Source organism: Ictidomys tridecemlineatus, chromosome 13 (assembly GCF_052094955.1).
Source record: "Ictidomys tridecemlineatus isolate mIctTri1 chromosome 13, mIctTri1.hap1, whole genome shotgun sequence".
NCBI lineage: Eukaryota > Metazoa > Chordata > Mammalia > Rodentia > Sciuridae > Ictidomys > Ictidomys tridecemlineatus.
Window position 1 is genome coordinate 87,170,421 of NC_135489.1, and position 144,179 is coordinate 87,314,599.

The following is a 144,179-nucleotide window of genomic DNA, read 5'->3' on the forward strand; positions in this document are numbered from 1 at the left end:
TGTTGGCATGGACAAGGACTTTTCCCAACTCACCTCCTGTCTTGAAAACCCCACATTTTTTTTTGCTTGCTGCCCATCACAAACATGATGCCTATTTAAAAGTTTCTTTTCTCCACAGCTATCTCATCACTGATACTCCTAGACCACATATATGCTGCAGCATACACGGTTGAACCCACCTGCATGAGTAAGAGCCAAAAATCAATAAACATGTGGATGATTTGCCCCTGAAGAATGAACTATCCCTGTTAGGAGCAATGCTGTGGATCAGAATGATCAGGATCAACACTTTCCCAAAAGGGTCCCTGATGCCCCATTCACAATACATGGACAATCTCCAAGATATGAACACATTGTTGTCTGAATACGTTTACTTCACATGAATGCCTAGTATTAATAACTGTGAGTACACATGCACAACAAATACGCATGCACACACACACAAGAGGTTTGTTAGTAAACACTTAATAAGATAAAATATATAGGGGGTAAGTAAAGAAGCCTTGACTTTTAGTTTATGAGGTATATCTATCTCAAGACTAATTTCAACCTAAGACCTGATGCCACTGAACATCAAACTGAAAGGACAGACAGTGTCAGCTACCATAGCTGGTTCCTGGCAGCTCAAGCACAGAAAGAATATGTGTACAAAATTCACCTGTCCACAGGGTACTAAGTTGAATTTCAACCTTAATGCACAAACAAAACCATATTAACATCTCCACACAAAAATGCACTACATGGCTTCTGAACAGGTGAACATCTGATATCTCCACCTTAAACATACAGAGAAACCACCTGTTACTGCATGAATGTTTGGAGAAAAATACCCTATTTATCCTAAATATTCATGTGTATTCCCACAATTGAGATTGCACATACAACATGGGCCAGGCAAATACTTGTACAAAAAACACACTGTTCATATATACCCAATGAATACCCTACAGGCACAGACTCTGGCAAATCAAAAAGTATACAACCAGTCAGCTTTGTCCTACACAAAACAGACCCACCTAAAATCATGTTCCCAATGAAGTGCACCAATGGCCAGGTACAGTATATGGGGAGGGCGCACTACCCACCTTCCCAGCTGTGGTGCTCACAGATGACTCCAGCAGACCTCACAGCATCTATGAAAACTTCTAGCGCTGAAGCGCTTCAAGACCCTGGTCCGCAGGTTCCTTCCTCAGATTCCCAATGTGGAAGCACTTTCCTGCTTCCTTGAGTGAGTGTTCTCTTCAGGCTCCCCCTTGAGCTCTGTCAGGAGGAAAAGCACGGGTTGGAAAGAGGAGGCTGGGGTGTAGGGGAACTGGAAGAAAGGTCCTGAGGGTGAGGGGACAAGCTGAGACACTTACATTCCCAGATGTATTCCCCTCACACCAGGGAATGAAACATGCCTTATGTCAGGTGCCCATCACAGGCCTGTGAGTGCAGGCAATCTTTGTTTCCAATAATCATCAGCATCACATGGAGGACTCAAGGTCAGAGGAAGTTCCTGGGGGTACCTGCCTCTTCCAATCATTTCACCTTCCACCATGGACCTGATTGTTCCCAGCACAGGGGACATCACAACCACAAATGGAGTTAGGGGTGTTGGCAACAACACAGAACTCTGGAGATACCCATACACACTGTCATGAATTCCTGATCGGGACCCTCTGGTGATGTGGCACTCATGGGGAAGCTGTCTTTGGATACTGGATGGGGATGTTCATCTTTGCTCCAGTTTATAACTGTGCTCCCAGGACAGTCTATGCACTGTCTTAGTCATCCTGGGCCACCATACAATTCTATGGAACATGTGGACACAAACACAGACATTCCTTTCTCACAGTTCTGGAGTCAGGATTCCAAGGTAAAGGGTACTTAACCTAACGTCCCATGAATGCTCTCTCTTCTCCTTGCTTGAGAAGACAGCTGGCTTACCTGTGCCCTAACATGACTTACATCTCTGCAGTGTATCCTTCTCCAGGAAGAACACTAATGTCCTCATGAAGCCTCACTCTCAGGATCTCATCTAACCCTCTAAGCATTAAAGCCAATCACCAGATACCATCCCTGTGGGGATAAAGGCTTCAACAGGTAAATGTTGGAGGATAAAACTTTCAGCACATAGTTCACCATATCATTGAGGAATCCAAGCACAATCATGCTGGTCAATGCAGCTCTCGGGGTTCATGTTTGGTATAAGTGTCCTGGAGTCCCAATGTCAATACTTGGAGTTGAACATGATGGGGCAAATGTAACAAAGGTAGGAAATTATGTTGTTGGTCTGCTGATAAAGAAGGGTAACCTCGTGGACACTGATCCTGGTGAATTCCAGCCCAGTGCTTCGGGCTCTGTCCTGACAGGAGCCCACCATGACCATGGAGAGGGCCTGCAGAAGGATTTGCAGGAATGGCAGCACCCCAGCCTACTGGTGGGCGACCATGGTTTGCACAGCAAGGTCTGGTACAGCCTGTCACCTACCTACCTATGTTTGGCTCCGAGGCATCTAGCTCTCCAAATAGCAGCTCCCTTTAGCTGGAGGCCTGGGCATTCTCTCTGCAACAATCCCAGAAACTCCAGGCTCCATACTCCTGATTCCAACTCTGCCTTGTGGTTCAGGATCAGGATTGGAGGAGTAACTAGCCCAGCCAGAGGGTCTGATTGTGCTTTGCTGGCTCTGCAGAAGGGAAAAGTTGCTCTGGATTCACTCAGACAACCTGCCTGGGAACTGGTACCTCTTTATGGAGTGGGGTCAATTATAACTCATGAAAGTGGCCATTACTTCAGCCTGATGTTCCAGAAGAGAGTGATGGGGGGCAGTGCATGGACAGGGCCAGCCAGCACCTCAGGTGCCCAGAGGATATGTGTCTGGTCTTTATTCCCTTTGCTCTATGCAATCCCTGTCATTCTAACAAGGGAAAGGAAGAACCTGCCCTCATTGGAAGCAACCCAATGATCTCAGCTTAACTTCCACTTCCACATGACCCTGCCTGTAACTTGGTCTCCCAGGCGATCCTTTCAAGGTCCATGGTCCCAGCCTCAATACCCCTGATTTGTCTCAGGACCCCTGGTGTTCCCTGAAATAAATCACATCCCTGACCAGTTTCTAGAAGTAATATGATTGTGTGGTTCCTGGAAGAAACAGGAGAGAGCTGGAACTAGGGACAGCTAGGAGCCCTCTCTGGGTCCCTCATATCTGATTCCTTTCAGGTAATAGTTGATGCAGTGTTTCCCAAGAATGGCTGTTATTTCTGTATAGCAGCTCCCTCCTGGGACTGGCCTGACTCACCCCAGGACACAGCTCCATATCCCTGCCACCAGATCCTGACTGGTAGCTTAGAATACTCCATAGCCTAGAATCACACATCAGCACCTGCCCTGTATGGCTAACCTAATTCTCAGCTCAGCCTGTGCCTGCCTTACCTCAATCCCACCAAGGTTCATGGAGTTTGAGGCTGCAGAGGAGATGGAGAATCCAAGGATGCAGTTGCCAGGGGTCTTCCAGTGCCAACATCCTCCTGCAAATCCAAGGATGGAAATTCCAAGGCCCCTAGTCTCTAAGGCTGTCCAACAGCCAGGTAGGGTTCCCACATTCACACAGTAGCACATGATAGTGTCCAAATGGTGACAAGGGCCAGGGCAAGCTGTTGTCCCAAATAAGAAATTTTCCTTCAGTATTGAGTATTCAGTCTCACAAGCAAAACAGCCCCTAGCACCTGAGGTCCTGTCCACCCAGCTTTGAACTGCACATTGACTGGGCCAAGTACAGATCTCATTTCTCTCCTTGTCTGTCCAAAGAAATAACACATGATCTGCCTGGGACTTGGGTCCTGGTAGGATAGAGTGCGTGCAATACAAGTCAATCCAAATGTCCTCCCACTTGACTCTCCTAGATGTTGCATCTGGTGCACTGTTACATCCCTTGGGTCCTGGGTCAGATTTTCCTCATGCATGGCATACCAGGTTAGGTCCCCTTAACCCTGTCTACTACCAAGTGTTTGAAATGACTATGGATCCCTCATACATGCGCCATTCTGGTCCTCCTTGTCATGGTGTGCACCTCCAGAAACACCAACCTTTAGGCATGTCCTGCCTGCTCATTAGCAGTCAAACCCAAGGCACCATAGACCATGGTGCCTGAGAAAAAGGCATGCAAGACCAAGGTGGCCAAGATCAAAGGGCCTGAGACCAAGGCACCCAAGGAGATCCCACCTGAAACCATCCAAGAGTACATGGAGCTATTCGGGCCTACCAACTTGGTCATGTGGGAGCCCTCCCACTTGTCCACAGAAGAGCTTGCTGCAAACTTGGGAGAGGAAGGACTGGAGCAACAGCCAATACAAGATGATTTATACCCAGATCCAAGTCTCCTGAGCTATGTCGATGAGGACTTTGTCAACAAGGTGAGCTGGGCCTACAATCTTGGTGTATACAAGGTCTCAGGATCCATGGAATTAAGCTACATAGCTTAGAATATCAGCATTGTGAGTGTATGTGTGTTTATCTGTGTGTGAGAGGGAGTGTTTACATGCAGTTGTACACTTGTAAACGGGTGTAGCCTGTAGTTGTGATATAACAACTCCTTGGTACAGATGAGCATGGGATCCTTATTGCTTCCTCTTTCTCCTAGAAATCCTTCTGACTTGGGGCCATTTCCTCCCAACGTCACTCACACTCTCTTCCTTCTCATACCAGGCAGAGATTATGATTCATCCCCACTTCCTGGAAGAAGTAGTTTCCTCCAAACCATATATAAATATCTTGGCCCTAACAAAAGAGCTGGAGCAGCAGGAAAGACTCACCACTGACCAGGTAGAAAGCAGAAGGAAGGTCTGCCAGTAGACCAGGGGTAGGAGGTACAGAAGAGAGGCAGGGACACTTGATAAAGAAGTGCAGGGACACCAGGAAAAACAGAGGTTGGGGAGAAACAAAAGTTTAGACAAGGAGAAAGGGTCACCAGGTAGAACAAAGGAGGTAGGGACACAAGGTTTACCAGGGTTTCAGAACAGACACCAAGGCACAGAGCAATACCTGGCAGACTAGGAGAAAAAAAGACACAAGTATACAGGAAAGGGAGTGACCACAGGTATAGAGGGGAGCAAGGGATAGCAGGTAGATGAGGAAGGCACAGAACTTTACTCATGTGGCCCACTGGATGTTATCATTATCCTGTCTGTGATGGCTCCCTGAGTGAGTCTGTTCCAGGATACAGGATGTAGGATGGAAAAAAAAGGAAGGAGACATGAGAGCCATGGAAGGGTTCAGGATATCAAGCAGAAAGGAAGCCCAGGAGGGTGGCCAGCAGACACTTAGCATGTCTCTCTGAGAATAAGAAGAGTGACAGCTCCACTTCCCACTGAAATATGATTGTCCCAGTCCCTATGGCCCATTTCATGCATGAAGAAGAGTTGGCCAGTGCCCATATCTTCCTTTATCTTGTGAAGAAGCACCTTTGCAGGTGCCTCAAGTTCATGGTATGTTTCAACTGGACAAAAAATCTTCTTCGGCAGCTGCCAAGCAAGGTGCAGAGAAGCAGAAACATCACACTGATCAAGGGGCCAGCACAGAGGACTGGTCCACAGAGGTGGCTTTCCAGGTTGTGAAGAGGAGCAGGGCCACTGGGTTCGAAGGACACTGCTATCCTCAAAGGCCATCACTGGTCTTCCTCATTGGGGGACATCCATTCCAACCATCCTCCCCAGAACCACAGATCCTCCTCTATAAACCTGGGAAACAAAGGTATAGTGGGTCTCAGAAAAGCCACTTCTTCTGCGTGGCCACATAAGACAGCCAATGGCTGCAGTGTTGACCTCCAAAGCCTGGATTTCCTCCTTAGCTCCAAGCACCGCCTGCTGCCCTGGGGACTGTCAGAGAGCCAGGCCCTTTCAATAGAAACCCTGTGCTCAGAAGATCAAGCCCTCCAGGCCCCACCTCCCCAGAGAAGACGCCTCAGCTGCCACCCTCCTTCAGGTGCCATGTCCATGAAGAGTGCTCTCACTGGATGCTCATGCATATGGAAAAGATGCCCTGCTCTGGGTCTCCCCTCCAGGCCACCAGAGGGCAAGATGTGGATCTGGAGCTGGTTTGAACCTCAGAGCCTCAAAAGAGGAAATGCATGTCATTGAGCAACCAAAAGAAGAAGAGGCCTTGAGGACAGTCATGGTGGCTGGTGACCTCTGGGGTGGCTTCCCCTCAGGCAATATCTCACCTTTGCTTCATTCTGTGCTGGAAGGTCCAAACGTTCTTCCTCACATAGGACAGTTCCTGTGGGTTGTCAGAAAAAAAGGGGCTGCAGGAGGTACTGAGAGGGGGGTGGTCTCAATGTTCAATCCTGGGTGGGAAGCTGTACCTTGTTTGACTGTCACTGGGAATAAAGGAAGTTTGGTAGGGAAAAAATCTTCTCCAGTTGCTGCCTTCTGCCATGTTGTCTGTGCACCTCCATGCAGTGAGAACCAAGATGGGAGAACTGGGGTTGCCAGGACCGAGGGCTCACAAGCGTCCATCTATTGGGTCTTGTTTCCAGATTTAGACTGCTCCTCCCCCTAATCCTGGGAGAAAACAGACAATATCCCAAAACCCAACTCATCAGTCCATGGAAAAGGCCTCTCTTGGTTTAGGAGATCTTCTCTGTACACCTCTCCATGATTTGTGCTCCTTAAACATCTCCCTTACCAATCATCTGAGGGCCTGCTTTGAAGAGAAGTCACAAAGAGGCAAAGCACTTCTTCCATCTCTGAGGTCTGAGGACTAACTGATGGATCTCAGATCTTAGTGTTAATAGCCCTGAGATTGAATGTTAAGAACCCTCAGGTACTAGTGGTAGCAACTCTCATGTTGCCTTCCTGGGATCAGTAGCCAGCTGCTTCCAACAGTTCCCTGGAGATCATCTGACAGCTGCACCTAGCAGTTCCTGCAGTTCTCCACTGCTGATCTGCCTGGTTTGCCAGTTTTCAGTGCAACCAACTTGACCTAAATGTATCATCATGTCAAATAGTATGCCAATCACTTTGCATTTGTGATCACATTTAATTTTCACACAAAAGAACTAAGTTTACCCTTCTTCTTAAGGAGAATGAGACTTAAAAGATACCACAAATTTTATACTACTATTTACTCAGTAGATGGACGCAAGATTGAACTCAGGCTGTCCTAACACAAAATACATGTGTTTAGCACCTTGAAAAGAAAGAGGAAGGGAAAGAAAGAAGAGGCTACAATGAAATCCTGATTGACACAAACAAATATTTTAAAGTATTGCACCATGTGGTACAATCTTTGAGAAGCCAATGTTTGTGCAAACATGCTCATCACTGCACCCTAGAAATTTCCTTGAGTAGCCAGTGGGAAGCATGAATCTGCCATGATGATTGGCAATAGAGACCCAGGGAGCATGTGCATATGCCAATAAAGGTTGATTACAAACCAAAAGCTACCTTCCCCAGGGATGGACGGCCAGCTGGGTTGTAATAGAAAATAAGAGGGTAAGGTCATATTTGCCTTTGTAATGGTTAGCAGTTTTAATTTCTGCCATCCTAACACCTTCAATTTCCTTTTGCAAAACATGTAAATAAGGAAAACTGCTATACAAAAATGCATATATTTAGTATATACTTTTTTTATTTGTTCTAATTGTTTATACATGACAGTAGAATGCACTTTGACACATCATACATAAATGGTATATAACTTCTCATTCTTGTTGTACATGATGTAGAATCACACCAGTCATATATGTCATATATGCACATAGGGTAATAATGTCCAATTCATTCTATCTTACTACCCCTGTTCTCCTCCCCTCCCTTCACTTGTCTCTGCCTAATACAAAGTGACTCTATTCTATAAAATGTGATATATGCCTGCAATGGGGCATTATTCATCCTTAATAAAGCAGGAAAGTGTGCAGTAGGTGACAGTGTGGATGAACTTGGAAAATATTGCTCTAAATGAACTAAGCGGGTAAAGTAGGATTACTCATTTTCTTGAACATCTCAAAAAAGTGTAAACATGGGGAGAATACAACTGAACCTCATATAGACCAAAATAACTCTTGAGAATTCAGTTATCTTTTTTAAAGCTCTATTTAGTTTTTTACAATATCTTTATTTTTATGTGGTGATGAGGATTGAACCCAGTGCCTCCCACATTCGAGGCAAGGACTCTACCACTGAGCTACAGCCCCAGTCCGAATTCAGTTATCTTTTCTGGTCAAAAAATAGCTAGGTAAAGTAGGCCTGAGGTTGCTAGAATGCAATTTTGATGCGAAAGGAGAATTTCTTAGTTCTTTTCTCAATTTTATTTATAATATGAAATTGAGGCCCATATGTAAAGTGTATGTATATATATATAAATTTGGAATAAAATATAAAATACTCCAGGACAGAGTAAGAAAAAATAGACCAACAAATGCTTATTATTCTGTATCTAGCATTAATTCTAATATTACTTACAAAGAGGAGGTTTTCTTGGGTCTAGACAGTGTGATCCCAGGTAAGGGAAATCCAGCTCAGTGAGTCAGAAGAGAGTACTCCAGGTTTGGCTTTTCCTCCTTAGCTGAGCGACTGATCTTTCTTGGCCTCAGTTCATTCTTTGGGGACAGATGTTTGCTTCATTGAGTCCAAAACCTATATACAAGTAGTCAAATTGCAGCTGCTTACCATAATTTAGTAGAGCCAAAATATGCACTAGTTAATTTAAAAATCTGCTGAGTACCTATCCTCTTTGTTTTGTGCCTGGCCCTGCCTGGACCTTAGTCATTGTGATTTACTAGTTCTACTCTTCTCCTACCCCAATCCCACTATAACTGTTTTCATACCATGTCTTTTGATTCTGGGGAGACAAGGCTGGGGGCTGCACCTTAAAATTATACCTCTATATTCTACATATAATATATCTTTTTCCTTTTCAATCTTTCAGTATCTTCAAGGATCAAATCCCCCCTTTTCTTTCCCTCTTATTTATCTATTTCTTCTCATTTATCTAGTCTCATTCTGACTACCATAATAGCATATTGCCACACCATATCTTTTTTTCTGAAATTATCTCTTGCTAATTACACTCCTACCACATACTTATACCCTACATTTTCTTTTGCAAGTATCTGTATTTGAACTGAGATTACATAAGATAGATTTTGTTTGACAATCAAAACCTCAGAGGCATATTTATTTATCTAGTGATTTTATTACTAATTAATTGTATTATTACACTCAATGGCAGTACCATTGTTCTCCGTATTATTGACTCGAGGTTTAAACATTTTTCTCTTCTACTATATCCTCTTTTTTGCCCTACAAACTATTAATAGTACACAGTTTTTAATTGATGCCCAAGTGCAGCCAGACTAAGATGCAAGAACAAGAGACATTGCAGTTCCCCCTAAAGAAGCAAATACTATTAAAAATAATATGGATTATTGAAAGTAAAAGACATTGAGAATTTTTTTAAAATGGATATTCCAAAAGGCATTTAAATAAAAGTCTATGAAGTCTTTGATATATCATGTTCTCCTTTTACCTGTAGAAATAGTGATACAATTGCATAAGAAAGTGTGTCTATATGCAAGGAAATTAAACAAATACCCATATTTTGAAAAATAACTAGAATTTATCTAAAGAGCGGACATTGAATAGTATGAAATAAATCTCCATGTATGATAATAAAGAAAGGCTATGAGACAATGTAGAGTTTTTTAAAAGTAAATTACAAACATTAAGTGAAGACATAATCCCACTTTTTATATAATGCATCCTTCATATCCAGGAAAGTGGCTATGATTTTAAATTATTCAAAAAGAATGAAGATATTTTATGAATTTAAGGGATTTTTAAAATGCACTGTAGACTTAATGGTTTGAGCATTTATTCAACTGTCAAGGTACATGCACAGACTGTGAAAAGATAATGGTAGTTATTCCAGGGAAGCAGGATATTGGGGAAGATAGATAAAAATATGTAGTTTTTACTTGATATCTAGAGTTTTTAAAGTGAAAAACCACATTTTATTTATAACAGAATACAATATGTCTCAAAATTAGAAGGGAGGAAAGGGGGGGAAGGATAAGAATTAGGGAGTAAATTATATGCCTGCATTAAATTATGTGCCTGTATGCCACAAGTCATCCCATGCAGTCCTCTTGTGTATGAAAACATGATGTATGTATTAAAAATAAGTAAATAAATAGAAGGAAGAACAAAAGAGTAGAGGGGGAGGATCAAGGGTAGGAGGAAGGTATGGATGAAAAGTACTGGAGATTGAAATGGAGCAAACTATGTTATATATATTTATGAATATATCAAAATGAACTGCAATACTATGCATAACTATAATACATTAATACATATTTAAAACATAACAATGTTGAACAGAGTTATATTATCCCCTCAATTGATAACCCAGGTAATATATTCTACTTTATCCATTCCTACATCACAGACTCTTCCTTGACCTATGTAAACTTTTCTTATATAATAAATGCATAAAATATTGAATGGGTGTTATTAGACTTCAATTTGAATTATAATTGGACTAATGCATATGACAAATTATAGGAGGAGTAATGTATTTGAGTTCTTTGTAGTTGACTTCCATTTGGTAAATGGAAATGTGTAGGACATGTGATGTTATCAGATCAGATTTAAAGCAACAATGACTTAGACCCAAGCTTTGTTTGGCCTCAGAAAAGGTGATGTTATCCATATCAGTTGAGTTTACGAACATGATTTAACAGCCCTATGTTAAACCATCTCCATAAAAAGCAGCTGTTTCTTCCAATCTGTCTCTTCTGTGTTGTCCCTAAGTATATGTTCATCTACACATTAGTCTTTGTGCTTTGATATTGTTTAAAATGGGCAAAGGTGTTTCACTACTGTAAAAAAAAAACCCAAAGTTATTTTAAGGCTTGTTATCTTGAACATGATTTAAACTGTAGATGCTTAATGTTTTCAATGGTTTAATGCAATAAAAACCTACCTGTTATTTTTGGCTGCTTTATTTAGATCATCTGCTCCACAAAGAATAAAAATCTCAACAGTGGATGGAGAATTGTCTATTCCTCATGTGTCAATAATTTATTTATTCTCTTTATCCAAGACTTCAGGTCATTGCAATACTCTTTATCTATTAATTTTCCAATACAAGAGAAAGCCAATATTTGTTGTTTGGCTTTATGAAAAATCATCACAAGGAACTGTGTTTTTTTTGGGGGGGGGTGTTTGTGATTCCAAAGTTTATTCTCTTTATAACTGCACTGCATTTCCTATTTTTGAAAAAAATGTTAAATTTCATATATTTCTTTTAATTTGAGAGATTTAATTTTTAGAATCAAATTGATATAAAATCAAGTGAAGCACTGTGATTTATGAAGTCTGTCGTTCTTTGCCATTATTCTAGGAATGGTTGCTGTTGGGTCAGAAGCAGAAGACAAAGGGAACATGTTTAATAATCTTGTAAGCTTGCCTTTTCTTTCCATTTCTATCACCTCATAACGTTGGAGCTTTAGTGTTCCTTGAATAATCGATTCATTCTCTAAAGCTGTTGATTTTCTTGAATTAATTCTCAGCACCTCTAATGAGAGTATCATTATCAAGTTATTAAAAAAAATCAAATCAAAAAAGAATCTATGTTGTAGTGGGAAGTGATGCATAGGTGTAGTGTTCTGTAAAAGCTATAATAAATGTGGTTTGAAGTCAAAGTGCAAGAGAAAACAATCATTGATGTGTGCATGTATGCGTGTGTTGTATGTATGTGTGTTAACTTTGTGAGTCCCTTAAACCATTGTTTTAAACAAGAGATTATTTAAATTTCCAAATATGGGTTAGATAATTCTTTATATTCACAAGTATCTTTCTCATATCAAAGATATAAAAGATGCACTGAGGAAAATGCATAAGTCTTTACTGTTTCATACTTAATGTACCTCATATGTTCCTTAATATATAATATCCAGATTTGCATTTCTATCCCGTTTTTTTTTATTTTAAATTTATGTATTTATTTTAATTTATTATACATGATAGTAGAATGCATTTCAATTCATGGTATACACAGAACACAATTTTTTATGACTCTGGTTGTTCACAATGCAGAGTCAAACCATTCATGCCTTCACACATTACTTAGGGTAATGATGTCCATCTCATTCCACCATCTTTCTGACCCCCATGCCCACTCTCTTCCTTTCCCTCCCCTTTACCCTGGCTAAAGTTTCTCCATTCTTCCCATGCTCCCCACTCCCAAACCCATATGGATCAGCATCTACTTATCCGAGAGAACATTCTAGTTTCCTATTTTCACCTATGTTAAAATAGATTGCTAGTTACATTTATTTTAAGGACCTTGGTTTTCTGTTCCTTCCACGGAAGGATTAGTATCCCATAAGGAGTATTTTTGGTGACACTGGACAAGTCATACATTTTTAACAGTTCAAGTGGTTAAATGAGCATTACCTAGCATTACTTACCTACTCCTTCCTAAATTAAGAGTAAGTCCTGACCAGAAATGAGAATTTAAAAAGCCAATCACTTTGGTTACTGACTACATCTATTTTTTGGAATTTTGCATTTCTTATCTTAATTTATTGCAACATAATACACCAGGGATAACCTTGTACTTTAACTTAAATTTTTATGTTCTCCCAAAAGTTAAAGTACGTGAACACATAAAATATTAGATCTATAAGCAAAATACTTAAACTCAATGACAAAGATGAAGTTTTCAAATGCACTCGTTCAACAATTAATAGAAAAGCTACACAGAAATTCAACAATTCATAGATGATAATCTTTACGAAATCATCAGAGAACATGAACTAATTAACATTTACAGAACAAAATCCCATCACCAAAAAAAGAGCACTTCTCAAATGCACTCAGAATATTCAACAATTTAGACCACAGGTAAAACAAACATCAAAATGTATCATTGTTGATATCGTGCAAAGCATATGTTCAATATATATGGGGCTGGGGTAAATAGCTCAGTGGTACAGCACTCAGTCGAATACTTAAAGCACTGGGTCCATTCCTTGGCAACACCCATACACCTCGACACACACACACACACACACACACACACACACACACACACACCAGAAAGAGACAGATAATGTATAACATCCCTAATATTTCACAATCAAATAGCATAACTCTAAATAATCCATGAGTCAAAGACACAAATAGAATTTGTAAAAACTTATACTAGATAGATGATATAAGTAAAATCATATAGTGTTGAGAAGAACATGTGTAGCATTGAATGTTTCTATTAGAAACAAGAATTTTAAAATAATTAACCTGAGCATTGACATTGAAAAAAAGAAAAAAATTCAATCTTTGTCAAAATATAACAAATATTAAACTCGGAATCAGTAAAATGAGATAAAAGAAAATGGATTGAAAAAATTCAATATGAACCTGGATATTAAAAAAAACACATAATTGTTAAATTCCTAACCATACTGATTGAAGAGGGGGGCAAAAATTGTTAGTATCAGGAATAAAAGTAGAGGCACCTTCAATGCCCCCATACATATTAATAGGGAAATGATATAATACTACATTACTCTTGATCCTCAAATTTGATAATTTATGTTAAACAGATAAATTCCCGGAAATAGATTTTCTATTAGTCATTTGAAATGAAATGGAAACTTGAACTGGCAAATCTCCTTCCTAGGCCTAATAATTGTGATTATAGTTATGTGATCACAAATCATGTGCCACCATGTATTGCCTGTGTCTAATTTTTAAATTAATTTCTTATTTTGAGTAAACAATGTGTGAAGTTATACACACACACACACACACACACACACACACATATGTAAAGAAAATGTAATCTATTTATTTTAATATGTATGAATAAGTACACATGCCTTGCTAAAAGGTCCCCGTAGTGAAAGTAGAGTTTCATACTTGTACTGGCGGGTGGGTTCCTCAGAAGCAGCAAGCCTCTGGAGCCAAGCAGCTCTGGGTAGCAGGCTCTGCCCACCCATGTTCCAGCATACTGCAGCAGCTCACCACCAATCTTCTCCAGGTTACCGGTGTTCTGAATCCAGGAGAGGAAGTCCAGCCTCTAAGACACTATGGCAAATAGCTGCAGGACTTTCCGCAGGTAGAGGTATATATATATATATATATATACCTCTTGGGTCAATGCTATTGGTTCAAGTTTATGCTAATAAGGGTTTGGAAAAAGTTGCAACACTATTGGTCCAAATTTATGTCATCACGCCCCCTGAGGGGAAAACGGAAGTGAGAGCTCCTGAGCTAACCAATAGAGAGTGTCTATTGCCAAAGGACCATTAGCTCAGAGGCCATCACTTCCTTGCAGCATCCAGAGTGCAGGAGCCACCACAGGAGCAGGGACCAGAGCCAGCTTCATCCGTGGGAGCCGCTGGAGCTGCAGGACCAGAGCTGCTGTTGCAGAAGCCCCCAAGGCCTCCGCCAACGCTGCTTCAGGAGCCAAAGCCGCCGCCAGAGCCAATGCAGAAACCAACGCCACCGCCGCCCTAAGCCAATGTTGTTGGCCTTGAGACCACAGCAACCTTAAACGCCGCGTCTAAAACATAGGAGCCACTGCCACCATCCTTGCCGCCCGCCGCAGCTGTTGCCAATGCAGCCGCAAGACCTTGGAGCTTCCGCCGCCGCTGCTGGAGCACAAGACCCGTGGTAGACAATGCCAGCTGGGGAGTAGGAGCCACTGCCGCCCTCAGGTCCAACAACTGCTGGAGTCAACGCTGACTCACGGGAGTCACCGCTTCCAGAGCACAGGAACCATTGGAGCCTTCAGCGTGTCCAGATCATGGGAACCGCTTCCCTCGCTCCGCTGTCACTGCAGTCGCCCACCAGCTGGAGACAATGTCACTGCCGACCCCACTGCAGACAGGACACGGAGCTGCTACCGGAGCCAACCCCCTGCCCAGAGCCAATGTTGACGTCTCCACCAGAGCACAGGAAGGGCCTGAGCGCGGGAGGAAACGCTGCTACTGTCTCCCTCTTCTGGACACCAAAGCCACCTGCCGCCGCCACCACGTGCAGAGCACAAGAGCCAAAGCCGCCATCGCCCTTCTCAGCAATTAAGGAGCCGCCGCCGGCATCACCTAATCCCTGGAGCCAGGACACCACCATCTCGGACTCCAGGAACAGGAGCCGCTGCCAGAGCACAGGAGCCACTGAACAATGGAGCCACGGCCGGCCTCGGTGAGTTCAGAGCTGCCCAGGACAGGACCCAAGCCAAAAGGACGCTGCGCACGGCTTGGCCATGGCTCCCGCAGGTTAGGCGGCGGGAAGGACAGCCTCCATCACTCCCACCGCGAGTTCACCCGCGCATTCCTGGCTGCTCCCCCAGGGGCAGAAACCCAGCAGAAGATGTGGAGCACCTTGAAGAAGGAGGTACTGGGACCCACTCGGGGAGGGTGCAGGCTCTTTGGGTGAGGTGCAGCGGCTTTTCTGAGGTGCTCCTTGGCAGCAGGAGCCGCCACTTTAGAGGGCAGCTCATCTATTGGAGGCTTCTACCTCTACAGGGCTGGAGGGGTGGCCTGCGAGTTTGGGGGTTGTGGGGTAGAGGCAAAGGGATACCGCTGGTGTCGGTAAGCTGTGTTAAGGGGCAGGTGCACTGTGAGGATCATTTAGGTGGAGGGCATACCTTAAAGTGTCTGAGTGGAGGAACAGGTGTGTGGGTCTCAGTGAGGGTATCTTAAAAGAGAGACAAGCTCCTGAGGACAGGCAGGCCTGTTGGGGGGGGGAGGGTGATGTTGAAAGGGGTTTCCAAAAGGGTCCTACCCTGTGGCAATGGAAGAGGTTCAGTTTGGGGACATAAAGACTCTCTCAGGCACCTCCACATACTCTTGGAGCAATCTCCAGGAGCCAGGAGGCCCCCGCCCTGAGAGTTCCAGGTCAGACTCTGTGGACTGCTCCCTTGGCAGGCAAGGTCTTCTCACCCCTATCTAACCACACAGGAGGATGACAGACAGGCTTCTGCTGCTCCTCTGCCTTTTCACTCTCCTTAGGCCCACCTGGAGCTTATTCGTGTTCAAAAAAGCGATTTGAAAAATGACTTGAAAGAATATCTATTTTTTTCTTAGAACTATAAATGTCTAGTATGTATTAAACATTAGCTTTTGTGCTAGAAAATCAGTTGTTTAATTGTGAAAACAGTATACCACAAGTGTGTATATTTGATTTAGCAAGTAAAAGTTAAATTGATAATCATGCAGTGAAAATAAAAACAATGATAATATCAAAATCATCCAATTTCATTGGTAATAATAATGAAAATAAAGATAACATCAAAATAATCTAATAGGAATTATGCAAAGTGTTTTAATGTTGTAACTTCATATTATTGAATTTCATTTTCATTTTAGAAAGTGATGTCTGAAGACCCCAAGATACTTGCCTAAGTCCTAGACCTGGAATATGGAAAGTTTCTCTCACTCCGGGGATCACAGTGTACAAAAGAAATTTGTATACCTTGTGAAGTTTTTCTTGTTGTTGGAAATAGGTATGTAAAGTTTTCCTAGCATTAAATTATGACAGGAATATAAAAGGGTAGTGGGATGGGGCACATGTTTATGGGTAGATGGGCTTTTCTGATCTTGACAGCTCAGCCCAGGGAAGGGTGCCCTAGCAAACCTCTGAGTAACCACAGAGACCTGCACCTGTTTGGAAAATGCAGCAATACACGTAGGCCCTGGAAATAATTATAGCAATTTATTGTGTTACAAGAATGGTTATGAAAGTGACTGACCTTAGAGAACACAGGGGGAAGCTATTGGGACTGTCTGGAGCTGGATGTGTCACACTGTTAAGGTAGTGAGAAGGACAGAAAGTGCACCTGTATCTGGAAAGCTTGGAGGAATTTCTTCCTGTGGGAGTTCTTTAGAAGTGAAAGTGCTTGAAATTGTCAACAGCATTATAGTCTATGAATGGGAAGGAATTGTTCTTAGAGACAACTGCAATTCTGGTTTTGCTTATTTGCAAAAGACCTTTTTTCCTTGGTGTATGTAGAAGGCATCACATATTTCACTACTCTACATTGTATTCTGGAGTGCCTGATTTGTGGAAGTCAATGTGAACCCTTTGTTTAAGAAAAGTTTATTTCAAAACCGAATTTGCAGTAAATTCTAAATGTCATTTAAAGTCTTTCATCTGTAGATTTCAAGTCACTTCAAGCTAGGCATGTTGGTACACCCCTGTAATCCTAGCTACTCAAGAGTCTCAGGAAAGATGATTGCAAGTCCAAAGCCAGCCTCCTCAAAATGAAATAAAAAGGGGATTTGGGGTGTAGCTCAGCAGTAGAGCATGTGTTTGTGCTAGGCCCCAGATTCAATCTCTATACTGTGTAGCAAAACAAAACAAATTACTTTTATTTGCAGCAAAATGTTTTGATGTGAAAAATTTTCAAGACAAAGATGATATAATTTTCTTATTTTCTCCAATATCTTACTGTTTTGGTTATCTATTTCTTTGTATGTATAAAAATGCTGAAATATTAATAAGATGTATAGTGAGTAAATCTTAAAATACCAGTGGCTATAAAGTCTGTAATGTAAATATCTTTGTGACAGATTGAAGCACCTGGGTTATTAGAGGTATCTGGATAATAGATTGAAGGCCCTGGATAAACTTCTGATTTCTGTCATGAAAATTGGACACAGAAATCATTGAGGTGATATGTGACAGATGCATGTGCAGTGACTGATGGGAATGTTGCTTTAATGCAAATTGTTTATTGCTGTTTTGCATAGCTTAATGAACTACAAATTGCTACTGATGGACAATATATTCAGCATGTCAGTGATTATTTTTTATGAATGTTTGTGTATTTTCAGACTTTACAGCCACCTCTAAAGATCCAGAAGTAATCACTTAATTTAACCATGTTAAAAATCAAATTGAGCTGGGCATGGTGGTACATACCTATAATCCTAGCACCTGAGGAGAATGAGGCAGGAGGATCAAGAGTTTAAAGCCAGCCTCAGCCAAAGCAAAGTGCTAAGCACCTCAGTGAGACCATGTCTCTAAATAAAATACAAAATAGGGCTGGGGATGGGGCTTAGTGGATGAATGCCCCTGAGTTCAATCCTAGATTACCCTCCCCTCAAAAAAATCAATTTTAAAAGGATACACTATTCTTTATAAAATATTTTCTGTATAGATTTTTTCCTAATTTGTTTCCTGTAACTTACCTTGTATAAGTTCCACTATCAAAAAACAAATAGTCCAATTATATAAGAGGACATCCATGATCACATTGCTTCTTTTTATGATTTGATAGCTTTATAAGGTAATATAGTAGGAAAATTAATAAGTATAAGTTTGTAATTATGGAGAAGGGGACATCTTGAAACAAATAGACTTAAAGAGCTCTTATGTCAGCTCCACTACTTTTAATGAAAAGACTGAGAAGAAAAGATTGTGATGCTGTTATCATGATGGATAATCTGAGAGACACAACCAGTGACACATTCTTGACAGAAGTCTTTAAAATAAATAAGATAGAACCAATGGGTTGCTTATGAGTGATAAGTAATTTGTAGTCTTACCAATTGCATCCTTTGGAAAATGCTGAGGTATGATAAATGAGACTTTTCACTATGGACTATTCTAATATAAATATGACTAAATGTACAATTTTCTCAATTCCAGTGTTTAAATATTCCTTAGTAGTTTCATTAGGCTCTATGTGTATCTCAAACATGGATTGATATATTTTGAAGGATTTTAAACTGTTTGAAGCTAGTCCTTTTTTTGCTCTATACTGAACATAAAACAACTTGACTGCCTGAGTCTTAAAAAAATGTGCATTTGTTGGAATTCTTTTCAAAATGAAAATGAAATCTTATATTTAGTCCATCAGTTTAAGCTATGTTAACTGAACAGTAACACTTTTATATTTTGGAAATGTGTAATATTATTTGAGGGATTTATCATATTTTAAGGAACAAAACATTATAAGATTAAATATAATCTTCCTAGATGATAAAATAAGAGTATTTCCAGAAATCTCATTGCAAAAATTCTTTACTTGATTTTTATCTTGTTTCATTTGAAAATAAAGCAGATTCTGCAAACTTGTTACTACCTGCTGTGTGCAGAATAATATGCTGGTTGGACAGCCCCCCTGGGAGGTAGAGTGAGTCCAGATGCTTCTTTGCTTGTTTATTTCATTTCTAGAGTCCATTTGTTACAGGTCTTTATTGTGTTTCCAAAGTGGTCAACCATCTTGAATTCAGTTCTTATCTTCAGTGAAGTAAAATGAGATATTAATGCATTTGACTTGTGAATAAGTAAAGCTAAAGAAATGAATTCTCTCACTGAAGGTTGGCCACATTTTATTCATGATTAATATTTGTGATTCTCTAAACTGTGGGTTAGAGCTAAGGAAGTGGAAACTTGGAGAAGAAGGAATTTTGCAGACCTGTATTTGGAATCTGCATTTCTTTTGTTCAGAGGCAGTGGCATTACAAAGGAATAGAAATTCCCAAGGATTTTTCCAAGCAAAGAACACCATTTGGGAGACCATATTGACAGTGTCTCAGTGTCTCTGGGTCCTGAGGGCAGAACCAGGCTGGTGGTATCCTTCAGTTAGCTAAGTGGTTTCAGGTCCACTTGGAAGGAAGAATGGATTTGGTATCTCTGTGGTAAGTCTCTGTGAAAGGTCTCATATGTCAGGTTTTTGGGAAATCTATGAAGTACTTGAGTGGGATCTCTTGAAAACTGTGTGAGGTCTCTGTGTTGCTAGAGAAACTCTAGATAGAGCACAGGGGTGGGAGGGGAAGAGAGAGGCAGGGGGTTAACAAGGATGGTGGAATGTGATGGGCATCATTATCCAAAGTACATGTATGGAGATACAAATTGGTGTGAACATACTTTATATACAAACAGAGATATGAAAACTTGTTCTGTATATGTGTAATAAGAATTGTGATGCATTCTGCTGTCATTTGTTTTTTAAAACTCAGTTAAGAAATTTTTTAAAAGAGAGAAAAAATTACACTGAATAGTGGGTTTTATGGTGGTATATTTGTATATGTACCTTGTAAATTTTTTTTAGTTGTAGATGAACACAACACCTTTATTTTATTTATTTGTATGTGCTGCTGAGGATCAAACCCAGTGCCTCATATATGCAAGGCAAGAACTCCACCCCTGAGCTACAACCCAAGCCCATGTACCTTGCAAAATTTGATAGACTTAAATACTTAGTACCCCCTTGCCCTCCCTTCCTCCATTTCCTTATTCCCTTTTTCTACCTTACTGCTCTTCCTTCTATTTTCAGGAGATCCCGTTTTTCTTGCTAAATTCCACATTTGAGAAAAAACATGTTTCTTGATTTTCTGAGTCTACCTTGTTTTGTCTAACACAGTGTTCTCCAGTTCCATCCATTTCCCTGCAAATGACATAATTTTGTGATTCTTTATGCCTGAATTAAATTCCATTGTGTCTGTATATCACATTTCCTTTATCCATTCATTTATAGACTGATACCTAGACTGGTTGCATAAATTGGTGATTCATACAATAATTCACAATAGTGAATAGTGCTGCTATAAACATGGAGAGGCATGTGTCACAGTTGTATGCTGACTTTAATTCTTTGGATAGATACTGAGGAGTAAATGGTTATACTCGATGATGGTGGTTCCTGTAGGTATTTCTGACAGTGGAAATACGGAAGTGTTCTCTGAGTGAGCAAATTCCCAGGAGGTAACTGATTCCCATGATTGGAATGCCCAGCTATTCCCTGCTGAGGTTATTAAGATAACTATGTGGATGCACTACCTGGTTTACATAGTGATATCCTTTGAAGGAGAGAGGCTATGTGTTTGGATTAACCTGGACCTTATCTTAGTTAGCTAGCACTCAGGGTTAAAGGAATACTAGTCAAAGTGTAATCACTGGTAGTGGGTAATAAGTAACTTTTTGGTTATTAAAGATGATGACAGAGAGGGGTAGGCATTCCTTTGTTGCCATCCTTCTGTCTGTTTGTACCCTTCCCTGTGTGTCTGTGTCTGTCGTTTGTGCGCCTCTTCCACAATTCTCCCCACATAGGTGTTCCTTTACAGGATCCAATCCTAGTCTTGGGGGGAATCTCCATAATGATTTCCGTATTAGCTGTACTAATATAGATACCTACAAATGATTTGGATGGTTCTCTCCCCTACCCAATTCTGCCAGCATTTATTGTTATTTGTATTTTTAATGGCTGTCAGTTTAAGTGGAGTGAAATGAAATCTCAGTGTAGTTTTGATTTCCATTATCCTGATGACTCTAGTTGTCAAACATTTTTAAAATAATTTTTGGCTGTTTGTACTTCTTCTTTTAAGAAATGTCTGTTTAACTTCTTTCCCCATTTATGGAATGCATTTTTTGGAGAAGTCCCTAATATTTACTGAGTTGGAGAAGTACAATATATTAAGTAAGTCATTATCTGTACCTATATGTTGAAGCTATTCCTTTTTTCTCTTCTATCAGTTGCAAAGTTTAAGGTCTTTTCCTAGGTCTTTGGTCCAATTGAGTTGACTTTTGTTACAGAGTGATAGATAGGTATCTATTTTTAATCTTATGGTATCCTGTTTTACCAGCATCACTTGTTAAGGAGGCTGTATTGTTTCCAGTGTAATTTTATAGAACCTTTGTGGGTTTGTTTCTGTGTCTTCATTCTGTTCCACTGATCTAAATATCTATATGTATGCTAGTACCAAGCTGATTTCATTACTGTGACTCTATAGTATAATTTAAAGTCAGGCATTGTGATACCTCCAGCTTTAGTCTTTTTACTCAGATTTGTTTTGACAATCCAGGGTCTTTTGTTCTTCTGTATAAATCTTTGGATTTGTTTTTCTGGTTTTCAAAAGAATATCTTTGGTATTTTCATGGAAATTACATTGTATCTGCAGATTGATTTTGGTTATATGGTCATTTTAACAATATTAAATCTCCCTACCATGAACATTTGTGGTCTTTCCATCTTTTGGTGTCTTCCTCAATTTATTTTTTCCATATTTTGTAAATATTTCTTGTAGAAATCTTTCACCTTTTTGGTTAACTTTGTTACTGTTTTATGTTCTTGGAAGCTATTGTTAATGATTTTCCCCTAATTTCTTTCTCAACAGATATATCAGTAGTGTATAGGAAAGTGGTTGATTTCTATATTTTGATTTTGTATCCTGCTACATTGCTTACTTTGTTTATCATCATTAGAAGTGTACTGGTGGAGCTTCTTGGATCATCTAAGTTCAGGATAATATCATCTGCAAACAGAGACAATTTGACTTTTCTATTTGAATCCCCTTTATTTCCTTTTCTTACCTAATTTCTGTGGCTAGAGTTTCAAAAACTATATTGAACAGGAGTGGTGAGAGTGGACATCCTTGACTTGATCTTGATTTTAGAGGAAATGCTTTCAGGCTTTCCCTATTCTGTACAATGTTGGCACAGGGTTTGTTGCTTATGGCCTTAAGGCTAGTTCTGCACATCAGCAGCAGCAGGACGATCAGCAGCATGGCCAGGAACACCAGCAGTGTCATATTGAGTTGAGGGTGGTTGCCTCAGGATGGCAGGTGGCAGCTGAAGGCACCCTGCACAGCTGTAGTGCAAAGGTTTGGGTAGCAGGCACCTCTAGGCAGTGACCCTGGGGTGGGAGGCTGTGAAGCATAGAGGCAGGCACACTGCAAGGCCTTCCTCTGACCCTCCTTTGTGCCTAGGCAGACAGGGGGCAGGAAGGAGCTCAGCAGCAGGGCACTGCTATCCCTTCATTGCTACCTGGAACCCAGGACCTCCGCATCTGGAAACCACAGTATCAGCTAAATGCACTCCCAAGGTGGATGCTGTGCATCTGAAGAGAGGGATTGAGCACTGGGATATGCTGAGGCCACAAGGCTTTCTCTTGTTTCCATCCTCCAGCAGATCCCTCAGCTCCCAGAGACACCAGATTTTAAACAGTGGCTGCTGCAGCAGCTTCTTGGCCCTGGTATTTTGAACTTCTAATCTTGTTGAGTCTTAGAATTTTTTAGTTTCTTGTCAGATTTCTTTGATGATCCACTCATCATTACAATGTGTATTGTTTAATCTCTATGTCTTTGAATATGTGGTTTTCTTCTTGATTTTTAATTTTATTCCATTTTCATTGAAACAGGATATGTGGAATTATTTTAACTTTTTCATATTTGCTAATGATTACTTTGTTCACTAAAATATTATCTATTTTGGAGAAAACTGAAAAAAGGGGATTCAGCTGTATTGGATGAAATACTCTGTAATACCTGTTAAATCCATTTGATTTACAGTTTGATTTAACCCTGTAGTATCTTGGTTGATTTTGTGTGTGGATGATCTCTCAGAGGTATATTGCAGTCACTTGCTATTATTATATTGGTCCCTATATGAACCTTTATGTTGCATTGTGTTTTATGTAATCAGGTGCACCAATGTTTGGGGCATAAATGTTTACTATCTTTATATTTTCTTTTTGGATTATTCCCCTTACCAAGATATGGTGATCTGTACTTCTCCTCTAATTTTGCTTGAATCTGCGTTGTTGGTTATTAATAGGTATCCCTGCATGCTTTCAAGTTTCATTTACATGAAATGTCATTTTTTAATTCTTTTAGCCTGTGAATATCTTTGGCCATAGATATATTTCTTTGAGGCAACAATAATTGGGTCTTATTTTTTGTCCAGTGTTATGATCTATGTTTATTATTTGGAAAAATGAGACCATTTATATTCAGTGTCATTAGAGAGGAATGTGTTACTTCTCATCTATTTTTATTTTTTTACATTTAATGTTTGCTTCTATCCTGATTGGCATATGTTCACCCCCAGTTGCAATCTAATTCATTTTTTTAAGATCTCTTGGTGGTTTATAATCTTCTTCTATGTGTAGAATTCTTCTGAGTGTTTGCTGCAATGCTGGAATAGTAATAATGAATTTCTTTCCTTTATGCTCATCTCGATAGGTTTTTATTTTTTCTTTGATTCTGATAGTACAATTCTGATGGTTTATTCGATAGAATGATCTTGGTTGGCTGTTATTTTTTTTCAGGATTTGAAATACATTGTTCCAAGCCCTCTTGGACATTAGGGTTTCTGTCAAGAAATTGGATGTTAATCTGATTGATTTTTCTTTAAATGTGACCTGGCTTTTAAAATTTTAGTAGCTTTTAAAATTATTTCTTTGAACTGAAATTTTGGCTTTGTAATTATGATAGGATGTGAAGAAGTTTTTTTTTTTTCCTGGTCTGGGCTATTTGAGGTTCTAAATGCTTCCAGTGTCAGGATGTTCATCTTATTCCTAAGTCTGCAGGAATTTTTCTGCCATTATGTCACTGCCATGATCCTGTATCCCTGATCCTTCTTTAATGTCTGTGAACATTAAGTTTGGTCTCTTAATGTTTCCTCAGTTCTTATTAGATTTGTAGTTTCTTACTTTTTTCTTTAATACTGTCAAGGGTGTCTTTAATAATGTTCAAGGATGTCCACCTTATCTTCAATCTCTAAAATTCTGTCCTCTACTCAATCTAATGTATTGGAAACATATACAATTTGATTTTTGATTTGATGATCATTTCCAAGAGTTCTGTGTAGTTATTTTTCAATATCTCTATCTCTTCATTGAATTTAGCATTTATATCATGTACTGACTTTCTTAATTTATTTATTTTTTTATCATCTGAGAATCCTATAATTTTTAAATGATCATTTAAAAAAATTTTGTATCCAGTATTTGGATATTTTTGAAGTCTGTTGTTGATGAATTACACACCTTAAGAGGTGTCTTACTACATTAGTTTTTTGTATCACTTATATTCTTATGTTGAGATTTGCATATCTATTGAGATGGGTTTCTTCTCTAATTTAAATTTTTTTTTTAGCTGTAGATGTACCTTCACTTTATATTGGTGCTGAGAATCAAACCCAGGACCTCACACATGCTAGGCAAGTCCTCTAATACTGAGCCACAACTCCAGCCACCTCTTTTTCACTTTTATGTGAGGTTATTCTTAGGGAACAGCCTTCTCTTGGCAAAGTGTTCTGGTATATCACGTTGTTGTGAATTGTTGAATATATTTCCCAGTGTTTTTTGTAGTATATTTAATATCCTAATGTTTTTGGTTGTGATTAGTGATCAAAGTGATCATTCCAAGTTTTGTAGTATATTAGAGCTTGAGGATTCCACTTTCTCTGTAGATTTCACAGGATCTTTCTAGAAGATCGACAGTTGTGTTGCCTATATCACTGTATATACATACCACCCATGATTGATCTTCTAGATATGACAATTCTGTATATTCTAAGAGTGTATAAGAGTAACCTATGTTGAGGTTATTTTGTTATTTCTCTCTGCTGTTGCTGTAGGAGCATATGTCCATGGGTAAGTTGAGCATTCTCTCCAACTTCTACTTAGGCCATGGTTGCCAGTTTGAGGTCCCCAATATTCTTTAAATTATTGCTGAAGGTTAAGAATAGTTGTTATGTGTGGAATTAGGTACACAATCTCTTACCTGGATTGGGGGTGTAACTCAGGGGCAGAGCACATTCCCCAACAATTTATAGTGTCACATTTGGTGCCCAGCCACTATGGAAAAGGGTAAATGAAGAACAGCAACAATAACAGGGAAGAATCTACAATATTCAAGTAAATACCAGGTGTTAATTATGATATCTACAATACTAATAATCAGAAATTAAAACAGCATCTACAATACTAATAATCAGAAATTAAAACAGCAACATAAGAAGCAGTGAACTAGATTTAGAATTAAAGTAAACACTGAATATCAGCTACAACATCCACAGTACTAATAACTTCAAAAACATGAATCGTGGGAGCAAGAATTATATAAACTAGTTTTAAAAGATGGCAAAAATACAGTTCATTAACAAGGAAGAAAATGAGAAAGGAAGTCAAAAGAATGGTTAAAATATTCCAAAGGTGAAAAAGATAAAGTAGAAGAGAGGTAGAAGAAAGTGAAGGCCATAAAGAAGGGAGAAAATAACAAAATTTAAAAATACAACAAAGCAGATTGACAGGTTGATAGAGAACAAGAGAATTTAACTATTAGAGGGAGAAGCTAAGAAAATTAATCAAAAACAAAAAAATAAAAAACACTCATAAAACAAAACAAAATAGTAAAAGGTAATAAAAAGAGAAAAATGATAACAAAATATCTCTATATATGTGTAACATGAATGAATCAACATATACAACAAAAACCAAAAAAAAAATTATTATTTTTTATTTGAAGATGGACACAATACCTTCATTATTTTTAAGGTGGTGCTGAGGATTGAACCCAGTGCCTCACACATGATAGGCAAGAGCTATACCACTAAAGTATAACCCCAACCCCAAAACAAAAAGTTCTTAATGAAAAATAAAAGAATTGTCTCTTCTGAGGTGGTCCAAACTGTGAACAAGGACAGATATTTACTACCTATGCCACACAATCCTTCTTTCCATTATTTTCTTCCTTTTCTTCCTTACCTTCAGAAAGCTTATTTTGGGCAGAGTTTCCACATAGAATTCACAAGTTGATGAATCTGCATGGTGCTATCTTCTACCTCACCTATCTTTTCCGGGTGGATCAGCTGAGCTCCCACTATAAGTGGCAGTGCCTTGGATGGCCGAGTTCACCTTGAGACATATCAGTCGCCAGTTAAAATGATTTCTAGGCCCCAGTATAGATTACACTCTGAAGCCTCTGCTGTTAAACAAAAGGATTTTCCCTAAAGTTTTCAGTGTGGTGAGGAGTCAACCAAGGGAGAATTTACATGCAGTGGGGCACTACAGCCCGCCAGTCCTCTCTGGCTGTGCAGGAGAGAATTCTGTCTTTCAGTGACTGTCCTAGGCCACAGAAGAGCGTCAACTCAGATCCAGCGCTCTCACTTCACCACTCCTGCCTCCATCTCATTACACACACTCAGACTGGAGATGCTGTCTTTTGACAGCCTACTGAAGCATTGCTCTGATTGAAACCACATGGCCTAAGGTGTGGGGGATACAAGTTCTAGGTGAGGCACAGGGGAAAGTGCAAGGCCACCATAGCAGCAACAGCAGAGAAGCCAACAGCAGACAGCGCGCCCATGGAAAGCCCAGGACGCGAACAAGAGTAGCCAAGACAAAGTGGCCAGGCAGCAAGCAACAGCGCTATAGGGCCACAGTGGTGGACATGCTACAGCTGGGAGAGAGCCAGGAGAAGAGCACAGGGGCGCTCTGGGCAGCGAAAGCAGACCAGGAGGGTTGGAGCACTGACAGCCCAGGGCTTGCTCTGAGCAGGGACTCACCTCCACCCACTCACAAAAGGAGCTCCCCTCATTCCATTTTTATTGAAGAATTTTTATTGTAATATGTTCTCTCATTCATGAATGTGCTGAGAAAATCAAAGCCTATGTGGGGCATGGTGGCTACAACTACATATTTGTAGTCAGTAAGATGGGGAGAAACTTAGAAAAGCTTGGGAAAACTTTATCTATAAAAAAATGTGAACTCAGAAGCTTATGAAGTTTTATATGGAATAAGTTTGAAAAACATCAAATAAAAGTAAATGAAAATGAAAAGAAAATTTAGATGATTGGATTAATTTTAAGATTTATGAACATTTTAGAGAAGAGTAATTTATAATGTTGGAGACAAGAGCCTTTTTTAAAGAGTTTTTTTTTCTCAGCTAAAATTTTTTATTTCAGAAAAAGAGAACTAATATTTTGTGTCTTTGTTAGAGCTCTCTTTCTGTTCTCTTAGCAAATTGTGCTAATGGCAAATATTATGTATTTGAAGACTCCCCTTGGGCCTTGGCATTGGGAAAATCCTTTCAAAGCATCTTCAAGGTGGTGAGCTGGGCATGTAGCCTGGATCCTGCCAGACATTCCTCTGCTGTGCCCTGCCAAGGTCTTGGTACAGCATAGCGTCAAGCTCCTCTTTTTCTCCTTTTTCAGCCTTTTCTCTTTAGCACTGTTTACATAAAGTGGAACCATTTCCCACACCTGCCAAATTAAGAAATAAACTCATCTATGAAGGGTGGAGAAGCTTGTCTGTTCAGACATATTTGTCTGTTCTCAGAAGTTACATTTTCATGTATTAAATCGGACAAATAAAAAGTTTGGTGAAAAACAAGAAATGTTTGGAAGTATTTTAATTTTCTAAAATTTTATACTGTGAAGACTGAGCAATGGAAAATTTAAGATTTTCTCCCCACTTCTCAGAGGTTTAGAAACTATGACTCTAACTGCAATAGAATGCTGTTATATTCTTTCTGTGCTGGTTTCCTCTTAAATATCTATACATTTATATATCTGCATCTATATCTGCATCTGTACTTCATATGTACAAATCAATAAATCGAGAAGATTAGCTTCATTTTTTGGTATAAATTGAACAGCCTTTTCTTGTCTTTCTTCCTTCTTATTGAGTATAAGTACTTTAAAAAATCAGATAGAATATTTTGCTAATCTAGCAAACTTTTATGCACAATTCAAAACAACTTATTTAATTACCTGAATGACCCCTACTATAAGAATAAAAAAACCTTTGTACTAGCTATGTTACTGATAGCTCAGGAACTTCTTTGGCTTATTTCCTGCCTTGTAGATATTTGTAATATAATGTTCAGGTTAAGGAAGTTTACATCTGCTCTACTTGAAAGAGTAACCAAGACCAGTGAAAACTGGAGGTAATTACGGCACTTCTTCTATATGAAGACTCAATTTTGCAGCAATTTATGTTAACTTAGGAAGAAAATTGCTATTAAATGTACCATCGCTTCACTTAAATGATGGCCACATATCTAGAAAATTAACTCAGAGAAAAATAAAGAGAAATTCCCTTGTTTTCAGGTAGGGCTAATTTATTGTTGATCTATTTTTCTTTTAAAAGATAGTTTAACAAAGTCAATATTCTGTTTTTGTAGTACATAAGTAAAAAGAACAACTTAAAAACAGAGAGCTACATGATGTAATGCCCAGATAATCTTGTCCCTCAATCTGAGTAAATTTAAATTCAAAATGACACTAGAATGCAGAGGAGGGGCCATCTCTCAAGGGAGCTGGAAGCCCAGCTTCCAGATGAAGGTATGCTCAAGGTTTCTAATAAGCATTTTCCTTCCCACCCAGTCTCATGGCAACAACGATAAAGTGAAGGGACATCTTCTGGTCAATGCCTCCAAGTCTTAAGTAATGGCAGAATTTGGGAACCCATATCACCATTTCTGCATTACTTAAGACTTGGAGGATTGACCAGAGATGTCCTTCCTTATCGTTGTTGCCTGAGACCTGGGGTGGGAAGGGAAAATGCTTATTAGAAACCTTGAGCATCCTTCATCTGGAAGCTGGGCTTCCAGCTCCCTTGAGAGATGGCCCCTCCTCTTGCATTCTGTTAGTGTCCAGTGGAAAGGTTCATTCTACTCAGTTGAGGGACTATTTTGTTCCAGCATGGATAAGTTCTGGTATTCAGACCATATTTAGTGTAGGACCAGAAAAAATGGACAGTCCTGGCAATTGTTCTGCCTAAGAACTAGGGTTAGTCAGTAAAGCTCTATCCCAAGGTTTTCTCTAGCTCATTCTCTCTCTCTCTCTCTCTCTCTCTCTCTCTCTCTCTCTCTCTCTCTCTCTCTCTCTCTCATTTCATATTCTGTATTTACCCCCTTAGGCTACTTGTCTCTACATATGAGCAGCAGGGAGTTATATTATTAATAACATGTAGGATTTTATTCTGTCAACATTATTTTTAACCCAATGCTGTTTTTCTTTTCTGTTTGGTGGGGCAGGATCAGGAAAAGTTGCTGCACAGACAGTGACTGAATCTTGTTTCTTTCCTTAGCTGTATCTTAATGTTTACAGCATCCAATTGCACCCACTTTCTTGTTTACTTGGTGAATATTTTTTTGTGTCCCTGCTCCTCTTTTAATTTTTTGTTTATTAGGAATTAGAAGAGGGAATATCTTAGTCCATATTTACTTGGCCATTTTTATCAGAATTCTTCCAAATTTACATTTCTAAAATGAAATATGATTAGGTTTCTCCTTTGATTAAAACCTTCCATGTCCTCCAGTTGCTATCAGGATAAACTTAGAATTGCCTCGCATGGCTTCTATTGCCATAGTCTCCTCCTTAATCTGTCCTCTGCTTGCTTTTCTGTATTATCTATAGCAGATTTCCCTTTCCATGCCTACCTTCAGTCATATTGGGCTGTTATTTTATTGAATTAACATGACTCTTGGTTAAAGCTCACATGCTCATCTTCTGCTTTGAATTTTCTCTTCCCTTCTTTCTTGCTATTTTCCCTAAGACTTTTTGATCCAACAAACATTTTCACATATGTGTGCACATCACAATGCCTAGCATATAGTTTGGGAACACAGAACAGATATTTAACATGTGCTTATAGAATAATAAATACCTGTTGATTTGCTAACGTGAGCTCTTCAGTTGATTTGCAGGTTTATGTATGGAGAGCTGACTCATAAAGACACAATTGAAAAGGTGTGGCAAACCTTTGAGAAATATGAGATGAATTCCTATGAAATTCTGACGTACAAGAAAAACAGTGAGTAGTCAAACCATTCTCAATCATACCTTTATGTGCTTGTAATAGCAAAATCTCTCCTGCTACTCTATTATTGTCTTGTGTTTTCTTTCTCATCAAGTGAAAGCAATTACTTAAAGCCATTGTATATATTTGGATAAATATATGATTGATCAGTTACACTTCTCCTCACAGGAACATTTGATGAACTTCTTGTCATTAACCTGTTAAGACTTCTTCATTTATTTTGCTGACAAGTGTTTGTGTTCTTCCTATGGATTTCCTTATGGTAAGATGCTGGCTTAAGGTTCTTGTAGACTTTAAGCTTCTTAAAGGGGGAGGGTTGAAGTAGGATAGAAACTGTTCAATTTACCTTTGTTTCTATCTTCCACAGTGCCTGTAGAGCAGCAATAACTTCACTAGGTGCCCAATTAAGTTTTTGAATAAAGTTTGTTCTTCTCATGACCTTAAGAGAGAGTATTAACAATAATGCATTGTTTATTTGTATTTGTTTGGGTTACTCTTATTTCCATAAAATGTGTTAATGAGATTTTTAGGTCATCCCCCACTTATAAGAATGAAACTTGCTTTTCTCTTAAGAAATTTCCTGACAATAGAGATTAGCTATATTAATTTTTATGGAATGTGAATACATGGTCTTAGCAGGCATTCAGAGATGTTAAATAGTGCTTTGTTTCTGTTTTTAAAACACTATTTTGTTTGTAAAGAGTCCTGTTTTTATATGTAGGGTTGACTGGTAGATTTTTGATTCAGTAGAACATTCCAGAATGATCCAGATGGGCACAAAGATAAGTGTTTATTTGGTGGTGTATTTAGGTATGAGTGATTCTTCACTCTGGAAAGCAAAGGGAACTTGTTCCTTTATCTGGAAGGAGCTTGGACTCTTGTTCTGTCTGAACTGTTCGAGCAACTGAGAGGACTGTTTGCTTGGTGGCCTGTGCAGATACTGATCTGAGAAATGAGCCATGACCTTCAATAAGTTAAAGGGGGCTGTTCCCATAGCTTACATTCTGCTCTAGCTTCCTCGCTCAGCCAGTAGGTCTTGTTTCTGTCCCACTTTTAGCTATAAAAGGAAAGAGGGAAAAAGATGGTGAGAGGCTACATACAAGTGCTTCCCATGGGAGAGCACAGCTCAAGCAACAGCTCTCACCAGGAGCACCTTGCAGCAGCCTTCTCATGGGCAGAAGTGGTCTATATGTGTGTCCTGAGCTAAGTAAGCTAGTTTTTTTTTACACTGCAGCTCCATGTACTGGAGAGTGTCACTTTCCCCATGACAGAGAACACTGAATGGTAGGTGTATCACATAAAGAATATCTTGCATGCACATTTCCTTTGAGAGTTTTGAGCTTTATTAGACTATGCATTCTAACTATAACTTGTCTAAATTCTCTATATATGTATTTGGCACAAAAAGAGAGGTAAACATAGTTGAAATTGCATTAATGATTTCACTTGCCATTCCTTTAGGTGAGTATGAGTAGGAGATGAGAAAAGGGAATCCTTCATTCCCTGGGTGTCCCTATAAGTAAAGGCCCTATAAGATGAGTGTCTTACTGTACTGAAAATGAGTGTGATATTGAAATTTCAGTATTTCAGATAGACATGAACTATCCATGTAAGCCAGGTAGTTCATGAAGTATCCAGAGACCCCCCTTGCCCACAATAGTAACCTGCTCATTAATTGTATCATATATTGACTTCTCCACTGGTGCACCTGGGATTGATCTCCAAATAAGACACTAGCACATCTAGTACTACTTGGGTCTCGAGTTTCTAGGGAACCCAACTTCAGCCAACATGTAATTAATAAATATTGAGTTACAAATCTAGCCTAGACTCTTAAATGTTTGCCTTTTCCCAATAGCTCAGTTTGTTTTAAATCATTGTCATTATTAATGCCTGGACTTGTATAACTCTGCAGAAACGCAGTTTGCTCCTATATTATTGATCAATCCATAACATACAAGGGCTACTCTATCTTTCTTGGGAAAAAAATTATCTTTATCTCAAATGAGTTAAAATGATAACTATGGTTTCTTTACATATAGAGCTTACTGCTTGTGGCATGAAGGGAGGAAAGCCAAATGAAAGAATCCCCAACAGCTTGCAGATTGAACTATGCAAAGCTCCATTCCTTTTTGCCCTTTGCCTTAACTTAGATCAAGTTAACCATATTTTTTTCAGATTATAGTGCTGTTTCAATAGAATATAATTTTCATGGTAGATTAAATTGCATTTTTGTGAATCCAGGTGAAGGTAAATAAGTAACTACAGTATGGGATAACTCAGGCACCCACCTTGGATGACCACAGCTCTGTTTACTCATAAGAAGACTGCATTTGTACTTTCTAAAAAACTAACTCTAAAATTTTAATTTCTATGACTGTCAAAAATTGTGCAGAGTGATTTTGTTAAATTTATATAAATTATTACTAATAAAACCACAGAGAGATTTGTGTCTCAATCCTAGAAGCTAAAATACACAAGGTTATTTGTATATCTTTGCATTTGGAAATTAAACATGTGCTAATTTTAGGCTAATGATGTTTTGAAAATAACCAAATTTAGGTCAGGATGTATCTTCAGAAAGAGTGTATTTCTATTTTATTTTTTGCTTTAAGCTTAAACATCTGAATTGTGAATTTTATTGCAATGATTCCTAATATTGACATGAGAGAACATAGTAAAGTTTCATTCTAATTTAAAGAATTGCTAATTTTGTTGAATCACTATTTTTTCTTGGAAAGTAAACTTTAACAAGTGCTGTCTGCCATTGTCCAAGAGAGACTGTGAGAATCTTCCCTCAGAAAATGAATGATCAACTTTGAAATAGATGTTTCCCCCATAAGATGGGTAAGTAAAGGATGGACTCAAGGTACACATTCAATGACCTGAGAAAAAACTCTTGCAATTAAATTCTAAATGAAGCTCACCCTTGGGCCAGTCTGACACCTGACGGAATGTCCAGGGGCCTTGCTGTGCACTGCTTTCAGTGTTGCTGCAGTCCAGGAAGGCTTTCTGAATACTATTATGTCATGTTTACCCTACTTCTTTCAGCAAGTACCAGTTCATCCTATTTTGTTTTCTCAAATATTCAAAGATTTTATCTTTATTTCACTATCTCTCATTAACATTACCTTTGTTCTTCTTTGGAACACCTGCCTGTGTTCCAAGTCCTTTTGGTATATAAAATGCCATTGATAAAGCTATTTTACTGTATAGATCTGGACACAGAAAATAGAGGATTCTGAAAACATACTCAATAATGAAAAGCAATTCTAACAGATTTTCTTAATTTTGCTTCAGATAAACATGAGAGTACCATGGCCTATTTCCCTCACTGTTTTGTATGTTATAGAAACATTTCAAAGAAGGACTGAAGGAACAAATTCATATGCTTGGCATTCCTAAATCTCAGATTAAATAGCAGATCATTTTATACAGAATAATTATTATATGTTTATTCTTTTTCAAACTATTTCCTGGAAGTTATTCACAATTATCCTGCTAAATTAAGCTTCTCAGTATGTGTCATATCTTGAATTTTGACACCAGGTGATCTTCAGAGATGTGTCTTTCTTTGATTGGATTTTACATTTGCTTTACCATTTTATGGTTTAAATGCCTGGATATAGCAAAAATTAGGAAAAGATAGACCGCCTTTCAAGAGTTACAGCAAGTGACTTAAAAGCCAAAGACCCTGAGGTAGGCAGTTATGCTTCCTTCACCACCCCACCAGGACAGGCCTGAGGGTGCGCCCATGCAGCTTGTACCCCACCTTGCTAACCAGCACCATCGTGCTGCCTCCTCGCCATCTACTGGTGTGTGGAACAGTGCCTCATGTTCATAAGAGTCGAACTTGGCTCCAAAGGGGTTCAGCTTGAGCAAGCCGTGCTTTGTGAACACCTTTTGGATCTGCACCTCGGTCAGTACCAGCCCCTTATATAAGGCTTTTCAGGTGAGGGTTTTCATCTGTAATCTCTTTGGAACACTCTGCGTTTCTTTCTCCAGAATGTCCACAACCTCCAGCAAGTCTTTGCAGAAGAACTGGATGCCATATAATTTTGCCTCTTCCACCAGTTTTTGGCTCCTCTGTCTAAAGTTCTCAGTATCTGCCAAAGCTCTTTTGTATTTTTCCATAGTGTCAGCTGCTATTCCAACTTGACCTTCTCTTCCAAGGATGCTCTGTCTTCTGCTCATTGTGACCCACATTCTCTTCCAGGCTGTGGGCATTGTTCTTTTGTTTTGTAGTTGTGCACAACAACCAAGGAGAGGTCCTCAGAGACAATGCCAAAGCTGGGATATTGTGCTGCACCAGCCTCACACACCGAGCCACCATGACTGCCGCTGTGGCCTCCATCTTGCACATACCGGCCAGATTTATTCTTAAAAATACAGAAAAGATAAACAATCAAAAGAAGGAAACAAAAATACAATCACAAATCTTAAAATATTAGTATATTTTTTCAAAACACCACTTATGCTAAATTCTTTTCCATAATATAGATTTCTGTTTATTCTTGCCTCAGCACTTTTGCTATTGCACGTTTATAATGTGTCAATAACTAAAATTCAGATATCCATGCTACTCTACCTACTTCCCCTCCCCACTGCCCTTTGCTTTAAATTGCATTATATCTCTATAAGACTCTTGGAAAGAACTTTGTATCTATCACACCAACACAGGAAAAATTTCTGCCTGTGAGTTTTCTGTTGCTTCAACTTCCCTTTAAAAAAAAAAAACAGATTATACAAACCTTCTTCTGGGAGAAGCACCCACCATGTTTTTTTTATCTGTTTGCTCACTTGTTTATTGTGATCTGTGCATCTTGTTAAGTGACACTCCCCTATCCCATCTATCTAGGAGCTATTAGTGTCTCCTCACCTTCTAGTGCAGGCACTGGGAGCCTGCACAGAAAGGAGAAATAAGCTTCCTTAACCTAGAAATAAAGAACAAAGAAAGGGAAGGAATTGATAAAGGCAGGAAGGGAGGAAAAAAATAGGGTGGGAAGGAGGGAGGCAGGAAGAAAGAGGGATTTCTTCTAATATAGTCCCCTTTCCAGTTTTAGATTTTCACCACACCCCACCTCACCACCAGCCCATATAACTTAACCAAAGAATCTTTGTAGCCTAAAAAGAGCCTTAGTCTGACAGATGGCAGCAGAATGGTCTCTGAAATGGTAGCTGTACTAATAAGAGAAAACAAGAAGGCTTTCATTCTGCATTGCCTGCATGCTGACTCCACTCTAGTTTGATCAAAAATTACAATGATACTTAAAGTCTTTGTCACCACATTAAAATGCACAAAATTCTGTTTTCTAAGGTTATCAGTGTTGGTAAGATGTGATGCATAAATTGCAAAATTAAATTATTTATCTCTCAAGAGCTTATGAAGAAATTATATAGATTTTTTTTTGTTTAGAGTTTTGGATTGGAAAAAAAGAAGTATTATCCTGATGAAAAAATTCTAAGATCTAATACTTCCTTTCTGTTAAGAAATTATCAAAAGCCTGAAAATAAGATAAAGGCCATATGTCTATTGTTATTGTATTTTTTCCTCGTTTTTTAATTGGTGCATTATAGTTGTACATATGTACATGGACATACAACTTTAAATGTCTTACTGAGCATTGTTTGACAGACACATTCAAAAATTCAGTTCTGTTAGGGATGTATTTCTGTCACACTTAGTATTTACTGTTTGATTAGGACCTAATTCTGGGAACATATTAAGTTATATTTTTTTTTCACTAAAGGTGCATATTTTTCTCTCTGAAAAAAGATTGTTTTATTGCTCTATATTATATTAATCAAATTTGTCTCTAACTTACAACTTAATTCAGCATCTTTTTGAGATGGATGATAAAACTACTGTTTATAAAGTTCTCACACCATTGTATCATTTTGCCAGTGTTCATTTTTAATGACTAAAAGTCTTTGACATATTTTCAATTTTTTTAATATTTATTTTTTAGTTGTATTTGGACAAAATACCTTTATTTTATTTATTTATTTTTATGTGATGTTGAGGATTGAGCCCAGGGCCTTGCATGTGCTAGGCAAGCATTCTACCACTAAGCCACAACCTCAGCACATATTTTCATTTTTTATGTGTGTGAGATTCACATTTTAAATTTTTGAAATCATATTTTATTTTTAAATATATTTTATCTTTCATATATGTCTACATGCACAAAATGACTAAATGAGGTTATTCAAGCAGTATTAATAAAATAATTCTATGTTGGTTTTAATTCTAAAAGTGTATACATGTATGCATATATGTACATGTATATTTATATGTTAAGAACATTAATACCTTTTAGAAAAAACCTACACAACAATTAATGTCTGAAATAAATTTGCTGAAAAAATATTAAAGAAAATAAAATATATAGTTATATATTGTATCTTATTCTGGAATAAAGAATGTATAGAAACATTTTTCTGAAAAACTAAAACTTGGAATCTAGCTTTTGAGTTTAAGGCCTGGAAAATTATTTTAAAATTTCGTTCCCTCAGAGTATATGCAACAATTCTTTATCAATTTTTAATTCATAATTTCAATACTTAGAAATAAAGTAGTTAACAAAATATTTTATAATAGTAGTCATTCACCATGTAAAAATGTGGTTTCTGATTATTTCTGGCTTTTAAAATGTTACTGTGACATCATTGGATAATCTTAAGGGGTAGTTTAATTCTCTTTGAATGTATGGACCTCAGTAACAGATCTAATATTTTATATCTAATATTTCAAATATAAATTTATTTTTATGGCCCTCTTAGTTCCATATCAGAGTCTTAGAAAAATTTTTATTTAAAGAAAGTTATTAACAAGTAATCTTAGTTTGAGATTTTTTAACATTAATAGAGAATAAAAAGGGTCTTAGGATGTGTATTTCATATTTATTCCATTGTGTCAGTTATCATCAAATATCCCAATAATCAAAGTTCTGTTGGCATGGAAACTGGTAGAAATGCACTGGTCAATTGTATTGGCCTTTATCAGTTTTCCCTACACACAATAAAATTTTTCAGCATTTGCTTTGTTCAGAATTTTTCTAGTTTATGGCAGTATGTTATTTAAAATGTAACTTGATCCACATGTGAAATATTAGCCAAATAGATTTTAATAAGAGGTATGAACTTCAAATTTGGTATGCATATTTTATAAAAACAAGAGTTATGTTGATGTTGTAGTAGTGGATTATGGCTATGATGACAAGGTTGGAGAACCTGATTCTAGACCAGCATTGTCTAATATGGTAGACACTGGCCACGTGTGAATATATGTATGCAAGACAAAATTAATTAAAATTAAATAAAATTCAAAATATAGTTCTCTATGGTACTAGCTACATTTCTAATGCTCAATATCCTTATATTGTTGCTGGGTATGATATTAGACAATGCAGTTATAGAAGATTTTATTCACTATGGAAATTTCCATTGCACAGTTCAGGTCTAGACTTCTGACATGTAATATGCTTCTTTCTCTTTTCAAATGTTAAAGATAAATTTGTTCTGATCTATCTTAAACAGTATGAGATTGGACAAATATAAGAATGCAAACTACAGATTCTTACTTTATTGAGCATGGAATTACTGTCTGAATTACACATTTATCTCTATATTAAGTACAAAAAATTATCTACTTATTCCTAGATTAAAATGTATAGAATAAAATTCATTCATTCATAAAACTTCTTAAAATTGTTTCAATTTTGAATAACATTTTAATATTAATTAAAATTAATAAATATTCAATAAAAGAGATACTCACAGAAAATACATTTTAGATTAATTCAGAATTCACTTATTACCAACCCCCCAAAATTAGAATATGGATAATTTATCCCATGATATCTTATTTTTTGCAGACTGCACACATTTTTTTCTAATTTCCTTTAATATATGAATAATTTCCATTTCTGGACAAAATGTGGTTGTCCTTACTTAACTAATGACTAAACATACCCATCCCCAGGAATCTAACTGCAAGAATGAAAGTTAAAATCAGCTGTTGCTCCAGGCATCTTTTTACCTATCCATTCTAATCATAGTCAGGTGAATTAAACTGATAATAATTGCCATAAAGTAACTTAATTTAAAACATTTCTGATATTTAGACAAAGAAAAAATAAATTATCTATTATTTCCCATCTAGGCATTTCACATGACATCACTCCTGAAACTTAATCATGTTTTAATCCTTTTGTAAATCGAGTTATGTTTCATTCATTTTAATGGAAAGAAAGTAGAAACCCTATAGAATGTGTGAAGAAAGCATCTTTTGTATAAATTTATGGACTTAATGTTTGACATTTAATAACAGGGATTTGCATTAAAAGTAATACAACTTTCTGAAAAATTGTTTTTAAGCAGTCAACACAAAGTTCTGTGCCACTTGACTGAAAAACCATGGGAAGACAGAGAAGTTACTGATATGCTTTCATAAAAGAGGTAAGCCTACATTATATGTGCAGGCAAAGTTAACTTGGGTACTGAGCTTGAGACTCTGATTATATAAATGCTGTTTTAGGAAATAAGATACATGATGAAATGAAAACAAATCATCTAAATCCCATAGGTATCTCATATACACATGATCTCTCATATTAAGAGAGCTTAATCAAATAATATTAAAGCCAAGTATTTTAAAAAATGAAAAATAGAAACCAAAATTATAATATATATTTTTCATTAAATTATACCAACTTAAAAAACTGCTTCACATTTCAAGTGACAGATGAAATAGTGTAAGTTCATAATAATGTCTAATTACAGTAATCAAAAAATTAAGTTCTAAGTCTGAGAAAATGATTTTATTTCTTTAAAACGCATCAACTCCCATCATCTTGTGTTAAATGCACTGTGATTTTTAACCATCTGTTTGAAACAAAACAAAAATATATGACCTGGAAAGATTTAGTGCTGGTATAAAAGACTGGTTAACTATCAGAAGTTAATTATCAATATAATTAACTACATTACACGACTGAAGGAGAAAATAGAAATGTGTTATCATTTCAGAAGATATTTGGAAAAAGCATATGATATAATAGACACTAAATTTAATTTAAAAAATAAAATCTTGGTAAACAAGAAATAGAAGGATATCATTCTAACCTTATGAAATATATTTAGAAAAAATCATATGGAAAATATCACATGAATAGTGACATTTTGGTTATAGTACTATCAAAGCAAGAGTAAGATAATTGTGACTGTTAGGTCAAACATTGTACTGGAGATCCTTGCAATAAGACAAGATAAGGAATAAGGGCACAAGAATAAGAACAAAAAAGACAAAATCAAAAAGGTTTTCTTTAGTAGCAAGAAAGGAGAGCAAATTTCTAGGACAAAAGACCAAAAATTAATAGCTTCCCAGTACACAGTGGAAACTAGTTAGAAAATACTATTGTAACAGCAGGAAGTAAAAAACAACAACAACAAACATCAAGCAGGACTTTTATTGTTGTGAAGGTTACAAACATTGTTGAAGGACATATAAGAAAACCTGATTAAATGTTAACATGCCCTAAGTTCACCAATGGGGAGACTCAATATTATAATTAATTATCCATTAACTGTTGTGGAAATTAAGGCAATTCAAATTAAAATCCCACAGGATTTTATATGCAACCAGATAGCACTTGACCAAATTAATAACTGTCACATGGAAGAAAAGAAAATGTAAGCACCTACCTCATAACAAAATTAAATTTCCAGTGCTTCAAGAATCTAAAATGTGAAAATTCTTAGAAGATCTCTAAGATCTCTTGTGTTCTGGGGGTGTTTACATTGTTTTGAAAATAGTAAGTGTCCAATGGATACCTACCTCATAACAAAATTAAATTTCCAGTGCTTCAAGAATCTAAAATGTGAAAATTCTTAGAAGATCTCATGAAAAGGATAAAATTTTAAACTTTAGATATCATAATCATAACAGAAATATTAATACATATCTTCACGTATACTTCTCAATAACTTTTGTAGCCAGGCATTTAAAATTACAGAATCAGTTGGAAAAGTAAAAAAAAAAATACATTGATGGTGAGTAGTATCTCTAATCAGAAGATTTCTATTCATTGAGAATTAGTTTAATAGGATATTCAAGCACCTAGTATCTTTATTAGTATCTATATTTTCTACACAGAGCCTGGCATGAAAAGCATAATATATGTCCTCTAAAAATTAAATATCTCTTTCTTCACATGATATTAAATCTGCATATGTCTGTCAAGGCACTCCTATCCATTGGACACTTACTATTTTCAAAACAATGTAAACACCCCCAGAACACAAAAGTAATCTTTCACAAAAATGGGCATGAATCAGTCAACTGTGCTTGCTCACAGAAAACAATTACTTTTTTGAAGAGCATTAGGTTACAGATGAAGCATCCCTGTATCATTTTGCGGAAAGAATTATAAACATGGTGAAACTGAACATCCACAGAATATGACATTTCTTTGCATTGTTGTTTTAAGACAAACAAGGAAAACATTTTAAGTATGTTGTATGTTCACAAAATGATGCTAACATTGTAATCCTGCCTCAGAATTTCCATAGTTTAACAATCACCCTAAGAGAAATATATTTAAATCACATGAGCACACAATTCACAAACATGAAATACTAATGGTTAACAAAAATGGTAGGTTAAACTTCATCAGTATTCCAGAATATGCAAATTAAAACAAAGACTCTAAACCTATAAAATGATCAGAGCAGAGCAGAGCAGAAGACATTCTTTGAAGTTCCTAGTGCAGACATATATTAAGTCCCTACTGTCTACATGGAATGTTCATCAAAATGGATATTTGAAAAGAAAATTTAAAATCATCTAATGGACAAATCTTTTATTTTTATTTTTTATGGCAAATGTCATGATTTTATACTACATCCATGTCCTGGTAGATGGGCTACAGCGAGAGTGCTCTGTTAATACAGTTCAAATATATTTTCTAAAAACATAGTTATGTAGAAGTTTAATTTGTTAGAGATTCTATAAATAATGGTACGTTCTTAAAATTTGCTATAGCAAATTAACTTGTCACATAGGAAATGGAAGATCACCTCTTAAATTGTATTTGAGTTCAAAGCCCAAATAATCTCCCAATGCCCAGAACTAAATCTTCACAAATCCACTGTATCCAGTACTTTGGTACTTAAAAAATGAGGAGTTGTCCCGGTAAAATATAAAATGTACATTTCATTTTCTTTGGTTCAATCATTGCAAACCCCAATTCATGTTATATAGAAAGGCAGATCAGGTCAAATTTTACTGGGAAGGAATGGGAAACTAAATTTTGGTGCTTTTTGAAATTATTAGTTTCAAAAATACAGAGAAACATAACTTTTCTTAGTAGAGGCTGTGTATGCCAACTAATGCATTGGCACTTTAGCTTCTAGCTCACACCAAATAAATGAATCAAAGAAAAGTAAAAATGCAAAAGTATATGAACAATATCTTTACCTTTTTTTGTATTTAGTTGCCAATTGGTTTCTCAGTGCAACATTTTGCTTGCCACCATTTCCTTACAGAGGTTAAGTCTAACAATATATTCTAATAACATAATTTTACTAAGAATATGGTCTCTTGAGCTAGTGTTTAAAGTATTATACAAATGTTTTAAGATCCCATGTTAATATAATTATCACATCTGAAAGTTACTACCAGTGCTTTGGTATACAAAAAGAGAAACAAAACAAAACAAAAAAGCCAGTAATGGTTTAACAATACTACAAAACAGGTGGGTTAATCAGTGTACTCACTCATTCATGCTTTCCACCACCCATCCCCCAAGAAAATAAAATACATATTTTTCATACTTACAATTTTTTTAAATTTTTGCTACCTAGATCCAATTTATTCTGCACTGGATTTGCAAAACAGTTTTTTTTTTAATTATCTCATTGCTTCTTCATTTATTTATTTATGTTTTTATTGGTTGTTCAAAACATTACAAAGCTCATGACATATCATCTTTCATACCTTTGATTCAAGTGGGTTATGAACTCCCATTTTTACCCCAAATACAAGTTGCAGAATACTCACAATTTTTTAAAAAATCAAGAAAAATGTTTTCTTCAAAGAATTTTTCCCCCTCCATTTTTTTTTTTGCTCTGAAAAAAGAGAATTATTTGTTAGCAGCAGCATTTGCTGAATGAAACATTTCTTGAGATAAAGTTGCATGGCAGGTGGAGAAGAAATTTTGCCACCTGTTTGCATAGTCATTTGAATTTGACTGCTAAATCTTTCAAAGTATTTCCTTCCACCCTTAAGAAATTAATTAAAAACTGGAGATGGTAGAAATAATTTTCATTGTTTTCCAGATATATTCAAATTATGCATACAACATTGAATTCTAAAGATATTAATAACTTTTCTACTGTCCTTTATCACCCCTCCCAAACAAAACTTGAATGTTAGACCACAAGAATTATTGCAAAAACACACACAGGCTCATCTTCTGTTATGAAGAATTAGGAGAATATTTTAAATAAAAATCAGACTTAGAATTTCCAACTCCTGAAATGAATTAACATCTATAAAATAAACTTGTCTTGTTTATTGAAAAAAATGGGGAAAAAACCTTTAAATCTTTGAGCATTGAAAGATCTGTCCTCCAACTAAAGTGTAAAATGTTATCAGGTATCTTTATATGAAGAAATTACAAATATCATACGAACCTCTTTTTTTGGAGATAAAATAATTTTATTGTCCATCATTATGTTATACAAAAATCTAGAAATAATAGGTTTGTACAGGAAAACTATCAAATGAATAGTAAATGAGAGCATGATAGCAATAATTTAAATGTGCTTATTCTGCCCCACCCCCATGATGTTAGGATGACATCCAATTCAAAGCACACCATCTGGTGTAAGGGTAGTTTTTGTTCACTGGTCAAAGCTCACCATACTATTAAGGCCTTCAAGTGTCTCTGATTGCTCTAGTGGCTCTTGACAAAACTTTTGAGGTCTTCAAGAAAATTAATGTACTCCTGGTGCCAGGGCTGTGCTGAGTTCCACCACCTCATCTGCAAAAGTGTTGTCCACCCCTCGGTCTGCAAGGAAATCCATTAGGTGGTCATACAAGGCTCAGTCTAAGGAATCTGTGTTCAGAGTGTAAATAGTCTTTTCATTCAGACTCGCCAGTGGTTTGAAAGTTAACTTCCTTAATAGAGAAGATGTCATTCTAGGCTTCCTCTTCTTGTCCAATCTCATCCTCTGGATACTGACAGTCTAGTACAAGAGCTTTCTAGCTATCGCTCTCCGTAATTTCAACCACACAACTGGGAGTGGATCAGTTTAGGTTCCTGTTCTTCAACCTTCTGCCCTTCTGAGGCCTCTTCCTCACCATCAAATGTTGTTGGGATTCTATTGTTAATGTTCAAAGTAATCTTTTCCCCAGCAACTTTCTGCACTGATTTAGTTTCTGTCACGTTCACTCCAGATATCTTGGGAATGGATTTATGCTTCTGGATTTTCTTTTCTTCCTTAATTTCATTTGTCAGGAATTCGACAAAAGCTTTATCTCCTTCCATGCGCAGCGTGCGGTAGCCAGAGCCAAGGGCCCAGAAGGCTGCAAGAGGCCTGGCTGCTGCTCCGACCTGGCTCACACAAAGAGCAGTCTTTAGGGCCCAATGCTGGGCCCCAGGTGCCCACTGCAGCAGTTGCCAGAGGCAAGAGCCGGGCGTGACAGCACAGAGGCAGGCTATGGTGGCACCGGGGGCTCTGGGAAGGCAGCACAGCAGAGGAAGCATCCCAAAATTGGTGGCACAAGTGTGGGAGCTGCAAAGGACAACCCCAGACAAGGCCTGAACCTCTTTCAAGAAGGCATAAATTACTTGTTGCTTAAGATGCTATAAAAAAACGTATCTCCTTAATGTGGTGTTTGCCTATAAGGATTCCAGAGAGACAAAGTTTTAGATGGTTATTTGTATTTTTAATGACATAAGTATAATTAGATATCTATCTGTGTGAAATGATTTCATTAATGGAAACCTGTACCATAGATGATATTTTATAAAATACCTGCTATCTTCCCAAAACTTTCTTTTCTGATGTAGCTATACCAGAGTCCACCAAAGATCAAGATGGTAGGATTATACTAGAAGATGATTTTCCAGAGTAGCTATTGCACATACTTCTTATATGTCTGTCAAATTTAAAATTGAATCACACTAATTAATAGCTCATGTTTATTTTAATATAAGAATAAGATCATTTACCCAGCACCTGCTATGTACCAGGCATTGTGCCAGGCACGTTGTAGTATGCTACTTAATCCTCATGACATCCCCATTCTAAAGACAGGGAACTGAAGCTTAGAGAGTTTAAGGCCTCACTATGAGTCTGATTTTGAACCCACTTCTGAACCCAGAACCCACATTGTTCCCAATGCACAAAACATAAAAATTAAAAATAGCAGATAGTAGAAACTATAAAAAGCAATTCCTGTTTCAACACTTAATTTATAAATACAACAAGGATACCTGAGAGATTCTGTTAGAGGCAAGTGATTTTTTTAGTTTAATTAATTCAGTATAAACACACCTGCTTTGTGTGTCAGGGAGGGGGATAGAGGAGAGGATTGCTAATAGTTATTCAGTACAATTAAATAGGGTAACTGTGGTTGACAAAATAAACTGAGTGTTTTGATGTAGCTAATAGAGGATTTTGAATGTTCCTAACACAAAGAAATGATAAGTGTCTGAGGCGGTAGACATGTCAATTACCCAAATATAAACATTACACACACACACACACACACACACACACACACACACTGTATCACATATATGTGTACAATTACTATATCTTATTTAAAAATGAACATATATTTTTAGGCTGCGCACAGAACATGCCCATAATACCAGCTACTTGGGAGGCTGAGGCAGGATTGCTTGAGTCCAGGAATTCAAGATCAGCTAAACAACACAGCAAGACCCTGCCTCAAACAATAAAAATTAAAAATATAGTTTAAAAATAAAAAAATCATTGAAGTTATGCACTTTTACCACTCCATTTCCATAAAAACAATGCCAATGCTAAAAATTTCTATTGCATATTGAGTGAGGAGATTGAATGTCCTAAAATGTAACTCAGATTAAATATAGGGAGAATTTTACATTATTGGTATCAGCATTTGAAAGAACAGATTCCACATTCCAATGCCAACCATCACAATCACATAAATAGCACTATGATACAGATGAGAGAATTGGGCTAGATCAATGGAATGATAAATGACATTCCTTAGATAATTAGAATAGGATGAAAGTTAATTATCCAAACTGAAAAGCATATGCACTGAATATCTCAATCCTGCCCTTGAAAAACTTTAAAATTAATGTTTGAACCCTCTACTTACCATATTTCAAGAGTTTAGTTTTCCTTCATCTTATAAAATCCAGATTCTACTAAAACTATATAGAGTCTCACAATGTTGACCAATTAATTCTTTTTTTAAAAGTAGTTGGACACAATACCTTTATTTTTTTTTTAATTTTGATGTGATGCTGAGGATTGAACCCAGAGCCTCACACATGCTAGATGAGCGCTCTACTGCTAAGCCACAGTCCCAGCCCCCAAATAATTCTGTTTAGGAAGACTGATTTATCTATTATTTTTCACTATTAATATTTCTTGGACTATTCTGGTGGAAACAAGATATGTAGACAAGCAGATGGACAGATTGGTAAGTGGATGGATGAATAAGTGGAGAAATGGATGGTAGGTAGGGAAATAGAAATAAAAAATTAAAAAAATTTTAAAAAGATATGTAAGAATTCACTCTATTTCCTTAAGAAGGAATAAGCAAATAAGAAAAAATGAATTGATGAATATTGATTCTATATTGACTATGCAATCAAAAAAACAAACAAAAATCCAAATCTCAAAGCTCTTCTTGTCCTTAAGAAGCCACATAAAATAAGGAAGTGTACAAGCGACAGTGTTTTGTTTTTAAAATATTGGGTGTTGTATCTGTTGTATTAAAAACATATGGCTGATTTGATACTGAAGTTTTTCGATATTCATTGACATTAGAGATGCCTCTATGTGGGAAGATGGTGATATGATGTAGGTTGAGAGAAAGCATGTGCTTCCATTGCTGTCAACAGTCCCTCTCACAATGCACAGAGGAAATGGTTACAATCCTCTGGCTGCACATAAACCCTCTACCACAATCCTCCACCCTACTGCTAACAGCATGCCTGCCCATTGAGAAGTGTGATTATACCTACAGCAACAGCTTGCCTTCTTCAATCCCAGAATGAAGAAACTGGAACAGGCATTTAAATCCCTCCAACACCCAGGCCAACTTTTTCTAAAGGAGTTCTGCTTCCAGATGATATGGTAATCAATGTGTCATTTTACTCCCATTATCTGTAGCTTACCAATTCTGAAATGTCACAATTGTGCCATGGTGTGTTTAAATTGAAAGTCATGTTATAAACAAATTGGGTTTCACCTGCATAAAATTTCAGTTTTTTAAATATTCAAACATCCAAGTTATCCAATTTTAGTGTTTATTATAAAGACAGATTTCATACACCCAAAAACCAATTAGAAATCACTGGGACAAATCCATTTGGGAGAAGGAAAACCATTAATAAAGTACTTTTAAAAAGATAAAGAAAATCCTTTCCTTTTCTGAATTTCCCAGTTATATTCAACTTCACATAATTCATGACCAGGTCTTAAGGGAATGTTTATTTCTCTCTTAAAGTAAACATACATCCAACAATAAATATCAGAAATCACAACCTTCAAACTTACCAGCATCTCTAATTATATCAATGAATATAAAAATTTCAGTATCAAATCAATCATATGCTTTTAATACAATTGCCAGTATTGTTTAAAACAAGAATGAATAATATAAAAAATGGAAGACAGGCTCTCAACCTCATAAGTTTGGGAATTCCACTTAGTATTGTTCTCTCAAGTTCATCTCACATATGGGGCTTATGGAAGCAAAGATTCTAAGTTGTCATTTTTCTCCTTTTTTATATCTGTCTTACAATTAAAGGTACATTACATTACATTAAAGGGTATTTTTTCTTAAAAACTTTGTTATAAATGTGAAATTATCCTTCTGTACTATTTTCCCCAGAAAGAAACATATATATATTGCTGGCCTTAAGCTATTTGTTAGGAAAAGCAAAAATCCATACTATCACTTATAGTCCACTCATCTATTCAAAAACAATGATCATACTTCAATTTTATAAATGCAGTTTTTAATCCTAGAAATGGTATTGGATTTTTCTCCTAAAATGCCTTCCAGACCATTTTACTACACTCCTAGGAAACTATTTTAATGAAGATTACTACAGTGCTAACTTCTAGATCACAAGTAATTTCATATTCTAGCCACAGTAAATTGTGTTAAGTGAATAATGAAAACTGTTCTTTAAAAACTCTTTTATAAGTCTTTGTCCATAGTGCATTAATTCTAAGGAAGGAGTCAGTTGGGCAAAGTATTTTTGTGCCATGCAGTAAAACAATTAAAATTTCTTAATAAAATTTTTAATGTTTCCCTGGAAGCCAGACTGGTGTATGGGGTGGAAGAGAGATGAAAATTATAAATCACTGGGGAGTTTATTTCTTTGAGAGTAAGATTTTTTAAGAAATACCATGGGCTCTGGTTTATTAGGTAGAAATGACATCATTTATACAGACCATATCATTTGATGACATATTGCCATATGTATCAAACATTCAAATTCTTGATTTAAGTGGAAATTTTAAATAAAAGATAATTGGAGCATTTTGGGTTGTATGAGTATGTGTTTTGAAAAAGCATCCTATTAATTGTGAAATAATTAAGTATAACCTTAATTTGTCTGAGATAGAAGCATTTATTTCTTCCTTCAATATAGACATTTAAACAATTGTTTCACACCTAAATTATAATTTCTGACTCTCAGATTGGAGATAAGAAGCAGACAAAGGAAGTCAAGAGTCAACCAGAAAGTGAGAATAGCAGGGAGTTGAGGTGTTAAGAGTCTGCCCAGCTAGTTGGAAGATGTTATTCCAAAGTTTACTGCACTCATCTCCATGAGCTATTTCTTGAAGTTATAAACACTTTTAAATCTTCAAAATCCAGTCTTTTCATAGACTCAAGATACTCTACAGGGGAATGCATTTCACTACATATTTCTTAATGGCCATTCTGGAAGCTTGGTTAGTCAAAAGAAATTTTAGGAATCTCAAATTTATCTGATGTCATACATTCAAGAGAGACATACAAAGAATATTTTGGATTTTTTAAAAATAATTTTAGTTGTAAATGGACATAATGCTTTTTTATTTATTTATTTTTATGTGTTGCTGAGCATCAAACCCAGTCTCTCATGCTGTGAAGCAAGCATTTCACCACTGAGCTGCAACTACAGACCAAATATTTTAGATTCTAAAAGAAAATTGTTATCATCAAAATACTTGTCATCTTTGACCACTGACTCTTCCCCATCTCTCATGTCTAATCAACTTTTTTTTTTAATTTCAGATTGAACTCGGGGGCACTTAACCACTGAGCCACATCCCCAGGCCATTGTTTTTTGTATTTTGTTTAGAGACAGAGTCTCACTGAGGTGCTTAGGGCCTCAATAAGTTGGTGAGGCTGGCTTTGAACCTGCAACCCTCCAACCTCAGCCTCCAAAGCCACTGGAATTACAGGAGTAAACCACTACAGACGGCTTCAACTTTTAAGTACTACATCTCTCTAGAATGTTTTTACCCTTCACCTCCTCTTCACTGCCTCTACCATACTTCTAGTCTCTACTAAAAGTTACTTGGATTTGGTTATGATTACAAATTTCATAAACATTGTGGCATAGCTTTACATATTATGATTATATTTATAGCTTTGACTATAAAATGATTGATTGTAAATCATTCCCTTGCTCAAAACTATGCAATGACTCACTACTCTCTAAAAAACAATCAAATCCTACACTCTTATATTTAAAGTTTCTTCACCAAGCTCTCTTTGACTGATTCCACATTCCAACAAATGATTCAAAAGAAATTATATATATATATATATATATATATATATATATATATATATATATATATAATTAGAGAATAAACAAAAATATAAATTAATATTTCAACATAATAATTTTTCCTTTAAAGTACATTGCTTATACATATTCACAGCTATGACTTTTTGTCTATTGCTAACCAAGTAATGTGGAAAAACCATTTTATTTAAACATTTTTAGTAGAAAATTCATTTCATGTAAATCTAATATCTGCTAATCTTATAATTTAACTGCATTGAAGTACTTTAAGTATAAAAACTTCAAACATAAGTAAATGTGGATGATTTTTTGAGTACTAATTTTAAATATATTTCTTCTAAACCCTAGTCAGGTTTCTTTTTCTCCTAGTCAGCCATTCTTTTTATCAAATTCCTCACATCAAACACACTATCCTTTAAGTGCAAGCATACTAGCTTCAAGATATAAATTTGTCTCAAATAGTTTTCTCTGTTTTGATAAAAGATGTGAAAATAACTCAAATAACTCCTAATTTTAAGAGGAATTGCAACCTTCCAGCAGATTATAACATTATTTTCTTTATCAAATTACAATTTGGTGCACCATAACTAAGTATTTTTGTGACTGCCAAACTATTTCTAATGGAACTACTTCCAGTTTGTGCTTGCATCTGAATATTTATCATCAACAATGAATAGAATCGAAATTTTGTATCCATTCTTTAATAGGAGAGATTCCCTAAATTATTACTCTTCAGTAAGATTGTGATATATATATAAACACTGCTACAGACTTAAAAACTAGCCTCTCTAAATTCACTCATACATTCAACATTCATTCAGTAGCTGCTACATGCCAGGAATTGTATTAGGAAACAAGAAAAAAAAAACAGCAGTCAGGATACTTGCTAAGAGATCAGCATCAAATAAATAATTACTTTCCAAAAGATTAACTGATATAATAAGATAACATTATCTACCAACAAATATCATGTTGTATAATTCATATAAACAATAATAACAATTAATTGCAAATTTTGTTCCCAGTCCATTAGGGTATCAGTTCATATTTGAATCTTACAGTAAACTGATCTTTAACATTAACTTGTAATACAGGTGATGAAATGGTATTTTTTTAAAAACGAAATATAAACTAAGATTGGGTTGAATCATCAAATAAAAATGTACCTAGGTGGAGGAAAAGTGATTAGGCATTTCAAAGTACAACCAAAAGAGTGATTTATAAGGTGCCTTTGAGCTCTTGGATTCAAAGAGCTCTTAACAATATAATTATGCTCTTTTTAAGATTTCAAGGTCTCATCTCATTGATTGGTGAAACACTCTATATTTTTGAAACCAGAAAAATGAAAAATTAAAATAGAAGATGATACAAGGAACCTTGAAAATCATGAATAAGAATCATTTAAAATTTTTGAAACACCTGCAGTGAGAGATTTAAATGTGAGAAGGAAGGAGTCAGAGGGATAGTATAAGCATAAGTTTAGAACAACTATCCACATACCCTAGACTCAGCTTGCCACTTCATCCATTATTCTCCTCACTTATGGTTCTTAAACTTTTGGTACTCAAAAATACAGTATTTGAACTTTTTGCAATCGTAATCAAGCCCTTGCAATTCCCATGATAAGAAACAGTGTCTAGAGAGGTAGGCAAATCGATTTGAGTTAAGAACTTCCCTACATTCAACTCCAAGTTGAGAAATGCCACTTTTCAGGCTAGAGTCACTTCCTGGTGAATCAGGTTTAAAAGCTCAGAAACAGTAGCATACTTGCTCATCACTTGTTATTTTACAGCTCCTATTTCATTCAACATTAACTGAGTAACAACCCAAATTTTAATATTGTCCCCACTCATCTGCCAAAGACCAAATATTGAAGGGCCAACAACCATATAATTGTTTGCCACTGTTATAGAATTAGGTAAATATTTTTAAGATTATTGAATTTCTTTCCTTTTCAAATTAAAATAAATCTATTTTTAAACTGACATATATGAAGATTTTTAAAGTGTTTGCAACAATCTGTGCCATTTCCAGAGATGTGAGGGAACACTCAGGTTGCCAACTATTATTTTATAGTGGCCTTTGTTTCTTTTAAATTATTTATTGGTGCATTATACTTACGCATAATAGTGGGATTCATTATGGCACATTCATACTTTCATAATTTGATCAATCTCATTCCAAAGTACCCCTGATTTGCTTGCTTTCCCCTATTGATGTCCCTTCTATAATTATTATTTAAATGCAATATATATGTATATATATATATGTACATATATATATATACACACATGTATATATATATATAGTATATATAATGCACATGTAATGTATTAACTTTATATATACATGCAGGATTCTCTGTGGTACATTTACATAAATCAAGCATAATTTGGTAGATTTTGTTTACTAGTATGCCCTCATACATTCTCCTTCTCCCTCCCTCTCAAGCAACTTCATCTATTGGTTTCCATTCTATTTTTCTTTTTGAATTTTTTTCCCTATCTCTAGCTTTTTCATAAAAGAAAATATTCAACACTTGACTTTCTGAGTCTGGCTTATTTTGCTTAGCATGATGTTCTCCAGTTCCATTAATTTGCCAACAAATGCCATAATTTCATTATTCTTTATGGCTGATTAGAATTCTACTGTTCATATATATATACCACATATTTTTATCCATTCTTAGGTTGATGGGCACCTGTGCTGGTTCCATAACTTGGCTATTGTAATGTACATAGCAGCCTAAATATTTTTTCTGATTTTGAACCTTTTTAAACAAACTGAAAATGTTTTAAGATAGAAACATAGATTCCTTCAATTTTTCCTTTTTTCAGTAATGGAGAGTGAACTGAGGGGCATTCTGTCATTGAGCTACATTCCTATCACCACCATCCATTTTTATTTTGACACAGGGACTCACTAAGTTGCTGAGGTAGGCCTTAAACTTGTGATCCTCATGTTACAGCCTCCTGAGTAACTAGGATAACATATGTGCCACAACACTCAGCTGAGTCCTTCAGTTGTTCAATACAATTAACACTGACCAACATATTTTGCACTCACTTTTGTACTTTTGAAAGTTCTGATGTCAATGGAGTAATTTTGAATACTTCTATTTTTTACATCAAATTTTATTAAGAATTTTATGATTTTATTAAAAATGTGGCACTACTACTTATTAACTTAAAAAAAGATTTGGATCATACAAATTATCACAAAGCAACCTACATCTGAAGAAAGCAAAGAAATACCAAAGTTTTAATGCCTAGCATCTTACTTTTTACTCATTTCTGCATTGATGTGATTATGCAAAAATAAATGTAATTCCTGGAAAGAGTTGTGCATGCCTTTATTCCCAGCAGCTCAAGAGCTGAGGCAAGATTATCATAAGTTCAAAGCCAGCCTCAGCCACTTAGGGAGTCCCTAAGCAACTCAGCAAGACACTGTCTCAAAGTAAAAAATAGAAAGGTCTGAGGATGTGGCTCAAGGTTTAAGTGCCTCTGGCTTCAATCCCTGATACTCCCCCCCCCCCAAAAAAATAAAAGTGTTGGGGAAGTACCATTCAAATAGAAGAGACATCCTTAGAGTAAAGGGATTTTACTTATATGTAAACAGGGAGAAGACTTACTTTAAAAAGTTTTGGGATAACATCATGCAAGTTGCTTAGCACTTTTACAGTTGCACTCAATAAAGAGTATTATGTTTAACTAAGCTAAACCAGCACATTTTTACATTGGGAATAAATATGTCTCATATGAAATTGAGAATATCTGTTATACAAGATAAATTAATGTTTTAAACTGGTTTTGTTTATATTTCCCTTATTGAAGGATTTTTTTTAACTTCTCAATCAATAGTTTAAGAAGCACTCTCAAAACAAATTGGGTATTTTCTTGTCTTACCATATGATAAATGTGAAAAAAATGGATAAAAATAATAGGAAACTTCATCATAGCAAGTTACTCCAGTAAAAAAATTTCAGTGTAAGTGGAAACAAAATCATTTTATTTTAAACTAAGATTTCATGCTGTATTCTGGGACCAAATTATTGCTTTTTGGAAAGCAATATGTGTACCCTTATATGATATAAAAACATCTAAAGAATAAATTTTTCCCTGCCCAACATGAAGGATGGCATTCTATTCTTCTTGTTCAAAAGAATACCATTGAGGTGGGGGAGGGGAAGGGGCCTCGGTCGGGGCTCGGAGGGAGTAATTTCCCCAAGGCCCTCGGGCCCCTTTCCCTCCCCTCCCCCCCGCATTCCTCCTCCCGCCCCCCCCCGCGGTGTGCCTGCAGCTCCCGAAAAGCCCGTGAAACAAGAGGAAATAGCTGCCTTGGACGTGGACAGCCAGCGGCGGCAGCGGCGGTGGCAGCCACGGCAAGTATATGCAGCAGCAGCAGCACGGAAAGGGCGCGGTGGCGGCGGCTGCGGTGGCGGCCCAGGACCCTCAGCCGTCACCGCTTGCTCTGTTGGCCGCTACCTGCAGGAAAATAAGGCCGCCATCGCCGGGCGACGACGAGGAGGAGGCAGCCGCAGCAGCCGGGGCCCCAGACGCCGCCGCCGGAGCGACAGGTGATTTGGCTTCTGCCCAGTTAGGAGGAGCACCAAACCGATGGGAGGTTTTGCCAGCCACACCTACAATTATAAAAGATGAAGCTGGTAATCTAGTACAGATTCCAAGTGCTGTTACTTCGAGTAGGCAGTATGTCCTTCCCCTTCAAAATTTGCAGAATCAACAAATATTTTCAGTTGCACCAGGATCAGATTCATCAAATGGTACAGTGCCCAATGTTCAATATCAAGTAATACCACAGATTCAGTCAACAGATGGTCAGCAGGTTCAGATTGGTTTCACAGGCTCTTCAGATAATGGGGGTATAAATCAAGAAAGTAGTCAAATTCAGATCATTCCTGGCTCTAATCAAACCTTACTTGCCTCTGGAACACCTCCTGCTAATATCCAGAGTCTCATACCACAGACTGGTCAAGTCCACGTTCAGGGAGTTGCAATTGGTGGTTCATCTTTTCCTGGCCAAACCCAAGTAGTTGCTAATGTGCCTCTTGGTCTGCCAGGAAATATTACCTTTGTACCAATCAATAGTGTCGATCTAGATTCTTTGGGACTATCTGGCAGTTCTGAGACAATGACTGCAGGCATTAATGCCGATGGACATTTGATAAACACAGGACAAGCTATGGATAGTTCAGACAATTCAGAAAGGACTGGTGAGCGGGTTTCTCCTGATATTAATGAAACTAATACTGATACAGATTTATTTGTGCCAACATCCTCTTCATCACAGTTGCCTGTTACGATAGATAGTACAGGTATATTACAACAAAATACAAATAGCTTGACTAATTCTAGTGGGCAAGTTCATTCTTCAGATCTTCAGGGAAATTATATCCAGTCGCCTGTTTCCGAGGAGACACAGGCTCAGAATATTCAGGTTTCTACAGCACAGCCTGTTGTACAACATCTACAGCTTCAAGATTCTCAGCAGCCAACCAGTCAAGCCCAAATTGTGCAAGGTATTACACCACAGACAATCCATGGTGTGCAAGCCAGTGGTCAAAATATATCACAACAGGCTTTGCCAAATCTTTAGTTGCAGCTGAATCCTGGAACCTTTTTAATTCAGGCACAGACAGTGACCCCTTCTGGACAGATAACTTGGCAAACATTTCAAGTACAAGGAGTCCAGAACTTGCAGAATTTGCAAATACAGAATACTGCTGCCCAACAAATAACTTTGACACCTGTCCAGACACTCACGTTTGGTCAAGTTGCAGCAGGTGGAGCCTTGACTTCAACTCCAGTTAGTCTAAGCACTGGTCAGTTGCCAAATCTACAGACAGTTACAGTAAACTCTATAGATTCTACTGGTATACAGCTGCATCCAGGAGAGAATGCTGACAGTCCTGCAGATATTAGGATCAAGGAAGAAGAACCTGATCCTGAAGAGTGGCAGCTCAGTGTTGATTCTACATTGAATACCAATGATCTATCACACTTAAGAGTACAGGTGGTAGATGAAGAAGGGGACCAACAACATCAAGAAGGAAAAAGACTTTGGAGGGTAGCTTGCACCTGTCCCAACTGTAAAGAAGGCGGTGGGAGAGGTACCAATCTTGGGAAAAAGAAGCAACACATTTGTCATATACCAGGATGTGGTAAATTCTATGGGAAGACCTCACATCTGAGAGCGCATCTGCGTTGGCATTCTGGAGAGCGCCCTTTTATTTGTAACTGGATTTTCTGTGGCAAAAGATTTACTCGAAGTGATGAATTACAGAGGCACAGAAGGACACATACAGGTGAGAAGAAATTTGTTTGTCCAGAATGTTCAAAACGTTTTATGAGAAGTGACCACCTTGCCAAACATATTAAAACACATCAAAACAAAAAAGTTATCCACTCTAGCAGTACAGTGATAGCCTCTGTGGAAGCTGGGCAAGATGATACTCTGATAACTGCAGGAGGAACAACACTTATCCTTGCAAATATTCAACAAGGTTCTGTTTCAGGGATAGGAACTGTTAATACTTCTGCCACCAGCAATCAGAATATTCTTACCAACACTGAAATACCTTTACAGCTTGTGACAGTTTCTGAAAATAAGACAATGGAGTAAATATTACACAAATACTTATTCATTGTGGTTATTTTTATACAGTAGTGAGAAGAATATTGTTCCTAAGTTCTTAGATATCTTTTTATTGATGTGCAAACATTTTTGGATTGACAGTAACTTGGTTATACATGACACTGAAATGCCTTACTTTGTATGATATTCCATAGTATATTAAAATGCTAAAATTGCATGGGTTTTGTAGGTACTTATGGAATCTAGAAAAAATGAAATTTTACCAAGTTATATAAAGAGAAAATTGAAGTTAACAATGCGAATAGTAGTCTAACCAAATGCATCAATCCTGTGTGGTTTAGTGTAAAAATGAGAACATGTTGGTATTTATCTATTGTAAGATTAAAAAAAAAAAGTTGGTGGGTGAAAGAAATCATGTTATGATAAAAATTTTTGTAATTTTCTTGATGACTGGAATTTTTATTATGCATAACTGACAAATCAAGTTTCCAAGCAAATGCTACATAGTGTAGGCTTTACTTAGCTTATCAATTTGTCATTTTGAAGCTAATTATTTTAATTAGGTTAACTATGTACAATATTTTAAGCATTACTCTTGTAAGATTTTAAAAACTACATTTTAACATGAAACTCTAGGGATAGTCACCTTTTAAATCCTGTTGAAAAGCCATGTTTAAGATTTAATTTGCCAAAATAATGTCTTGTTAATATTCTTTCAATAACGAAGTTGGGCAATATAACCAATGTTTAAAAAAAGTTTAAAATGTATAGGTTGAGGCATTTGTGTGCTAAGAAAATGTTATAGTGAATTAGCCCTTTTCTTGAATATTGGAGGACCAAAAAAAGAAAGAAAGAAAAATAAATAAGGTGTATTGCGTCTTAGCGGTGATTTTTATCCAATCTTGTTTCCAAAAACCATGTCTGCCAGGGCCTTAAAAGCCATCATGTAAATTACCAATAAAGTATAACATATGCAAACATAACAAAATCACTTCCATAGTGACAATACTCCAACCATATGGATATTAGTCATAGAAAACTAGACGTTTTATGATATTTTTTAAGTTTTTTTGTTTGTTTTTTTGTGTAGGTAGTCAGTCTGCACTTAAATATCAACCATTTTTCTTTTTTTGCTTCTTCCCTTAAAATTTATATGTATCCAATACATTTAATTGAGAAACGTATGTTTTTTATTATGCTGTATTTTCTTTTTATTTTTTAATTATTGTTTATATTTTCAATTAAAAATGTACAAAATAAAGTTACATTGATGGTCTTGTAAGAGCTATACAATTTTCCTAAATGTATACCTATAACTGCAGCAGTTCACCTACTTCAGAAATTTGGAATTCTGTTCATTTATTATCTTTAAGACCACCTCAGATTTAAAGGCTACCTTATTGTATGTTTCAAGTGTATTATAACAGTGTGGTAGTTAATAAAACACTATTTTTAAAAAAACAAAACAAAACAAAACAAAAGAATACCATTAAGTTTAGGCATAAACTTCATTTTCTATGCTGTACGATAGGCACTTTGAAATTCGGTACCTATCTCCTACTTATTTCTCCTCATTTATTCCAGACATGATTTGCTTCTATAATGTTTTCATTGCCCTTGCATCCATCATCAATACTAAAATTACAGTAAACAAAATTTTATTTAAACGATTTGTCTTGGTTCTGAATTTTAACAACAGTAAAATAAATAATTTAATTCTTTATAAATAAAGGTAGTACAGGAGATGAAGAAGTGTCTTTCTGAATGGATGCAAATCTATATTCCTAATACTCACAAGAGTTATGCCTGACATATAATAGTGAGTAACTGCTAAACATTTTGAACTTAATATAAGCTGAGTGCAGTGGCACGCACTTCTAATTCCTGTGGTTCCAGAGGCTGAGGCAGAAAGATCTTGAGTTCAAACCAGCCTCTGCAATAGTAAAATGCTAAGCAATTCTGTCTCTAAATAAAATAAAAGATAGGACTGGGGATGTGGGTCAGTGGTCAAGTGCCCCTGATTTCATTCCCTGGTGCTCAAAAAAAAAATCATGTCTCTCTCTCTCTCTCTCTCTCTCTCTCTCTATAGAGAGAGAGAGAGAGAGAGAGAGAGAGAGAGACGGAGGGAGATGGGCACGGACATAATGATAGTTTGACTTGTTTTTAAATTTTACATTAGTGTAAAAGTGATATACATTGAGTATAACACTTCTGATTCTGAATTTTTCCTTTTCTATAATTAATCATATGTGGTATGATAATCTTTTAGGATGCCGGGCAGCTACAGCAAAGATGCAGATCCCAGTCAACCACACCATCTTAAGGATAAATAACCAAATTCTGCATTGTACTGTATTGGTAGGCTGGACTGTTGAGTAGATTAGGTGTACTAAATGCATTTTGACTTATGATATTTTCAACTTTCAGGGTAATTGAAAATGAACTGAGTACTAGTGAAATTGGATTATCCATGAACCTCTTTATGTATGGATTCCCCAAGAGTATCAGGTTTATATCACCTATTTCTCACAGTCTTTCTTATTCATCCCTCTCCCCCAAATTTGGCTCCACAGAGGTCTCACCTATATATGCTAAATGTCAAGTTGAATGTTTGGAATTCTCAGTAACTCTGGATTTCCCATGATGGTGTGAAAATTTACAATTATGCCTTTATTCGCTCTGGGAGAATGATGTGGTGTTTGGGAAAGTGGAAGCTTATGTAAAAGCAAGACACATATAACCACAAAAATAATGAATCTACATAAATTATTGCCAAATAAAATTATTTGAAATATCTAAAAGCAACAAGAACACTAGCTATCCTTAAGATTTAATAGTGTTTTGTTGTTGTTGTTTGATAGTGTTTTTCAGTTACATTAAATGGTGTCAGGAGGTCTTTAAGATATATGCAGGCTGAGGTTGTTGTTCAGTGGTAGATAACTTCCCTCTCATGTATGTGGCACTGGGTTTGATCCTCAGTACCACATATAAATAAATAAATAAGTAAATAAGTAAATAAATAAATAAAATGAAGGTTTAAAAAATATATATGCAATAGGGCTGAAGACAAAATTTTAACTTGTACTTGCACATGCCTAAGCAGCTGAAAGAATAAACACTGACAACAAGGAGCAAGCAATCCAATCATAAACCTCCAAAACAGAAGTGTGCAAACTCTAAATTCATGAGGGACAAGTATAAATTCCATAGTTAAAAACTAGCATAATCTCAGGATATTTTAGACAAGCAGAAATCTGTTTTAAAGAGAGAGATGCCTTTTCCTAGTGGGACCATGCAGTGGATCCCATTTAAATGCATATTACACATAAAGATTAATAGGTGAGGATAACTGGGAGAATATAGGATCTGGAAATCATGGCACATGAGATTTTCAAGCTCAAATGTAATAGAGAAAAAAATTCTATATAGCTATGTTGGGATCAGGAGATTTAAAGATAGGAGGAACTGATTTTGCTCAACAAAATAAGAGCTGTCCTTGAATGAAAATTGCTTCCTTAGTGAGGCAGTGAGCACTTTGTCACTGACCATATTCAAGCAGGACATGTATTACCATCTTTGAGAGGTATCACAAAGTAACTCCTGCATTAATTAAAGGGAGTGTAAATTCTCCAAATGATCTAAAAGATCACTTGTATCTCAATGATTTTTTTCCATTAATAAATGACAAGTTAGCACTTCTGCAAGTACACACAAGGCATATTCCCAAAGAACATGCTAAAAATGTTACAGACTGACCAAAAATAGTTCATAGGTGTTAGCTATGTTTTTTCTTGACACAATTTTATGAGAGTGTGCATATATAGTACAAACAGATTAAGCAGACTCACAAGTAAAAGTTTGTGGTGACTCTGAGAGGAACTAAATATTCTTTCTAATTTGAGATTATCAATTTAAAAAGTTTATTCTACTAGATAAGATTTCTTAAATCTTGATATATTCAATGAATTAGAAAAAAGACAGTCTTATTGGAATAAAATGTCAAAATTAGAAAGCACATTTTTATGATATCTATCTTTTGAATCACCTACAAACAAGAAAAATTTATAAAGTTTGCATAATTTTTAACAGGAAATCTAGGGACTTCGCTTTATTGATGAAATAATTGAAAGCAATTGCTATAAAATATTGTTCTATTGGCATTTATTATAAAATATAGGTTAGCTTATTAAACAAAATAATTGAATACAGGAAGCTCACTGAGTACAAGTGCAGAGACTAAAGGAGTCCAAAGCTAGTTCACTAACACTGATTGTCTTTTAGCTTAAGAAACAAAATTCTAACAAAAACATCTCACATCATCTTTCTTGCTAAAATTCACTGTGATACTGCACTGGCTAATTCTTACCTAACAGATAGTCATACTATTATTGTTAAAATTTGGTGCTTGTGAAGAAAAGATAAAAAGATTGCTAGTGCTAATCTTGTTTATTTCAGTGAGTCTTTAGAATCTAACAATGCATTAACCCCATAAAATTGGCCTAAAGGAATCATTTGCTGTTTAAAACAGTGAATATCGAAACACCAGAAAACAGCTTAGATATGATTGGCCTTTAAGCTTTATTAATTTAGGCAAAATGACAAGGTAGTTTGTATGGTTTGCAGCTGTCAAGAACAAAGTCTTTACTAATGCAGTTTACAATGATAAGGAGATTCTTCCTCAGGCTACCCACTGTTGAAAAGACTGTAACATAAACACATGTCACCAAGGACTTGATTTCTAGTTAGACAATCCCTTAAGAAATTTATGATATACCATCCTGCAAGTGTTCAAATCTGAAGTTGAAAGATTATATCTACATAATTAATTATCCCAGGTCTTTTGTCTTAATATACTCTATTTCTTCTGTATCACAAATTGTACTAGAGACACAATTTTAAAAGAATTTTATGCTAGAGAATCTATTTTCCTTAAAATTGTTGAAACATTTCAAGTATCACTCGTGTTTTTAAAAAGAGAAAACAAACTGGTCTTTAAATGCACAAAGAAAAAAATAGCCTTTCTCTTCATGGTGTGCAGTAAGTGAAATGTTTTGTATTTTAACTTGCACTAGCATAGCAGAACCACCCTATCTATAGCATCAATAAAGAGCTACAGCTAAGCATAACCTGCACTAGGTTTAGAAAAAGACCATAAAGAGTCTTTATATTTTTCTTCATTTGCTCAATTAATGCAACACATTTTTGCAACTTCCAAGCACACCTCATATTTGTATTTCAGTCTTGGAGAAAGTACCCAATACTTCAATGAAAATCTCATAATGTGTTTTAGACAAGTTACAGAAGATAATGATAAACATTAAAAATCAACACTGATGCCATACAATGTACATACAAAATTATTTATATCAACTGTGATGAATCCTATATTCAAAATATTTAATGTTTAAAAATGATTTTACAGGTACATTTCTAGTAGACCACAATTTTTCAAGCAGTCAGAATTTATTCCATTACAATGCAAAGAGTTTAGGCAAAGAAATTGATTTAACCTATATTTGGCAGCCAATCAGTTGTGAGAGCAAATACACTACTTGAGTAAGTAATCTAACTTAGTTTTCATAATTTTAAATTTTATGTTAATCTTAATATCAATTTTGCATGTAGGAGGTTTATGTAATATAAAGAAATACTGATGAGAACATGTTAAATAAGATGTTTTTATTTCATGCTAAGTGAGGCAATGAACTATGATCTAAAATAGTCAAAAACTACACAATTTTTTTAAAAAAGACCTGCTTTAAACTCCCTAAGCAAGTGTTCCCTATATGTAATATTTTCTCTTGGTGTATATGTACTTAACAATAAATATTAATTCTTTTGTAAAGAAAACTAAGTTAGGCAAACTTAAATATATATATAGATTGATTTGAGTCAAAATAGTTTAGCCTCCCATCAGGTCTTCTAACATATTTTTCCATTCTACCTATGTGTACCACCAATGATCAATATTTTGCATTCTAAAACCTGTGGTATTTTCTGGATTCTATCTTCTAAATCAGTTCACTCATATCATTAGGTCAAAGAGGTAAATACTTAAAAGGAAGAAAGTGATTCACTGAAAATATTTTATTAAGTTGTATATGGACTTGTGGCTTGTATGAATTAATAAAATATGGGCATATATTCGACCATCCCTAAAAACTGACAAATCAGCTGCAATTGGAGCTGTGATTGGAATCTTTTGAACAGTATGAATACTAGAAACATTTATAACCTTTATGAATTGGAATCTGCTGATTTTAATGAAGTTTGTTTATGATAAAGTTGCTTCTGGTAAATCTTGGTGATTTCTCACCAGCATGATTCATAAAGTCCTCCAGCATATGCTATTTTCTCACATAATGACAGCTCAACTAACTTGTCCACCTTCGTTAACTTGTCACCACTTTTAATTTATGCTTTTGATAAAACAGCTTTTAAAAATCAGATATAGCTGGGTATTTTTTTCCAAATATAGTCTAAATTTTTTACTTCATAAAAAGTGCTTAACACCTATAACAGATAAAATAACTTATACCATCAAAAAGGAATATGAAAAATAATCTGAAAATGATTCTGAAATATCCTCATTTTTTTCAGTGCTTTCCAGGGAATCATTTCTTTTGGACTGAAAGCATAAACACACTTCCTCAGCAGCTAAAATCCTTTCAAAGAACCTGACAGATGTCACTGTGTTTCTGAATCTAATATAAAAGAAAAACTAAGTTAATAATGGCAACTCACGAGACTTTTACAACACAGTTAACCTAAAGCAGGAAAAAAATCCTGCATCTTTCTTACTGGAAAATATTTTAAAGTGAACACTCACAGTTAATATATATATATATATACATATATATATATATATATATATATTCATTTTTTTACTCAAAAGATTTTCTTGCACTAATTTTGTTTTTTAAAAATGTCCAGCTTTCCTTGACTCCTTCCTCCACCAAAAGAAAAGGTTTGTGAATACTACTTTAAAAGAATGTTTTGTTTTATCTCCTAAAATTTGTTTTTAAAACTACATTTTATGAAATTAACAAGATATTGGAAAATTCTAAAAAATCTTGGATAGACTTCTCAATGCAGTTCAGTATTTTTTACTTAATATACATTTCTAAAATAATAACAAATAGAATATTTTTCCATCCTCTCAGATAAATAACTGCTCAAAGTATAATCTGCAAGAATTTGAACTTAGGCGCTGTTCGACAACCAGGCGGGTCCGCTCTGCAGCACGAACCCATCTCCAGCCGCAGCTGCCGCCACCAGTGGCCGAGGGAGCGGAGCCGAGGTTGAACCAGCACCTGTCGGTGAATCGGGGCCCTCACCATGAGTTCCTCGCCTGTTAATGTTAAAAAGCTGAAGGTGTCGGAGCTGAAAGAGGAGCTCAAGAAGCGGCGCCTTTCCGACAAGGGCCTCAAGGCCGAGCTCATGGATCGACTCCAGGCCGCGCTGGACGACGAGGAGGCCGGCGGCCGCCCCGCCATGGAGCCCGGGATCGGCAGCCTAGACCTGGGCGGGGATTCCGCCGGGCGCTCGGGAGCAGGCCTCGAGCAGGAGGCCGCGGCCGGCGGCGACGAGGAGGAGGAAGAGGAGGAAGAAGGGATTGCCGCGCTGGACGGCGACCAGATGGAGCTAGGGGAGGAGAACCGGGCCGCGGGGGCGGCCGACTCAGGCCCGATGGAGGAGGAGGAGGCGGCCTCGGAAGAGGAGAACGGCGACGATCAAGGTTTCCAGGAAGGGGAGGACGAGCTCGGAGACGAGGAGGAGGGCGCGGGCGACGAGAAGGGGCACGGGGAGCAGCAGCCTCAACCGCCGGCGACGCCGCAGCAACAGCCCCCACAGCAGCGCGGGGCCGCCAAGGAGGCCACGGGGAAGACCTGCGGCCCCACCTCGCTGTTCGCGGTGACGGTGGCGCCACCCGGGGCGAGGCAGGGCCAGCAGCAGGCGGGAGGAGATGGCAAAACAGAACAGAAAGGCGGAGATAAAAAGAGGTGTTAAAAGACCTTGAGAAGATCATGGCCGAGGATAGTTTGAGTACATCGAAGAAAACCAGTACAGCAGAGCCAAGTCTCCTCAGCCACCTGTTGAAGAAGAAGATGAGCACTTCGATGACACAGTGGTTTGTCTTGATACTTATAATTGTGATCTACATTTTAAAATATCAAGAGATCGCCACAGTGCTTCTTCTCTTACTATGGAGAGTTTTGCTTTTCTTTGGGCTGGAGGAAGGGCAGCTTATGGTGTGTCAAAAGGCAAAGTCTGCTTTGAGATGAAGGTTACAGAGAAGATTCCTGTAAGGCATTTATATACAAAAGATATTGACATTCATGAAGTTCGAATTGGCTGGTCACTGACTACAAGTGGAATGTTGCTTGGTGAAGAAGAATTTTCGTATGGGTATTCTCTGAAAGGAATTAAAACATGCAACTGTGAGACAGAAGATTATGGAGAGAAGTTTGATGAAAATGATGTTATTACATGTTTTGCTAACTTTGAAAACGATGAAGTAGAGCTCTCCTATGCCAAGACTGGACAAGATCTTGGCGTTGCCTTCAAAATTAGTAAGGAAGTTCTTGCTGGACGACCACTCTTTCCGCATGTTCTCTGCCATAACTGTGCAGTTGAATTTAATTTTGGTCAGAAGGAAAAGCCATATTTTCCAATACCTGAAGACTATACTTTTATCCAGAATGTCCCCCTAGAGGATGGAATTAGAGGACCAAAGGAGCCTGAAGAGAAGAAAGATTGTGAAGTTGTTATGATGATTGGCTTGCCAGGAGCTGGAAAAACTACCTGGGTTACTAAACATGCAGCTGAAAATCCTGGTAAATACAACATTCTTGGAACAAATACCATTATGGATAAAATGATGGTGGCAGGTTTTAAAAAACAAATGGCAGATACTGGAAAACTGAACACACTGTTGCAGAGAGCCCCACAGTGTCTTGGAAAGCTTATCGAGATTACTGCCCGCAAGAAACGAAATTTCATTCTGGATCAGACAAATGTATCTGCTGCTGCCCAGAGGAGAAAAATGTGCCTGTTTGCAGGTTTCCAACGAAAAGCTGTTGTAGTTTGTCCAAAAGATGAAGACTACAAGCAGAGAACACAGAAGAAAGCAGAAGTAGAGGGAAAAGATCTACCAGAACATGCAGTCCTTAAAATGAAAGGTAACTTTACTCTACCAGAGGTGGCCGAGTGCTTTGATGAAATAACCTATGTTGAACTTCAGAAAGAAGCTCTAAAACTTCTGGAATAGTATAAGGAAGAAAGCAAAAAGGCACTTCCACCAGAAAAGAAACAAAACACTGGCTCAAAGAAGAGCAATAAAAACAAGAGTGGCAAGAACCAGTTTAACAGAGGTGGTGGCCATAGAGGACATGGAGGATTCAATATGCGTGGTGGAAACTTCAGAGGGGGAGCTCCTGGGAATCGTGGTGGATATAATAGGCGGGGCAATATGCCACAGAGAGGTGGTGGTGGCGGTGGAAGTGGTGGAATCCATACCCTCATGGCCCTGTTTTTCCTGGCTGAGGTGGCTACTCAAACAGAGGGAACTACAACAGAGGTAGAATGCCCAACAGAGGGAACTATAACCAGAACTTCAGAGCATGAGGAAACAATCCTGGCTATAAAAACCAATCTCAGGGCTACAACCAGTGGCAGCAGGGTCAATTCTGGGGTCAGAAGCCATGGAGTCAGCATTATCACCAAGGATATTATTGAGTACCCAAATAAAACGAACTGATACATATTTCTCCAAAACCTTCACAAGAAGTCGACCTTTTTCTTTAGTAGGCTAACTTTTTAAACATTCCACAAGAGGAAGCGCCTGCAGGTTCCTTTTTTAGAAGCTTTGTGGGTTGATTTCTTTTTCTTTTCTTTTTTGTACATTTTTAATTGCAGTTTTAAAGTGAATCGTGAGAGAACCTCAGCATTGTGCACAATAAGAGAATGTGTCAGTATTTCAGGGTTCTACATTTTATCTGTAAAATGTGACTTTTTTATCACAACAAAAGTAAAATGTTGCTTTGTACCTGGTGTCTTTTATTAAGAATTTACTCCCCTATTTCTCACAGAGAATAACAGTCGGGAGTCATTGTCACAATATAATAGAAATGTTAGCAACCAGATTCATGTAAGGACTAAGTGGTCCTCATGAATTGCATTAAGACTCTGTACTGCTCAATATTACACTCCATCCTCTCTCTAGTTTGCTGGGTAGTAGTGGAGGGGATAAGCTAAATAGTAATTTCCAACAAAGACTGGGAAGACTTTTTCAGTTTAAATGACAATGGAATTGGCATAATTGGGAATGAAGCTAAAACTTGGAACCAACATGGAGAAGATGGAGTGTATGTAGAAGGGCTGTTAAAAATGTAAAACTTGGTTGCATTATTTGTGGAGGCTCAAACTTGTGAAGGTTAAATACCATAATTTTTCCATTTGTTCTGCATTTTGATTCTGAAAAGAAAGCTGGCTTTGCCCATTTCTTATTAAAAAACTTGTTGTAAATCCAGTTGTCTAATGGGATCTATATGAAGTTAGCTATGTCTGTATGCCCTTCTCCCACAAAATACTGTATAAGTAGTGTGCTTGTAGTAGTTAACTCCACCATCTTTGTAAGCTAATAAAATTGTGAGTCACCCATTTATATCTTAATTTTTAATCATGTCAGTTCTTGAATGGGTATCTCCTTAGCCTGCTGATTTCTTTTTCTTTCTAAAGAAAGTGGGTGGAGAAATTAATTTAGACGTTTGTTTGCAATAAAAAGAATTCATTTTACTCTTGTTTTGGGATTCTTGCCATCAAGGTTCAAAATCCCTTTGTACAACTCCCAAGAGGAAAAATTTTAAGTGTGTGCTTTCTGGACAGCTTTATTCTTTACTCTGTACTTGGAACATTTAGGTTTTAAAAACTTAAATGTGTACTGATTGATAATATGAAGTAAAGTTTGATTTCTTCCCTTCCCCTCCCCCCTCAGACTGCTTTTAACATTTAATGAGGGGAAAAGGTACTGGCTGGGAGAAGTTAACGCTCACTGTATCATCTTTATGAAATGCTAACGGCTGTCCTCAACTGATAATTTTATATACATATTTATGATACATGAAACTCCAGGAACAGATGCTTTTAGAAGCCATCATGTAAGCCAGTTGTTGATTTCACTACTACACAACACTGCTAACTTAACTGTAGCTATGTGATAACATTAGATCCCCTAATTGTAATTTTATTGGGTTTGCACAGAACATTTAATCTTCTAAAGGACCCTCACTGTGAACTGAGGAAGCAGGAGTCAAACTGTAGAACTAAAATTTGACTTCAGTGTAGTTTTATTTTTGTGTTTTAGGCTGTTTCTGGTAAGTTCAGGTTTGCTATATTTGAGTGTTTAGGATTTTGTTTTAGCTACTGTAAAATCAGATTTTTAAACTTCATTTCATACTCCTAGGAATTTTTTTGATACAAGTTAGTTTTTAGATGGTGATGTAGGTTCACTTGAAATTTTGGGGATGAAGATTTGATCACAATAGAGATATTTTAACAATATGAAGTAGGTTTTTGTATGTTTAGCAATTACTGCTAGCAATCACTGGCACGAGTTAACTTTTCAATATACATTGTGAAGGAAGATTGCATATACTTAATCAATGAGGAAGGTTCCAACTTTAATGCTCATCAGTTTAGGTGTCCTACAGTTTATTTGTGCCTTTCAAAAAGTCTTGAGTATACCTTGTAGTTAAATTGCATAAATTAATAACCGCAGCAGGAAAAAATGGTCAGATAATACTAGGCAGGCCACCATAGCTCCCAGATTAGCAAGGAGTGGGAACAGATGGGAGAAAAAAATGCTGTCTGGATATGTGTTAAACTTCTAAGAAGCAGTTTCATGATTAGGGTTGTTTATACTTGTATGAAAAATAATCTTAGTAGTTAAATTTAGAAAAGGGGATGTACCAACTAGGCAAGCAAAGGGGAGGAAAATAGGTAAGTTAATTTCAAGAAATGTCAAGTTTTTGCAGATATAAGACTTTGTCCTTCACCCCTCCTAGTTCCTGCCCTCAATCCATGGCAATACAAAAAATAAAAAACCTCAAACAACACTTAGTTCTGAACAAATCCTGACTTGGGGGAAAGCTTGACCTTGCTTTTGGTTCAAGGAGTGCTTTTATGTAGCAAGTTTTGCAGCTCTTAGAATGTAATGTGTTGAGCCAAAAATGCGGGGGGTGGGGAAACAGCTCAGTGGAATAGAGCACTTGTCTTACATGTGCAGGGTCCTAGGTTCCATCCCAGAACCCTTAAAAAAATGTTGATATAAATATAGACATTTATAGGGAAAAAGAAAAACCAATAATGCAAGATAGAAAATAACTGTCAGCATAGATTTCCTTGGTAGGTTATATAATTGTGTCTAGCCTTTGAAGGGCTCTGGCTCTGACCTTTACAAGGGCAGTGACCAACTTACACCCTTAGTGGCCTTGTGTCCAGACAGCAAAATAAAATCCTATAATGGAAGATTTCAACGGCAAATGACAAGGGAGCAGTCTTAAAAAATTTGAAAGCATTTTTTTTTAAAGAAACGTAGCTAGTAGTATTTTGAGAATTTTTTTCATCTGGGTATTTTATATTCATGGATACACTTTAAAAATTTGTTCAGTTAGGTGAAATGGATAACATTGTCTGTAAATTGTAGAACTGAGAAATTTTTTTGGTCAAAACTAAAATGAGCTTTAAACAACTTTTCCATAATTTCCTTCCCATATATAACTAAAATCTTGTTTTCTAAAAAGAGAGAATGAAACTTATACCCAAGAATAATTCAATTAGTCACTCCCTAGTCTCCTATCAGATGTTTCCTCTTGGAAGATAATGCAATATTGTTTCTGGAGTTTTTTTTTCCTCTAAAGTTTTTGAGATGGTTTGAGTCTAAAAAGTCCATAATTCTGCAACTGAGATTGATTGAGGTAGATCTTGAAAAACTTTTTTAATGTTTTTAGTAATAAAAGCAAGGATATATATATATATATATATATATATATATATATATATATATTAAGGGTTAGCAATACATTATAATACCTATGCACTGGAACTCACCTAAGCATAAATTATAAAGGAACCATTAGTAATTTCTATTGGCAATAAAAACTAATTAAATTATGAATTGCCTGTTTACCTAAAATGTTCAGTAGAACTACAGTACTCTTCATATGAGGATGACTTTTAGCTTGGATTGGGGAGAGGCATAGTTGTCATTCCTCCCAAGTTTTTATATTTAAAAAAATAGATTTAGCCAGGCTACTGCTTTTTTTAACTTTTTAATACTCAGGTTTTCTTGCTTAATACTAACACTATTAACAGGTACCTTTGTAAGAGAAGCATAAAACACTATGCATCAAACTAGTGCTGGAGTCACCTTTGTTTTAACCTTGGTATTAAAAGTAAGCCCTTTGAGAAATTAGAAGTGAACTGTAGTACTTTCTGAAGTAATATTCATCCCTTAATATTGGGTAGACAAACATTAAACTAGAGGTCACCAGCTATCCTTTTGCTAAGTATATACTAGTTTATTTGGTGTTAACACATCAGTCTGAGATTGTGCAAAACAGGACCATGGGAAATAAGAACTTAGGTGGGAAATAACAGAAAGTTTGGCACTTAACATTAAGAACATTTTCACATCTTTGCTCTTTGGCTAAAAATATAAGGTGATTTAAGTTTGACTCATTTCTCTAGGAACTTATTTATTTAGGTCTATATAGGTTGGAGATTGAAAGGATTATATTAATAAAGCTAACCTTGAATTAATCATAAAACCCCTTTGTATCTTATGGGGTTCCCATTGTTGATAAAATAGCACTGAAGATAAGTGATAGGTTAGGGCATCAGTAATCCTTGCTTGGTTAGGTGAGCTTTTAGCATAACTTAGTTGTTAGAGCAAGGAACTTAAGGCATTACTTTATAATAGCCTAATTTCCTTTAGAATATAAACCTAAGGTTTCTTTTTCATGCCAGGATTCAGCATACATTTGAGGTATGGGGTTTTGGCTTTTTAACATCTTAATCTGTGGGTACAAGAAAATATACTGTAGTTGAAAGAGATGAGGTAATGACAGATGAGTCTAGCCTCTGGAAAAATGTTTTATAAAGGCTTAGTTCCTGTGTTGCACTGTTAAAATCACCATGCTTGGTGATGGCATAATCACGAGCATGTTCTGCTCGATAATATGCAGTACTGAAAGTTACTCAGGGATTGCAGGCTAAAAAGCTAAAAGTATCTGATATGCACTGAGTTACTTTTTTTTTTCTTGACAGTCCTATTTCATTGTACTATGGGAAATAGAATCAGTTTTTTGCCTAATAAAATGTATGTGGCAAGCACTTGAAGCATTGCTACAAATGGATATTAGCCAAAAAATTTAAATGAAACGACCACTAACAAAGATGGCTAGAATATACAAAACTGTGATGTAAATAGTGTTAAAGCCTACAGAGAAGACGAAATGAATACTTAATGATCAGAAGTTATTTGGCAGTTTCTAAAGGTACCTAGTTAAGAGACAGTCATGGACAAGTACAATAATAAAAGGTTCCAACGTACTTTATTTTTTATTTTGGAAAAGTATAATAAAGAAAAAAATGCTGATTTAAATTTCATCTCCTTTTCCTTAGTCTGTCCATGTGAATGTGCTGTGTGGAAGAATAAAAGGGCCCAACTAAATGTGTTCACAGAAGTGAAAAGATGCAACATCAAACTTATTAATATTGACATACAATTACAGTATAAAAGTCTTGATTAAAAGATTCATTTTCTGACCAATATGTTAATTCCAAATGTTTCAAATTCATCAAAAATACTGTAGAAGACAATTCCATATACAACCCATCACCACCATCAATCATCAGATTTTAAGCTATTACACAAAAGAAATCAGGTTTTAGATAAGTAGAATTTTTTAAAAAATCTCATGTTAAACATTAAAGTTTTCTGATGCAATGTCTTAGCTATACCTTTATGCTTTCACATCAGTAATTACTTAAGCTTTAATCACTTTAAAGCTTTAAGAGAACATAAAATAAACTAACAAAAAACAAAACAAAGGTAAAATGTGGGCATGCCAATTTCTTTAATGTCAGAAGCATGAGGAATTTCTAATCTTATAGGTTTGGGGACATTGCTATTTAGGGGTTTCCCCATTTTGTCACAAGATAGGTTCATGAATTAAATCCCACATTGATATGATACCTAACTCAGTGCCTATCACATAATAACCCAATAGGAGGCAATTTTGGTGAAATCAAGGCAGCAGAGAGAGGTTCTTTCTTCCTCCATGCCTATGCTTACTTTTCTAATGAAAGTTTTATAAAGTAAAGATATGAAAAATAAAAAATAAATAAAATATTAAAATTGCAAACAATATTCTTAAATAGTTCCACTTGCTGTTTGCATGATAGAGCCTGTGTGTGCCTGGCAGGGTGCCCAACATAACAGATATACAACAACTTTATGATCAATGGATGTAGGGTGTGTGTGGCTTGTTCAATAAGTGACTGCTGAACTGAACTGAGCAAGGGAAACACTTAGCTCAGACAAGAAAAGGAAATGTCAGTAATTAGTTTTCTATGTCGAAATAGTATTGTTAATGCTAGAAAGTAAAAAATGCATTTCATTGGTTTTTCAGCAGCTAGACCAGTGAATAATACACAATAAAATATTATCCCCTAAAACTAGTCATTTATACAGACTGGAAATTGAAAAAGATGAAAGTGTACTGCTTGGATTATTAGGTCTCATTGAATTATGGCTGCAACCTGTGGTGATTAAAGACTAAACCACAAAATCTAATTTTGTCAATAACTGCTCCATTAGATGTGAACAAGAAAATAAAATAGCAAATTCCACCAAGAAACTCACTGCCCATCACTAATACCCAGTATCACAAATGGTATGGCAACCTGTCAAGAGTAAAGTATGCAAATGAGATGCCCCAGCGTCTAATATTAATGACTTTTTAACTTTCAATATGTAGGAAAATATATACATTTGATTAAAGCCTATGAATCCTGTTCCAATTACAGCATTATAATTTAGGCTTAAGAAAGTGTCTGATATGTCTATCTCCCCCACTACCTTGCCTCTTCCTTTCTGCAGACTGGGAGGGTAGAAACATCAAAGGTATTAACATAATGAACATTATAAAGAAGAAAACAACAGGGAAAAAGTCTATTTGCAATATGGTTTACCATGCATAGCTTGGGGAGGAGGGCAGAATCTCCTGCAGCCATGTGGGTTAACAGACGCAGATAATTAACTTCTATCTCTGTTGTGTTCTGGGGGACAGTTGAAAGGGCTGGAGACTTTTACTAAAAAGAAAAATGTTGTTTTATAAAGTAGTCTTGGTGTTTTGCTAACATTGGATTTGAATTTTGAAATACAGAAACAATGTATAAGATCTTTGGGCTACTTGGGAATACAAGAACACAAAAGCCTCAAAGAGCTTTAATCTTAAAGGAAGTCTGTTCAGGAGCCACAGAGAAAAGTCAGATGACTAGGGAACTGGACATTAACAGTTTTAATAAAAAGTAAAATAAAAAACATCAGGTACAAATAAGATTTTGTATTAATCATTACAAGTCAAGATTAAAGTAGACACCCCATCATTTATAATCCAAAATTTAGAATTAATTGTGCTTTATTGCTTTAATCATCTCAATATTCTACTCAAAAACCTTCTCTACTTATTTGTGTAGATGTATTTTGTAGGCTCCACTTTCAAGGACCCCTTAACTGTAGCTCCTGCCTTTGTAATCAATCCTATTTTCCATTACAGGCTGTCCCAGATTTGTGCACAAATGAATAACAATACTTACCAAGAACTTCTGTAAACCTATGAAAAAAACTACACAACTTGCAACTCTGTGGAGAAAAATACACAAGAACAACTTGGGGGAGAGAGGTGAAGAAGAAAGGGAACTATGAAAATCTTTTAGCCAAGGTTTCCCTTATGAAAATATCTTACGCAGTGGAACTCTCTTTCTTCAACCCTTATCCCACCCCATTATTGGTCTGTACTACAGTCAAAAATTCCAGCAATTACAAGTTCATTTGAGCTGAGCTAAGGAGTAGGCTGTTAAAATTATAGGAAATACAGCTGCCAGAATGAGGTAGCTATCAGTCATTGTCACATTGTCCTGAATGAATTCAATCAAGTCTCTTTAAATAGCAAAGAGCTGTTACCCTGAGGGAGTGGGGAAGGCTGGAGATGAGACCCAGCACCCTCAACTCTACTGCTTTTTTCAAGGTAGTTAGCAGCACAGAGGTCTTGGGATATGACAGAGAAACTAAGCTGTAGAACCAAGAAACTGACATGTAAAAAGTGGTGTAGAGAGGGCCATAGGCTAAAGAAAAAGCTTGACTTCCTCTATCACTTTATCTTCTTGTCCCAAATCCATCACATCTTTTCTGAACCTCTGCTTCTACAGGCCCCAGAGCTCAGGCCAGTGCTGTCCTAGGCCACTTCGACTACTTAAGTAGGTTAATTACAGTATCCTAGGCTGGCTCAGAAATCTCATTATCATGTATGTAATCTCTAAAGTCCTAATAATTTATAAACATATCCTTAGAACACACACTGTTTATGGGAACTACTTGTCATTTTCAACATATAACTCCTACCCAAACACCCTAGTTAGACTGGTGTCTTCTGTTTTGCAAATGTTACATGTTTTTTATGTCACCATCCATTGAATTCATTAAATATCTCCCTTGCACAGATTGTGGCTGCCCTTCTTTTCACACAAGTTTTAATTTTTCTTCAATTCCAAATCAAGCTCTACCTTTTGAGGCCTAATTAGATTACCCCAACACTCACCAAATACTTCTTTTTCCCTGAACTCTTATAGCACTTACCACACAATGTTCATAGTTATTTATTCTTCAGTGTGTTCACCTTAACTTTCTGAGTATAGACTGTGAGCCAGCAGTCCACAGGCAGAAATCATCCATTCATCTACTTAAGCATTCAATAAGTATATACTTTGTACCAGCAGCTTTCAAGGTTTCATAGCCTAAGGATCATCAAGTAGTCACAGGACCATGAGATGTGCTATAATTGGGGTATTCTCAAGGTGACATAAATGCTGGTGGATGGCTCTAACTGGACTAGGGTAGTACAGGATTGGGGAAAGTTTCAAAAGATGTCACCTGAGTTGAATATATGAGACTAAGCAAAGTGTATCAAGAAGTTGTTAGCCCTCTGAATTTGGATGGGATGAAGCAAGTAGTTAGGGTAAAATTGCAACTGTGACTACATAAGGTCTTATACTAAGGCAGTGGGATTGGGGGACATTCAAAAATATTTTTAGGAGGTAGACTGTACAGGACTAATAGACCAAAAATAATGATAATGGCTATCATTTATTCATCACTTACTAAGTTCAAATCAATGTTAAAAGCACTTTGTCAAGGCTGGGGTGTAGCTCAGTGGTGAAGTATTTACCTGTTATACACCAGGCCTTGGATCTGGTTCCCAGCACCATAATAAAAAACTGCTTTATCCACTTAATCATTTGACTTAATCCTTTCTGCAAATTTGTAATGTAGATAATAATAGTATTCTCATTTTACAAGTTGGAAAACTAAGATAGTAAAAGCAAGTGATGTTACTAACTTTACATGACATATAACTAATGGAACTGAAATCTGAACCAAGGCAATTGAGCTTCAGAGCCCACATTCTTAAGTGCTTTAGCATACTATCAAGGGAACCCAGATAACTGTCAGAAAGTACAGACAGAAAGTAATACAGTGCATAAAACTTAAATACACTGCTTGTGTATTTAAATACATTGCAGCTCCTCATCTCTAACTTTTAAGGCAAATTGTTCTCTAAAATAGTGTCCCATCAATACCCCTTCTACCAACCAACAATGCCTAAAGTTGCTATCTTTGGCTTTAGTTCATTTCTCTCTCTCTCTCTCTCTCTCTCTCTCTCTCTCTCTCTCTCTCTCTCTCTCTCTCCCTCTCCATTCATTTTCTTGAATGATACTGGTAACCAAACAGGTTCCTGATCTTGATCTCAGTCTGTCTGAGCACTTGGCACATTTAGCCTCTGCCTAAAATTATCTATGAATATGGTTTATCATCTTTATTAGATAAAATTTCTGATGGCAAGAAACAAATTTTGTTCAACTTTGAAATGAACAACAATTAGTACTCAATATTTTCTCATTAAAAATTAATTGGCTTGAACATAAAATACAGTATTTCTTGAAGTTTCTACTGTTTTCACTCATCTCTTAATTGTTTTCATTTGTCATCTGTAGTACTTTTATTATTTCTTTTATATTAATCCTTTTAAACTTAAAATTTATCTTAAAAGGAAAATTTATATTCCTAAAAGTAGAAAATTAATATAATTTACCATAAAAAGAAAACCATGAAATATGTAATTCCTAAATCAAGTAATGCTTATACATACCCTAACATCATTCTATTTATTAAACATACCACACTACAGGATAGATAGATCTTTGCATTTATTAATTGAGGTAAAATTTTCATGACATAAAATTTATGGTTTTAAAATGAATAATTCAAATTCAGGGCATCTAGTGCATTCAGAATGTTATGGAATCATGCCTTCTATCTTTTTTTTTCTTTTAGCAATAACATTCTATTATAAAAGCACTTTACAACTCCATCTCATCTTTGAGTATAAGTTACAGGTATGTGGGCTAATGATCACCTGAAAACATTTCTCTATTCAGATCCATAATCCAAGTTCTCTCTGAATATTACAAGGTGACAATAAATGAGAAGTGAAGGAGGAAGAGGAATAGAGGGGAGCAAGGTATTGAGTTAAGGGTTTTGTAGCAATGAGGAGACAAGGAAGTATGAAGTTATTTTGTTGTCTTTTCTTCTTTATACTGTGTTAAGTAATGCTTACAACATAAATTCAGCAGGCTTTTCATGAGCTTTAGCTCAGAAATTTTCTCCCTGCAAACAATGTATTTACATATATGTTTATTAACTTACACAGCAATCTCACAGTAACTAGTAAAGATTAAAAGGGTGCACTCCTAGTATATTTGTTTGCAGTGTTTTAAGAAAAATGCATATTGCCATGGTGATGAAGCTCTAAATGACTCACCAAAATATCTAAAAATTCAACTCTAAAAAAAGTCAAAGAAATAAATATCACCAAAGAAAAAAAGATTAATTGTAGCTTAAATATAAAACTAAATCACTAGTTAATTAATCAAACAATTTAGATCTAATAAAAAGCAAAACCATCTTGAAAGACCCAACATTGTTAAAAAACGCTAAAAAATAAAGCATAAATCTGCATAATATTGACTTTTATTTCCATTCTCTCCTTTCCCTTTTCAATGTTCTTATCTACCTCTAGGAGCTTACAAAAAATTATTTCCATTTTAATTTTGACTTAAAATGTTCATAGTAGGGTATTTGCTATTCTGTGAGGGTTTTGTGGGTAAGCTTTAGGTATCATTATCTCTATTTGTCATAGTTTCGATCAAGTCATCAAATTTAAATACTTCCACTGTTTCTTAAAGGAATTTGATTTTCACAATGCCTTGCCTGCATAGCATTTTTTTAAAAGAAAGAAAATACAAGCAAAATCTGTTGCTTAAAAGGGTGGTGGTATAGTTTTTTGTTTTAAAACAAACAATAGCTATATCAACAATTTTAAAAACTTGGGAGAAAGAGTTAATTGGAACTGATTTTATGATGAATAATTAAACATTAAAAACCTGTTCTGAAGCACTAGGTTATTTTTTTTCTCCCAGAGTCTAATAAAGTACATGTGAAAAAGTCAATTGTCTTGGTCAGAAATAAATTTTATGCTCATCTACTTATAAGTACTCAGTATGTTCATTAGGATTAATTTTGAGGATATACCAGAACCCTTTCCTCATTTAAGCATTGTCCACCATGTTTTGACCTCAAAAAGGATCTAAGTAATTTATATCAGTGCTCAAGAATAATTCTGGACATCTTAGCCTAAAGCAAGTGGCTATCTGTAAAACTGAAGGATAATTCCAATGGGATTGCTGCATTGCCACCTCCTGTTTGTTTTGTGAGAGGATGAGAATAGGGAATGCAGATAAGAGAAAGGTAAGAAAAGCAGGGAAAGATCAAATAGGTAGGGTAAATGCTGCTGAGAACATATTGCTCCTTAACCAAGCCATGCTCATATTGTTGAGATTTCCATCATTTTAAAGTACATTATCATAACATTAAAAAAAGAAAAATGTTAAGAAAATGTATCTGATATTTAAGGTTATCACTAGAATATGCTGGAATCTTTTGTTTCTTTGTAAAATATAAACAATGAAGGCACTGACTTTTTTGTGCATGTAAAGCTAATGGGTCATGTCCATGATATAGGCAGCAATGATGAATTGCAATGCGTTATTACAAAAGGGAATATTACAAAAGCCAATATTCACACTGCAATCAATGAGAGTAAAGAAGCCAAAGCAGTGAGCTTCTGGAGAAGGGTTGAAGATGCCATGAGGGATTAGCAGGAACAGCTTCCTTCCCTGACTGGATGCTCCTGATGCTTTTCCAGTTTAATGTCAATCATATCTTCTCTACTTCTGTCCTGTGTGCTTTCCATCCCAGGCAAAGCCGCTGCTACATGTCAGAAGAGCTGCTTTACATTGTATCCTGCTTTTGCTCTGGTTTCAATGAACATAACATTCAGCTCTTTGGCTTTCCTCTCTCCTTCCTCAATTGAAACTTGCAATATGTCAATCAATGGAAGGGTAACTGATGTGAAACAGCAATCTGTATACGGGGTAAAGTTGGGAGTTCATAACCCACTTGAATCAAACTGTGAAAGATGATGTATTAAGAACTGTGTAATGTTTTGAACGACCAACAATAAAAAAAAAGAAAAAAAAAGATGAGTAAGAACCTGAAGAATCCCCCCCCAAAAAAAAAAAAAAAAAAAAGAAACTTGCCTCTTGTCAGCAAGATCTGTTTTATTTCCTACTAGCATGGTGATAACATCACTTCCTCTTTCTGTTCTGAGATCATCAATCCATTTTGTATTTGCTGGAATGAGTTAACTTTTGTCATGTCATAAACAACAACTGCCAGAGTGGAGTCACGAATGTAGCTAGGAATCAAGCTCCTGAACCGCTCTTGACCTGCTGTGTCCCATAACTGCAATCATACTGTTGGATGTTGGATCCTCCAAGTACATGATTTTTGATAAAAAGTCAATGCCAATTGTTGCCTGATAAGTGTTGTCAAAACTGTCATTCATGAATCTGGTGATCAGGGACGCTTTTCCAACGCTCTGCTCTCCTAGGAACACCAGCTTGAATTTCTTTAGCAGATTCCCGAAGTCTCCACCCACGGACACGATGGAGCCTGAGGAGCTGCCACCTCCTCAGCCCAAAGACCTCCCAGATCCACGTTGCTCCAGCCAGCTGATGAAAAAGGCGAGCAGAAGGGCGGGCCCCTGCAGGGCCAGGCAAAGGAGCAAGGCTGGAGGGCAGCAGGATCTCTATAGCACACAGCCGCCTTCCCGCAGAGTAGCCTAGCACCCAGTGAGGCCAGCCTCAGCAAAGGGAAGGAGGGCGGTGTTGGAGGCTGCCAGGGGTTTCCAAGGGGCTCCAGAGGCTAGCGCATTCTCTTTCCCTCAGAACCCAGCCCAGAGACTAGGGTGGGAGAGGCTGAGGGTGGCAGGGCTGGAACCACAGATGCATCTGGAACCTTTCACACGCAGCGCCCCGACTCCCACAGCTGCAGCTGCAGCAGCCCAACTTGCCCATGCCTTCTATCTTGTTACAAAAAATTTTCACCACCCCAAGAGGAAACTGATCCCCATTCTCCCCTGTCTACCCTTTGGCTATTGTGAATAGTGCTACCCTGTACATAGTTCTACATAGGTGTAGATTTGTTTCGTTATCAATTTTCAATTCTTTTGGTATGTATCTAGGAGTGGTATATCCAGATTATAAGATTAATTCTATGTTGAAATTTTGAGGAAATATATATATATATATGTATATATATATATATATATATATATATATACATATATATATATATATATATTGTGTGTGTGTGTTTCAAAATAACATTTGGGGTTAAAAAGAATCACACCAGAATGTATGTCCCTAAACTTATGGCATACAATGAAATACGTTCATTCTCAACACGCTTATGAAAAAACAAACTTCAAATATTTTTATCATATTTGTGGGATAATAGTTTTCTTTACAGCTGGTCACTCTATAAGAGTAGTAGATGATTCAAGCAATTACTAAATTTGGTCTCAATATCTATCTAAAGATACAAAATTGATTTCATAAAAATCATTCCCTTGTATTAACATTTCCCTCACAGAATATACCTTTATATTTAATAAATATAAAGGTATATTATATACCTTGAACATGTTGACTTGAACAATAAAATAGGAAGAAAAAACAGAGCACAGTTTTGATTCCAATTCACAATTGTGTGTAAATATGTTGTATATTTAATTATTACCATTTTATGAAAATAAGATTTTACTGTATCCCTATAAAAATGCAATAGCAGGGCCTGAGTTGTGTCTCAGTGGCAGAGTGGTTGCCTGGCATGTGTCAGGCACCACATATAAAAATAAATAAAATAAAGTTATATACAACTAAAGATATTTTTTAAAAAATGTAGCAACACTTTCTCAGGCATACCTGAGCACTGCATCAGTAATTTATCACCTGGTCTGGATAGGGTGCTGACGCCTGCTCTCATCTTAACTTCAGCAATAACATTCATATAATAATAAATATGGCACAACCAAGACATTCTCTTTTCTAATAAGCATTAAAAGAAGAAGCAAATTCAAATTATGTGTGTTTGTCTACTTCTAGTAATATGTATACCACTCTTCAGAAAATGCTGATCTAAGAGGGGCTATTTTTTAAAAGCTGCACAAGCTATCCTCATCCGTTTTATGGCCAAAGAAAGAGGAAGTTTCCACCTCATCTTCAAATGGAAAAAGTATGGACTCCTCCTAAAAATTGGAAATAAATATGAAGGTTCATACCTCTTAAATTCCCAAGAGAAAAGTTAAGTGTCTTTGGGGAGCATCTTATAGAATCCCAGCCATAAAGACAATTACCATAGGGAGGGATCACAATCACTTGCACTTAGCAACATCTTCCACTGGGTGATGCACTCATCCTGTGATTTCCAATTTAAATAGTATGCTATATTTATCCCTATATGCAAAAAAAATATACAATTCAATGTTATTTTTTAGTAAATTTACTGAGTTATGCCAATATCACCATGCTTTGGATTTGAACAGTAATAATCTCCAATTTAAATAGCATGCTATATTTATTCCTATATGCAAACAAGTATGTCAATCCCTAGAATATTTCAAACCCAATTAATTGGTGAACAAATCATTTTCCTTGTTTAATATGGAGATTATCATGTCATTCTTCTATTTATCCTAATTGTGAGGTAAAACATATTTAACGATGTTTCCAAGTGCAAGTGTCTGTTAATGTATACAAAAATAGGATATGCCTAAAAAATTGTATAAAAAACAATTTTCTATCTGAAGACTTTACTGTCACAACTAACGGGTGAGTTTCAATTAAATAATAAAACATCTGCATTTAAACCTGACCTCAAAGTATTTTGAAAATCAGTCCAAGACATATTAAAATAATTTAAGAATACAAATAGCGAGGTCTGGTGGTGCACACCTGTAATCCTAGGGGCTCAAGAGGCCTAGGCATGAAGATCTTGAGTTCAAAGCCAGTCTCAGCAAATTAATGAAGCCCTTAGCAACTTAATGAGACCTTCTCCCTAAATAAAGTGTTTTACAAAGGGCTGGGGATGTGGCTCAGTGTTTAATCACTCCTAGGTTCAATCACCTGGTACCAAAAAAAAAAGAAATGTAAAGTTGAATTTGATAATATATGTAAACTGCCTAGTATCAGATCCATTTATGTCACAGCCATTTAAGAAATGGCAACTTAGATACTGCAAGATCACCTGGCTTGCCTTGCCTTGGAATTCATGAATCTTCTGGATTAAGCTCCAATTGTTGGGTCTGCTGTACCTTGTTTTATTCCCCTACTTTAGCACCAGCCCATTCAGCCTCATCTGATAATTACATATATTTATATATAAATATGTTTTATTAAGTTATAAGCACCTCTGAAGGAACCTCAAAGCTTTTAAAATAAAATGTAATTTGAATTTTTAAAAATAGTTTTATTGGATTATAACTGATATATCATAAAATTCACCTGGAAAAAGTATACAATTCAATGTTTTTTTTAGTAAATTTACTGAGTTGTGCCAATATCACCATAATAATTTTAGAAAATTTTCATGTTTCCTCAGAGATCTTTCAAATCCATTTATTCTCAGTTCTCACACTGTAGATTTTGTAAGGAATTAGTTTTTGCATTTCATTTAAGAATGGCAGCCATGATATGGAGAAGAGATATAAGGAACCTAAGCCCAAAGGCTAGCATCTCTCTCTCTCTCTTCTTTCCTCCCTACTTTTCATCTATCCAGGTTATATTTATTGAACACTCAGTATGTAACAGTATGCCCAACTGTCCTCTGCCAGTTCAGTGCCATTCATGAAAAGGGCTGTCATGTATAGTGTGCTAGTGTAATTTTGTTGTTAAAATACCTAAGTTTCATTTTAGTCTACAGGACACATTTCTGAAATGGTTTTATATATAATTTAAAATTTAGGGCTGGGGTTGTGGCTCAGTGGTACAGCACGCGCCTAGCATGTGCAGGGCCCTGGGTCCAATCCTCAGCACCACATATAAGTAAATAAATAAAATAAAGGTATTGTGTTTAACTACAACTAAAAAGTAAATATTTTTAGAAATTTAAATATATAGAAGAGAAAAACATTTAACAAATACAAGTAATGTCACCTTATTTTACATGGTGCACTTTAATATACTTGATTTAATTAATTTATTATCTTTTTTATCTCTACCTTCCCAAGAAGGAAATTGAGATTGATCAGATACATTTCACAAAGCAGGCAAAAATGTGATTTTAAATTTAGAACACTATAAATAACTGACACAATGGCTAAGAAAAATATAGTTTTTAAGCAAGAGTTAATTATAGCCTAGCTAGGATAAAGTACCAAGTCTACTTTCTGGACAAATTTGCTAGGGTAAGAATTGTATATCTGTGTTATTTTTATTGTATTGTTTCATAGTATATAAATTATTTCTCAAAACAGCCATTTGACATGTTAAAGTGTCCTCCTCATCCAAGTATTTTCATGACTGCTAACTTATTTTGTACTTGTGGGGTGGGAACTATTAGCTTCATTTGATGAATAGGAACATAAACTACAAATGCCAAAGTTAACCTAAATTCACATAGATATTTGTGCCCTTCCCCAACACAGACCAACCTCCAGTCTTATGTTCACAATTCTATTTGACCCAAACAAATACAACCAAGACCTTTCTGGCTAGAACCCATCCCTTTAGGAAAATCCTAACCCACCATTTGACATTGTGAATGGATTTAGACTGCAACCTATCCTGCTCTAATCTCTGAAAATTGTCACAAGATAAATTTGATTATTTCAATTAAAAAAGCATGTTTGGGAATCTTGCAACATTCAAAGATTATAACTGACAATGTATTTCCTTGCAAACAAAATGGAAAGGGACATTATTATTGGCTAGGGATGAGTATAAAAGTAAAGTTACACTCACTTCAATAGCTTTCAAGGAGTGTTTCCTATGCTTTCAGATTTTGTGGACCAGTGAAATTTCAAAAAACATCTTGGGGTCCTGTACAGGGTAGCCAACTTAATTTTGCAAACTAAGAACATTTTAAAAGGCAACCTCTCATCCACAATTTCAAAATTCAAACATTTGAAAATCAAACGTGCCTTTTTATTCTTGCCTGTAACTCATTTACATTCAACATCTCAACTAACCCTCCTCATCTGGCAATAAAGCCTGACCTGAACTGACATGAGGCTATTCACAGGCTTATTCTCTCATGTAGTATAAATATTCTTATGTTTCACTGCAGAAACACTACTGTAGTTGATTAGGGAGTGTCCTCTCAGACCCTACTGTGGCTGTTATGTCATATAGGATACATGGACTTTATTACCTTTCCAGAATCCAAAATGAACCTAAATTCTGAAACATATGTTGTCTCAAGTATTTCACATTATGAGGGTACAAATTCACAGTAACTGGTCATGAATGTTTCATTAAAAGAAAGGGCAAATTTCAATTTAAATCATCAGTAAGTATGAAGGACAATCTTAGAATAAAGGATAATCCTTTATATTCAATAAAAATTTAGCTTTCTGAGGAAAAATCAAGTTGTTGCTTTTTATATGTCATTGCAGATGACATTAACTAGCATACGAGAATCACTGCCATTGGAAAATGTCCTACTCAGATGGCTCCACATTTAAAACATGACCTTTGGAGCTTTATTTATACAATGAAGCAGGACAGATAGGATAAGAATGAATTAAGCCATGTTGTGGCTCTTGTAGGACACAGATAAATTATATTTATACAGCAAAAGAACCTTTGTGTGTACAAATTGGAAGTGCTTACAATGCTGGACCTGATCTAAGTAAGTTCTCTGATTTAAAAAAAAAACAGTGCAAATGAGTGAACATGAATATGTATAGAGATAAATCTAGAAAACCAAAAGATGTATCCTGCTTGTCAGAATACTGGGAGAGATGAAGGAAAAAATCACTAGCAAACCATCAATTTGCATCAGAATCTTATGGCATTTTTATATTGTTTATTTCTACACTACCTATTCTCTGAACAGTTTGAGGTATTGACAAACTGGATACTTGGACATGTCTAATTTTATCCTAGCAGATACTAATGAATTAAGTGTCCTGAAGTTTAAGAGAAATAATTAAGTCTCTGCTATAAGGGCCACCAGCTGCATCTATAAACAAGACAATAAGTTATTCAGTTTGACAACATTTAATGAGTTTCTACATGAGAAAAATCACTAGGCTACCTACAGGAAATGAATGGCTAGATAAGAACACTTAATTTTCCTCATGGTCTTCATGGTCTAGTCAGGAGACAGTATTAAAAAATATTACACAAGTGAATTCTAAGTGTTTTAATAGATGTGTAATCAAATACTATGGGACAGAAAATCATGTGATTTTGATTGGAGGCAAGCTGCACAGTACTAATGTTCAGTAAGAGCAAAGACACAGAGGAGGGTCTGATTAAAACTTCAGAGGCCTAATTACAGAAAAAGGTTATGGTGTCTCCCTCATGTGTACATGAAAATATAAATAGTTCTAAACTGTGACTTAGTTGTAAAGAAGTCAAATAAAGATTTAATTTCTTTGGTGATGAGAAATATAATGCTCATGAAATATCAAATATACTTTTTTTCACCTCATTGTTTGGTACCTATGCCTTGAGGAACACAGCATTATTGCAGAAATAAGAACAAAGTGGCAACTTGAGGAAGGATAAAATGATGTGATAAACTAATCAAAAAGAAAAGTGGCAAAACAGGTAGTTTGGGAGTTCGGTAAAGTGCTTTCTATAACATGCAAAGGACATGAGACTTTTTAAAAACTCATATTCTTAATTTTAAATAACTAGGAATAGATTACAAGCAATAGATTTTTAAATTACCTTCATTCAAAAATGGTTATTATGAGAAAGCAGTAGGAGTTTTCAAATAATGCCAAAATTATCTGAAAATTCATTTTAGTCCCAGCAGCCTCATTTATTAAGCCATTATTTCTATAATATAATTAGGTAGAAACTAAACCAGCAATAATAATAAATGAGTAAACTATTGTTGGATTTTTGTTGTTGTTGTCATTGTTTGTATATTTTTGAGATGAGATATCATTATGCTACCAGGCTGACCTCCAAATTCTGGACTCAAGAAATTCAGCCTCCTTAGCATTTTGAGTAGCTGGAACTACAGGTGTGCACCACCATGCCCAGCAAGCTAGTTAGTATTAGTTTGAACAGCACTCAATTTGGCAAGCAAAATTCCCATAAATTATAATAAAAAATGTGGATGTTGCCTGCAGTAAATCACTATTTATAAGAACAACCACAACAAGAACATGTGAGATACCTGAACATCCAATAGAAGAGTAGTAATCTTTAAAAATTCTGGTAGTGAGAGAATAGGTAACATCAACTTAAAAATTAAAGGATAGAAACTGTTCTTTTCATTTCCTTTCCTGAACAGTTCAGTCAAAATCCTGTTATTGGGGCCCAGCAAAGCAGACATGCCCTGATAGGGGGACTAGGGGAGACCTGGCACAGTAAGTTGAAGCCTGAAAAAAATGAGGAGGATATTCATTCTGGGAGCTGGCAGCTGCAGCCAGGCATAGACTATTGGAGGCCAAGAGTAAGGAGGGTATTCAGAGAGGTGGAGGGCAAGAGTGCATTAACAGAGTATTGTTGGCCTACATCAGAACCAGTCAAATATTGGGAAGCACATTTTTTAATGTTAGTTATTGAGAAGTGAAAATATGAAAAAAGAAAAAATTAGAATGGTCTTGAATTAGAACTTGAGGTATTAGAAAGAACTCATGGTCTTCCATGTATAAACATTTGGAAATACAGATATTAATATGTATATGGGTATGTTCCCTAACTCTTCGACCAATTGGGCTTAGGAGCAGCAATACCCCAAATATCAATGAGTACTTGTAGTACACAGATTTTGGTTCCAGAAACCATTCTCTGCTAAGGGAAAAAGTACAAAAAAGTACAGAAAAAAAGTTCATTTTGTACAGAAAAAGTACAAAATGAACTTAGAGGTTAAGAACAATGATAGATACATGTTTAAACTACACAGAAACAAGTTGAAAGGGCCTCGGACTGGCCAAATCTGAGAGCATTTGGCACCAAAATAAATAACATTGTAACTCTTTGAATGAGGCTGACTCCATACTCATAGAAATAATTACATGAAATATTAAAAGTTTGATGAGGAATATTCCAAAATACTCCTTATTGACCCATAAATAATGCTAACTAGAAAGAGAAGAAAAAATAGCATTAGAGATATCTGACCAATACCACCATAATCAAGTTTTTGTCAGTATGAGACAAATTAAAATCAGGTGCCAACTGATAGGATGCATTGAAAAGACCAGATAACCTGTGCAATTCCTGAAGAAACAAAATCCAAATATGATCATGATGGACCTTTAAGACTAACAGAAGCACTGGGCATATAGCTCAGTTGATAGAGTGCTTGCCTCACATGCACAAGGCCCTGGGTTCAATCCCCAATAAGACAACAACAACAACAAAAGACTAACAGAAAGTGAAGAGACATTCTACAAAATAATGGCCCGCAGCTTTCAAAAGTGTCAAGGTCATGAAGGTTAAGAAAATATTGGTAAGTGTCCCAAATGGAAGATAATAAAGAGACATTGCAATTAAATGTAATACAGGATTCTAAACTGGAACTTTTTGTTGTCAAGAACTCTTTGGGGATAATTGGGAAAAATATGAAATTAGCTTTGATCAGAGTTTAGTGATGTATTAATGTTAATTTCCTGAATTTGATGGGTGAATTCAGGTTATCTAAGGAGAATGTTCTCATTTATAGGCACTAGAGAATTTTAGGCTGAAAGGCACTGTACTATCAACTTGTTCAAAATGACTTAATCAAAAGAAATATTCTGTGTACTAATCTTACATTTTTTGTATATTTGAGATTGTTTCAAAGTAAAGTTTTACAAATAGGAAAACAGCAACACAAATTTCATATTTATGATAAGGCGATTACAAAAACAAATGACATTTGATTGCTTATTATGTTCCAGACAGTGTTTGTAATATTTTATAAACACACTTCCTATATTATCACATAGAATGGTACCTAAGTGAAATGAGGACTCAGAAAGATATTACACAAAGAAATGCAAATACAAAATAATATGTATAATATAAGTTTTTGTGGGGTTTTTTTTTGTAAAAACTACTTTATATAGAAGCATTTTATATAAATATAGATAGAAATGTTAATTGTAATATTAAGATATTCTTCACTGTTTAGATTTTGTATAATTTGTATTGTATTTCTTATATGTATTTTCTAAATTTATAGAAATCTATAAATAAATAGGAAGAAAGACCTACTGTAGAATAGAGGAAAGGAAATGGGAAGGGAAGAGGAGAAGGGGGAAGTACTAGGGACTGAATTGAAACAAATTATAATCTATGCTTGTAAAATTATGTAAAAATCAACCCTTATATCATGTATAATTATAATGCATTAATAAAAATAAAAGTAATAGCCATTTACTTACAATTTACTTTTTAAATTTCCTGTTTAAGTTTTTGCTAGAAAGGGAAATGTTAAGATTATACTATTCTTTTTTAAAAACACTTATTTTTTACTTGTAGTTGGACACAATACCTTTATTTATATTTATTTTTATGTGATGCTGAGGATCCAACCCAGGGCCTCACATATGCTAGGTGAGCACTCTACCACTGAGCTACAACCCCATCCCTGTAAGATTATACTATTCTTAAGAGAACAGCATCATACAAAAATACCTGAGTCAAATTTTACATTATTAAAAATTAGGAAGAAAACAATGACTGAATGAAATATGCTTATATTTTTAAAGTAGTTAAATTCTAATGGTGTTATTAAATTTTATCTGAGATTAGCCACTGTCTAAAGTTGGCAAACCTTTCAGGATGGACTTAAGTCCCCCATTTAAATTGTCATAACTAATGACAGGCACAGAAACTAAAGTCCAATTCATGTGTAGAGCTTATAGGAAAAAGAGAAGGGGATCACTTTTTCCATTCATTTCAATCTGAAGGGAATAGTAGAAGGAAAATGAAGTGCTATGGAAAATAAAATTGTTGAAATATCAGACAACATGGACAAGAAGACAGAGGAAAACTTTGTTGTCTGGTCATATACCTTTAAAAAGCAGGCATATTAATTAAGGGCCTGAATTACTTTGTGAAACCATATTCCTGTTCATATTTACAGTAACCATTCTTTGTCCACAGTTCCATGACTCACCACTATACACTCAATTAAATACCAAATAAATGATTTTTCCCTCCATATTCTCAGGGAATATGAGACAAAAACCACAAATTCAAACATATTTACAAAAACATACCAAGACATACCCTGAACTTCTGCATCTATCCAAAATGTCATCTGATGGTGGGTTAAACTATGATCACCTTCAATGGCCTGTCCTGTCTCACCTCTGGTCTCCTTGAGCAAACTCAATGAAGCTGCCATGACCCAGTGATGATCAAGTACTTTCATTCTCAGGAAAGGGCCCTTCCTGGTGCTTTCCTGGAATTTGCCAATCCACAGATCAGTAGATATCAAGAAAGTATAACTCTGCACTTGTTGAGTCCAAACAAGTAAGCAGACTGGTACTGTGTGTGGCTCTGGGTGCCTAGCTACCTGGGTTCCAAGTTCAGAGAGTTCCATCAACAATGAAGTTGGGTGGGGTCACTACCTTCAAAGAAGTGAAGTGAGGTCACTTCCTTGGCAACCACTTTCTCCTACCAGGTGTTTCCAAGGGCCTCATGGGATGGAGGCTGCACCCATCTTCCTATGGCATTTTCACAAGTTGACAGTTACACCAACGCACCTGGCATCAAGTATCCTGACAGGCCTGGTTTTGTCCATCTTTCCTGGGTTGCTTCAGACACATCCCCTCATTCTGACCATGTTTTTTTTTTTTGTCCTGGAAGATGACATTAGGCATCTTAGAGCCTACAGAGCAACCTTAATATTCCCCAGAGATCATTTTGGCATCTACCTTTGAGGTTCTCAGCAGGTGTATAGTCCCCTACATACCAGTACTGGAAAAACAACTTTATTCATGAAATTAGATTTAGGTAAGGGAGTAAGGTTAGGATTAACATGCCATTTTTGTTTGGGTTAGGAGTCACTTTAGTGGAAGAATATTGGTATGGGGAAACATGAATACTCATAAGAATGTATAGGTGAAAATATGTATGAAAACATACAAATATGTAAGATCTGAAACATAGAAGGTTATTAGGTATGTAATTTAGACACTTATTTTTTAAGTTAGGGGCTGCATGGATGTCCCATAGAAGTCAAATAATATATGATAATATATGAAAGTGTACTGAATGTGCATGTCAAAATCCACTGAAACATTCAGTTTGTAGGTTTCAAATGTAGATTTAGGAAGAAGAATGAGTTTAAGATTAGTATTGATTTTCGTTTTCAGTAGGGTTTGTGTTAGATTCTGAATGTGAATGTCAGCATACAGAACTCAAAAGGATGTACAGGAGAAAATATGTTTGAGAACAGATATACATCTTTAAGTTCTGAGATAGGGAAAAGTATCATGTGAGTTATATGATCATGAATGTTTTTAAATTGGGAATAGCAGAATATATATAATATTACAAAGACACAAAATATATATGCAAAAATATCATTGAAATTTCAATATATTTATGAATATAACCATGTATGTTTATAGCCATACATGCTTTTATTTAAGATTAGGTTTTGGTATAAACATCAGTTCAAGGTTAGTTCTGAATATTGTGTCAGTAATTTACTATTATTAAATAAATGTGTGCATTAGGTAACATGAGTATTTATTCTACTATACATGTGAAAATGTTTGGAAATCCTATAAATTAGTGTTTTTAGATAGAAAAAGTTGTACTGTGAGTTCTATGAATACCAATTTTTAACTAGATGATGCATAAATATATCATATAACGAATATATAAAATATTTATGGAAATTCAACATGGATGAATGAAATTACATTTTAAAATATATATGGAATCTGATATACATGAAAATTAATTAATTCAAACTATTTATAGGTGTAGTGGTAATATCAGGGTTACTATTACATATTGAGTTTGTTTGAAATTTTTGTAGAAAATGAATATGTAGGGTTGTGGTTGTGGTTTGGTGGTAGAGTGTTTGCCTAGCATGTGTGAGGCCCTGGTTTGATCCTCAGGACCACCTAAAAATAAACAAATAAAATATTATTTAAAAAGAAAATAAATATATATTTTGAAAACCATGTATAATTATAAGAATATTCATGTCAAACAGAGTAGAAAAATATGGATGACTAGATATGTATTAAAACAAGAAATGATTTAAAGTGAATCATACGAATACAAAGTTTTGAACTTGGAAGGAATGGATATACAATATAATCAATATATACTAATTTAACCATTTTTAATTAAAATTATAAGTCAAAATACACATCAAATCTCATATGAATATATATGGATTTGTGCTAAATTAGGTATAGTTACAGTGGTAATATTAAGGTTAGTATTTAATATTATAAAGGTTACTGCAAGCATAAAGGAATGAATAAGAATATCAGGAAATATGAATATTCCTGAAATTGAACTATTGAAAATTTGCATGAAAAGCCATTTAAATGTACATGTAATAACTCAGGTTAGTGTATAATGTTACTCATATTTGTAGATTGTACATATATCATATACATGAGTATATAATAATAGATATGAAATATGCCTTTGATAATTGAATATGTATCATTCAAAGTCCACATAAATATTGATTTTATACTACATGCTCTTATGTAAAAAATTGTTTAAATATGGTTATCACACTAGGTTAATCTTCAGTTCAGCCAACTTTTATGGTTTGTGTTCTGATAAGGGAATTTGTATCTTCCAACATTAGAGTACTCATAAGAATGTTCATGTGAAAATATATATGAATATATATATATATATATATATATATATATATATATATATATATATATATACACGTTCTGACCCTGGGTAGATTGTAATGAGAGTCATGATATTATGCATTTCTTAAATTTGAGGATACATGGATACATATTATAATGAATATGTGACTAGTTATATAACTATACCATTGATAATGGAAAGACAAATGATACATAAAACCTCATTTGATCTAACTGTATTCCCATTATATTAGACTTATTTTTAACATAATATTAGGATTAGTAGTCAATATTTAATAGAGTTAATGTTAGAGAATACATAGACCATAAAATTTGAATATTCATAGAATGTGCATGTGAACCAGGTGATAACACAAAAATACTTTCAAAAGCCATTGCAAATAATGACATAAAATTGTCATTATCAAAAATTAGACAATTATAGCTAGAAGGAGGAGGATATCTGCAATGGCATATCTGGAATGGGTAATGCTCAGGAGCTCACCATGATGAAGGAAGTGGAGAAGAGTGCTAAACTAGGGTAGAGGGCAAACCTTCCACAAACATGGAGGTGTGCTGGCCTAATAGTTTCTTGAGAGCCAGCCTCTAAGCTTTGTTAGTTGAAATGGGTGTTGCTGTGAGGAGTGTGGGCTCCCTTGGATGGATCTCCTTCAGTGTGAACTTTAGACATTCTTTCCTATTTTCCAATGTGCATGAGGAAGCACGGCCACTGGTGGCTGAATGGTCTTGGGTAAATATATTATCTAGGCCTTATCCAAATATACAAATAAATATGTTGGCCTAGAAGTCACTGAAGTGCTATGAAAAACTCCCTCCAAAGAAGAGAGTATTATGGCACTAAATTCAGGATTAATTTTTCAAGCCCCTAGACCTCTATCAATTTTGAATTCCAATAACAGTATTAATGAATTAAAAATTTTTCTGATTAACATTTTTATTTGAATAACAAGTAAATATAAAACTAATGAAACTTGCTTCAAATGATCTTAATGGTGATAGTATATCCAAATCCCTTCAGCTTTTTTAAAAATTTTTTTATTCTTATCTGTTATATATGACAACAGAATTCATTATAATTGATATTACATTTGTACATCACAATTTTTCATCTCTCTGCTTGCATATAAAGTATATTCACACTACTCATGTCTTTTTTATACATGCACTTAGGGTAGTGATGTTCATCTCATTCCAGCCCAGCTTCTTTTATAGAAATGAAAAAATAAGATTATTTGTGTATCTGCACAATTATTAACACAGGTTTTTATGGAAGCCCCACATCTAAAGAAATATTTTGCCCACATAACAAATTTACTTTTCCCTATATAACATTAACTTTCAATTTCCATACATTTTAAATTTCAAAAACCTTTTATGACATCTTTAGCTTTGGGGAAGCAGCTGATGGCAATTGCTGTATTAACAGGGAGAAAGGGAACTGTGGCCAAGAACACAAGGGCAACTTACTTTCACAAAAAAGCATCCCATAAAGCTGAAAATAAATAATTCATTTAACCACAGAACTTTTAAACCCACAATCTTAAATAAAAGTATTTTCTAAACTGTGGGAAATTAAAAATAGCAACATTAGTATGTTGATTTTAACAATATAAATCAAATGTTAATGTGCATTTAAAAGTATCTACTGAAGATTTAAAACTGCATTAAACCTTACTTAGGTGAAATTATGCTAAATTTTGTGTAGAGCTAATTACAGAGGGTTGTTTATATATAATAGAGAGCTAGGAACAGAGGCCATCCCTTTATGGTACATCTAGGAACACAGTACTTCCTTTGTCTCTGTCCCATTTTTATACAGGAGTATAATGCCAATAATGTTTTCTAGATAAGGTGACATTCAAGGTGAGACCTGAGGGATAAGTAATGCCAAGAATATTTTTCAGATAAGGTGACATTCAAGGTGAGACCTGAGGGATAAGTATGGAAGGTCAGAAAAAGGCATTCCACGTAGGAAGTCATGACTGTTTCAAAAGTAATTTATTATTATTTATTAGCCATTCATTCAACAAGTATGTATTGAATAACAGCCATTTTAGCATAGATATGTCTTAAAAAACTCTGCAAAATCTGGGTTCAACAGTTCATTGTTTGAGTTGTTCTGAAACTATGTGCAACAAAGCTTTTTCATCTTTACAATTCTTTCCTCTTTGCCTCAAAGTGAGAATTTTCCTTTGGTTTTTTTGTCTTTTTTTAGGCCCTATATTAATATATTTTATAATTATGTGTAAAATTGTTAAATATATTATATAAAATACATTACAAATGAATTTGGTGTTTGTTTCATCTAAAAACAAGTTTATTCATAATAACATTGTAAGATAAGTAATCTAAAACAAAAATAATGAATTCATGAAGTTTCCTTATGAAGTTCAGAGCTGTGAATAAGGAATCATAAAGATTTATTTATCCCTTAACTATTATGATCAATAAAAACAATCAGTAAGATAACAGTATAAGAAAATATGAGAAAGCAGGTCTTTTCATGTTATATAAATTTTAAAATTGAAAACAACCACCTTTTATCAACAAGCTTTTCCTTTAAAAATAAAAATAATACCATGCCACTAAAACTTTCAGGAATCTAATCTGAGTATATGGGAATTCATTTCAGGGCAGTGATGAAAAGTTGCAACAAAAGCAAAGGAGGAGTGTAAGCTCAGGGAAAGAGATGGGAAAATGTGCTCTTTACTTCACATGCTCCCATATGGAGAGATAAGGTTATATTTCAGCCTCCTGTCCACCTTTATTCAGTTGGGTCCAGAAGAGTAAGAGAGGCTCACTGATGAGGGATTTGAGGAGACCCAAGACAAAAATGACTTAGTCTATGGCTTATTTTCTAAGAAGCTTTCCTGAACAGAGGGTCCCTTCTGGACTATTAAGAAGCCCATAATCTCACTGATTAATGTTACTCTAATGTGAATGTTAGGAAACTACAAATACATCTATATCTATCCTCTTATATTTTACAACTAATAGTTGATATTTGACCTCCATGTTTTTGATCTTTGAACTTGCCTCTCCATTACTTTCATACCATTACTGAGTTTGCAACTTTGCACAAGACACTAAACCCACCCTATCTCAATGCACAGAACAACTCATATGTGAAATGAAGATAATTTTTGAGGGTCAAGTTAGTATTATTAATATTTAGAAGTTCTTAGCCTAATTCAGTATATAGCAAGCACTATTTAAGTGTTATTAAATAAATAAATATAATTTATTCTTTTACGACTTCAGCATATCCACGGTTTATCTCATTATGTCTTTGTTATATAAAGACAGAAATTTGGAAGGTGCTCAAAGCATAACAGTGAGTATAGTGTGAGGCCTTTATTATAGGGAAATAGGAGGAGGAGTTAGACAGCTGTTGCTGCAGGCTGGAAGAGGTGAGATGCAGATAGGAGCTAAATGAGCAATTCTACAAAGATACAATGAATATGGCATAAAGATTGCTTTGGGAAATATTTCCTATTGTTTACAACACTTCCACATAAGCCTTTCATAAACTTACCATTAGGTACAGGTTTTCATTGTGGTCAGTTTACTTTATCAACAACCTATAGGCAGCTTCCATGTCCTTGCACACAGGCATGTTTCACATGGAGTGGATGAAATGGTGGCTTTCAATGTGAAGTCTCCATGTCCAAATTCTGAAACCCATACAGATTACACTGTTAAGGAAAATATTATCTTTGCATTTGTAACAAAGTAAAGGGTCTTGAGATAAAGAGATGACCCAGAATTATCTGAGTGCCATAGCAAATGACTTGTTACTCTTAAGAGATAGGAAGAGGAAAATTTGGGACAGACAGAAGAACCAATGTCACCCAATGTTATCAGCTATAAAACAAATACACGGATACTGAAGGGCCAGAAATTATTAATGAGACTTTAGAATTGGATAAAAGTTGAAGACTGGAATAATTTGGAGAATCATGACTAAAAAAGCATCTAAAGGGACTGTTGGTAGATAGGGAGAGATACAATTTGTTCAGACACTCATAACTAAAGCCTTTTTCTCAAAATTTGCTCATTGTAGAACAGACATGTATCAACATCTTAGTTGTGATGAATACTATAAAACTACCAAAGCATTTCCACCACTGACACACAGAGATTTAACTGACACAGACCCTTTAAGATGTACATACATTGAATATTATAGAAACTTAACTTCCCTGGAGGCCATTTACCCCTTCTACTTCACTTCACTTAAATCCAAAATTACTCACAGAATTCAGACCTAATGGAACACAGGCAACATACATATATGAACACATTACACAAAAACCTATATTTTATGCAAATGGGCTACAGAATTAAAATTCCTATCACTTTTCTTTTCACCTATGTTCCCACAAACCTCGTGTATAGAGATAAGTAACAAGCAATGCATTTTAATATACACATACCCCAATGGGGATAATCCCTAAGAACCTCCTACACAAACCAATTACATAATCAAACCATATTATTCTGAGAAAAAATTCCATCATTACAATCATTCAGCATTTATGTTCACATGTCTTGAAGATGTATGGAACTTCATTCCAGGGAATTATAATGAAAATACAACAGTATGGTGTGTAATAGATTTTCCTAATCTCCCATACTATGGTAAATTTGACTTATTACATGGGACATCAGTTTTTAAGATAGATAATGGCTCATTTCCAACAGCTGAGACATGGTCAGACATATTAATATTAGGTACACGAACATATACATTTCCTATAATTATTACAGATCCCATACCTCAGCCTTATAAAATGGTGAAACAAATTTGGTCATCTCTAAAACAGAGATGCCTACATTGGGATTACCTTTGCTTCAAAACAATGCTCATTGACAGGTACACTGCACAGTTTCTATCCTCAGACACCCTGAAGTACAGCCTTATACAAGAGAAACTTCACAAGCATTCTTAGGATATTCTTGCTTTAATTACAATCAAGAATTTATTTATGTATAGGAATATAAAAGCAAACAAATTTGGAGACGTACTTCAAGCTATAGATACCAAATATAATTTATTTTAAAAAATAGCATAAGATGCCACATTCACACATTTCAATAATTTCTCACATTATGATAATAAATAATATCTTTTCAAGGATAAGAAGGAAAACTATACATTAGCATCAGCATGTATAAAATTCAACTTAATAAACTATACAACAGAATACTTAACTTATAATGTTTCATGGAATTGGACACACACATGAACACACAATGGTACACATTGTGACTTACCTAAGCCACACTCCATGCTTCTAGAAAATAATCTAGAAGCATTCTTTGACTATATCGTACTTCCTAATGCATCATTAATAACACCATGTAGCCCACAATATGATCCCCAAACAGAAACCCGGACATATAACAAAATGTTGGTCATGTCTTTTCAAGAACTAATGAAAGTAAAAAGACTCATGAATACATCCTATAGTATAGATGACAATAAATGCACATTCAGATTAACTGTATTCTTTATGTGTGACCAAATACCTGCAATAAACATGTACAACACATTAGACTTTAAAACTCCCTTAGACATAAAAACAGACAACCAACCATGCATAATACCATACCCAGACAAAGGATCAGACCATAAACTTAAAATAAGTAGGAGCTGTATGGATAGATGATTATGAAACACCAGACATACTGATGGAATCACTATGGAATATAAAAATGAATACACCTATTTCTACGCCAGGTATAAGATAAAAGAAGAAGATAAAAGGCTTTTATCATGGTGGAAAACAGCAGGCATGAATTTTGATAGGGTAGCACAATATAGAGTAGATCATATTAATATGCCATACCATTTCTATATGCTACTACCACAATGGAATAAGCCATGGGAATTAATTCAATATAATTTTGTTGTTTATGCACCTCTATTTAACAGATATTTAATTACCAAAAGATCATGGCAAGGAAAGGAACATGTATTACCTATGTCCTTTGAAAGATGTTATATCAAGGAACACCTCCAACCATGTATAATTGACAGAGGAGGTATAAATGCTACTATTTACAGCACATTACCCTTCAGGAGTGAAACTATATAGAGAAAGTCCAAGATTAATCACAGTCACCAGAGCACCTTATATAATACCAAAATACAAATTTCTCTACAAGTAATTGTAAATCCCATAATTCAGAGGATCACATTAACTATTGACACAGCAATATATGCTAAGGAGCTACCCTCAGGATACAACATGGCACATGCTAAGGAGCTATATAGGAGATACCATCAGGATACAACATGGCACATTCCAACAATACAGAGACCACACATTAGGAGAACAAGAGAGATTTTAGAATGGATCGATATAGCTGGACTAGCATTAGGAGAAATTGTTAATGCAAAACATAGAGAACTTGGATGTTAGAATTACAGCCCTGGAACACATTGGAGACAAAGAAATTCATGGAATAAAAATGATTTCTAAATCTTTATATACAATAACAGAAATTATACATCAAGCTTAACTACAGAGGCAAAGTATAGTTCAGACACTAACAGCCCCAAACAATATTATGATGCTTTTATACAGAAAATGAATAAGAAAATGAACATAATAGCATTCAAATATGAATGTACACAATTGGAACTGTTATAAGAACAGACCAGAGCAGACTTACAACATTTGCTGAATACAGGACAAGGTGAACAATCAAACTCATATACAATTATACTAGATCCCATTAGAGACACATGCTGCACTTTGTAAATTATCTTTACTAAAAATTCTGTTCACAGATGCATACACAGCATATCATGGATGCACACTATACAGGAAAATAGGAAACACTTTCATAAATCACTAAGATCAGGCATTATCCTACATGGAACAATGCTACCAGAGGAGTCAGTGATACCAGTTGGCACATCGACTTACCTATACTTAGGACATATTAACCATCATTAGTTACATATATTTAATGTCATATAATTGACCCACAAGAAGAAGTAATACAATTGGGAAATAATCTTTTGCAGTCTGTTCACCTAATACCTTTAGCATAACTTATCCTTGTAAATACATATGCCCTACAATACAATGACAACTACACAAGACACATCTGACAGAATCTCCCAGAGTGAGGATTATTAATATTAATACTCTGGATATCCTGACACCAATATATGTTTTGGTGAATGTAAAACAACCCATGAAGCAAGATGCCATATGGTATCCAACACATGGAAGTTGAATTTACATATTAATTCATGTAAAAATATAACAGCATTCTCAAATCAGCAGATACATATGAAACACACATTACAAACTAGTATATTATTTGATGAAGATGAGGATAAACCAGACATACAATTGGAACATATGAGGGAACTTCAAAACCAGATTGAGCATACTGTAGACCAGTTACAAAGACAGGATGACCAAATAACATTGGATACAGCAAACCTTAATAAAGCAAATCAAATTTTCTCACAGATAGTACATGTAATGGGAACAGATTCTTTAGTGTACAAACATAATGTAGTTAATAGACGGGAAGTCGGGCGGCGGGAAGAAGTCGGCCGGCGGGAAGTCGGGCGGCGCTGCTGCCGCTGGCATGTGGTAGAGCGGTGGTGCTGGTCTGTAGACTGCCTGGGGCCAAGAGGACAGATGGGCCCCGCCAACCTCTGCGCGTCGGGGCGCTCCATGGCGGAGTAAGTGTGCACCAGCATGAGGCGGGTAGTGCGGGGTGTGAGACAAGGCGGCGGCAGAGCTATCGCCCAAAGGCGAGGGCTGCTAGAAGAGGGGTGGGAAGCGGACACAGCTGGCTAGGGTCGCGGCGCCGCACCTGGGTACCACCCAGCCCTGAGCCCAGCCGACTTAAAGTCCTCACCTGGGAGTACCCTGAGGCTGGTCCAAGGAAGCAGAAAGGACCAGCTGCTGATGGCTCTTGGAAAAGTCGGTCAACTGGGGTACCCAGAGCCTGCCCCACTCCCTCGAGAGCAGCCTGCTCCATGCATTCCAGGAATAATGGGCCGCCTTGCATTTCAGTGAGTTTGTGTGTGAGCGTGTACATGTGTTTTACCATGCTCAACTCCGGTAGTGGCTGTCCATCACTGAGGCTCCTACAGAGCACTTTATGCTTGGCAGTGATTTAATTACTGTTGTTTCAGCAACAGGAAGAGTGAAGTCAACCAAATGTGTTAATTTTTGGAAACAAGGCAAGTGCTTTTATTAAATTTAGAACTAAATATTTTGAAGATTATACAGTCAAAAGTATTAATTAAGTTGGAAAAAGTGCCTGCCAACAACATTTTTGGTGCTCCTTGGGGAGGAGACAGTTGGAGGTGTTATTGGAACTATATCAAGTTCAGGACATCAAATCTAATTGTGCTTAAAGAAACCTCATTTTCCTGAGCTTCATATGAATGGTGAAAAAGTCCTGCTTCATAAGTAGGCACAGTTTGCTTTGGATTGATGCTTTCAGAAACGGTTAACCATGGGAACTCTTTGCTCAGGCAGAATCTGCTCAAGATGGTGGCAGAGAAGTTTCTGCTCCTCCCTAAAACTTGTCAGAGAGCGAAATTTGCTTGGTAGTCTATTTCCAGTATTTACTCTTTGTAATTCAAGGCCTTTTTCGAAATTTTCTATAACGTAAATATCAACTCATAAGATTCTAAATTCTTATTTTATGGGGGGAATAAAGATGGAGAATACATACTGATGATTGTAAGGAGTAGAGGAAAAGAGGAAAGAAAAAAATTACAATTTTTTTGTAACCTTAATTGTGCTTTTACATTTGCACACATGTGAATATACACACTCCCACAGTGTCAGTCACTTACTTATGCATTGCTCACCTAATCTTATTATTTTTTTGTTGTTGGCTGTTCACATCCTATCTCTGATCTTTAACTTTTAGTGTTTTCAAGGCTCCATTTTATATATTTATGAATCTAGTAGACCCCATCCCAGTAAAAGATCTTAATTATCATCAATTGCCCCAAATTGGCTTTCTCAAATTTAAACACATTTGCCATTTCATTTTTCAATGATGAATTTTATTGAATTACTCCTAGTTATTGATGCAAGCTCATTCAGAATATGTGAGTAATAAATGTATTACTCTCTAGAAATAAGTAATAGATCAAACAATTAATAAATATTAAATAAGATCAAAATAAGTAATAGATAAAAAATCCCTTTGGTTTAATATTTTACTGGTAAAATTTAAAATAGTTCTAAATAAATTAGCAGCTCTTTCAAACTCAAATTATTTAACTCTGTTTAAGGTAATTATTGGAATCATTTCTGTTCCCTTGGGTGCACTTGTGCATTTTAGAGTGAGCTAGTCTGCAGATTGTAGTCATCTATGTTGATGTTTCTGTAATGATAATGAACCAACTATGTCATCACCTCTCGGATCTTAACCTCCTTTATTTACATAACATTTGCTTCTCACTTTCACTATCCTTGCCATTTTTGAATTAATACATCATACTCCTTTTGGTTTCTCCTATGACCACCCCTCTTTCCTATGTAAAGGTAATCTTCTTCCCATACTCTCTTCCGCATTTTGAGTCACCCCCCTTATATCAGAGAAGACGTTCAGCATTTGTTTTTTTGGGATTGGCTAACTTCACTTAGCATAATCTGCTCTAATGCCATCCATTTCCCTTCAAATGCCATGATCTTAATATTTTTTAGTGCTGAGTAATATTCCATTGTGTATACATGCCACATTTTTTTTTATCCACTCATCCATTGAAGGGCATCTAGGTTGGCTCCACAGTCTAGCTATTGTGAATTGTGCTGCTATAAACATTGATGTGGCTGTGTCCCTGTAGTATGATGATTTTATGTCTTTTGGGTATAGTCCAAGAGGAATAGCTGGGTCAAATGGTGGTTCCTTTCCTAGCTTTCCAAGGAATCTCCATACTGCTTTCCAAATTGGCTGCATCAATTTACAGTCCCAGCACAAGTGTATGAGTGTACCTTTTCCCTCACATCCTTGCCAGCATATGTTACTGTTTGTCTTCATCATGGCTGCCATTCTTACTGGAGTGAGATGGTATCTTAGAGTAGTTTTAATTTGCATTTCTCTGATTGCTAGGGATGATGAGCATTTTTTCGTATATTTGTTGATTGATTGTATATCCTCTTCTGAGAAGTGTCTGTTCAAGTCCTTGGCCCATTTGTTGATTGGTTGATTTTTTAAAATTTTTTTTCTATTTAGCTTTTGAGTTCTTTGTGTACCCTATGGATTAGAGCTCTACCTGGTGTGTGAGGGGTAAAAAATTGTTCCCAGGATGTAGGATCCCTATTCACCTCACATATTATTTCTCTTGCTGAGAAAAAACTTTTAGTTTGAATTTATCCCATTTGTTGATTTTTTGTTTTAATTCTTGTGCTATAGGTGTCTTATTAAGGAAATTGGGAAAACTGGAAATCCATATGCAACAAAATGAAATTGAATCCCTATCTCTCACCATGCACAAAAGTTAACTCAAAATGGATCAAGGATCTAGGAATCAAACCAGAGACTCTCTATTAGAAGAAAAAGTAGGTTCTAATCTCCATCACATGGGGTTAGGCCCCAATTTTCTGGACCTGTGTCTTAGGAGCCCTCTTCCCCATGAGCAATTTTAGCTTTCCCTGGGCTTCCTGAGCCATGTCAAGTGCATCATCTGAGGCTCTTTCCCTCCTCTACTTCTGCTCAATCAGTTGACCACAGAGAATTACTCCATTCAAATTCCTAAGGTTTTACAAAGCAACTGGAAGCATGATGACAAGCTCCTGACCCTCCAGACTCACCTCATTCTAAAGGCTAGGACACTGGACACAGAGTCTTGCAGTTTCCCAAGTGGGAAACATCAATAGAGGACCCAGAGCATCAACTGGCTATAGCAGATGCTCAGGGTCCTACTATAACTATGCAAAGTTTGAATGTAAACAGCAGTGAAATGAGGGGTCAAGACATTCTTTGGGGATTGGGGGTTAGTGCAGCAGGCCTGGGTAGGACTGGGAAGACATTCCATGAAGAGCTCGGGCAGGTATAGAAGAACTTAAATTCCCTTCACAGAATTCAGTGGGGCCATAAGTGGTGTGTGCCTCTGGGCCATTTTGAAATAGTTTCTCAGATTTATGGGTAAGTGGCTTGACAGATGCAACTCTATTCCAACTCCTCATCAATTATCTCTGTTTCCTTCCCCTGCTGGCCATGACCAGTTAGCCAGGGTTCTCATCAGTCACACAATCATGGGTATAAAAAGCCAATTCTCTAAGCAGTGTGGCTTGAATTTTATGAACAGAATATTTCTTTCATCCATTCAAATCTTCAAAACACACACTTGGGTGTTCATGAGGTATTCAACACCAACTCAAGCCTTTTTAAAAAAAAGGGGCAAAACAGGAAACTCAGACACTAAAAACATGCTTCTTCAGCTTTTCTTTCACTTATCTAATATGCTCATTGTTTCCCACAGTCTTCATTCATGTCATTGATATTAAATCTGGTGTGTTTCTTCTATTTTTTTGAAATAGTGATATAAAGGACAGTGTGATAATGCTGTTTCTCATAATTCTACAATTGTTTTTATAATAATGGTTTATTGTAATGAATGACGGAGGTAAGATTTTGATAGTAAGCCTTATTTTCTAGACAAAGATATGTTCAGGGTTCTTGTACAATCTTGGGCAGTGCTTTACCACTGAACTTCAGCCCTAACCCCATGCAATCAGTTTTGCACTCCTTCAAAATGGCTAGACTCTACATGCACATATAATCCAACTAGCTCAAATTCAATTTGTGCAGACTGGCCATGGAAAGGAACAGTTAAATGTCCTTCTGTCCTACCATCTGTCCATTATTGTTATAAATCCTTAGGCTAATACTGATTGCTGAGCAAAGAAACACACAAAAAAAACATGTCTGAGTATATCTGAAAAGCTTCAGAAAACAGAAGCACTTCCACCCAATCGGGAAACCTTGAAGTAATGGCAAACACCCAGTCTGCTTCCTTTAGAGCTTTTATGTCTTCACCCAGGGTGGCCCTTGGCAGTGTCACACCTAATCTGTCTGCCATATTATTTTTTGGAGGGAAGTGATACTAATTACCTGAATTTCCAGAAACAGCATCAAGGGAGTGGATTCTTTCCCCTCAATATTACAGTCTAGGTTTATTCATGATACATGTTTTTAAAGTATATCAACTGAAAGTATGCCATATATTACAAACAGGGAGAGAAAGAGAAAGTAAAATTAAAGTAAAATTGTTCTAATGAAATTGGTGGACAGAGTCAAGCCTTGATTAAAGGTATAACAAACACATTCAAAGAAAACATCTGTGCATGTATGTGTGTGTGTGTGTGTGTGTGTGTGTGTGTGTGTGTGTGTGTGTGTGTATATATATATATATATATATATAGAGAGAGAGAGAGAGAGAGAGAGGGAGAGAGAGAGGGGGAGAGAGAGGGGGAGAGAGAGAGGGAGAGAGGGCACTCTAATCTGCCAGTCTAGGTGTTTCTTTTAAATATATTTTTAGTTGTTGATAGGCCTTTATTTTGTTCATTTATTTATGTGTGTTGTTGAGAATCGAACCCAGTGCCTCACACGTGCTAGGCAAGCATTCTACCACTGAGCCACAACCCCATACCAAGTCTATGTCTTTTGATTGGTGAGTTTAGGCCATTAACATTCAGGATTATTATTGAGAAATGATTTGTCTTCCTCTTCATTTTTGTTTAATTTTTTTGTAATAAACTTGGCTTAGTTTCTCCTTTGATTGGTTTTTCCTTTAGTGTAGTACTTCCCTTTGCTGATTTTCATTGTTGTTTTTCATTTCTTCCTCATGGAATATTTTGCCATGAGGATGTTCTGTAATGAAGTTAAACTAGTTGTAAATTAGTTTAAGTTTGGTTTTTCTTGGGAAGTTTTTATTTCTTCTTCAAATCTAAGGCTTAATTTTGCTGGATATAAGATTCTTGGTTGGTGTCTGTTTTCTTTGAGAGGTTGGTATATGTTTTTCCTGGATCTTCTAGCCTCCAGGATCTGAGTTAAAAAAATGTGCAGATATCCTAATTGGTTTCCTCCTATATATATACAATTCATTTCTCTTATGGCTTTTAGAATTCTTTCCTTATTCTTAATGCTAGGTATTTTCATTATAATATGCTTTTTGTGGCTCTGTCGTGATTTTTGTACACTTGGCGTCCTGTAATCCTCTTGTATTTGATTTTCCAATTCATTCTTTATGTTTGGAAATTTTTCTGATATTATTTCATTGAAGAGATTTGTCACTCCTTTGGTTTGTAACTCTATTCCTTTTTCTATCCCAATAATTCTTAAATTTGGTGTTTTTATGTTATCTTATAATTCTTTAATGTTCTGCTCATGGTTTCTTACCATCTTCACTGTGTGGTCAACATTATTTTCAAAATTATATATTTTGTCTTCATTGTCTGGGGTCCTACCATTCAAGTGATCTAATCTGTTGGTGGTGCTTTGTACTGAGTTTTTAAATTTTCTTTATTGTTTTATTTTATGGATTTCTGGTTTTTAATTTTTTTCAGAACCTTTGTCTCCTTATTGAAGTAATGTTTTGCTTTCTGTATTTGCATATGTAGTGCTTTATCAAAATGATCTTTTGCTGCTTGTATTTGCTGTGTTATATCATTCTTTAATTCACAGAACATTTTAATTATGTACATCCTGCACTCCTTATTTGTCATTTCTTCTGTTGTGCTTTCCATGGATTCTAGAAATGTAGTATTTTGGTTTATTGGGGGCACTTTATTCCCTTGCTTTTTCATGTTGTTCATGTGTTTTCCCTTCTAGCACTGCAGATCTGAGGCATTACAGTTTTTACCCTATAGGCTTATGGTGTCCAATATGTCTCCTTTAAGGGGGAGAAGAATATTAAGAGATGCCAATACAAACCATATACAGCCTTCAACCAAATAGATGCAATTAAGACACTTACAGTTTTGTTCCAATATACAGAAATGGTAAATTCAATTATTATCTACAATACAAAGAGTAGGTTTGCAAAAGGGTCTATAGTTTCTGACGGTGGACAAAGAATTAGGGGTGAGGTGTAGGATGCATTGTTGAGGGGGAAGGAGGTGAAGATAGATACAGATTTATTAGACCTTAGGAAGCATGAAAAAGGAATCTAAAGAAGCTGGTCAATAGCAGAAGAGAGAGAAAGTGATTTTGGGAGCTAAATGGGAAGACAATAGAGAGAGTAAAAAAAAATATAAGTATTAAGAAAAAAATTCAAAAAATATAAAAATAGGAGATAAAAGAATATACAACACAACTGTAATAAACTGTTCAGACATTCCAGTCCTCAGTAGCCTAATTCATGAAAAGCATTTGGTTTCATAAATGTTGGGTATGTGAGGGCGGGAGAAGAAAAAGAAAAGAGAAAAAATATATTGAAGAAAGATACAAGGATTGTACTAATTGGAGATCAGTATTTTCTTGCTTCCCTTCTCATCCATTAGGTGGGGTTGTCTATTGTTTGCTGGTATATACACCCTCGGGATGGTGAAAGTTATTAGTGTTGGAGGGTTGTCTTGGGAGCAGAGCTCCTGGAGATGGGATATAGCATTTGCTCATCCCCAATGTGAGACTAAACTCCAAGGATCTCCTTTGGGGCCTGCTTGTGTGATATGGGCACCTGATCTTATCTCCTTATATCCACTGTAGACCTCACCATTCCTGGTCTCTAATTTAGTCTCTAAACTATATCTCACTCACCCCCTGCCTTTCTACTTCCCAATCAGGAACATTTCTCTCTGGAGGTCTTGTGGGCTGCACTCTAGGTGCTGCACACCTGTTGTGGAGAGGTATTTTGTATTGGGCAGTTCAGGAAAAGGTTTTGTGAGTTACGGACCAGCTGCATAGCCGCAAGCACTGTGCAAGGTTAGCGGCTGTCAAAGAAAGGGGGGGAGTTGGGGACTATAGATATCTTGACATTGCTCCTAAGCCCCAGCTGGTGTCCCAAACTGGGAGTTGCACCAAATCAAGATGACAACAAAAGTCTCCTAAGATGGAGGTGGTTGTTTTCAGCAATGGAGTGTCAGGTTGGGTGGTGCCAGGTGGTGGTGTTGGGAGGCGTGTTCAGAGATGCAGCATGTGGCATGCGGTATTGTGGTTGGTGGCTGTCTCCAGACCTTGTGCAGTGTCTCCAGGTGCAGGTGACTATGACAGTGGTCATAGTGTCCCAAGATAGAGGCGACTGTGGGCCCTCATCCACATTGGTAGATGGGGGTCAACACATGAGTGGCAGCCAGAAGTCCTGCACATGGGTAGCAGCTAGGTATCCTGCTAGTAGCTGCAGCCAGGATTCCTGCACAGATTCTGATGCCAGTGGTTCTTCTTGGGAACCCATTAGGGGGAAGGGACATGACCACTCTGGCTACTTAAAACTGAACAGGGGCATTGATGGGGGTACTGGGTAGGGAGAAATAGGTTATATTCTATCTTCTCCTAACATCTGGGTTACCTTGGCCTATATGCCCAAGTGTCTTGTAGATATTTGGAAAAGTTTGGTTTTGGATTGTGAAAGTTTATAACCTTTTTTTTTTCTTGCCAGGAAAGCAAGTAGTGCTTGGGTGCCCTGCTGTGAGGTTTCCTTAGTTGGGGCACAAAGGAAGATGTAATCTACATATTGTATGACCTTAACTTGTGATTGACTAAATTGAATTAAGACTTGGGCCAATGCCTGGGCAACCAATTGGGGGCTGTCTTTAAACCCCCAGGGCAGAAAATGTCAGGTTATTGGGTGCACTTGTCAGAGGGAATCCTCAAAAGAAACTAGGTATTGAGAATTTGGGTGCAGGATGCAGAAAAAATGCCTCTTTTTAGTCTAAAACTGAACCGGTTAGAATCTTGAGGATTTTGGGATAACAAGGTATAAAGATTGGGGACCATTGGATATATGGGAACCACTGCCTCATTTACCAATCTGAGGCCCTTTACTCATTTTTATTCTCCACTGGGCTTTTAATGGGTGTATTATGTGGACTATTACAGGGTTTTGTGTGTATGTGTGTGTGTGTGTGCGGGGGGTGGTGCTGGAGATTGAACTCAGGGCCTCATGCATGTGAGGCAGGCACTCCACCAACTGGGCTATATCCTCAGCCCCCTATTACAGGGTCTTAATAGACCCTGCCATTTTAAGTTATGTTATTATAGGTTGTCACCCCCTTTTTAGTCTCTGGTTTCAGGGATAATTTTGTGTTGAGAAAAGGATGGAGGATCTTTAGGATGGATCTGTACAGGAGCAGGTTCTATTGCTGCATCTTCCTCCCTCCCCACTGGGTATCCAGACTTCTGGTTTATTCTCAGTTTCAACTAGGGTCAGACAAAGTCTTTCTTCTGGTGTCATAAGAAGTGTGGTGCCTAGGTGAGTCAAAATATCTTTTCCTATAAGGGGGATGGAACTTTCAGGCATTGTCAAAAAGGCATGTGAGAAGAGGAGATCATCCCAAGAGAAGCTAAGAATTTGGGAGAAATATTCAGTCACAGGCTTTCCTGACACTCCCCTTATGGTCATACTGTGAGAGGAGAGGAGCCCTGGGTTTGAGAGAACAGAAAAAATGGCTCCAGTGTAGACATATAAATTAATTTTCCTGTCCTTGAAACTCAAAATCACCATGGGACCCTATAGTTGGAGACAAAAAAAATGTATGCTTTTTTGTAGTATCCCTCTTGGCCACAGTTGTAGCAGGCTATAATGGGAGCAATACCAATCTGTGGCACTTGTCCCAGATTTTCTGCTTGTGTCCTTTAGGGTTATGGATGCTACATTTTTATGACCAGGGTGTATCTGATTGCATTAAAGCTTGGGGAAGTCCTAAGAGCTTTTTGTGTAAGTTGGGGATGAAGCAATATTACTTATGTTTATTGAGTGTGTATTTTTCTTGAGAGAGTCAAATCTCTGAATTTAGGATTTTGTTTATTTGACTTCTGGTAACAAGTAGTTTTTTGTGTATTTGTGTGTGTGTGTGTGTGTGTGTGTGTGTGTGTACATATACTTGTTGTTTGGTGATATCAGGTGCACATGTCTTCAGGAACTATAGAGTATATAGGAATGTATAAGCCTGCATTTGGAAAAATATACATTGTAGCTGCCCGTCCATCAGTACCTGAGTAGTCACAAGCATGTATATTTGGGGATATGCATTGAGTATATTTTTTTTTAGAAGGGAAAGGGTGGTGTGTGTATTCAGGGAAGGCAACGATGGGGTAGATTTACACATCTGTGTGTTTATGGTGTGGCAGTGAGTTGTGGGACATGTGCCTGTTTCCAAATGTGAGGGGTTTTGATGATATCCATAATGTGAGGGTTTGAGTGTGTATCCTCACATGTGTGTGTGCCTGAGTGGAATGTACACAGGTCTCTGTGGTTGGGTGGCATGTGTGTGTCTATGGCTGTAAGGAGTAGCAGGAGCACATAGGTGATAGCAAGCTTTTCTCATGTGCACTGACCCTTGTTCCTGTGGATCTGGAGCTCCAAAAGTGATTTCTGCTTTCTCATCCTTATCTAACATCTTGTCTGCATTGGTTGTGATGGTGAGTGGATGTGCCTCTTGTGCTTGAGTGGGGCTGACTTCCAGGATCCTGGGTTGGTGGATGGAAGCTGATCAAAGATGACCCCTTAGAAGTGGAGGGGGAGATTTTCTTTCATGATGTGAGGTATGGCCATTCCTCTCCAGAACGGTTCAAAGGGACTGACTCCAGAAGGAAGTTTATGGCAGATTCATAGATCCAGGAACAATTGCTGAGAGAGTTGTTTATGATTGTTCACTTATTGGTTCCTCCCTTGGGGTTTTTCCCTCTGCAAGACAAAGGCCAAAACTCTCAGTATAAGTCCCCACAGGCTCCTCCCAGCCTGGTTCTGTTGGTGGCCCATGTGTGCACATGACTGACCTCATAGGGTGCATGCTCTGGCAACCCCATGAGCTCTATAATTATTACATAGTTGCTCCTCAAGCACATTTGGAAACAGTGAAAAACTGAATGTACCAAAAGAAAGCTTAAAATAAATAAATAAATGTCTTGAGTGTTATAAAATAAACTTATCACAAGAAAAACAAAACAAAATGAAAAAGTGTACAATGTACAATGATAATGGTTTTAAATTTTCCTGAAGAGCTATCCTCATTGTTATTCTTCATTTCTTGTCAGGAATGAGTTAGTTATCCATCCTTTCAACCTGAATGAACCTTTCACATTCCTTATTGATCAGTTCTACTAGTGGAGAACTTCCTTGGTTTTTATGTGGAAATAGATAAAAGGAATTTAGTTTTTTATATGTGATCAAACACAGCAAAATTTTATCATGTTAACTAGTTGGGAAGGCACATTGTTGGTGTTATTTACACTTATTTGGCCATTCTTCTAATACCAGCATGCTGCCACAGAAGTTTTTTCATCTTGCAAAGTTGAAGCTTATTTATGAAATAATAATTGTCAATTTCCCTCATGTCCTAAGAAACCACCATTCTCCCCTCTGTACTGTTTTAATCTCTCTGTGTACTGTGCCTCATATAAGTAAGTATAATTCAGAATGTATTTCTTTACTAAGCATTGTCAAGGATAATCCTTGTTCTAGCATCAGCCAGATTTTCATTCATTTTCCAGACAAATTAATATTTCATCTTTTGCTACATGTAAAATATTCTTCCTTAGGCTAAGAAAGGCTGAAATAGTGGAATGAAATTGACCAAACTATCCTGTGGACCTCTATAAAGAAACCATAGTGAATGACATCTTCATGTATGTCTGTAAAGCCTAGTTATGAAAATTATATGTAAATGGAAGGAAGTACAGTAGAGAAGAAGAAAAGATACAGAGCCAGGTAGGAGGGGAGGGAATGGGCAAGTTCTGAGGACCAAATTGGAACACTATATTCCCTGCTTATGTATAATATAATGCACAGCTAAAACTATAAAAATTCTTTCTCAATGGACCCTTGAGTATAATAACAAACCTAGAGTGATTGTATGCGTATAAATATTTCTTCAAGACCATTCTTTTAATGTTGTATAGGTGTTTGCTGAGAAGTAGAATTGAAGGATCATGTAAATCTGCTTTTGATAATTTGAGGAACCACCCAGTTTTACATAGAGCCTACACCACTTTGCATTCTAACCCATAGTGCACTAGGGTTCCAGTTCCTTCACATTCTCAGGAGCACTGGAGTTTTCTTGGTTCTTTTATGGTAGGCCTCATCATGTATGTGAAGCTGGATTTCATTGTGATTTTGATTTTGATTTCTCCACTTATTATTTATGTTGAACATCTTCCCATGTGCTTCTCAGCCATTTGTATATATTTGGAGAAACATCTATGGAAGTCATTTGCCCATTTTAATATTGGGTTGTTGTTTTCTTATTGTTGAGGTATAAGGGCTCTTTATATCATAGACTCTAACTTCTTATCAGAAACATGATTTTCAAATGCTTTCTTACATTTAGGGAGTTGCCTTTTCACTGATGATTGTGTCCCTTAATGAATAAGTTTTCAGGCTTGATGTAATTCATTTTTTTTTCTTCCTTTTGTGCCTGTGCTTTTGATGTTCTGTCCAAAAAGTTACAATGATTTTAAAATTATCACTCTTTAGTATAATTTGGGATGAGGTATTTTGATGCATCAAGCATCATTTTTTCTTGCTCTATATTACTTTGGCAATTATGAGTCTTTACTCTTTGCACATGGATTTTAGGGTCGATTGTTTTCTAGTTCTCTGAAGATTGTCATTGTCCATTTGATGGGGATTACATTGAATCTACATAACATTTTTTGGTAGTGTGGCTACCTTGATGATATGAATTCTGCCTATTCAAGAACATGGGAGGTCTTTTCATCTTCTAAGTTCTTCTTCAGTTTCTTTCTTCAGTGTTCTCTAGTTTTCATTGTGGAGGTCTTTCACCTCACTGGTTATTTTTTCCCTAGTTGTTTCTTATTTTTTTTAGTCCCTTTCTGATTTTGCTTTCACTGGGATCATTATTGGTGTATAGGGTATATATTGATTTCACAGGCTGATTTTTTCACCTAGTGCATTGCTGAGTTTGCTTATTAGCTCTAGCAGTCTTTTCATAGTGTTTTAGACCTTAGAAGTACAGCATCATGTCTGAAAAATGGCAACAATTTGAATTTTACCTTCCTATTTTTTCCTTTTATCTCATTTTCTTGTCCTATTGGTCTGCTTACATTTTTAGTACTATTTTGAAAAGTTCAGGTATGAGTGGGCTGTCCCCATTTTGTCCCAGATTTTAAAGGAAATGCTTTCCATTTTTCCTCTTTTCTGTATGATGTGTTTGGGTTTGAATTTATCATATATAGTCTTAATGATGATGTCGAGGTAAGTTCCTTCAACCCCTAGTTTCTTCGGTGTTTTCATCATAAATGGGCGCTAGATTTTGTCAAAGGCTTTTTTCTACATCTCTACATTAGATGACTGTATGGTTTTTCTCCTGAATTCTACTCATGGGGTGAACTACATTTATTGACTTATGGATGTTAAATCATCCTTGAATCCCTCGAATGAAATCAAGTTAGTCATGATACACAGTCTTCTTAATATGCTGTTGAATATGATATGCTAATATTTTGCTAAGTCTATTTGCATCTAAATTTATCAGGGATATTGGTGTATGGTTTTTTTTTCTTTGATGTGGTTTTGGTATTACGATGGTCTTTGGTTTCATTGAATGGATTCCACTGTTTTTTTACATCATTAGTTTCTGTTTAAATGTCTGCTAGAATTTCACTGAGAATCTGTTTGACTCTGGACTCTTTTTGTAAGGCATTTTAATTATTGCTTCTATCTCATTGCTTTTCTTGATCTCCTTAGGCTTTTTATATAGTCTTCATTAGGAATATGTAATATTGTATATTACATATTTGTATAGAAATGTGTCTATTTCTTCTAGGTTTTCCAATTTACATTTCAAAACATGTTTAATGATCCTTTGGATGTGGTGAAACCTGTGGTGATTTCTCCTTCTTAATCTCTAAATTTGTTAATGTGGGTTTTCTCTAAGTTTTGCTAAGGGCTTAACTATTCAGAGAAGCAAAGCTTCATTGCATTCATTCTTTATGTTAAATTTTGTTGTTTATTACTTTGATTTCAGATCTGATGTTCATTGTTTTCCCCCTTCTTCTGTTTTGTAATTGATTTTTTGTTTGCATTTTTTCTAAGACCTTGAGTTGAACCATTAAATTGTTTGGGATCTTTCACATGTTCCTACATGGACACTCAAGGCTATAAACTTTCCTCTTGGGAGAGCTTTCACAACGTCCAGAGGTTCTTGTTTGATTCTGTGAATTTTGTACTTACCTGATTTTTTTCTGTCTCCCATTCATATATTGATCAATTTTCATGTATTTATATGTTTTTTATCTTGTTTTGATAAGTGTTGATTTCTTTTTTCTTGTTTTGCTATTGTTGCATTATAGTTGTGCATAATGGTGGGAATTGTTCTTACATATTCATATATGCACAAGATATAAGAAAATAATTTAAAGTATCATCCCCTTCTGTTCCCTCCTGCTCCCTCCTGGTAGTCCCTTCATCAATTCTACTTATGTCCCTTTGATTTACATGAGCCACCACCTCTCTTTTTAATTTTTTTTTCTGTTGCTTGAACATATAAAAGAAAACGTCCAACCATTGTTGTCTGATTTTGGAATATGTTGTTTAACTTAATGGTCTCCAGTTCCATCCATTTTCCTTAAAATTACATGATTTCCTTTTATTTTATGGTAAATTATATATATATCATATTTTATATAAAATCATATTTTATTAATCCATTCATTTTTTGAGAGACGCTGAGGCTGGTTCCATATTTGGATACAATGAATCATGCTGCTATAAAGGTGAGTGTACATGTATCTCTAAAATGTGATGACTTTAAATCTTCAGGATAAATACTGAGGAGTGGTATTCCTGGGTCATATGATGGTTTAATTTCTAGCGTTTTGAGGACCATTCATATTGATTTCCATAGGGTTTTTACTAATTTCCAGTCCCATCAGTGGTGTGTAAGTGTTGCTGTTTTTTACATTTTCTCCAGCATCTCTTATTGTTTGTTTTCCTGAAGGCTGTCATTTTGAATGAAGTGAGATGAAATCTCAGGGTAATTTTGATTTGCGTTTCCCTAATTAAAAATGATATATTATTCATGCATTTGTTGGCAATTTTTATTTTTTCATTTGTGAGGTGTCTTTTAATTTTTTTGCTCACTTGTTATTGTGTTGTTTGCTTTTTAATGTTAAGAGTTTTGAGTTCTTTATATTTTGGATGTCAATGCTCTGTCATAAGAGGAACTCACAAAAGTTTTTTCCCCCATTCTGTTGGTTCTCCACAATTTTGTTTTCTTTCCTGTGCAGAAGTTTTAAAATTCATTGCTCACCCATTTATTAATTCTTGGCATTATTTCCTGTACTTTATGGGTCCTATTGAGAAAGTCCTTGTTGGAGTGCTGACCCGCTATTTTCTTTTTTGTGTTACATAGTTTCTGGTCTGATTCCTGGATCTTTGATCCATTTTGAGTTGATATTTTTTTCAGGGTGAGAAATAAGGTTCAGGTCTCATTCTTCTTTATATGGATAACCAGTTTTTACAGCACCATTACTTTAAATGTCTGTCTGTTCTCAGCATATTTTTTGGCACCTTTGTCCAGTATCAGATGATGGTACCTGAGCATTTGGGCTTACAATTGCTTTCAATTTCTGGGTCTTTTATGTTCTTCCAAATGAATTTTAGAAGTTTTTTTTTCTTTCTAGTTTCATGAAAATGTCATTGGTAATTTTATTGAGTTGAATTGAATTTGTTTATTGCTTTTGGTAATTAAATTGTTTGGGATATTTCGCATGTTCCTACATGGGCACTCAAAGCTATAAACTTTCAAATTTACCAATATTAATCTCCCCCTTTCCTTGAATATGGCATTCTTTACATCTTCTTGTGTCTTCATCAATTTCTTTCTTCAGTGTTCTGATGTTTTCATTGTAGAGGTCTTTCACCTAATTCATTAGATTTGTTCTTAGGTATTTTTTAAGGTGTTCTAAATGGTGTAGTTTTCTGGTTTCTTTCTCAGTAGATTCATTACTTATACCTAGGAAAGAAATTAATTTTTGTATGTTTATATTATAACCTGCAAATTTACCAAATTTATGTATTTGCTGTGTCAGTCTTTTTTGGGTAGCTTTTTGGATCTTTCAGTATGGTCTGGTATCATCCGAAAACAGTGAAGATTTGACTTCTTGCTCTCCCATTTTTATCCCCTTTACTTCCTTCTCTTGCCTAATTACTGTGACTAGAATTTCTAGTAGTAAAATTAAATATGAGTGGTGAGAGTGAATATCCTGGTCTTGTTCTAAGTTTTAAGGGAAATATTTTCCATTGTTTCTTATGTAGTATAATGTTGGATTTGTTTTTTTCATATACAGTGATTATATGTTGAGTGAAGTTTCTTCTGTCCCTAGTTTCTTCATTGTTTTGATCATAGATGGGGCTACTTTTTATTAATGCTTTTTGTGCATGTTTTGAGATGGGTAAGTTATTTTGATGTTAATTCTGTTTACATGATGGATTACATTCATTGATTTTCATACATTAAACCATTCTCTTATCCCTGGAATAAAGTAAACTTGGTCATGTTGTATACCTTTAATATGTTGTTGAATATGATTTGCTAACATTTTGTTAAGAATTTTTACATTTAAATTCATCTGGGATATTGGTCTGCAGTTTTCTTTCCTTGATGTGTTCCTATTTGGTGTTGGTGATACTGACTTCACAGTGTGAATTTGGGCATGTTTCATTCGTTTCTATTTTATGGAATTATGTGAGGAGCACTGGCACAAATTATTCTTTAAATCTCACTGTATTCAGCTGAGAAACCACCTGGACTTTGGTTTCTATTTTTTGGGAAGCTTTTTATTACTGCTTCTGTCTCATTGCTAGTTTTTGGTTTTGTTGGGTATTCTGTGTCCTCTTTTTTTTAAAAGAGGTATCATGTCACCTTGATTTATCATATTTTGTGGGTTTTTTTTCTTTTGTGTTTTGTGCATTCTTTGGGGCAGATTTGTCTTCATTAGTATGTGTTATGCTTCTTAGAACATAGACTCACTCCTATGGATATCAGGTTTTTGGAAATTTTTAACAATTCCAAGTGTTTTTGTAGTATAGTTTCCCATCTAGTCCTTTAGTGATGCACAGTGTATTTAGACACAATGTACATTGTGTCAGAGTTTGAGAATTCCGCTGTCCCTATAGGTTTTAGAAGAGTGGAGTCTTTGCAGATCTCACAGGTGTGTTGGGTATGTGGTGTATACCCAAAATGATTGTTCTTTTTTTACTCTATATATTAAAGTAGCATAGGAGCTGTCTAAATTGAGATCCCTTGTAGGTGGTGTATCCACAGTATAATACAAGTTAATTACTTGATTTTCTGTAGGTGTGGATATACCTGGGTGGGACCTAAGATTACCACCCAGCTGTTTCTACCTGGGGCCTTGTCATTGATTTGGAAGTTTTGTCTCTATTAGTCTATGTATTAAAATGTCATTGGTATCCAGTGTGGTTTGGGTATAGTGCAAGGGGCACTGTCTCTTGTTTGTGTTTTGGAAGTGGCTCAGAAATAGTATCCTCAACCCTGTCAACTTGTAGTATCTATGTAACTGCTCAGCACTCCACAAAAAAAGGACAATCTCACAACAGCAACAGCTAACAATATAAAGCATTAAATAAATACTCATGCCTATTATGACATCAGCAGCACTAATTGCCACAGGAATAGAAATGGCAGGATGGCCAAAAGCAAGAATAGTATATTATTTTGCACAAGATACACCTTTAAAAAATGAACATGTGATAACTACATCACCCACAGTACTTAATAACTGAAACATCAATAATGGTGGAAGGCTAGGAATTGTATAAAGTCAATAGTTCCAAGAGATGAGGCAAATGGAATTCTTTGAGAGAAAAGAAAATGTGACAGAAATGTAAAATAAAGTTTATAATATTCAAAATGTGACCATAGAGAAGAGATTTAGCAAGATATAAACAAAATACAAAAAAAGAAAGAAAAATAAAGAGAACAATGGAAACTGGTATTAGAAGAAGAAGAAAAGCAACAAGAGAAATAGACAAAAAAGAAAGAAAGAAATAAAAGAAAAAACTAAATAAAATTAACACTCAAGAGACAAAGAAGTTAAAACATAAAAATGTGAAAAAATTATGTGCTTGTATATTTAAAACCAGTTACTATAGTAAGAACATACACAAACACACACACACACACACACACACACACACAAGTGAATGAAGAAAAGAAAGAAAAATGCAATATCTTAAATAAAAGTCTAAGAATTATTTTTTCTGGGGTGGTCAAAACTGTTCACAAGGATGAAATGTTCATGGCCTGTGCAAGGCTGTTCCCCTTTACAGTCCTTCTTGGGCTATGTATCCCTAGGAGATATCAAGGATTGGGAGTTGCTAAGCCCTTCCTGTTTTTGAGATCCTCGCTTAGCTGCCAGCTGGAGTGATGTGGAATTGCAGTTGTCTGGAATAGCTTACAGCTTTATTTCTCACTGATATATGGCAGGATGGAGTGGTAAGTACTGTCAATTGCAGTTTTGTATGGACCAACAGATCTATGCAGAGTTCTGTGTGGGAAGTTACAGAGACTGGTGTTTAGCTCTACTCATCTATTGAGTTTCTTGGGTGTATGTGCTCTGGAGACATTGATCTGCTCATCATCAGGGCTGGAAGATGCTGATCTCTGCTGGGTGCCTGGATCACAGGGGTCTTCTGAGGATTCTTTAGGTGCTAAGGTGGAGTCAACCTTCCACATGTCATGCATAGCTACCATAAATGTGGCCCTTCTAGACTCAGTCCTAGAGCAGAACCTTTGAGTGAAATCACACGCACCTGACTGGTTTCCCCTGTGGTCATATGAGCATCCAGATTGAAAGGAAAAGTGAGTTACACTCCCATGCATATCTCTGACTTGAATCCCTCTGGGTACAATTTTCTCTGTGCCTGTTTCAATTACCTACTACCAGGTACATCCTAGGCAAGTGCTTGACAGGACAGCATGATATTATTTCCTGTGATCTCCTGGGGTTGTACATTAGCAAGCTGTGGTTTCATTACTTCAGAGGAAATCTCCTCCAGTTTTTGCTTGCTGGTTTAGAAGCAAAGAGTCTTTTTCAAACACCAGCTTGCCATACAGCCAAGTTTACACTACTTTTCTGTTTTACAGGCTTTTCCATGTCTTCTTTGTCCTTTGTGTTTCTCTCTGTTTGTGTTATTCCCTCACCTTTGTGTTGAACCAGTGCCTCTGCCCCAGATGCCACTGGCTTGTTTCAAAAGTCTTTTTGTATGTTAGTACATTTGAATTTCTGGGTCTCTTAAGAGTCTGCCTGTCTGATAATGAATTTCAGTGAATTTCCTCTTTTACCCACAATGCTGAGAATTGTACTCCTGAGTTCTTAAATACCAAGCCATGGAGCAATTGGAAAAGAAGTCTCTTTTAAGTCCATTTTCTCAACATATGACTTTTGATTGGGGAATTTAATCCATTTACATGTAAAAAATTTAATCCATTTACATGCTGACTATTAAAATACCATCATCATTTTTTTATTATTTTTTATATGTTGTAATATTTTGATGCTGATTTCCTCATTTACTGTTTTTTTTCTTTTTATTTCTCTGATGCTTTGTAGTGAAATTTTAATTCCTTTTCTGTTCTCTTTTATGTATTCTCTTAAAATTTCTTTAGTTTCCAAGGGAATTAAAAATAACCTTCTAATGTTATAACATGTATTTGAAGCCAATATCTTCTGTCACATTCTACTACTCCTTTGTATCTTTGTCTGCTCCCCTTTGTCTTGTTGTTGTCAAAGCAATTGATTTTATTTTATTATTTTTTTAAATGTTATAGTAATTTTTATACCTTTATTTATTTTTATGTGGTACTCAGTGCCTCACAAATTCTATACAAATGCTCTACCACTGAGCTATAACTGCAGCCCCCCAATCAGTTAATTTAATGGGTATTTATTATTATGGATGTATAATTTGTAGGCTTTTTTCTTTTGAATTCTTTAAGAAAATAAAAAAGCCATAAACTCCAATTTAAAAAATAATCCTTTATTATATTTTTGTATATTTATATTCATTAGAGAATTTTATGTTAAGAATTTGCTTTCCTATTTAATATTCATTAATGTTAATTCAAAGGACTCTCTTTGCTTGCCACAACCAGTGTGGAGAAATTTGTGGTGATTGGGGCATTAGAAAATAAAGATACTTTTTAGATTTTGAAGTTAAATAGCTGGGATCAGGTGGAGTGCTGCTCTCTGATAGAGGAAGCAGATCTAAAGTGTTACACGAGCAATATTTATTTATATGTGTCATTACCAGGCTAAAGACTATGCAAGCATTATTCTTTATACTCAGAAAATTACAGAAACTAGAAACATCTATGTTTTTATAGCTTTTCCACAGTTGCAATCCACAATTGTAATGTGCAATGATAGGAGCTTTGTGTAATGCTCAAGAAGGTCCATTGTTTAAAGTTACTATTAATCGGGCAGGCTCAGGAGTAGCAGAGCTGGTAATACATTGTGATTGTATACCTAGGAGCTGTGTGACTGAGATTAAGGTCAAAGCTGATAAGACTCTTCCTCAGAGCTTCCTCCAGCAGAGCATTACCAAAGGAACTAGACATCCTATGCCTTTGCATAGAAACATTCCCAGGGACCAGGCAACCACAGCCATGGGGTCATCAGAAGGCCCCAGTCTCAGTCACTGCTCTCTCATTCTCCATCACTATTCTCCATATTTTCCCATTTATCGATTGGATTATCTATTTTTCTTGTGTTTAGTGTTTTTGGTTCTTTGCATATCCTGGAAATTAATGCCTTATCTGAGGTACTGGTGGTTAACATTTCCCCCCATTCTTTAAGCTCCCTCTTCATGTTTTTGATTGTTTTCTTTGCTGTGAAGAAGCTTTTCAGTTTGATACAATCCCATTTATTGATTCTTGATTTTACTTTTGGTACATTAGGAGTCTTATTGAGGAAGTAGGTTTCTAAGCAAACGTGTTAGAGAGTTGGAACTACTTTTTCTTCTACTAAGTGCCGTGTCTGCTGTAATGCCTAGTTCCTTGATCTACTTAGAGTTGAGTTTCATGTAGGGTGAGAAGTAGAGGTTCAATTTCATTCCATTGTATGTGGATTTCCAGTTTTCCCAAAACAATTTGTTGAAGGGGGTATGTTTTCTCCAAAATATGTTTACAGTGCCTTTGTCTAGGATGAAATATCCATATTTATGTGGGTGTGTCTCTGTGTCTTTTATGCTGTTCCATTGCTCTTTGTGTCTGTTTTGGTGCCAATACCATGATGTTTTTGTTACTATGGCTCTGTAGTATAATTTAAGTTCTGGTATACAGATGCCTCCATCCTACATCATTTTTCTTGATAAGGGTTGCTTTGGCTATTCTAGGGCTCTTATTTTTACAAATGAATTTCATGATTGCCTTTTCTATTTCTATGAAGAATATCATTGGAATCTTTATAGGAATTGTATTAAACTGTATAATGCTTTTGATGGTTTGGATATTTTGATAATATTAACTCTACCTATCCAGGGAGATCTTTTTATTTTCTGATATCTTCTTCAATATTTTTCTTTAGTGTTCTGCAGTTTTCATTACAGAGGTTTTTCCCCAACTATCCCCACTTCCCTTTTAAAAAAAATTAGTTGTGGATGCACACAATACTTTCATCTTATTATTTATTTTTATGTGATGCTGAGGATCAAGCCTAGTGCCTCGCATTTGTGAGGCAAGTGCTCTGCCACTGAGCCACAATCCAAGCCCTTTCACTTCTTTTGTTAGGTTGATTCCCACATATTTTATTTTTCTTGAGGTGTTATGCTCGAATTTTGGATGCCTAAAAGACCACCAGAGACCAAGATCGATGTAAACAGCAAAGAGGTGTTTATTGTGAGCTAGCTCAGTCCTCCACACGCACACAGCAACTAGAGACACTTATATGCCCCGAGCTCAGGGTTTTCAGCAGTGTTATACACTCTTTGGGGAAGGCAGGGACTTCACATACATCATAGCATCTCTTAGAAAATCATCACACACCGCTGGAAAATCATAAAACAACTCTAAATCATGATTAGGACATTCACTGGTGGGAACATGTTGGGTAGGGGTGATTGGTTACTACAAGAGGGAGATTCATTTGAACTAATTGGTTTAAGCCAAGAGGGGTGTTCATTCTGAATGACATGTTTCCCAACATCATAAACTACTGGGAGGATCATCTGGCATCCCAGGTATTTCCCTGTCTCATACTGATTGGTGGCTGCTAGGGATTACTATGGGTCCCCACCTAGCCTGACTGAGTCAGGACACATGGCACAGCAGATCTCTCCTGTTATTTGTAGATAAACAACTTAGCAGGGTGGGAATGTGCCTAGGAGTGCCCAGTGGGTCTTTCCAAGGACAAGGGTAATGCCGCCTTCCTTGGACAAGCTTTTCTCTGAGGTAGAGGCTGGTTTTTCAGAGGCTGTTGGAAAGGGGATAGTTTTCCTGATTTCTCTTTCAGTTGATATGTCCTTGGTGTATAGAAATGCTATTGTTTTATGGCATTTGGTCTTGATTTTATGCCCTGCTACATTACTGAATCAGTTTATAAGTTCTAGAACCTTTCTAGTAGTTCTTGGGTATTCTAAATATAGATTAATGTAGGTGACAGGGCACCACCTATGGAAAGAGGGCATCCTTCACTGGTTTTGTTTTTTTGGGAATACTGGATTTGTTTGTTTTGTTTTGGGTTTCTCAAGGGGGCACTGAGCTCAGACGCTTTGCCCCATTCAGTTTCTCCCCGCTGATGGTTCTGTGTGCTTTTGGATGAAGATTTAATGGAGGGGGTCAAGGTTTATCTGGCTTCTCTGATCTGTCATTTTCTCTCTGCTGCTGGTCTTCCTCACTGCTGATGAAATGGAGTGAGGGGAGGGCTTTCTCTGGCCTCTCTGATCTTTCAGTGCCCCCAGGAAAAAGGGTCTCTCTGCCAGAGATTCTCCTGATTTTCGAGGCACACATCTCCTGGTTGACATTTGCTTGATTCATGTGTAGAATTCAGCCTGGAATTCACAGATCTAAGGACTACGTCTAACTTCACACCACTTTTACATGAAGGTATTTAAGTCTATGCTCCCTGTGCATGCCTGGAAGTCTGTGGCTTCTGCATATCGGTTTAGTGGGCCAAATAACCTCCAATCTGCCCAGGGAAAGCTGCCCCTCCAATTCTGGATTTTTCCATGCCGAGATATTCCAGCACTTATAGATCTTTTCAAACCTTGTATTTCCCCACCCCCTTTCAGTGTAAAGTCCTTGCTTAGCATCTGGAAGGCCATCTTAAGTGACAGCTGCCATTTTTTTAGACTATTTTTTTTTAAAACAAAATGCCTTTATTTTTTTATGTGGTGTTGATCAAATCCAGGTTGCCTGCCCCTACTAGGTGAGCACTGTACTGCTGAGCCACAATCTCAGCCCCAGACAGCTGCCATTTTAAGGTTTTCCTGCCCAAGGGCCTTTCTGAGAAAGGCTCCACACTTCTTCATTCCATCTCCACTATTAACCTCTCACATTCTTTCCTGCCCAAGGGCTTACCAACCCCACATTAATTGCCCACTTTTGGATCCATTGGGCTCTAATCTCTGAGCCTCCCCCATAAAAGGCTTGAACCTCAAGCCTCTTTTACCTCTCTCCTGTGTATCTCTGCCTGGTCTCTGTCTTTCATTTCTGGCTTGCCTGTTTCCTGCATTCTTGCTTTTTTTTTCATGTCACTCCCACCTGGAACTTAGCTCCAATTTAGTTTCTTACCCTTGTCTGATGTACCCCAAACTTTTCCAGTGTTCAAGACATTCTTTCCAATATTAAGTATCAGTGGAGTTTGTGTTTCCCTGAGCGAGGAGGGCATACGGATTTATAAAAAGTCTTTTCTCTATTTGATCCTTCTCTAAGGGAAACTGATTTTCTTTTTAGCCTTTCCTGATATATTTGCCATCGTACTCATACCTAGGTCCACTAAAGTTCTGTTCTATTTGCTGAAAATATTGAATCTAATTTACCTTGAGAGTCTTTGTTTGGATTGCACTTTTTTAGTTTAGCCAAGAGTGAAGAATCTAATTCTAATTTTACATTGGTTGCATAATTCTGGGTTGTGTCTCCAGGCAAATAAAAAGCTTTTTTTTGTAGGGTACCTGTGACCACTATTTATCCCCTTTAAATCTAAGTTTAAGTGTAAACTGGTATTCCCTCAGGGGAAGTATAATCTGTAATACCAGTAACTGTATAAACTGTAATACCACATCCTCCAGCTGGTATTCAGGCCAAGCTTGGGCTCAGAAAAATACCAGACACTTCTTCTTTAGGGTCTGAGTGTCAAAGGAATCCCAATGTTTCAAAATGCTTTTCAAAGGAATATGTATACCAAATGGAGTATTACCCATCTGAAAGACAAAGGGGAAGAAGGCATCCCTTAGCATCCCTCCATTGTCAGATTGAGGTATCCCTCAGTGCCATGTGGACCTGAAATCCATGGGCTACCACCCTGTAAGATCAGGCAAGTTGGGCAGCAACCAAAGGATGCAGATTTTAAAAGTCCACTGAAAGAGGCATTATTTGAGATATCACTGCTGGGCAGAACTCCGTCAGACCCATAGAGTGGATAGGAGAAGGGTCTGAGGAGAAACCATGTGGGAGGTGGACTGGACTGGGGTTTTATGAGGCTTAGGCAGGAAGGGAAGGGCTTGGGACAGGAAAAGGTGTTTTGAGAGCCCCTTGTCCTACTGGAGTTGGTCAGGGGTGCTGCCTGAACTCCAGGATTGGCCAGGAGGTCCTGATGATTGACATGTGTTAGTCATGAGATCCCACTGATTGATAATCTTTTTTGTTGGTGCCTGATTGATGTTTCTCTTTCCCATGCAGGCTGCTTTGTTCTAAATCACCACCACCAGCCTGACACACCTTTGAATTCTGCCAGTTTGGAGTAGTTGCTCTTAGCACCACAAAGTACTCAGAGCTACTTATGATCCTCAACACATGAGCGACCACATTTTGAGGCCTTCATAGGATTTAGGCTGCTTGTATTATTTGCCCTTACCAATGCATTATTAAAAATTCCTTTCCTGTGTCATATCCCTCTTAAAATGAGTGTCCCTGGTTTTTCTGTACTGTTTTGCCATCAGTTGTGAAGACATTAGACACAGGGTTGCATTTCCTGGAGGAACTCAGTTATGCTATGAAAGAGCCATGTCCCTCAGGGTCATGTACCCTGAAGAAATTTTTTAGCCTTTCCTGCCACCAAACTCATACTAAGGGCCACTAAAGTCGTATTCTATTTGCTACAAATATTAGATCTAATATGGCTTAAGAGTCTTTGTTTGGATTGCATTTTTTCTTCTTTGAACTGGCAGGGTTAGAAACCTAGAGAAAGGGACCTTCTTTCTGGGTGGAGCTCACCAGAGACACCATGGGGTTTGGGGCCTAACATGTGCACTAAGCTTTGAAAATTTCCAAAAACCTTATCCATAGTTTCTTTTGAAACAATTTGGGCCCAAGGAGTATAAGAATCCTAAATCTACATGATGTTTGCAGTGCATGTGAGAGAGACAGGCAGTGATCAGTAGGATGGATGTCTGGGTATACATCTGGGGAGTCATGACAATAGGAAGAGTGTATCTTGATTGTGTTGATAGTTGAAGTAGCAAAGAGTGCCATGAGTTCTTTCCCTAGAACCCAAGCCTTGTTCACCTATGTAGGAAGCTCTTGGCCGTGATGAATATTTGTTCAGCCTGGATATCTAGCCTGTCCCACAGGATCAGAAAACAGCTGTCTAAGAAAAATGCCATCTCCATGGGCAATCCTAGAAAATGCTTTAATGGATCAGAAGACTGAAGGCTCAAAAGCAACTCTCCTTCTAAATGAGACAGAAGAGAAAAGGCCAACACTTCCTAGGAAGCATTTAAGTGAAATTTGGGGGGCTGGGGTTGTGAGTAAGTGATAACGTACTTGCCCAGCCTGTGTGAGGTCCTGAGTTCAATCCTCTGCACTGCCAAAAAAAGAAAAAAAAAAGGAAAGGACAGGACAGGAAAGAAAAGAAAAATTTGTTTCCTTGTGTTTGATATACATGGCTGCTCCAATTATGTCACTGTGACACAGAATTATATTTGGTTACAGGTATATTCTAGATGATTCCCTCCTTCAGTCTCTTGATAATACCACCATTTTGAATATTTTCAGCTGTCCCTTGTCTATTATGTTAGAAGCGTCTTCCCTACCCATACCTCAGAGAAGTCCCATGATTATCTGAAAGAATACTGTGTGTGCTTGTGCCCACCTTTTTAAAGCAAATGTGCTTCTGTCCCCATCTCCCTATGCAAAAAGTACACGTACCGCTTCCCCTTATGGTGCAGCATAACTCCTAGTGAGGCCTCAAGTAGACGGTTATATTTAACATGTTCATGACTTTTTTCTCAAGTAGAGCAGGTGGAGCAGGTTGCACGAACAACTGCTAACAGTAAAGCCTGCTGGAACTTAAAGCAGCCTGGGCAGGTCACTTTGAGGGCAGCTATCAAAGAGAATGACAGCAGTGGACAGCTGCTATGACTGGCCATTTAAAGGGTTCCAGGGAACTGTCAGTAGCTTCTGGCTCCTCCTGTCATGAATACAGTGACAGAGTTGCTCCCAGTGGACACTGAGGATTCACTCTTGGGACTGTGAATGCTAAGATCTGAGAGATGTTGGCCTTAGAAACTCAGAGCAGCTAATATTAAGGGAGGTGCAATTTACATTTTAGGATTCACTCTTGGGACTGTGAATGCTAAGATCTGAGAGATGTTGGCCTTAGAAACTCAGAGCAGCTAATATTAAGGGAAGTGCAATTTACCTATTTGTGGTTGCTCTCCAGATGGATGTTTGAATCCTCAGCCAATTGGTAACAGAGATGGTTAAGGGACACAGTTCATGAAGGGATGTACAGAGAAGGCCCCTTAAATTAACTGAGGCCACGTGATGATTGGGTTTCTGTTAAGATTTGATCTGTTTTTCTTCCAGGATCAGTGGAAGTGGTGGAGGCTAAATGTGGAGGCAAAGGCTTGGCCCTGCACCTGTGCACCCTGAGGAATGAAATCTGCAGATACCTCCTCCTTTCAGTCCTCACTCCACAGAGTAGCACAGACACCACAGGAGAAGGCAGCAGCCTTGAGAACATTTTCCCACTAAACTATTTTTCCTCACTCTTGACAGTCAACTTCCATGATGTATAGCTTTACCCCAGGTATGTACCTCTCTCCCTCTCCTCTCCCAGTACCTACCTTTTACCTTCCTCCTACATTCCCAGTGCCTTCTCCTTGCCCTCCCTTTTCTGGGGACTATCAGGATTATTCCTGAGTGACAAGCATCCTTTGCCCCTTGTGTTGCAGGATGTAGTGAGAGTGAGATCTCACCAAGACCCCACCTGAGAGGTTGACTCACAAGATATCTCACACCTACCCAGTGCCTCTACTTCTTTCTCTAGGGTCTGATGACTGAAACTTTCTCTCAAATACTGGGCATTAGAAATAAGCCCCAGAGTCACATGTTGCTCTCTGTAGACTTGGAGATGAGACCCAGAATAGGGTGTCTTTCTTGCATAAGTTGAGGTCAAGATGGAACTCACTTCCTAGACTGCCAGTAGGAGGGGAAAGGGGATGAGGACTCCTCTTTGAGAATGAGGTTTCTGCAGTGCTCTGTCTCCAAGGATGAAGGGGTCTGTGTGAAGGCCCTGGTCTGGGACAGTTTGCAGGACAGCAGAAGGTGCTGGGAAGCCAGGAGGATGCCCCAGGTGTGAAGGGTCATGGTCGTTCTCACTAAACACTGCTTTTCCATTTGGCTCCCCATAGGAGAAGTTCTTCTAGGACTCACTGCTCTTCTCTGGCTTAGGAAAGGGATTCTGTGGTCCAGGGGAGGGTTAAAGACTGGATGGCACCCATTGAGGAAGACTCAAAACAGTTCAGGATGATACCAATATTCTTCTGTTATAGGACCTAGGGTTGTGTGACCTGCATCTCTTAATTTCTTATGAGGTGACCTATGGGGGAGGGCTGATCTCCATTTAGGTCTCATGTCCAGTGCTATCACTATGTTACTCTACACCTTGGCTGGCAGATGATTTAGAAGCACTTTAGTCAGGGCACAACATAACTTTGGGGCACCTACACCGATCATTTCTACTTCAAGGGCAGTAGGTGATTTTTCACCACCTGCAGAAGGAAATGGGCATTTGCACAGTCTTCATTGGGCATGAAGGGAGACAGAGGGACTAGGGGGATGTGTAAATTTGAATGGGAGGTGTCACCTGTCTTGGTGTCAGACTGAGGTTCTGATGGCTATTCTGCTGGGTGAGTCCTTCCTCCTGGTTCAGCTCTTTGGTTAGGGTCAAGATATCTATGTGTAGTCCTAAGGAAGGCTACTTCCAAGAAATGGGGGTGTGGTAAATACAGCCTGCACCTGGAGGAGAAGAAGAGATTGTGTGTGATCTTGTTAGGAAGTGTCCCAAAGTCAAGACACCTCTGGGATTCATAGGAAGCATTGATAATGTCTTCCTGGTTCACACCATGGGGTTGTTAAATCAAGACCATGAGCTACGCACCCAACAGACACACAGTGCTGAGAACCTAAAGAACTAATGATACTTCCATAAGCCTGGGCTGGCTTTCTCAAAGTCTTGTTGACACCTGGGTTCCCAGCCCAGCCCACCTTGGTGACAAAATCCTCTTGGAGCACAGCTCATCAATGTAGGGTAAGAGGTCTGGATCTTGGTACAAGTTGTCCCCTTTTAAATGTCACCCCATTCCATGCTCTTCCAAGTTTCCCTTGGACTCCTCCATGGCCAAATGTGGGGCTTTTCACATGATGAAGTTGGACACCCCACCAGGTGTTCATAATGTCCATATATATCATAATGGCTTCAGGCATGATCTAGTCACGTACCTTGATCTCTGGTGCCACTAGGATTAGACTTCTGGTGCGTGAGCCTCAGGGCCAGCCTTTCTGGAGGTGCACACTAGGACAGAGGGAAAGGGATAATGCATATATAGTGGTTCCAGGTTTTCTCCATCCATTTGTTGGAAGGAAGTGTGTTCAAGGGTCCTAATCTAGTCCAGGATGGCCCTGCACATTCTGACATCAGGACCTATGAGTGGTGACTGTGTACTAGTTGGACAATGTATGTCACATGGGAGGACAGTTTGAGATACCCATATTGGATATACTTGGGCCTCACAAAGTCATGTCCTGTGCAGAAGGTTTGTTGGCTCTTTGCATAGATAAGGGGAGAGAAGATATCAACTCAGCCATATTCACTTCAAATCCAAGGGTAGTTGGAATCCCAGAGGCTAGATTCTGTTCTTCTTGCAAAACAAGTACCCTACCCTGAACAAAATGTTCACATGTGGGACAGCAGACTTCATTGTTACATTTTTTCCTTTATTACAACTCCTCTGGAAATGTGTTTAGCTCTGTCCTGCTGCACAATATCAAGGACTGGAGAATGCGAAAGATAGAGCCTCTGTGAAATTAGAAGTGTCTGACACTGGAATCCATCATCAACTGAAGCTTTGGACCTTCCATCTTTACAGCCTCAAATTCCACAAACCTGGCAGGTAAGAAAAGCATAGGATTATTAAAAAAAAAAAGAATACTCATTGGAAAAATCCAAGCTATAGCTTCATAGTAATGAGGATCTGATAGAAGGAATGGGCAACAGTGCTTAGACATGGGCCAGTCTAGTTCCAGGAGGGATCAATTCCCAATACAGAAACAGTTCTATGTGCACTCAACATCACTTAGCACCCCAAGAGAACCATGTGGGCCTTAGTGAACCAGGCACATTCCTTTATGTATCCCCCTGTGCAGCCCTGCCACTTATTCCAAGCTTCTCATTTCCTTGTCCTGAACCACATAGAAAAGCCAATCATCAGCATCTGGTCAAAGATATGATTTATGTAAGAGAACACAATGAATCCTCTATCGCTATCAATGGTGGTGTTAGGACTGTTTGCTCCAGCCATTTGGTGGAAGGAAATAGAAGAAGGGCCAAGGGGACAAGACTCAGGAGAGGTCATGAGAAAGTAGAAGCTATGCTGAAAGTATTGGGTTGCTTCCAAAGAGGGCTGTTTTGCATTTGATTGTTTGAATGGCAAGAATTACATGCAACAAAGACAAACAACTCCAAAAGTGTGTGCTCAGGGCATCTGAGACACTGGCTTTCCTTGACCATGTTCTTCAAATTCCAAATCTCTTCTGGAACATCAGGGTATAATTGTTGCATGTTTTGAGCTGGGGTGATCTATATTCTGTAAGAGGGTTTATTTCCCATGTGGTTGGCCAACACCAAGCTAGTGAAACTTGTACCCTGTGCACAGCCCTCACTCCTGAAGGACATCTCCTGAGTTTGGCTGGTTACTCCCCCATGTCCTAACCCTGAACCTTGAATGTTGAGGCCAGAGTTTCTGGGACTATTAGAGGGTATCCAGCTCTCCAGGTAGAGGGAACAAATGCTTGGAGAGGTAAGTGTTCAGTAGTTTTCTCTGTGGTAGCAGATACTCTTCCTGGCTGGGTATGAGTGACAAGACCCACCAGAACCAGCTGTGCAACCCACGTTCTGTAGCACTTAGGCCTAGCACAGGTCTCTGCCTCACTTTTATGCCATCTCATAGATCAACTTGTAAAAGTTGTGTGTTGACATTCCAGCAAGACCCTCCTCCAGAGTCATGGTAGGCTCCAGTCCAGATAGGGTACAAAACACTGGCCTGGGATTTATCAGGAACAGTCAAAATCCACAACCCACACTTCATTGCCAGTTGACCTGACTCAAAACACACCTTGCCTTTGCCTCCTCTGTTCTGTCACTTTGACCACCCCATGTAGGCTCCATGCATCCAGGACATACTCTCATATACTAGAGAGAACATCAAGTACTGTACTGGAATCTGATTTCCCTTGAATTCTTGATGTTGTTGTGTATTGTGACATGAATGTTTTTGTCTTCCAGAATTCATGAGTGAATGCCCTAACCTCCAGTACGGTGGTATTTGGAGATGATGGCTTCAGTCATTCTTAGGAATTTAATGAGATCATGAGGGTGGAGTTCCCATGATAGTAGTAGTACCCTTCTAGGAAAAGGAAGAGATACTAAAGCTGTTTCAGCAATAGGATATAACAGGTAATGCAGCCATTATCTAAAGCCTATCTGGCACCACTTTTCTGGGACACCCTAATTTCAGAACTATGATAAATGAATCCCGATGGTTTCAGCTGCCCACTCTGTAGCAGTGTGTATGGCAGCATGATTTGAGCAACCCAGAGTATGGAGTGTCCTGGGAGCAGGGTTAAAGCCTGAGACAATCCTACATCTCCATGGAGGATCCAAATGGAATGAGTACCCACTCAAGAATTCTGTACCACCTCAATATCCTAAAATGAAATTCCCCAGAACAATATGGGTGGGTGTTCAGAGAGATCTGTGCTGGTACCTCCACCCCTCTACCTGACACTAGTTGTGATGTTGCCTGTCATGAACAATCAGGTCTATGCTAGAAGGTGAAAATACTTAGTGAGGGACAGTCATATGGCGTCAGAGAGTCAATTCCAAACCCTGGTTCACATTATCCCCAGGATCCTTCTCTGACCTTGGGTCCTCCATGTGATGGTAATGCTCATTGGAAAGAAAGATTACTGCACTCACAGGGCTATGATGGGCAACTGAGATAAGGCACATTTCCTCCCCTGGTGTAAGATGAACATGGCTGGGAATGTAGGTCTCAGCTTATCCCTCACCCTCGGGATGTTCCTTCCAGTTTCCCTATATCCCAGCCTCCTTTTTCCATGATACATTTTTTTTTTACCTTTCAAAGCTCAAGGAGAAGTTCTGGGTCCCTGGGGAGAACACTCACATGAGGAAGCAGGAAAGTGCTTCCACATCTGGCATCTGAGGAAGGTGCCAGTGGATCAGGAACTTGAAACACTGCCAGTGCCAGCAGTTTCCATAGATGCTGTGAGGTCTGCTGCAGTTATGTGGAAGGTAGGCAGTGTGCACTCCCTGTACACTCCCTGTGGCCATTGGTGGGCATTTACTAGGAAGATGATGGGGGCTGGTTGGGCAAATGGTGGTGGTGCTAAAGGGTGAAGACCCAGGTGCCCATGGCCCCCATAGTTCCAGGTTCCCCCACTGGCTGAGGCAGGCATAATGGTCCTTTGGGCAGAAGCTGCTGTGAGGAATGGATCAGGATGGTCCTCACCCCTGGGGCCCTCCAGTGAGGGCAATCTTCTGAATGTGGCTCTCCTGGCATCCACTTTGCCAATGTTGACCAAAGTTGAATTGTCCAGCCACACACAAATCAGGAACACTATCTCCTGCTGCTATTCATATTTAAGGGTAAGGAGACTACACCTGTGGGTTACCTTGGGAGATTGGTGCAGTCACAGGAGGCAACACAGGCAGCACCCAGAATGGCTTGTGTGTTGGCACAGGAGCAGAGGGAAGAAATGGCAGGTCTCTGAGGGGAGACATAGGGGAACCAGGTTCTGCCTGGTCTCAGCACTCGAGATGCTGTCAAAGCAAAGTAAAGGGGAAGTGGCAATCGGAGTGAGGCTCCCAAGCCTTTGTCACTGGGCATCTGAGGAGGAATTGCAACAGTTCAGGGTCTTATGGGCAGGGAAATCATATGATTTGCAAATTTCTCTGAGTGAATTTTAAGCTTCATTCTTCTAACTGAAAATTATATCCAGAAAAATATTGTTCCCAGTACTCAAAGATTCCATGAACATGGTCTATAATGACACCTCAGCTTTCCCTGACTTAGAGGCCCCTTGGCATTCTTTGCTGTCAATGGATCAGCCTCCTAGGCATCTTGCTGCAAACTGACTCTGCTGAGTGGCACCATTCCTCTCAGCATTCTCACCAAAAGGAAGGAGACCTCCCTTCTCCAGGGAAGTTCCAGGCACTCCAAAGGCCTATATGAAGGTGACAACTTCATAATTTATGGCTTCATCATCTTCTCAGCCTGACTTTTGCTGATTCTCCTTGGAAAACCCTCTGTTTATTTCCTGGACTTGCACAACTAAACAAGAGCAACTGAATGAAATTTCTCCCTAGCGAGAGCCTGAGGAATCTTGAAGTCACCAGGAGCAAGCACATCCTGCCCAGAGTGTGGGTACTTCTCCCTGAGCTTCTAACCACAAACACAGGTGTGGACACAGATTCTGGCACCTCAGTGTATCTGTAAACAGGATTTTCTCAAGAGAATTCTTGACGTGGCAATAAGTAAACTACAACTTGAATATTTTGGCTGGAGGTGCAAAAGCCATGGTCGCCGAACTGTTCTCAACTGTACTAGTAGAGATTGTATTTTTCCTACCCACCCAGCTGCAAGAGAAATAACAGTTTTAGTTAAGAATGTTCTAAAAAAAGTAGAAAGAATGTCAATCATTCTTAAATCTTGAACCATGTGAGAAGCAATGCTAAAACTGAACACACTAGGACCACACTTGCATATATCAAATAAATGGTGAAAAGAATTGATTAGGCACAGAGGTATTTCAAAAGTGGTGGGAAAACATATGGAGGATTGGGTTTGATAGCTAAAAGGTAAGGGATTTCTTTTTGAGCTGATGAAAGTAATCTATATTTTATTGTAGTCATGAAATTGCCAATATTGTGGCAAACTCTATGAAAACTTTCAAATTCTAATATTTGATGGGTGATGTGAGTTATGTGAATGTCTTCCTAAAGATTTTTTGTAATGATCTATAGTAAAAATAGTAAGATAGTAGTAGATCATGCCTTAGATGGTTGAACAGTGTGCCACAGCCTGGCCAATATCCCAGGAAACAGGAGATTCTGATCCGTCCTGACCAGTGCACAGAGATCAGGAGGAAGTTCTTAAAATGAATTTCAATAAGGGTATAGCTCAAAAAGGAGACACACAAGGGGCTAGTCCCATTGGTCACTTCCATAAAGCACAGCTTTTCATTAATGCAGAGAGTGGGTCTTGTTGGTGGTGTCAATTGATGATTCCCTAACGTGCTGCAACTTCTCCCCCTAGAAGTCAGGGCTGGTCCTCTCATCAGACCATCTACTCAGGAAGACCTTGGTTATGCTGGGGTTTCATCCATCCTCACTGCCTTACATCACTCAGAAAAGGAGAAAGAAACTGTCTTTAAAAATACTGTTTCCAGGTTTACTTCTAGAAATCTGATTAATGGCACAGGGACCTGAAGGTTGAAAAGTAGTGCTCTATCCAAATGAGATAGGAGCGCCGAAAGTTGTCAAGAGGTACTTGATAAAAAATTGTGCCCCTGACTCTGATGGCATGGAACCTGTGGTGTATGAAGAACCATGGAGTTTGATTTTACATGACAGATCACAAACAACTTCACCTCCAATGAGTTTTGTGCATGTCTGAACTCACCCGAGTACTTTATTCCATAAATAGCACTAAACTTTGGCCTCCTTGCAATTTAATTATTCTCCTTTGCAAACTTCCCCATTTTGTTCATTGGCAAACCATGTGGTGTGTACCTTTATTTTTCTCATTGATTTGTAGAACTTGATTACATTTGGGCCAGCCACACTCAGTATAGGTCAGGCTGGGGTCGGGGTGGGGCCAATACTACCTATGGAAGGGTCAGAGCACTGTCAGTGGGGGGTGGGTCTGTGTTGGGATGCAGTCAGGACCTTCAGCCTGTTGGTCCCCCAGTGAGTTCCTAGTTAGAGGGGGTGGGAGAGGTATTAAGGCAGGCCTTGTCCTCTCATCAGGACACCTACACAGGAAGACCATGGCCATGATGGGGATCTATCCAAAGATATTGTCCATCTTCACTCAGGAGAGAAGAAAGATGCTAAGAAAAAAAAATTCTAGAAACCTGCTTATTTCTAGAACCCTGATTATTTGCAGAGGGGGTTGAAGGCTCAGAAGGAGCTCTGCATCCAAATGAGACAGGAGGGCCCAAAGATCTCATGAGGTACTTGATAAAAAATTCTGCATCTGTTTTTGATGGCCATGGCTACCACAAATGCCTCTTGGTCATTCAGAGGCTTTTGATTCCACAGCAGTTCTCTCCTTCTGACTCTACCCTGCAGTGGCTCTACATAACTCCACCCTATAGGAACCTTCAGTAGTCCCTAATCTGGCATGCAAGAAGCCCCTCCCAACCATGCCTAAGCGGAAATACTGTGGGTATCTTGGAAGGACACTACATACTTGAGTTCACCTTTTTAATTCCAATAAGATTCCTTCCCCATCTCCTTATGCAAACAGTTTCTGTTCCACTTCCTCTTCTGTAGCAGCATGAGTCCTAATGAAGTCTCTAAGGTATGGGTATAGTTTGTATATTCATGACTTTCATCTCAACAAGAGCAGGTCAAGTTGGTTACACTGAAAATGGACAAAATGGGCATGTCAGCCTGATGGTGGCAAGCACAGAGAATGCCCTAGAGCAGTGGCAAACTACAGCAGCTGCTAGGTGCAGCTGTCAGATGATCTCCAGGGAAGTGTTGGAAGCAGGTGGCTACTGATCCCAAGAAGGCAACATGGGAGTTTCTATTACTAGGAACTGAGGGTCAATCTCAGGACTATTAACACTAAGATCTGAGAGCCACCAGTTAGTCCTCAGACCTCAGAGCTGTGAATACCAAAGGAGATGTGCTTTGCTTCTTTGTGATTTCTCTTCATATCAGGCCCTCAGGTGATGGGTAAGTGAGATGTTTAACAGGCACAGATCATGAAGGAATGCACAGAGAAGATCCCCTAAACCAAGAGAGGCATTTTTCATGGGGTGATTGAGTAGAATTTTGGGATCTTGTCTATTTTCCCACAGGTTTAGGGTGAGGGCAGGGGTCCTGGCAACCCCAGTTATCCCCTCTCAGTTCTCACTGCATGGAATTGCACAGACAACATGGTAGAATGCAGATGCTGGAGAAGATTTTTTTTTCCTACCAAATTGCCTTTATTCCCACTGACAGTCAAACAAGGTACAGCTTCCTACCAGGGCTTGAACACTATGACCCTCCCCTCTCAGTACCCTCCCACAGCCCTCTTTCTATATTCGTGATACCCTCCCCCTCCCTTCATTTTCCTACAGGAACTGTCCTGTGTGAGGAAGAGCCTTTGGCCCTTCAAGTCAAAATAAAGCAAGGGTGAGATCTTGCCTGAAGGGTAGTCACCCCAGAGGTCACTGGCCAATATGACATATGACTGTCCTCAGGGCCTCTTCTTCTTTGGGCTGCCTGATGATGTGCACTTCCTCTTCTGAGGCTGTGAGGTTCAAACCAGCTCCAGATCTACATCTTGCCCTCCTGTGACATGGAGGGGCAGTCCACATTGTGTGAGTGTCCAGTGAGAGTGCTCTTCATGGACATGGCACCTGGAGGAGGGTGGGAGCTGAGGTGTCCTCTCTGGGGATGTGGGGCCTGGAGTGCTTGATATCCTGAGCACAAGGGTTTCATTCAAGGGGCCTGGATTTGGGACAGTCCCCAGGGCAGCAGGCAGTGCTGGGAGCTAAGGAGGAAATCCAGGCTTTGGAGGTCATCGTCCACACTGCAGCCATTGGCTGGCTTATGTGGCCACTCAGAAGAAATGGCTTTTCTGGGACCCATTATACCTTTGTTCCCAAGGTTTAAGGAGGAGGATCTGCAGTTCTGGGGAGGATCGTTGGAATGGATGGTCCCCAATGAGGAAGACCCATTAAAGCCTTGGAGGATAGCAGTGTCCTTTGAACCCAGCAACTCTGGCTCTGTCGCCCTGCACCTCTTCTTGACCTGGGGAGCACCTCTGTGGACTAGTCCCCATGATGACCCCTTGATCATTGCAATGTATCCATTTCTCTGAACTTCTGTTGGCAGCTGCCTCAAAAGATTTTGTATCCTATGGAGCATACCATGACCTTGAGGCATCTGCAAAGGTGCTTCTTCACAAGATGAAGGAGGATATGGGCACTGGCCAACTCTTCTTCATACATTAAATGGGCCATAGGGATCAGGACAATCATATTTCAATGGGAGTTGGTAAGTATTGCTGTCACTCATCTTGGTCTCAGAGAGACAGACTGAGTGTCTGCTGGTCACCTTCCTGGGCTTCCTTTCTGCTTGATATCCTGAACCTACCAATAGTTGTCCTGTCTTGTTCCTTTTTTACCTCCTACATTCTATTCCTGGAACAGACTCACTCAGGGAGACATCACAGACAGGATAAGGTTAAACAAAGTCCCATGGGCCACATGAGTAAGGTCCTGAGCCTTCTTCATCTACCTTTTATCCCTTGCTTCCCTCTGTATCTGTAGCCACTCCCTTTTCTGTCTACTTGTGTACCTTTGACTCCTAGTCTGCCATGTATCACTCTCTGCCTTACTCACTTTGTGTCTGTTACCAAGCCCCGGGAAACCTGTTTTCTTTACCTACTTAGTTCGACCTGGTGCCCCGTTCTTGTTGTATACTTTTTGTTTCTCCCCAACCCCTGTTGATCCTGGTGTCCCTGCACTTGTTTATCAGGTGTCCCTGCTACTCTGGTGTATCTCCTATCTCTAGTCTACTAGGAGACCCTCCTTCCCCTGTCTACCTGATCAGTGGTGAGTCCTTCCTGCTGCTCCAGCACTTTGTTAGGGCCAAGATATTAATATTTATATATGGTTTGGAGGAAAGTAATTCTTTTAGAAAGTGGGGATGAATCATATTCTCTGCCTGGGATGAGAAGGAAGAGAGTGTGAGTGACCTTGGGAGGAAATGGCCCCAAGTCAGGAGGATTTCTAGGAGAAAGAGGAAGCAATGTTGATACCATGTTCATCTACACCATGGTGTGGTTATATCCCAACTACCAGCTACACTTATTTACAAGTGTACATGCATGTGCAAATACTTTCTCTCTCTCTCTCCTCCCTCCCCCCCTCTTTCTTCTCTCTTCTCTCTCTCTCTTCTCTCTCTCTCTCTCTCTCTCTCTCTCTCTCTCTCTCTCTCTCTCTCTCACACACACACACACACACACAAATCTGATATTCTAAGCTATGTAGCTCAATTCCATGGGTCCTGAAACCTTGTATACACCAAGTTTGTAGGCCCAGTCTACCTTGTTGACAAAATCCTCATCAACATAGCACAGGAGACTTAGACCTGGATATAAATTATCCTGTATTGGCTGTTGCTCCAGTCCTTCCTCTCCCAAGTTTGAAGCTAGCTCTCCCATGGACAAGTGGGAGTGCTCCTACTTGGCAATATTAGTAGGCCCAAATAGCTCATCTATGATGTCCATTGTACTCTTGGATGGCTTCAGGTGGGATCTCCTCGGGCACCTTGATCTCAGGCCCTTTGGTCTTGGCCACCTTATTCTTGTGCATCTTGGTCTAGCATGCCTTTGTATCAGGTACCTTGGTCTCTGGTGCCTTAGGTTTGGCTACTAATGAGCAGGCAGGCTGTGCCTTAGAGTTGGTCTTTCTGGAGGTGCACACTAGGAAAGGGAGGACCATAGTGGTGCATGAATGAGGGATCCATGTTCATCCCAAACACTTGGTAGTAGGCAGGGTTCAGGGGACCTAACCTGGTATGTCATGCATGAGGACAACCTGACCCAGGACCCAAGGGAGGTAACAGTGTACCAGATGCAACACCTAGGAGAGTCAAGTGGGAGGACATGGTATTGCATGCACTCTACCGTAACATGACTTAAGTCCCAGGCATCTAGTGTGTTGATTCTTAGGGTAGGCAAGGAGAGAAATGAGATCTGTATTTGGCCCAGTCAGTACACAGTTCAAAGCTGGGTGGCAGGGACCTCAGGTGATAGGGGCTGTTTTGCTTGTAAGACTGAATCTCCCATACTGAAGGAAAAGTTCTTATTTAGGACAACAACTTGCCTTGGCCTTTTTCACTGTTTAGACACTATCATGGACTACTTGGGAATGTGGCAACCCTTCCTGGCTGTTGGACAGCCTCAGGGACTGGAGGCCTTGGAAGTTCCAGCCTTGGAGTTGCAGGAGGAGGTTGGTACTGGAAGACCCCTGACAACTGCATCCTTGGATCCTCCATCTCCTCTGCAGCCTCAAACCCCATGAAACTTTGTGGGATTTGGGTAAAGCAGGCAAAGGCTGAGCTGAAAATCAGGTTGGCCATACCAGGCAGGTGCTGGTGTGGGATTCTAGGCTATGGATTATTCTAAATTACCAGTCAGAATCTAGTGGCAGGGATGTGGAGCTGTGTCCTCGAGTGGGCTGGACCAGTCCCAGGAGGGAGCTGCTACACAGGAAGAACAGCAGTTCTTGGAAAACACTACATCAACTAGCATTTGAAGGGAATCAGATCTGAGGGACCCAGGCAGGGCCCCTAGCTGACCCTTGCTCTGGCTCTCTCCTGTTTCTGCCAGGAAGCGCACGATCAGATAAGTTCCTGAAGCAGGTAAAGGATGTGGTTTTTGTTAGGGAACACCAGGTGTCCTGACCCAATTCAGGCATAATGAGGCTGGGACCATAAGCCCTGGAAAGATCACCTAGGAGACCAAGGTTACAGGTCATTTGGAAGTGGAAGTTAAACTGAGAACCCCAATTGATTGATTCTAGTGAGGGCTCCTTTTCCCCATCCCTTGTTATAATGGCAGGGATTACATAGAGCAAAAGCAATAAAGACCAGACATGTCCTTGGGGCATCTGTGGTGCTGGCTGCCCCTGACCATGCACTCCCCACCCACTACCATCCTCTTCTGGAACATCAGGTTGAAGTAGTGGCCACTTTCATGAGTTATGATCGACCCCACTCCATAAAGAGGTACAAGTTCCCAGGCAGGTGGCCTGAGTGAATCCAGAGCAACTTTTCCCTTCTGCAAAGCCAGCAAAGCAGAAGCAGACACTCTGGCTGGGCTGGTTACTTCTCCCCATCCTGACCCTGAACCTCAAGGCAGAGTTGGAATCAGGAGTATGGAGCCTGGAGTTTCTGGGATTGTTGCAGAGAAAATGCCCAGGCCTCCAGCTGGAGGGAGCTGCTATTTGGAGAGTTAGATGCCTCAGAGCCAACACACAGGTAGGTGACAGGCTGTACCAGATCTTACTGTGCAAACCATGATCCCCCACCAGTAGATTTTGGACTCTGAAAACTGGCTCACTTTTCTGCAGACTCTTAGAAGATCATTCTGTCAAAGTTGCTTGTGCACTGCCATTCCTGCAAACCTTTCAGCAGGCCCTTTTCCATGGTCATGGTGGGCTCCCATTGGGAAAGAGACGGAAGCACTGGACTGGAATTCATCAGGATCAGTTTCCATAAGATCACCCTCCTTTATAACCTAACCAGATCAACATACATTTCTACCATTGTTACATTTGCCCCATCATGTTCAACTCAAAGTATTGATATTGAGACTCCAGGACACTTATACCAAACATTAACACCAAGGGCTGCACAATCCAGCATGATTGTGCTTGGATTCCTCCATGATATGGTGTACTATGTGCTGAATGTTTTATCCTCCCAAATTCACCTGTTGAATCCCTAACCCCCACAGGATTATATCTGGAGATTGCATTTAGTGCTTAGAGGGTTAGATGAGATTCTGAGGATGGTGCTTCATGAGGGCATTAGTGTTTTTCTTGGAGAAGGAGGAGACACTGAAGAGATATAAGTCATGTGAGGCCCACATGAGCCAGCTGTCTTTTCAAGCAAGGAGAAGAGAGAGCATTTATGGGACTTTAGGTCAGGTACCCTTTACCTGGGAATCCTGACTCAAGAACTGTGAGAAAGAAATGCCTGTGTTTCTGTCCACATTTTCCATAGCATCATATATGGCAGCCCAGGCTGACTTAAGAGAGTTCACAGAATGGCCTGGGAACACAGATACAAACTGGGGCAAAGAGGAGCATCCCCATCCAGTATCCAAAGACAGCTCCCCCTTGAGTGTCACATCAACAGAGGGTCCCAATCATGAGTTCATGACAATGTGTATGGGTATCCATAGAGTTCTCTGTTGGGGCCAGCACCCCTAAACCTACTTGTGATTGTGGTGTCCCCTGTACCACGAACAATTAAGTCTATGTTGGAAGGTGAAATGACTGGGGGAGGCATGGAGTCAGACAACTTCAATTCCTGGCCCACATTACTCCCAGGAACCTCCTCTGACCTTGAGTCCTCCATGTGATGGTGATGATTGTTGGAGATAATGATTACCTGCATGCACAGGCCTGTGATGGGCACCTGAGATAAGGCACATTTTATTCTCTCCTGTGAGGTGAATATGTCTGGAAATGTAGGTGACTCAGCTTGTCCCCTCACCCTCAGGACATTTCTTCAAGTTCCCCTACATCCCAGCCTCCTCTTTCCAATCCATGTTTTTCCTCCTCACAGAGCTCAAGGAGGAGTCTGAGAAGAACACTCACAGAGGAAGCAGGAAAGTGCTTCCACATCAGGAGTCTGAGGAAGGTGCCTGTGGACCAGGGTCTTGAAGCGCTGCCAGTGCTGGAAGTTCTCATAGACGCTGGGAGGTCTGCTGGAGTCATCTGGTGGCACTATAGCCAGGAAGGTGGGTGGTGTACCCTCCCCATACACTGTACCTGGCCATTGGCACACATTCATTGGGAATATGATGGAACCAGCTGGGCAAATGGTCTTGGTGAGAGAGGCAGAAGGCCCAGGTGCCAGTGGATCCCATATTTCTGGATCCCCCCACTGGCTGAAGAAGGCACAGTGGTCCTCAGGACAGAAGGTGCTTCTATGAATGGAGCAGGTTGCTCCACACCCCCACAGTTGGCCTCCGGGGCCCTCCAGTTGAGGGGTGCCTGAGTGTGGGCAATGTTCTGAATATGAGGAGGCCCCACTGGCCTCAGTTGTGGCCCATGTTTTCCAAAGGTGGACAGCCCTGGCACATATGATTGTCCAGGGTAAGTGGACAGCACCAGAGGGTTACCCTGGGAGATGAGTGCAGTCACCCTTGGTGCCAGGGGCAGCTCCCAGAATGGCTGGTGAGTTGGCACAGGGGCAGCTGGAAGAAAGGGTAGGCCCCTGAATGCAGACATGTGGGCATCAGGATTGAAGTTCATGCCTGGTCTCTGTGATGCAGTTGCTGTGGAGGCAAAGCAAAGGGAAGAATTGGGGAGGGGAAATGGCAGCAGTATTGAGGCCCCCCCCAGTTACTTATACAGTGGGAATCCGAGGACAAATGCTCACAACTCAGGGACCTGTGAGCAGGGAAATTGTGCATTTTGCAATATCCCTGCTGTGTTCTCTTAGTCATAGTAATACATAGAGAAAACTCATTTCCAGGACACCAGAATTCCCTGTTTTCTGAGACACCTAAGCTTTTCCTGCCTCTGGAAGGCCCTTTGTGCATCCTTTGCAGACAGTACACTGGCCTCCTAGGTGACTTCCTCGAAGTGAACCAATTTGACTCTTCTCAGTAACACCATGCCCCTTCTCATGTGGGTTCTCTAGGGTCATTTGGGAAGATGACTGTTTCTAAAGGTTATTGCTCCATCACCTCCTCAGCCTTGTTTTGCTAATACTCCTTGTATATCCCTCCACTTTTTTCCTGGGCTTCCACAAACAAGCAAAAAACACCTGAATTAGATCTCTGCCTAGCTAGAGGCTGAGGAATCCTGTAGTTCACCCAGAAGAACATCCTGCCCAATATGTGGGTGCTTCTCCCAGCACTTACCATGGAAAATACTATTGGGGGGGACAGATTCTGGTCATCTGTGTCCATAGTGTTCACTGATTCCTGCCATGATACAGGAAATTCCTTTCCCAGGGAAGAGGTCTATGTGATAGACACTGAGTTCCCAATATCCTCTCCTGGGCTGACCAGCAAAGGGCACTGAGGTTTATGAAGTTGATGGGATGGTGAGGATTGGGGTTTTCCAGAGACTTTCACAGCCACTGGATTTTTTTTTATTGGGCCTGGAAATTGGAGCCATTCTGAGGTCCTTTACTTTGCATTCCCAATAATGGGAAGGAAAGTGTCACAGAGACTCAGGCCTGTGACAACCTTGTCACAGAGACTCAGGCCTGTGACAACCTTGCCAACCTGTGGCAAAGATGTTGGGATTACATCCCTGTTCACCAGGACATTATGCAGAGTGTAGTCAAGGAATGGGAGGTCCCGACACTTCAACACTTTCATGTTTAATCAGAAAACCTGCCTAAGTTCAAATGACAGTTTGAGTAGGGCCCCCTCCTATAACTTTAGGCTATTTTCCTTCTTGTCTTCATAAGAACCCAAGTCATCTTCAAACCCGATCTTGGAAAATGAAGAACACCACATGTGCTCCCTTTTCATGGAGTACCAACCAAATCAGGAAGCTAAGCAAATTCTTTGTGTCAATGTAAAAACAATTTGACAGAGTGTATGAAAGTGATAATGATTCACAATACCTCACAGAGGCCCAAGTATATGGTGGGTGAAGTTTCCTAGGTTCCCTGCCCTTCAGGAATCAAGGACACCTGGTGTCAGAATTGACAGAGAAGTTTTCCTGGGCAGGAGGTTGGTGAGGTGTCCCGGGCTATGGAAGTTGGAGTGCTGTGCAACCTCACCCACAGAGTATATCACTGCATTTGTGGTCATTGAGAACCCCACTGGGCAGTTTCCTAGCTAAGAACATTTCTATCCATTGCCCGATTATGATCTAAGACTCTCTGTCAATACCTTCAGAATGATATCCCAGGCAGCTTTCCTGTATCTGAAGAATGGACACAGGGCTCAGCATCTCAACTCCAGGGAACCCTGACCGACCACCAATGTGACACCATCTGTGACTGCCTAAAATCCATGCAGTGACCTGTGTCCATTCTACAAGGAATCAATCCTTTGGCCACTCTCATTTCTCCAGACCCAGTGTACTTCCCCTGATTTGTCTGGACCTGGGTCTTAGGAACCCTCCTCCCCATGAGCAGTATCAGTCATCCCGGGGCTTCCTGGGCCATGTCAAGTGCATTGTCTAAGGCTTTTTCCTTCCCTAATTTCTGCTCAATGAGTTGACCACAAGGGAAGTGCTCCATTCTAACTCCCAAGGGTTTGGGGGGTGACTGGCCCTCAGATAACAAACCCCTAACCCTCCTGGCTCACTTCCTTCTAAAGGACAGGCAGGATACCTGACATACTGTCTCACAATCTCCACAGTGGGAAAGGTCAGTACAAGACACAGAGAGTGACCTGTCTGTAACAGATGCTAAGGATCCAACTGAGCCAAGCTGGCCAAAGTTTACATGTAAACCCCAGTAGAATGTTGGATCCAGACATTCTGCAGAGGAGACGAGACAAGGGGAGCTGGCCTGAGGGGGGGGGCTTGGCAGACATTCCATGAAGAGCTCTAATAGGTATAGAAAAATTTGAGTTCCCTTCAGGCAATTCAGGGGTGACAAAAGTGGTGTGTGCCTCTGGTTTATTTTGAAGTAGTTTCTAAAATACACAGGAGAGGGGTGTGACAGGTGGCCCTCTCTTTGAACAGAATCAACTTTGCTCCCTCTGATGGGCAAGACCAGTGAATCATGGCTCTCATGAGCCACAAAAATCACGGGTATAAACAGTCAATACTCTAAAACAACTGTGGAGTATGGATCGTGTTTTATGTATAAAGTGTCGGGTTTTTTCTTGTTGTTGTTGATTTTGATGTTTTTTAATCACATTGTGTGTTCATACAATATTAAAACCTTATTATAAGTCTTTTTCAACAAATGGCAGGAGGGGGACAAACTATGATAATCAAGCATGAAAAAGAAGCTTCTTTCATTCTTCCTTCATTTGTGATTTATTATTTCCCACGTTGATGTAATCGTTGATATACCTGGTGGGGCTTTTTTTTAACCAGTGATATAAAACATGCAGTGTAGAAAAACTATCCAGTCCTCATTCCACAGTTATTTTTGTTGTTGTTTTGTTTTGCTTTTAAATAACTGTTTACTACTGCAAGACAAATGCACACACACACACACCTGAGGTGCGGTAGTTAATAAAAAGTCAGTACACAAGTAACTCTCCATAGGTACCTCAACTTCATATAAAAGCTCACACACTCCCAAATATGAAGAAATAACTCCCTGTCTTCCAAAATGAAGAAGCCTGTCATCTTCATACCACACAATAAATATATTCATTCTACTGTTCCACAAAATTAGTAACTGACCAGCCTTCACACACTCAAGTACATATGTATGGGTAATGAAAATAAAATTTATTCAAAATCCCTTGTACCAAAACAGCATGTCCAGAATGTACAGATGTCCAGAATGTACAAATATACCATTTCTTGCAAGTATTGCTTTTCGTAGGACTACACATGGAGATCTTGACCCTAACCAAAGAGCTCGACCAGAAAGAAAGACTCACCCAGCAGAATGGCCATCAGGACTTCAGTCTGACACCAAGACAGGTGATACCTCTCATTCATTTTTACACATCCCCCAAGACCCTCTGTCTACCTTCATACCCAATACAGACTGAGCATGGGCCATTTCTGTTCTGTAGCTGGTGAAAATGCAACTATTGCCCTCAAAGTAGAAATTATCAGTGGAGCTGCCCCAAAGTTTTGTTGTACCCTGACTAAAGTGCTTCTAAATCAGCTGCCAGCCAAGGTATAGAGGGACATAGTGACAGCACTGGAAATGAGTCCTATATGGAGATCTGGCCCACCAGGGGTCACCTCATAAAAAATTAAGAGATTCAGGATCACACAACCATAGGTCCTATAATGAAAGCTCACTGGTATCTTCCTGCACTGTTGTGAGTCTTCCTCAATGGGTCCCATCCAGTCCTCAACTCTTTCCTGGACCACAGAATCTCTTCTCTAAACCTGGGCCACAGAAGGGCAGTGGGTCCCAGCAGAACTTCTCCTACCAGAGCCACATTAGAAAGCAGAGGTGTTTAGTGAGGACAACCATGACCCTCCATACCCCAGACATCCTCCTGGCTTCCCAGCACCTTCTGCTGTGCTGCAACTGTCCCAGGCCCAGGACTTCACAAAGGCCCCTTCATCCCTGGAGGCTGAGCACTACAGGCTCCTCAGCCCCAAAGAAGAGTCCTCATCCCTATCCCCCTCCTGATGCCAATCTATGAAGTGAG

The 144,179-nt window shown here is 37.7% G+C and overlaps 2 long non-coding RNA genes and 5 pseudogenes across 2 annotated transcripts; 4 read left to right on the plus strand and 3 right to left on the minus strand.

The window, feature by feature from the left end:
* The first annotated feature begins 14,282 nt into the window (after nucleotides 1–14,282).
* On the plus strand, nucleotides 14,283–30,724 carry LOC144369949 (uncharacterized). Its single transcript, XR_013429797.1, has 3 exons — nucleotides 14,283–15,383; nucleotides 16,358–16,494; nucleotides 30,420–30,724. It is a non-coding gene; the product is annotated as an uncharacterized LOC144369949 (long non-coding RNA).
* A 370-nt stretch (nucleotides 30,725–31,094) lies between these two features.
* On the plus strand, nucleotides 31,095–49,569 carry LOC144369951 (uncharacterized). The gene is made up of 3 exons (XR_013429798.1): nucleotides 31,095–33,390; nucleotides 38,923–39,003; nucleotides 49,070–49,569. It is a non-coding gene; the product is annotated as an uncharacterized LOC144369951 (long non-coding RNA).
* Nucleotides 33,719–35,269, minus strand: LOC144369950 (grpE protein homolog 1, mitochondrial pseudogene; annotated as a pseudogene).
* Nucleotides 43,450–44,315, minus strand: LOC144370206 (complement component 1 Q subcomponent-binding protein, mitochondrial pseudogene; annotated as a pseudogene).
* Nucleotides 49,570–53,716: 4,147 nt separating the features above from the next.
* Nucleotides 53,717–57,466, plus strand: LOC144369727 (transcription factor Sp3 pseudogene; annotated as a pseudogene).
* Nucleotides 57,467–63,489: 6,023 nt separating this feature from the next.
* On the plus strand, nucleotides 63,490–66,732 carry LOC144369952 (heterogeneous nuclear ribonucleoprotein U pseudogene; annotated as a pseudogene).
* A 10,984-nt stretch (nucleotides 66,733–77,716) lies between these two features.
* Nucleotides 77,717–78,574, minus strand: LOC144370207 (ras-related protein Rab-6A-like; annotated as a pseudogene).
* Between the last annotated feature and the right edge of the window lie 65,605 nt (nucleotides 78,575–144,179).